Raw genomic sequence first — 129446 nt, 5'->3', positions numbered from 1 at the left:
TTGCCATGTGTTGCCAGTGTTGACAATTGATGTGGTTACTGTAATATTTTCATTTTTTGAGGAGCACTTTCGAAAAGTAAAAACATAACACCCAACTTGGGTCAGTTAAGCTCAGTAACTAATTACACTAGCACTGACATTGTTCTTGGCTCTTAATATTATAATGTCTCAACATACATTCATCGTGTTCCAAATTATTATGCAAATTGGATTTAAAGGAGAATTCCGGTGTGATATTGACCTAAAGTGTGTTGAAACATGATACCGAGTGTGAACGTATGTCTCATAGCTAATCTCGGCTTGTCCCCTGCACTCAGAAATCTGGCGCTAGTTAGCCGATGCTAATAACAGTTTTTCGATGGGGGTACCTCGGGCATCGGCCTAGCCATGCAAATAAATCACTGTTTTACACCATTTACGAGGCTCAAAGTAGCTCTATACTTCATTGGTAGACTTCCGAGGGCCTTGACATTTAAAATGAGACATTGAGAACTTTGAAAAAGCACTGGTAGTTTATTTACAAGACGATTTTCAAGCATTAAAATTTACAAATCCAACTCTGATTAAATATAAATCCCCCCAAAAATGTAATAGTGATGATCCCAGACACCCAAAACGACATGCTGGCGGCTGCTGTCGCTCGACTGTTGCATAAAAAAGTGAGTTAAATGAAGCTAACGAAAGATAGGCTTCTAGTCTAGACTAGCGTGAGCTTGTAGCCATTAGCATTCGGTAGGCTGTATTCACCAGACCCATGGCTGCACTGGACATGCAACTGTGTTCTGTTCCCAGAGCATATGCTTTCTCTGTCTATTATCTGCAGCGTTAGGGCCTCCTCTACTAAGAGATTGCTAGTCCACAAGGCAGTGAAGTTACAGGCTATGCCCGTGCTTCAAACGAAAAAGAAAAAGAAACTAAATGTTTTCCAGATTAGGAAATATTTCTTTAGTGTGATCAAATAAAGAGGCATAGCCTACAATTGGGGAGTAGTGATGTAAGTGTTCATTCAATTAAATGTGTGTGCGCGTCTGCACAAGTGAAACTGAACCACTGGAGAAATGAGGGGAATGATCCGCATATCCGTTCACCACAAGTTATGGTTTTGCTCCATTGTTAACATGCGATATTTCATGTGAGGTATTGTCAAGCAGTGAAGCAATTGTCAAGCAGTGAAGCAATGTTCACGTCATTCAGACAGAAGACAGGTGCTGCTTTCTCTAGGTATAAGTATTTCTGTCCCTCGAAAACTGTTTTAAAAATGGTATGTTTAGCAGTCAGTATTTCAGATTTTTCCCAGGTGAGAAACCCATGGACCCAGGCTAATAGCACCCGCACCTTCTCTCAGCAAAATTGTTCCATCGTCCTTGACTATTGGCCCATTGCCTATCGGAATCAACAATTCACTTGCATTTTTGGAAAATAAATGTATGAAGGAACTGAGATTAGGCTATATATTTGTTTTATCAAGTGGTTAGATATCACGTTAGGCCTTTAAAAGGATGTTTATGGATGTTTGGCAGAAATTTGAATGTGAAAAATAGTGGCCCATCCTACTTCTCCACCCTGTTGAAAGATTCTGGCTATGCCACTGGTTGACCTGATGATTTCTGGAGTGAAGACGAGCTGCCTTTGGGACACTGGGTCTGAGGTCACCAGCATCAAAGAATCTCACTTCAGAGAACACTTTAAGGAAGAACAACTAAAGTCCACCCATTGGGTCATCCCAGTCCTTGGTTGTCTTGAAGCAGATATGGAGTGTTTTGGAACCACTCTTGAGTGGCGGTACATCTTTGTCCTGAGAGACACTCATCTGGATGTTGAAAAGATGAATGGGCTCCCTGGCATTATGGGGATGAACGTTATCAAAGATCTGGTGACCTCTCTGGTAGGTGTGGATGCAAAGAGGATGAAAAGACATGGTGCTCCACCAGAGGCAAGCGTCCGGTGTGTTGGCTAGGCTCAAGAAGGAGGTGGAATTTGTGGGTCCAGATGGCAAAATTTGGTTCGTCAAGGTGGCTGGCAGAGAAGTGATCACAATCCCACTGCACAATGAGAAGGTGATTGAAGGCTGGTGCAGGATACCTCCAACAGTAGAGTGCCAAGACCCCGTCAGGGTTATGAACACCAGTGAGGCCATAAAACTAATGCCAAGAGCCAGGGTAGCTGCAGTATCCAAGCCACAGAGGATCTATCCAAAAGTGGTGGTGGAGTTTGAGGAAATTGATGGGGTGTTGCATGTCACAGGACTTAAGCTGAACAGTGTTTGCGGTACCGAAGACAGACACCAAAGTATGCCTGTTCCAGTACAGGTAGCTGCTGAAGAGCTTAACTCGGCGCAGTTTGGCCTGTTTGAGTGGACACTGATGCCTTTTGGTTACTGCAATGCTCCTGCCACTTTTCAGCACCTTATGGGGTAGTTTGGGGTGACTTCACTTTTGATGTGTTGTTGGTGTACCTGGATGACATCATCCTCTTCTCACCTGACTTTGACTTGCACTGCAAGAGGCTGTTTCAGCGCCTGAGACAACATGGCTTGAAGCTAAAGCCCAGCAAGTGTTTCCTCCTGCGGTCTGAAGTGAAGTTCCTGGTCCACGTGATCTCATCCGAGGGCATCCGGGTGGAGTAAGAGAAGGTCCAGGTCCTGAGGACGTGGCTTTTCCCCACCAGTGTGCAGTGACCAGACCCACTTACAGTGAACAGTGTGCCATGGGGCCAGAGACAAAGCAGCTCACTCGACAGTTTGAGCACCTGAAACTACAACATGATGTCTTCTTCAGAACCATCCTTGACCCACAAGACAGAGAAGAGATCCACCAACTCGTGGTCCTGGAGCCCCTACGGCGCAGTGTGTTTGAGAGTCGGCACGAGCATGGGGGACACTTTGGAGGGCGAAGCACAATGGAGCTCCTCCGGTGAGAATATTATTGGCCGGGAATAGAGAAAGATGTGCAGAACTGGGTCCGGCAGTGTAGCTGGTGCGCTCTGGCCAAAGATGTCTTTCCCCACCATCAGACTCCCATGACATGCACCAACATCACAGCCCCACTAGAGGTCCTTGCACTGGATTACACTGCGCTGGAAAGATCCTCTGGAGGATATGAGAATGTCTTGGTATTAACAGGCATGTTCACCAAGTTCACGGTTGCTGTCCCCACCAAAGACCAGACAGCCAGCACGACTGCCAAAGCCCTCTTGGAACACTTCGAGGCCAGTGTAATCAAAGAGCTCTGCAGGATCTATGGCATAGGAAAGAGTCGAACAATTTGAATTTCCCCTTTGGGATCAATAAAGTATCTATCTATCTATCTATCTATCTATCTATCTATCTATCTATCTATCTATCTAACAACACCATACCACCCTCAAGGCAAAGCACAGTGTGAGTGATTCAACAGGCATGGTGCATGACATGCTAAGGACACTACCCCCCAAAAAGAAAAGGAATTGGAAAGAGCACTTACCTGAGTTGGTTCTTGCTTACAATAGCCGTGTTCCCTCATCAACAGGATGCAAAGACGTGGAGGACGACGAAGCTGAAGACCTAGATGAATGGGTGCGGAGCCACCATGAAAAGCTGAAGACAGCTGTCAAAGTCGCCAACACTGAAACCCAGGGTGCATCCAAGAGGCAAATGAGGATCTATGATCGCAGTTCCAGGGGGACTCTTGTTAGACCCGGTGATAGATTGTTGATGCACAACCAGGGGTTAAAGTGTGTGTGTGTGGGGGGGGGGGGGGGGGGAGATGCACTTCCGCCACCTCAGATAAATTAATAATAAATATATTCTTTCATTCCAACGATATAGCGTGATGATATTGTTAAAATAAATGGTGAGTTAATTTTTCACATGTACAGGTGACCAAGAAGCTGGCAATTCTTGTCCAAAATGTATTGCAACACCACGATACTTAATATGTTGTCCAACGGTGAGTCATTTTTCGCTGTTGCACCGACACTGGATTTCAGGATTCCCCCACCTGCCAAATCCCACTTTAACCACTGTGCACAACCACAGCCACAGGGGTAGGAACAAGATACAGGATAAATGGGAGTCCACACCATACATAGTAGTACATACAGTGGGCGTACAATGATTTACGAAAGCCCCATGACACACTTACGAAAGACAGGACAGTTTGTTTACATTCACCTATACTGATGGATGCGCTACTGGCACCAAGCGCTACAGCAAACTCAAACTCACACACCCAACTACAGGTTGGATAACAAAGGCTTTCATACACTCTCAAAGAGTGTATTAATGGGATGATTCAATTACTGTAATGTTTAAAGTGTTTTGTAAATGTCAAGTCTGTTTAAGTTGTAATAGAATGTGTGAATGAGAGAGTGATTGGGCGTTAGGCCACTGTTTTGATGTTTTATTATTTAAGAGTATTTTATTACTAGATTAAATATAGACATTCAAATTTAAATTAAATACATATTTATTTATATTTAAATTGCCTGTTATTATTATATATACCGACCAAGTTTATAGCGCTGGTGATTTTTAGGTAAGCGCCTCATCTGGGAAATAGACTGAATACACACATGTATACACACACATACATTTTAGTAGCGGAGCCATTCCTCACCCTAACAAACAAGTACCAACAAATTCTTCGGTCATTCCTCTTCATTGCTGTGGTCATTTATGATCCGATCAAAACCAGACAAACTGCAATTTTGAATAAACAGCATTTAGGTTTTTTAGTTTTTGAGCTTTAGGTTACTTTGCAAAGTTTGTAATACTGTTATATTGTATCTGGTATTCATCACAAACCTGGTTTACCTAATATGTGCATCTGGTTGAATATGCACTGACTGATCTTGGCTAAGTTGTGAGGAATTGTAAATATACACATTCAGTCAGTGTATATTTACACGTAAAGCTATACTCATCCTTAGTGGTTGATGTTTGCACATGGCACCCTCTGAGTTGTGTTTTAGGAAGCATAATGAGAGGAGACTGAAATTGCTGTGGAATTTCCTGTTTAGCATTGCTGTGTTATCATTTCATCTCATGTCAAGATACCATGTTGAGACGTCTCTTAACTTATCATCCTGTGTTGAGGTTCCCACAACTTTATTGACATACATGAATATCTATATTCATATTTGTTTTTCACATATTTTGTCTGTTACTTTCAATTTCAATTTGATCTGTGATTTTTCTGCAGTCATGTATGGCTTTTCCTGTCAGCATGCATTCCCATTAGTGGAGGAGATGTTGGTTCACTCCCTCTCTTATCACCACTTCTCAGCAGGTCCAGCTTCGCGTCCTACTGTAAAACACCCTTACTCCTTCTGTTTTTTAAGGGACAGAACTTCTCAGCATGATTCATTCATCTACTATAGGAACTGACTGATACATAGAGGTGTACACATATGATGGTTCCCTAAAGTTCTGATGAGTGTGTTTGAATAGGTTCATGAATTCAGGAAATTGAATGGGAGGGATGAGAACACATGACAGGATAGAACACAAGACAGGATCTACAGTATGCAAACCTCAGACTGTTACATGCAAAAGACACTCTGATCATGAGGACACACGATTTTTCTTTTAAACCGGGGGGGTCACAGTTAAATTCATCATTTACAGCAATGGCAAAATGTTCTTTGATTTAAAAAAGGGAATGTTTATAGGCCAAGTATACTTGCATATTTGTGTTCTGCATTTTACCCATCCGGGGGTAGTGTACAACATACCCTCATACAGTGTACACCCATTCAAACACACACACACACATCCGGAGCAGTGAGCAGCCTTAATCCTGGCGCCCGGGGAATTGGGGGTTAGGTGCCTTGCTCAAGGGCCATGTTGCTTGCGTTTACAGTGTCCTTTCGTACAGTTTATTTTGGATGAAGTTTGTAGGGGTTTTTTTCCTTTCATTTTATGAACTGTGAAAGATCGCCCTCTGCTGATAATTCTAGCTATACCACCACCACCACACACACACACACACAGTCCAGGTTATAGCTCTTTCTTCACACGTGTGATATGTTACCACTTATGAAAATGTAAAAAGTGGAGAATTAAGAGAATTAGAAAAATTACTTGTTGTTTATTGTCATAAGTTCTAATAAGAACTTCTACCAAATTCACTCCTCCCTATTCATGGGTTTCATCAGGTCTCTTTCCACAGGTGTATTAATCAAGCACCATGCAGTCTGCATTGATAATTAAGGTGCTTGATTTTATACACCTGTGAAAAGGGACCTGATGAAAGCCATGAATACTCCCATCTTAATGTGTTTGCCAAAAAATCCTGAAGACTCAGTCCAAGCTACTATGTTTATTTCCAAGGAATATGAACACACCAAACTGAAAGCTAGAGGAGGCCTTGACAGTAACAAAAAAAAACTTTTTCAGATTACAACTGGTGATTACACCTTTGATGCACTTTCTCCCAGCACATGTTCCCATCAGTTCGAAAACACCCTTCTTTTCTCAGTTCTTAGGAAGCCCAGCCCATCACATCTTCACTGAGTTAAAACTGAGGGGGACGGTGAAGTGATGGCATAATCTTCTTCCATCATCCTCATCATCTTCTTCTTCTTCTTCTTCTTCTTCTTCTTCTTTTTCCAGAAGGGAATCTTAATGATAATTAATGATAATTAACTATCTACCTGCTTGATGATAATTAACTACCTAAGGATCTAAACAATACAGTTATTTGGATTAAGACTAAAGGCCCTCATTTAAATGCTGGGCAAAGTGCAAAGTCTAAAGTCTATCTAAAGCTTGTTTAATAGGCAATGTGCAAAGTCAGTCTATGAGCAAAGTGCTCATCGATTAACTAATGGCATCATGTGCCTTTAGCTGACCCACCGCTGCAAATAGATTTTGCATAGCTAATCAATTAGGGCCTTAAGAGATATAAATAGTCTGTCCACATCCAACACAGCTAACTGTCATCCCTCGTGAAATCATTTCCTGACCTCCTTTTCAGACGCACTTGTCATGAACTTTAGGGAGCAATGATCTCTGTACATACGCCTCCAGGGGTATTAGTTCATAGGCATTAGTTGTTGAATAGCTGGAAGTAATGCAGTAGAGTTGAATGAAAATGGATTAGGAAATTACAGTTACGGTACTACGGTATTTGGTGCAGTTCTGAACATCTTAACTGAAGATAGGGGCGATTAAAGCAGAATAATATTGCATTTTAATTTTTTACCGGGGGGTGGAAATCACAAATGAGTGATTATGGGCCAGGTTGATGTGGGCCCTTGAGACCAACATACCCTAAAAGATTCTTCATCCTCAGTGCCACGGTTCAGGTAGTTATTTAGGAAAAACTGCTTTTTTTGCGGTTCAGGGGGCCCAGCACAGGGGGGGAGTGGCCCCCGGGGACGAAACGAATTTTTTTTCCGTAAAAGTCTAGTGGGGCTACATACCAACCAAATTTCATGTGCCCCGGTGGTTCGGTGTCCCGGGTATCGTTGACCAAAAATTCAGGAAGTAGATGACGGGGAAAAAAAAAAAAACTTTGACAATCCCTATATGACCGCCGCTAGCGAAGCTATAATCGCAACAAGTTAAATTAAAGGCGATGTTGGTGTGTGTGTGTGTGTGTGTACACATAGGCTACCTGATATCACCCCAGCGATGAAATGTATTGTTTAATTCTCAGAAGAGAGCAAAGTGAAAGTGTTTTTGGCCAAACATCTACTTACAGTAATGTTTTACTTGGGTTGATTACCTTCATCTTCTTCTGAAATTCAGTCAGCACCTCTGCGTCACACTCTTTCCTGCTATTGTGTCCACACCAGGCTCATATATGTGGCTCACCATAGCTGAGGAAAATGTGGGCTCATTCACACAGTTATTGTCACAGTAATTCCAGCACATCACTCCCACATCCTCACTCCTTGAGTTAAAAACAGCAGATGATTCATACACACACACACACACACACACACACACACACGCCCGTGCGCACACACACACACACACACAATCTGAAAATATATGACACATTTTCTGACAAAACTACTACTACTTATCAAGTAAGGACTTTCTGTCACACCTGACAACACCTGTCGGGAGAGCTAAATAAAGGAGAGTGACTTGGCAAGTTGGCAGCTGTGCAGAGTGTATGTGTGAGACTCCCTGCCTTGTGCGTAGACCTTCCCATGACTGAGGGCCCACTCCTCTCCTCTCTCTCAATGACTTCAGACAGTGTGAAGAGAGACTGAGGCCACCTGTGAAGACCAAATACGGACAAGAGACAGCTAGTTGACCATGGCAAACATTATTGACATTATCAAGGATTATTGACATTACATATAGTCACGCTCAAAATTCTGACCACAGCACAAAGAAGTACATAGTTGAAGATGAATTGACATTTTTCCATGTCAAGTAAGGGCCAATGATACCTAGCCATAAAACTTGAAACTAGATGTACCGCAAAATGGTACAAAATATTCCCGCCGCTCAGTCCTGCACATTCTCTCACGCATGAAATTTGTCTCCATCTCCTACTCTTGCGGCTTTTGTGTATGTAAATGAGTGTGTGCATGTGTGCGTTTGCTTTTTCTGTATATGTGTGCTTCTCTGTGTGTTTGTTTTCGCTTGTGAGTGTGAGTGTGTGTGTGCGTGTGTCTGCTGCGTGTCTTTATGTTTGTGTGTGTGTGTTTATGCATGTGTGTGTGTTTATGTGTGTGTGTGTGTGTGTTTATGTTTGTGTGTTTATGAGTGCATGTGTGTGTGCATGTGTAGCGTAGACACTAAATGTACACATATTCAATTATTGTATGGTTCCCCATGAACGGAATTCCATGAAACTTGGCATGCACTGAGAGGGTCATAATGATCCTACGCTTCAAATTCCGTGCAGTTTTGAACCTGTCAGCCAAAGATACCTGTGATTACAATGCCTTGTTTTTGCTTTTTCAATTTTAATTAGGTGGTGCTATCATGAAATGAGTGGTTATGGGATTGGTTGACATGGCCTCTTAAGACAAACATACAAAAAATATGTGGACCTCCACCATACGGTTCTCAAGATATTCACAGAAAACTGTGTTCGCCCTACCCTCCTTTTGGAGGGTCCAGTCCATTGGGGGGGTGATGGATCAAAACAAAAAACAATGGTTCCGTGTCATCCTTGTGGGGCTACATGCCCACCAAGTTTCGTGCACCCAGGTCTTTCAGTGTCCCCGGAATCGTTGACACAAAATTACTGAAGAAAAAAAAATATCAGGAAAAAAAAAAAAACTCTGACTAAACCTATATGACCCCTTTGCTGTGCGACAGTCATAATGATAAATACCATGGAAATATGAAACGTCAGTCACAATGGATTCACCCAATACAGGCCTACACAACGCAAATAAGATTCATGTTGTTTACGGAAAGGTCAAATGTACACATAACATACAGACTGTAGAAAAGACAAGCACACTCAAGTTAGCTGCATCTTGCCTATAAACACACACACACACATTCACACACACACACATTCAAGTTAGCTGCATCTTGCCTATAAACACACACAAACACACGCTCTTTATATTTACCTTGTTATGAATATTAAGAAAATGCATTAAATGTTATTACAGTTTTTCTTGATTGCTTTAATGCATGTGTCAACTCTGACATCACATTTTCAAAACAATTAACACTCAGGTCTAAACAAAAGCACTCTGGCCAAAATTACACATTTTGCTTGCAAAAGTCAGTTTTATTTAGTATAGCGCATTTAACATGCACAAAGTGCAACCCAAAGCGCTCCACATACAAGACATTGACAAAAAACAAAAGACAATAAGACAAAAAATGCCAGACGGAGCGGCGTAGTCGCCAGCGTTGACACCACATGACAAAAACATTTAAAAAATAACAAACACAAAAGATGCCGTACGGAGCGGTGTAATCGCTAGCGTTCCTGTGACACTAAGACATACAAGACAGACAACACAGCAAATTAAAAATAAATAAATAAAATAATAATAATCATGTTAATAATCAAAATTAGTCCAATTTCCAACCGGCTGAAAAAGTCCAAGGGCAATGATGACCCGCGTGAAACTGCCAATGCACGACCAACAAAGTTCTTTCACTGACCAACTCAGAGAGTTTACTGGCAGTCTGGAGAGCAGAGCACCGGAAGAACAACAGTCTGAAGTCATGATGGGCGATCTTCCTGCTGATCAGCAGCTTGGTGGCTTTAGCAAGGACCGTTTGTTGCTTCATGGCTCCCATTACGTCGCCATCAGAGCTCCCCACGTCACTCAATCCAGACTGCAGGCACCTAGTGTCAGGCTATAGGCCTACACGTTATGACAGCTCGCAGGTCAGCCGCAGCTCGGTGGTCGTGGCAACTGCAGATCTCTCGCAGAGTAGGCCCATTGCCCTGAGCAATCTTTCCGTCCAGACGAGTCCAGACAGAGGATGTGCAGCGTCAGATGGAAGAGGGACGGCTAGTCAAGGCAAGCTCATCAGCCCAGTCGAATAGAAACTAACGTTACTGTTAGTTATCAGCCAGAAAAAAAAGACCAAGAATAACACAAAACTATCGAAAATAATGTAAATAAAGGGTGAAAACATTTAACTTGACAAAAAATAACAGAACATTACATAAAAACAAACAAAAACATGATGCCAGACGTCTCGCCAGTGTCCCCGTAACCTAGCAACCAGTACTGTGGCAAAAGGCTCTTACTCTCTCAAAACATTTAAAACATGCAGCAAAAGCAAAATTTGCCTTCAAACAACACATCTTGTAGTCAAATCACTGTGTGATTTCAATCAATCGTTAACAATCATTGTTTTCCTTTTGTTTAGCACAGGGAAACCAATAGAGTTTGGAGTCTTTGAAAGACATCTGTATTAGCTGTTTTGCAAAAGTGTGTGAAAAATGTGTGTAGGCCTACCCAATGAAAATGCGTGAGCACATTTGCAAGAGATGACTTCTGTGCAAAGAAGATGTTACAGATGTTAATGAAGACCAAGTGGATCTAAGTTTCTTTAAGCAGGTCAAAACAATTGAGAAAACTGTAAAATGATGAATGAAGTGTAACTGAATAAATGAAAAAGATTTTAGACCAATAGTGATATAACATTGGGGCATTTGTCGGCAACCCACCAGCGAAAAAAGATGAGCAAGACGCCAGTGGACCACCAGATCTGCCCCATTAGTCCGCCAGCCTCTAATATCTGGGTAGTTCTGTGGCATAAGGCATAAATTCCCATAGTTACCAAGCTGGGATTCACTAAACCACACTAATTTAACAGAACTCTAACTCAAATTAGCGAGACTTATCGAAATAAGCCAGGTTTAACCTTTATGGAATAGGCCTACACCCCCCCCCCCAGGTATGCTAGTGTCACTAACGTTGCAGTGTAAGTGAAGTGTGTTAGGCCAAAATATGCAAAAAAAAGTCCCCCCCCCCCCCCCCTTCGCCGTGGCGACCCCGAAAATGGCTGGGAATAGTAGCCCCCGTACAAAAAACAAGGCCCCCGCAGGAGAGTCAAAAAGTGTGTGGTCAAAAAGTGTGGGGGGGCTGGCCAGAGAAAAACCAAAACTGGCCAAAGTGTTTAAAATTCCTGCCCAGGAAAGTGCCTCCAAGCTGGGGGGAAAAATGCTCCCAATGTTGAAAAAAAACCTCCTCTCTGTGTCTCTATCAGGCCCAGAAACAGGCCCAAAAGCCCCAAAATGGATGAAAAGGCTGCCCAGAAAAGTGTCCAAAAATGCCCAAAATGCGTAAAAATCATGCCTATAGAGGGGCATGGAAGCTGGGGTGAAAATGTATATTTGATCTTTCATCCACTAGATGGCGGGCAAAGATAGGACCGAACCATCAATTCAGCTCAGGGCCCAGTTTCCCAATAACGACGGAGACATGCTCTTAAGAGGGTTTTCTACGATTCATCTTACGATCGTTCGTCCCCTAAATTGTTCGCTTCGCTGCGCGGCGGTCATAATAACATGCTTGCCGACTTCGTTATAATGGTGATTTATGAACAATGTCGGTTGTAAATGCTGACAAGTTCTTTGGATAGGGTTAAAAGAAGTGTTAAAAGAAGTTCACTTCTTACCGCCAAGGTAGCTCTTCCTGGTTAGGGAGGCATGCTCCCGTCCCGGGACAGCTACGCTTTGGGTGTGTTCGCAAGTGTCGTGGTTTCACCCGTGCAAAATCAATTAGCTGTCTTAAACGTTTGTTGTGATATGTAATTGTTAAGTAATGCTGTTGTGAAGGCCTGATGTTTGAAATAGTCTTGTAGCGATAAAATTATGTTTATGGTTGGTTTGGGCTGATCCAATTTGGGGGATGTTCAGTCACCCTTTAAAAGAGAGAAGGTTTCATTTGTGGATAAACTTTTGAATGGGAGAGATGTTAATCCCAATGCCCCTGTTGTGATGTGCCCTCAGCTGTGTGAGGTATTCGTTATTCATTTTATTTGTGATGTATGTCTTTATTTTGTAGCGGCTGCCCATAAACATATTTTTTTTGCAAATATTTCTTCTTTTTATATGTTGGATATACTCTCTACTTTTTGCACTAGGGTACCTCAAAATCCCTGGTCGTGGATTAATAAACTGCAAAATGCAATTTTGACCACATATTGCCTCTTTGTGTCAACCCATAAGACCCTTGACATACTACCTCTTAACAGTCACAGATTGAGGGAATCACATTAGGCCTATGAAAAAAAGTAAATTTTCACTCTGAGATATACTAAGTTGTCCTATGTGGGACACCTAGCTCCAGTGGGTTCCCCAAAGTAATGAATGCCATTGAAACTATGGGAAGCCAAAGCTGTAGGGTCCCGTCATCAAAATCGAATGTGGATTTTATATGTTGTACTCACATTGTAGCCTAATATAACCTACTACAGAAGTCAAAAAAGCAAAAAATGTCCCACATTAGGGCAATCCACCAGTTGGCTGTTCCTTTTGTTACATCCTTTGTGTGACAATATGCACACAAGACTGCAGAGTGTAGATTTTTAATAATGTCCTTTATAGTGACAGTTGTAGGTATTCATTCCTACTAAAATGTTTTTTTTTTTGCCTATTTACACTTTCTCCAATAAAGTAAATTGTATTGTACTGTATTGTATAGAGAAACAGTGTAAATATCAGTAGGCCTAATGAACCTCTTCAATATGTTCTTTTCCTTTTCCTCTTTGTCCTTCATTCTTATAATTTCAGAAAGGTTTTGGTGGTGCTCTTGCAAGTGCTCATTCCCCTTTATGCCTGCAAAGGTAGAAATGAGGGAATACAAAGTAGTAAAATGTTGTTTATCAAACATTTCTTATATTGACCGGTAGAGATGTAGAGTGCCTGGTTGTGAGGATTCAAGATATTGAAGTCGAAGGATTAATGCAGTTCTTCTTTGGCTCTCTTCTGTTTATTGACAGGCATAGACAGGTATATAAAAGGCTTTAAACCCACTCAAGGGATTTGCCAGGTAGCCTCCTACTGCTACCGCTGTTTGCAGGGCAGCCACTTCTGCAGTCCCTGCGGTCTGCTCCTCTGCAGTGACCAGGTCAGCACTACTCCTCTTCATGAGGACAGAACATCTCCATTGGTGTGAAGATGCCCAGCTCAATGACAGTTCTGGTGGCAGTGATTGAGAGATCTCTCCAGAGCGTCCATGATGGGGTCGGTCTCAGCTGATGGTGGTAGTGATGTTGGCACCTTAGAGGCCTCTCTGGAGAAGACAACAGTGATGCTGCAGGCTCCTGGCCCATGGTCACTCTGCTAGTGTAACAGGGATTTAGTTTCTTCCACTTACACCCATTTTGAGTTGTTTTCTTAGACACTTAAGCCAACATGTCACGATTGTGCAGGAGGACCCAAGTGCAAGACTCAACCAGGCAGACTTACAGACAAAACAGAATTTATTTTAAACACGAACTTTAAAGACTTATTACTACTTACATACGGGACTTTGACTAGACAAACAGAGAGACAATCCGACCAGGAACAGAGAAACAGGAGGGTAGAAATACACAGAGCAATTAACAGAGAGACAGAGGACTGGATGAAACCAACGAGACAACAGGGAACAGGTGAGGAGGCAGAAATGGAGGGAAAACAAACAAGACAGGAAGCACAGACTAAATAAGGAGATGGGGCGGAGACAAAGACAGATGACAGGCAGGTAACACAAAGCACATGGGGAACAGGCAAAAACAAACACAGGACAATACACAAAATGGCCACCAGGGTGGCACAAACTCCAACAGTCCGGGCCAGATCCTGACACAACAGTTGGCTAAGTGCTGACCTAGTGCGGTGGTTTTCACTGCAGCAAGTTGGGAGCAAGTTGGGGGCCGCAGCAAGTTGGAAGGAAAAATAAAAGCAAAAAATAAATACATTTTTAAAAAAATACCTATCATTATGTTTTGTGCTGTTGTAAAAAATCACATATCTAAACATTATATTATATTTCTGATTGGCTGGTATTCAAACACCTTCATCATCAGGTAAACTGTCAGTGTAGCCCTGGTAAAGTCCCCACCTCTTCAGCCGACCAGCCACTGAAGCTCATTGCCAGCTGAACTTGCACAAGGTAGGTCTCAAATGGCCCTCCTGTACTGTAGCGGGGCATCTTCATGGACTCTCAGCAAATTGTCTTTTTTGTCGCAGTGGTGGGACTCTGTTGACTGGTTGTCACATCACCGGCCTCTAGTGACCACCTGAGTAGCTGCCTATTTTGGTCAGTGTGCGCATTCAATGGTTCCTGCTTCCCTACAGCGCTGTAACTCAACAAGTAGATTGCTTGAACGTCGTCATCTCTCCGTCCAACTTCAGACACCAGAGTAATGAAAAGAGACACACTGAGGACTGACAAGACTGACACTCTCTGCCGGTTTATTAATGAGAGAAGCTGCAGTGGGGTCTCCAGGTCTTGCCAAGGTGCTGGATTGGGTGACTCGCTTCCCGTCAGTCGTCCAATATTGGGAACTTCATTAAGACTCTTGAAATAATGGCCTTCACTGGTGCCACACCCCACTGCAGATCTTCAATGGTCATCTCCTCCCATCCTTTCCATCCCACTTTTGAGACTAGTGTAGCAAAAGGAGCCAGGTTGAGGCTTTTCTTTGACTCTGCAAGTCAGAAGTGATAAAGAAGGATCAAAGCTTACAGGAGGTCATGTGGTCATTGGTACAGCAAGAAAGTAGCTCATTCCAGGGCAAAACAGTGATTGAGGTATACAGCAACAAGACTAGAGCATATAATACAGGTCTGTGTGGGTCTTATTTCAAGGCAGCAAGCAGAAATATTGGGTAATGGTAAAGCTGTAGTAGGAAAGAAGGTATTTTATTTTGGATATTATAAAATAAAATCTAAAATTCAACATTTCACATAAAAGTCAACATGAATCACTCTTGCTTACGCATGAACAGTATTATGGAATGGAACTACAATCACAATGAACACATATACAATAGCAAACCTCTACATTGCCCCCACCTGACCAATCAATTAGGCATTCCAAAGTTGCTCACTGACGTTAATGTTTTCACTGACGTTGAGAGTGTTCCATTCTGGTCTTTAAAGCATACACGGAAGCGGTCAACCCACTTGCACACTACAGTCTATAAGGTGGTAGTGGTACTATTGCATGATTTAGATTTATTTGTGTGAGGTTTTGCTGTCCTCGGACACTTTAGTCACTTTAGACAAATCAGTCCTCAACATCTGATAGTGATTTTTCACACAGAGTTCAGGAAGTTACTGTGTACCGAGACAGTGAGCATTTTGTTTAGCAAATGTGTAAGAGTACTATTAACCTGATGTTAACCCTGATATTGATTGTCTCACTACACCCCAGAGAATAAAAAGGAAGTATTTTTACCCCCATTCTTTAATGGCCAAAGTGTGCTTATTGTTAAGTGTAACACTAGAGATGATGTCACCTCCCTCTTAGTCTGAATGTCAGCCTGCACCTAAGCAGCGCACTCTTTCCTCCAATTGTGTGTGTGGTGATTAATCTCAAGACTCCGTGCTATAACAACTGATTTGCTGATTAGGAAGACGAAGGCTAATTGAGCATGGACATTATCAACAGGTGTGTCTGAGACTGATGCTAGGTCGTGTCGTGTCATGTCCTAGGTAGAGTGACCACAGCCATGGCACTGAAAATTAGGACACTTGTGCCCAAAAGTTAGGACAAAGGTCCAAAAGTGAGGACACACACAGAATCGGGGGAACATTAGAGGGGAATAACATTACAAAAGAAACCGTTGTGCTTTTTTCACTGTAGTCTACAATTTCAATTTCCAACATTTGCATACAAGGCAACTTTTTGTTATAACAACATAGTGACGTAGTTTTTGTTTGTGTGTAACAAACCCACCTTTATGACACAATACCTTTTTAGTCACTTAAGAACTTAGTGACCTCTGCAGCTGTGGTTATCATCCGTTATTGCTGCTGGAACAAAAAACGATGCCACAGAGGATTGCCTGGCAGATCTAGCTTTCTCCTTGCACCTGTCTGTGAAAGCTTGTGCCTGCCCCCTGGAACTGACATCAATGCCTGTTTATCACAGTTTACAAAATGCATGGTATGCATCTGTCCATCTAAAACATCTTTCATTTCGGCATATGCAACTTGCTCAACTAGTGCAGCAACAGTATTGATTCATTCAATCACGAGGGGTGTTGATCGACTACTTTGCAAAAAGGAAATCAGAGTTTTGTGATGTTCCGTGCTACGGTGGTGGCAGAGGGTCAGAAATTATGACATGTAACAGCGGTGAGTGAGTACAGGCCTTGAAATGTGTGCCCATGAAATGCGGACAGGTGGCCACTCATGCCAAAAATCCCATCAAAAATATCCAAAAAGGAGGACACACCCTCTCTGTCCGGACAGAGGGCTCAAAAACTGGACTGTCCGGACGAAATCCGGACGGATGGCCACCCTAGTCCTAAACCACCTCCAAGCTGCTGGGGCTGCTGTGGTGGGGTATAGCCTCACGGTGCCTGTGAATGAAACATGGGGGAGACCAGGCATCTGAAACCTGACTATCCCTGCTGCTCTGGAAACAGCTTCATGGCTACTTTGCACACTACTGGTATCATCCTAACCATCTTCATGCGAGGGTCATCTTCTAATACTTCTTGATTAACACAAGTAAACAAAAGGCAGCCAACAAGTGCTCAGTGTGTATGGGAACACCTACAGGACTGTTTTAAAACCATTCCCAGTGTCTAATTTGGTGGTTGAGAGAATTCCAAGAGTGTGAAATGCTGTCATCACAGCAAAAGTTGGCTGCTTTGAATAGCCTAAAATAGAACAGATTGAATGTGTGACTTCCAGGGAGTTCTTTGTCAAAACTAACTCACACACACACATATTTACAGTATGCCTTGGGTGTTCCCATTTCTGAAGTAATTAAAACAAAACAAATATTCTTCTCCCTGTGAGGTTCACAGAGACGCAGGCTGGCTTCGCTTGTCAGTCAGGCCCTGGCTTATCATCTCTGTCATGTATACAGGTCTCTAGAAACGTCTATTGTTACTGAGGAGGTGACAGATGTCAGACAGGCCAAACTGAATCAGATCATAGAAAAAATATGCAAAAACATCCACACATACATACACTCACGCACACCCACACACAAACACACACACACACACACACACACACACACACACACACACACACACACACATGCACGCGCACACACACACATTGTTTGTCTTTTCTACAGTCTGCATTTATGCGTACATTTAACTTTTCTGTAAATAACATGAATCTTATTTGCATTGTGTAGGCATATATTGGGTGAATACATCGTAATTGACGTTTCATATTGGGTTTTTACTGTAAAGCTGCCATCATGTGAAATGGTATTTATTATTAAGTTTTATGTGTCATTGGCCCTTGCTTGACACAGAAAAATGTCAATTCATCTTTAGCTATGTACTTCGTTGTGCTGTGGTCAGAATTTGGAGGATGACCATAGTGTCAATAATGCTCGATAATGTCAATAATGTTTGCTGTGGTCAATTAGTCTCAGTATTAGAATTAATAAGAACTGTGATTGATAAGAATTGTGAATTGTGAACAACTGTGTGAATGAGCCCACATTTCAAAGCCTTATGGCTTTATCATCATATAGATGAGCTTGGTGTGTAACCTCTGTGCACACAATAGCAGGAAAGACTGTGACTCAGAGGTGCTCAGAATCTCAGAAGAAGAGGGAGGTAATCTCAAGTAAAACATGACTGTACAGTATGTTTGGCCAAAAACACTTTCACTTTGCTCTCTTCTGAGTATTAAACAATACATTTTATCGCTGGGGTGATATAAAAAGCCTAAACGTGCATGCACGCGTGCGCACACACGCACACGCACACGCACACGCACACATACACACACACACACACTCATTTACAGGTGCCTTGGGTGTTGGATAACGGTGATGTCCGTAAATGTTTTGATGTAGGCAATGTGTGGTATGTGGATGGGGTAGGATGCCCTGCATATCTGTCTTTAAACATTAATGTCTTTTTGAGCTGGAACTGTAATTGTGGAGACAGACAATATTTTGCTAAATGTTTCAAACACAGCCATAATTGCCGCATGCAAGTCAATCTGACACAATGTAATGCTTACATTAAGTGCAATGGTTTAAAAATATGAAATACCTATTCAAATGACCTACCACATCATTTGAGCTTAGCTAGTAATTATGCAATATATCAACAATCCAATGAATATAAATTCCTAGTCATTATATTGTGTGTGGGGTTGTGTGTGTGTGTGTGGTGGGTTGGGGGGGGGGGGGGGGGTCTAGGATCCGCCCTGAGCTGGAGCCAGTGAGTTCATATAAAAATGGTCCAGTAGTCTACCTTTCCAAAATAGTATAGGAGAGAAGTGCGCTTACAATCTATCGCTACTTGACTGTCTACGGGATAATTTGCGCCGATATGCGTTGATTTGCGGTCAGTAGCAAAACTGCGTTATGCAAACCTGTTCGCGAACTTGCCGTTTCCACTATCTTTGATAATTTGTCATACTTCCTCGGATCTGCAATGGCAAATGGATGTGTCCAAATTGTCGGCTGCATGTCAGCGTTTGCGGGACTTATCTGCCTGATGGTAGCAACTTATGCGAGCGAATGGAAAATCCTCAGCCACTCAACAGAAGGTATGGTGAAGTCAGTAGTGGTCCGCATCGGGCTGTGGATGGCGTGCTCAGTGCCCGTCTCCAAGAGATGGGAATGCACTGTGTATGACTCAGTTCTCCATGTACCGTGTAAGTGTTTTAACCTATGCTTACTGCTGCGTTTGAAAGTAACCTTAATTCTCTCTGGTTTAGTCATGTCAACCTCATCATTCCCTAAAACACTCTACCCTCTCACTCCTTTCTCCCAAACTGGTTTTCTTTTTCGCCCCCCCCTCTCAAAAAAAAAGCAATGGACACTCTATTACCACTTCAAAAACGTTTGCCTTGTTTTATCCCTACAACCCGTTTTGCCTCAATACGCTAACCTGCTTCCATCTAACTCTCAGAACGCCGAATTTTCACTCTCTAAATGGATTCATCCATCCCAGAAAATTGCATTCCCTCCCAAATAACTGTAGAATCAGTGAGGTCAACTGATTTTAACATTTAGCATTTAATCCCTGCAGTGGACATCCAAGTGACCAGAGCCATTATGATCATCAGCATCATTCTATCAGCGTGTGGCCTGGCAGTGGTTGTATTGGGCATGAAATACACACTGTGTCTAGACAAAGACAAGCATGTGAAAAACAAGGTGGCATTTGTTGGAGGGATCCTTATCACTGTGGCAGGTAGCATGACATCTTACATTTCATCAGATTTCTGAAATGCCATTTAGATGCTCAATTTTCTAGCTCACTAGGCATTGGTGAGATGATATCTGTGAAAAATAATGCAAATTCATTCATTACCATGGTTCTGATATCTCTGCAGTGTTGTTATCGTATAACTTATCTGAATCTGTCTTGCTGAATTATCATCTGACATCACTACAGAACATTACAGGTCTTTGGTATTTTGGGTATTGAGCTCATGTGCTTTGAAAGTGACATGATAGAAGCTTGTGAGTGAAACAGTGAATTACAGTCAACGAATACTTTCTTTCCCCCACTATTTTACAGGTGTCTGTTCCTTGGGAATAGTGTCTTGGTATGCCCATGCTGTGGTCAACACACAGAAACCCAGGTGGAAAATTATTGAATTTTACCCATGTTTAACTGTAATTTCAGTGTCTATCATTATATTCCTCTTAAAGGCCAATGTGTTTCCATATTTTGGGAGATGTACACGCATTTCTCTGATATAGAAATTGTGCTGAATGTTTGAGTCACTGACTAACTGCCTGTGTGTTGTCATGCCACAGACCCTTCCTGGGCAAGTGCCTGTTTCTGGGTTGGGGTGGAGCTCTGCTGTCCATCACGGGAGGTGTGCTCCTCTCATGCTGTGGCTTGTCACAGTCCACACCACGCAGAAGCTACACATCGCCGCATTCAGTCCAGTTGGCCTCCAGCAAGGTCTACGTGTAGGAATCCTATAGAAGATCCATAAAGCAAGTTGGTGCCATGCTCTGCAGACAGAGAAGGAGTACTGTAAAGGGAGACCATGTCCTACCAGCTTGCTGCATGGTGTCTGGTATGCATGTATGAGATTCAAGAACAGAGATTCTCCATCAACTCACTGACACAAAGGCTGAAAGACGAGTCTAAAATTAAGCCATTAATAATGATTAATATGTGGAATGATTTAGGTGTACTTTTTTCTACTGAGATTATTTTTTCATATTTCAGCACATTTTTTTTCAGATTTCATCTATCAAGGACTGCTCATCCTTGAGTTGCTATCCTTAATAATGAGTCCTTTCCTCAACTTGTATCTTTCTGTGATGTCCCTTGATGATGAGCAGCCTGAAACAAAAAAGGTCATTGCGATAACTATTTGATTAGGTTTATAACTTTGATCATATTGTTGCAGCTGAAAGAGTTTATAGTTCTTAGGGTCCTGAAAATCATCTGCATCTTTGCAGAGTATGCTTGCACTTTTTTGCTGATGTTTATTAATGAGTTGTTGAGGTGTAATGAGGTGTAGAAATTACTATTGTATTATGTAAATAGAATGGGTGGGACATGCAGTCTCATGTCAGCCAGTGGCACTCGGTCACTAGGCATGCTAAACTTGGAGAATAAATCGTCTTCAAATCAACTGCACCAGAGCATGCATTGTGCTACAATGATGTGGTCATCATAAGTATAAGTATATATACTTTTTTGATCCCGTGAGGGAAATTTGGTCTCTGCATTTATCCCAATCCGTGAATTAGCGAAACACACTCAGCACATAGTGAACACACAGTGAGGTGAAGCACACACTAATCCCCGGCGCAGTGAGCTGCCTGCAACAACAGCGGCGCTCGGGGAGCAGTGAGGGGTTAGGTGCCTTGCTCAAGGGCACTTCAGCCATGCCTACTGGTCAGGGTTCGAACCGGCAACCCTCCGGTTACAAGTCCGAAGCGCTAACCAGTAGGCCACGGCTGCCCCAAATGTAGGTTTCCATCTTAGACTGTCTGCCATATCTTGATGATGCATAAAAATACTGACACTGAATGGAACACACATAAGGGAAAACTAATCAAACTAATCTACATAACACAATTGGTAAAAGTGGAGAAAAATGCTAATGCACACAGAAATAAACAGGCAAATGCATTTCAGACAGACTTTAAATGATTACAGAATTACAGATAAACATTAATACAAGAAGGAAAACGCAAACTACATTGTACATTTGGACACAGAATTACACATCAACCATTCTCATTTTCAAAATGCACTATGGAAAAAATGACTTCTCACACACTCACATGCACAACCTCCCTGCACAATACATAGCCTCAGCCCCACCTGACTGGTCAATTGTCCCCAATGACCGAGATATTCTAGATAGGCTAATGTCTCCCAAGTGCTTGGGAAGTTGCTGCTGACGTTGAGAGGGCTCCATGTCCGGGTGATAACCCAGTCAGTAGAAGTGGGACCGGAGCCAAGGAAGTGACAAGGTGATTCCATTCTGGGTGCCCTTGGGTTTGAGTCCGGCCAGGGTCATTGCCAATCCCACCCCGTCTCTTACTTCACTTGCTTCCTGTCATTCTTCACTTTCGTGTATCAATAATAACAAAAATATATTAAAAAAGAAACAAACATAATATTTCTTAAGCATAATGGATCCTGTCTTATTCCCAGTGCATTGTGGCACCATGCAGGTGTGACATCTTTGCTAGTTTGTGGCCAATGCAGTTATCATTATCTCGCCAGGCACACAAGTTGTCTTAATAGCAAATGAACCTTGTGAACAAGGTGTGATGAGCCACATGTTCACAAATTGCAAATTTTGGTTCCACTGAAAATTATGAAGTGATGCTTTTTTAGGCTATATTGCTTTTTTCAGGTTATGTTTTCAATTGTAACCACTGGCAAAAGTAAAAAACCTATTGTAAGACTTTGTTTTGTTGTTGCCTACGACTTCAATTACTAGGCGAGTACAGATGTGTGTGTACTCTTATTGTTTCATACACACACACAAACACACACACACACACAACCTGTTTTAACAATGTTACCTCCAAAACACACCTATGACACCGATGATTCATTAAGAAACATACTGTAATAACAATCCTTTTGAACCATGCACCTGGCTTCTGAGTAATTATGCTGCCATCAAACTAGGAAAAGTGGACTAGACACACCTTAAATGCACTTAAACCATAGGCTTCGGAGTGGGACTATGCATTTTACATCATCAGCATATGGCTCAATATCTTATTATAATCATAAATATTAATATTAAACATGATACATTATTGAAACTTAGCTAGTCAAGGTCTTTATGAAAAGTTGGTAATGCTGGTAAAAATCTTATCTGGTATAGTCAATCAGGGGATCATGTTTGCACATGACATGACACACTTGATATCCCCTGGGTAGCAAAAAATGCTGCTTAAATGTTCTAATTAGAGTATTATCATTTCATCTCAAGAATTAAATGTGAAGAATTAAACATTTGTTAACCGGTGTTGAGATTAAAAGTGGATTGAATACATCCATATGCATACTGTATAACACATTTGATAAAACATTTGTTTCTTTCAATTTGATCTGTGATATGCAACCTGCAGCCATTTTTGCCTTTTCCGGCCAGGATGTATTTTCACAAGTGGCCAAAAAAATGTGGTTCACTACCTGTCTTATCTCCACCCTCGCTTCAGTTTTTGAGGGGGACATAGAACTGGTGTACCGTCACTTCCTCACCCGTATTCCTTCGAATACAATTGCATTCTTCCCCCTATGAACTGACAAATGTGTCCCTGGAGGTGTACACAAATTGATTGTTTCGTAGGATTAGTTCATAACAACAAATGTGTCTCATGAAGGTTACATCTCACAAAATATTTATTTTGTGATTAGCTTTTTTATTGGGAACTGACATCTCATAACGGGAAGTGTTGTATTGTCTTAACAGATTTACAAATTCTGTTAAATAACAAAAAAACATGAATATAGAATTACAATGTACATATTATTACACATTTTTTTACACATATTTTACACATTTTTTAAAATATGAATGTCAGAGTGATAAAAATTATCATAGCTACCTATCCAGGTGATCAAGGGAGGTGAAACCTGTGTTAAGGGTATGACTAGTGTTGTTGGTTTTATGAAGTGGTATTTCTTTGCTAATGGCAATGTCTGTGCAAGTGTGTGTGTGTGTGTGTGTGTGTGTGTGTGTGTGTGAGAGAGAGAGAGAGAGAACCCTACCTTGTGGCAGTGAAAAGTAGACAAGATTGTTGGTGTAAGCAAAGGTTTTGTTAAGAAACACCAAGATTTTTTTAATTAAGTCAGTTAGTGCAACTAAATTTCTTCATAGGGAGAACTTGATACGATCTATGCTTTGTGTATCTTGTACGCCGAGGGCCTCCATAGAATCAGCATGAGATATCACAATGAGAGCTTGTTTACCTTGTATCTTCAATGACATATCTCACCAAGATATCGAGAAAAGTGTATAGTATAGTATAAGTAAGTATATATACTCTTTTGATCCCGTGAGGGAAATTCGGTCTCTGCATTTATCCCAATCGGTGAATTAGTGAAACAAACTCAGCACACAGTGAACACACAGTGAGGTGAAGCACACACTAATCCCGGCGCAGTCAGCTGCCTGCTACAACAGCGGCGCTCAGGGAGCAGTGAGGGGTTAGGTGCCTTGCTCAAGGGCACTTCAGCCGTTCGTACTGGTCGGGCTTCGAACCGGCAACCCTCCGGTTACAAGTCCGAAGTGCTAACCAGTAGGCCCCCGAAAGATGAATGCCATATAGGTCCTGCCTAAGTAGACAGCTGTCATAGCAAACACTGTGTGGGACTGCTGTGGAGACTGCAATGAGACAAGTCTAAACTGAGCAAGTACTGTGGTAACTTTTCCGGTGACCACCCACCCAACTCATGTCTGATCTCCTGAAACAACAGAAACATGAACTTTGTAACTAGAAACACAATTCCCAAGGAATTACCAGTGCATGCAATGCAAAAGTTGTGATGTAAAATATCATGTATAGTTAAAATAGATAATACAGAGCTGGTTACTGCGGTGATGCTAGGACAGACATGGTGGTTGCATAGCTTAATAAAAGTTGATAGTTTAAAAGTAGACCGTTTAAAAGTTGAATGTAGATAGCTTTAAAGTTTAAAAGTTGAATGTAGATAGTTTAAAGTTTAAAAGTTGAATGTAGATAGTTTAAAAGTTGTTGATATACAACTATTTTAATAGATAGATAGTTTAATGGTAGTTTAAAAGTAGACTGTTTCAAAGTTGAATGTAGATAGTTTAAAAGTTGTTGATAGACAGCTAGTTTAATAGATAGATCGTTTAATGATAGTTTAAAAGTAGACCGTTTAAAAGTTGAAGGTAAATAGTTTAAAAGTTGTTGACAGACTGGAAGTTTAATGAATGTTGATATTCAAATAGTTTAATGGCTGTGTATAGGTAGATATTTGACGATAACTGAAAGTTGGAATGGCTCTAATGTTTGCTAGCAGTTATGCTAACATTTTTAACTATGCTAACCATGGTACTTAGCTAATGTTTTCTAGCAGTTTTGCTAAAAATGCTAACTATGTTAGCAATGCTAACATGCTAACCATGCTACTTAGCTAATGTTTTCTAGCAGTTTTCCTATGGCAGGTGTTCAGGCCACCTGGATCAACTGCAAGTCTCAGGCTTTAAGCATACAAACTGGCCCTATTAAGACTACACATCCTGTTCAACTGCTTCATCTGCCAAAAACAGTTTCAAAATAAAAGTCCTCACTACAATATTTCACTGTTAAACAATTTAACCCTTTAAACTACTGAACTTATTAACTGTTCAGCCATTGTAACTGTTACTTGTCATCAACTATGACTCCTACCCACTGTAGCTAGTTAGCATGGTTAGCATTGTTAACATTTTTAGCAAAACTGCTAAAAATGATTAGCTAGGTTAGCTAAGCACTGGTAGTTTACTTACAAGACGATTTATACAGACACTATCTTCACGAAGTTTAGCGTTTGCAGCCATCTTGAATTTAGTCACGATAAGTCGAGCGACAAGTAAGAATGAACAGGTATGATAAGGGATCAGATTCCAAAAATAATTCCGTGGAAATGCATGGATTCCAGTTGCTGTTACTGGAAGAAACTGGAATCCATGCATTTCCACTGAATTATGTTCATTCTACTGTTCATTCTAAATCGTCTTGTAAGTAAACTACCAGTGCTTTTTCACAGTTCTCAATGTCTCGTTTTAAATGTCAGGGCCCTCGGAAGTCTACCAATGAAGTGTGGAGATACATTGAGCCTCGTAAATGGTGTAAAACAGTGATTTATTTGCATGGCTAGCCCGATGCCGAAGCACCACCATTGAAAAAGCTGTTGGTAGCATCGGCTAACTAGCGCCAGATTTTGGAGTGCAGGGGAAAAGCCGAGATGGGCTATGAGACATACGTTCACACTCGGTATCATGTTTCAACACACTTTAGGTCAATATCACACCGGAATTCTCCTTTAATAGGGCCAGTTTGTATGCTTAAAAGGTGCCATGTGTAAGAATTGAGGTAAAAATATCCAAAAAATGAGCTACATGCATCAAAAGAATGAGAAGAAATAAGGGCGATGGTGTCATTGAAAAAATGACAAGGTATAGTGCTGCAGAGATATCACCCTGAATTAGCATGCTAAATTACTAGCCACAGCCCGACAGGTGTCATAATACCAGTTTCGGCCATGGGAGGCGGTATGCAGGCAACATAACTGCCAGCCAAACTGCAATACACGTGTGTTGGTTATTACTCTAGGGTAGACCAACACACTTTCTGGAGGTATACTGCCCCATCTTTTATGAAATGTGGAATATGAATATTTTGGAATATTTTTTGGCGGACATTACACATGGCACCTTTAAAGCCTGAGACTGTCAGTTGATCCAGGTGGCCTGAACACCTGCCATAGGATTCTAATTGCTTAACGGCCGTATTATGATGTCACAATCGGCAATGTTAAGTCTATGGGGATTTTTAAAAAGTTTTTCTTTAATAGTTTAAAAAGTATAAAAGTTTCAAAGTTAAAAAGACATAGCAGCTTGGTCCCTTTGAAGACCTACGTTACAAAGTTTGAATGAAGTTAAACTGTTCAAGAGAAATTGCATACGGAAAAAGTGGTAAGCGGAACAATAATAAGAAGAAGTTGCCTAGGAAGAACAGTACAGTGCATTTTCATGCACTGTAATAAGAAAAAGTTGTTGTTGCCTAGGAAGAACAGTGCAGTGCAATTTCATGCACTGTAATAAACTGAATCTGTGTTCATGGCTATGACTTCAATCAATATCCATATGGAATTATTGAGTGTCATTATTACCATTACTCATTCTTTGTTGGTACTAATATCTAATGATCATGTAGCTCCCTCAGGTTAACTGACAACGTGAAAAGTTATTTTTACTGGCTGTTTATTTAACACACATAGTAGAAATAGGCCTTGAGAATTAAAAACAAAGTGCATATATACAATATTCAAAGAAGCACATAAGGGACACAAAGAAACACATATAGAAACTTAAATGACATTACACATACCTCATTGGCCGCATAATCAAAGGGAGTAAAACCAACTTTTTTGCACTTAAATCCTTCTTAAAAACTGAATTAATTTTTATTTGAAACTTTACTACATGCTTCTCATGAGTGGCGGGGCTGCAATTAATTGTCCCACTAATAAAATCCCCCCTTGCAACCCATACCAAATTCCCACTTCCCACTATACATTTGTACAGGGGTAATGGGAAGAGTAATGTCACTGAAGAAAAAAGGCACAAAAAAATGTATAAAAAAAACCTGTAAATACAAAAAAACACAAAACTGACTGGCAGTTACAGATCTTATTAACGCACATGCATGTACTCAGAGTATAGGTGGTAAACCTTCTAATAGAAGAACTGTATGGCTTCATTCTCTAACAAAACAATACCATAGGGCTCTTGTTGTAGGAGGTTTACCACTTACTCTGAGTTAACTTACCCAGGTTTGTCACTAAACCACGTACTTGGAATACCCCCCTGGTGTAGAGAGGGGTCAATGGGTAATGTTTATACTGTGTTATAGCTGCATCTCCTGTTGGGGCATTTGGGTATTTTATGTGGGATGGTTTAGAAAATTATGATGATGAAAAATCCGAATCACTGGTCCTACCTGTTTATCAATCATAGATAGATTAAATAGTTGATCGGGTTAATAGTGTTTGTTTTGTTCTCCTGTACTCCTTTATATTATTATTATTATTGTTGTTGCTGCTGCTGTTGTTGTTGTTGTTATCAATCCTATTGGTAGTAGTAGTGGTAGTATAGTAGTAGTAGTAGTGGTACCTAGTAGTAGAATCTCTCCGTAAAACGCAAGAGCCATTGTATCAATATATTTCACAGCCGGGGGGGTAAATAGTAGGCTACCAGTAGAGGGAGCTGTCTTCTATGCTATAAAGAAGTTGGTTCATCCCAGTGCATGGTGCTCTGTTTGTTGTGATTAGTAGTCACGTGAATAGCATATTCTACTTCAACCAGTTTAATTCTGGTACAAATTATATTTTCCTTTCTGTCCTGGTTTCCCATGAATAATTCACACGTGTCCGGAAACTGTAATTAGTTTGTTCGTATAATTCGCAAAAACATTGGATTTATCATAGGCTACAACACAGGAGTAACTAGCCTAACTCATGGGCTGCTGCGCAAGAAAGGACATTGGATTCGGTTAGATAATATATCATCGCTTCAATTACAGTGACCTACCTACCTGTAACAGGTGCACAGCCCACATGAAGTAATTTTACACTTGTAAATAGGTGGGCTTTCTCTTCTTGTCGTTTGACTGGGGGCTGACCTACAAGCGTGAAGTTGTCACGGCCATTCATTTCCTCGTTGGATCTGACGGGGGAGGAGTTTGAGGAGAGGGGAGGGGGTCACTGCCGAAATGTGTCTCTGGTCATCGTCATCAAATACAAATAGCTCCCATTATTGCCATCAACACTCCAGTGATCGGACGACAAACTTGTTGAGATCACTTGTTAAATTGCTTTTAATGGTCACTTATCCAACTTGTTTCAGGTTTGCCTCAGGATCATTCTGGAAACGGGGATCGCACATTGTGACCGACCGCTGAAACGTGAGAGCAGTAACGCAGACTCAAGCTGTTGAAGATGGATATGATCAGTTCCTTCAGTAGCACATTACTACTAATCTTCCACTCAATTATCTTGTCGTCATCCGCATTAGAGCCTTATGATCTGCTATATGACAACGCAATTGACGCTTTCCACAGCGGTGACTATGCGAATGTAGCGCGATATATGGAGGGAGCGCTCAGCAGCTTCTCGGAGCTGCGTCAGACTAAAGTGCGATGTCGGCTCAAATGTAAGGAACATCGTTTCGAAGCTGACCCATTATCGGACCTTAACTTTTTTGACGTGGTACTGCGGAGAGCGTCCTGTCTGAACGACTGTATGGAGAAACAATTGGGACCGCAGTCAATGCACAAAGTCAGCGAGGATGTCATCCAGGACTTCAATAGACGGATACCTTACAACTACCTGCAGATGGCTTATCTCAAGGTAAATGAACGTTTTAGAAGTAGCCTACGTTAAGCATGGGACTTGTCAGCAGCCAGGTCACTGGCTCTTGGCCAAATCAGCTGTGCATAACCCAATAGGTTACAAGTGTTTGAGGTGCAAAATAGCGCAGAGGTAGGCTAGCTATCATGTGTCGGCCAGGTAATTGCGAGATATGATTCAAGAAAAGTTCCATAAAAGCAGGCTTCTCTGTTCGGAGTCGGCCACCTCCCAGGACACCAGATGTTTTGCTAATTTTGTAGACTATAGACCAGCTCCTGTAATTGGTGGCAAACAACACGGTCCCAACGTTGTGTCTGAATTGCGTGAAAGCCCAGGATTCAGTTCACGACAGTGTCAGACATTAATAGTTAGACTACTAGTCAGTATTTTTAAAGGTCCTTTAGGAGATGGCCGCGCGTCAGGCAGATATGAGACAAGTAGGCTGCGCGCTGATTACAGCTGTCATGAAACACCGCAGGGATTGGGTGATATTTCTATGCCACTCCCTCCATTCATAATAGCACGAGACAAAGCCGCTTGCGCGCCAATCTCTTCAGGTAGCCTATCTGATTCTTAATTGAATGGAAACTGTCCTTTCTCATCTTAAAGGGACAATTCTACCCTTAGCATTAGCCTACCCTACACATAGACTACTCACTATAATCCGTGGAGTAGTGCTTGCGGTTTGTCAGTTGGTTTACAATTACAAGTCTTCCGAGACGCTGCTTCTAAACAATATCTTAAATTTTATAAGCCACGTGATGCATTGTGAATGTGTTGTTCTATAATTATATAGAGAACTTATACCCGTTTTCAAATGTTTGGTCTCAACCAAAAACGAATATTAAGGACTAAATTAAAAGATGCTGTGTAATGAACTTAACAGACAAAGGTTTGGGCAACCTCTTGAGAGATAGCTTTGTGTTTTGCTTTTAGTCTGTCCATGATGGTACTCAGTGAGCAAACACTTCAAACTGGAATGTGTCCAATGGATATAATTGTTATGTAATGTCCTCTGTTTTAACTAATCAGGTAATTATGATGCACTCACGACATCCAATCTTTATCAGATGTTTTTATCCACTAATGTCTAGATGTCCCCCTACTTCATGTGACACTTATGTGTATACAGCTCTGGAAAGTAAGAGACCACTGCACATTTTCTGACGTCATCTGACTGTCAACTCGTTTGAATGTCACTCAGCATCAGAAAAATTTGCAGTTTTCTTTTTCAATTATCAAGACTGGCAGTCTAGTACAAAATGCTAAAAAGAGCAGAAAGACAGTTTACCACTGTTTACCACTGTCAAATTGTTCTCTCCATGGGAAGAATTGAGAATGTTTGTATCAGTTAGCCTACAGTAACTTGACTCAATAAGGATTACCAAGTTAAAGCATCACATTAAGGATGATGCATGAGGATGCTGCCCTGCTTTCTCTCTCTCTCTCTCTCTCTCTCTCTCTCTCTCTCTCTCTCTCTCTCTCTCTCTCTCTCTCTCTGTCTCTCTTTCTCTCTCTGTCTCTCTGTGTGCCCATTGCAACTGCCATCATGTATCATTTTCACAGCAGTATTAAATGTACCCATGACTGTCAAAGCTGTATTTCATCTTTAAAAATATTTGAATCCTTTCTCTAAGAAATATGATCGGTGGATTCAAATAAATAATTTGTATGTGTGTTGCGGGGATGGGGGTTCTGTGGTTGAAATATTACCTGAGTGACACATCTCTTAAAGTGAATTCTTCTCTGGAAGTGTGAGTAATCATCCTTCATATCTCAAGGTCAAGGTGTTCTGTTCCTACTAAATTGGGTGTAGATGTTTGGGTGGGTTTATCATGTCTGCAGATCGCAGTCATGCACTAGACTTTCTTTTTACTTACTTTCTTTCTTTCTTTCATTCTTTCTGTCTTTTCTTTTCTCTCATTTTTGTCTGGATTTGAAGGGCTTATATAGATTAGAAATAATTATCGTTCATTTGATGGGGGAATCATAAGTGTAAGAAAGGGACTTTCCAGTTTCTCGACATGCAACTCTCAATATCCCACACTTACACCTGGGTCAATAGCCTCAGATAGGTGCCTTACTGACCTTAAGTCAGGTGTGGAGATCAGACACATTCCTTCATTCACTTTTATTCCCCGCATAAAAAATAGAACTAGAAAGAGCTGCCTATGAGGCATGTGTTGGTAGTTGAACATTTATAAAAATAAACAGCATTCCACTCCTATTTAACATTCCGCTTTTACACACGCTTCCCTCAAACTCACCTCTGGCATAATGCAGCCTTCAGGCCTTCGGTTGCGGGTCCCACAGGGCTTGACTGTTCACTTTCGTTCTGACGTCCAGCACACGTGTGTGTGTGTGTGTGTGTGCGTATATGTATGTATGTATGTATGTGCCCACACATGTCCTGAGTTCACTCAGTCTTTATCTCTGTCAATATTTTGTTTTCCTGTTGTAGCCTGCATGCCATTTTAGCAAGGAGCAAAAACATTGGGGGGAGTTGGGGGGAGAGTGCGAGAGAGAGAGAGAGAGAGAGAGAGAGAGACGCCACCTAGATTGCCGGGTTTTTAGAAGCAACATGCCTGGAGGAGCTCCAAGTTGCATTGGCCATTCCTCTCTGTTAGTCCGACTCCTCTTAGATCCAATGGCCTAAAACCACCACAAGATCAAAGAGGCTTTCCAGGGCAGTGTGGTTCACCTTGCCCTGGGGAGAGACGCCAGGCCTGGAGCTGTTTGGATGGGTGTGTGTGTGTGTGGTTGTGGGTGTGGGTGGGCGGAGGGGATAAGAGCAGTACAAGACCAAAGCTAACCAGGAAATTCTCAACCCGGTCGGAGAAGCTAGGTCTTAATCAACCGGTTAGAAGATTTAGGAATAAATTAAACTGATGGAATCTGTATACAACACGTGAAATTTACATGAGCTGTGCAGTTGAGGGGACATAAACAGGCACTTCAATTCCTCTTGGAATAATGTTGATAGCTAGGATACTGAAGTGAATTAACTGCCCCATGTAAAAAATGGGATCATAATACTTTGTGTAAGTGTGTGAACTTGATCTAATATCTGTTCAGTTTTGTAATACTTATAGAATGTTTGTTCACATTGGGATAAAACAGTCATGTCAAGAGGACTTTGTGGGCATTTACTATGGGCATTGTCTCAAGGAACACAAGATTAGCTTTATAGATTTAAAATTCCATTTCAGAGGAACTGAAGACTGTCGATTCTCGGCATCCACAACGCTTGGTAAATATTTGGGGGTGTTTCGTCGCCCCCAGGAATGTGGCTCAGACTGCCCAGTATCTGTTTACCTCATTGTAGTGGAGGCGTAAGACAATAGAGCAGTTACTCAGCTGGCTGCACTGTAAAGCGCAGTCATAATGAATCCCACACCAACTGCTGGATCGCGGCCACAGAGGCCTTGGATAGACAGTGAGGCCTTGGCATGCGGTTCATCACTAGAAGGATTGGATAGACTGGCACAGGCGGCGTTGCAGGAGGTGAAAGCTTAGAGTCTGTCGTTTTACTATTGAGTTTGGCCCAAATTGTCGCATCTGTTTGGTTCAAAGTGCCATCATACTGTTATAATTAGTCAGCCAGGAGGGAGAGAGGGAGGAGGGAGAGATGCATGTTTCCAGTTTAGGATTAGAATTAAATCACCAAATTAAATCTTGGATAAAGAATGTTGGAAGGTGATTGTGTATGTGTGTGTGTGTGTGTTTGTGTGTGTGTGTGGAGAGAGAGTGTGTGTGTGTGGAAGTAACCACCATTACTCATGATATTCCATCTCTTTGGCTCTGCATCCTCAGCTCAAGGATCTTTTTCCCCAGTGCACAACTTCAAAGAGATGTCTGTGTCATGAATGATGATGCCCCATCTGTGTGGTAAGGTGAAGTTAGGTGACCAATGTTACTGTTACACTTCCTCCATACAGAAGCAACATGCGGTGTGGAAGTGAGGAGAATGTGTGTGTGTGTTTAATGCATCAGTCTCCCCACCTCACCATAAACCACAAGAATTTGACATGAATCCCAAGTCGAAGGAAGTTAGCAGGTAGTTAGAAGTTAGAAGGGAAATGTAGGGCATCAAGGCTATTCAACTGAGGGCCGACTGACTGGCTTCCGAGTCTCCTGTCTTTTGTTGTCGTCTGTGTCTGAGTGTGCCGACCGCAAGACACCTGCAGTTGGAGTGGCGTGCGTGTGTGCTGACCCCCTGGCCCTGCCCCCACCCCTTGTGAGTATGCTTGGCCAGACAGCATGGCATGGCCCCTGCCAAACATTTTCTGGATGATTGGGCCTAAGCGGATAACAGCACAGCAGGAATGCAAGGGCACGTATTCATTTATTTCATTCAGTTTAAAAGCGTCCAGCAGCACCCACCCCTTTAACAAGCAGAGGAATCTCCCCATTGCAGGGCTTCTGTGCTGTAATGTGTATCCGATGTGCTTCCTCATGTCGGACAGCCACCCCTAGGAGTCCATAATCTTTCCTCAGAGTCTAGCCAGCTAAGATGGACTTGAATGTTGTTGTTCCCTAAAAGAACCTGTATTTTGTGAAGAGGAATTTGGAGAAGGCAAAAGCGGCATTTTTGTTAGAGTTTAATTTACGACACTTCTCAACCCTTAAGGGGCCAATAACATTAAAAGCACATCTCGGGGCTAGTAAGACATACCATCACCACGTACCAATGGATGACATACGAGATGGAAAGATTCACATCAATAGAGAAGGAGAGAGTGAGATCGGGAGTGCATTGAGCTCTTTTATTGCTCCAGCAAGTTCTCACAGCACACTGGCCGGCCGCACAGGGGAGGTGAACCCCAGGGTTGCTCTTGGCCAGGCCTGGGAAGGGGATTCTGCGAGTGGAAAAAGGCAGATGCCCCTGCCAAGCAAACATCTGTTTGGTGTGATGAATGGTTTGTCTGGAGCTTGGAACTGCCGCATGTCACATTCTGCCTTGCTCGGCTCTCACTCACTAGAAGATTCATTACCTCCAACCCCATACACATGTGCACGTGCACACACACACACACACACACACACACACCTTTCAGTTTGTCATGCTATCGAGCTGTGACCATGTCTTGAGGGCAGATTTAAAATATGTATCACCACAGATAAAAAAGATCCAAGTACTTTATTTCACACCAGCATGTTTCAGGACCTGTAAATAACTAAGTTGCATTGGCCTGTTGCATTGACATAGATGGAAAGCTAAAATGATAGCTAACATAATTTTCCCTATGTCGGGGGGCAGGAAATGATGTATGGCTATTTTGTTCCTTGCGGTGGAGCTATTCCAGGGCGTATCTGTTTAGGCTTTGGTTTACCATGCTGGTGCGAGGAGTGGGTGGATGGCCGCGCGTCCAGGTGATGAGTAATGGAAAGGAGAGCCAGACATAGACAGCAGCGTACCCACGGTGGGCGTCATGGCTGGTGAAAATTGTGCCCTGGAGGCAGGGAGGGAGTGAGAGAGATGCCAGTGTCCACAAGTTCAACTCACCTGGGTTTTTGATTTTATGGAAGAGCTTTATCTAACAACCAAAGCAGGTTTGTTGTTTAAACAGAGGACCTGCAGATGTTTGTCAAACTAGAAAAGCACACATTTGTTGGCTCTTCCTCTCATTTTTTTGAAACCTTATTTTCATCTAATGGTCCCCCTTGTGCTCCTCCTACTACACAGACACAGACACACACACCCACAGACACACCTTGCCCTCTGTGGTATGTAGCTCATTGGTATTGTGCGATCACAGTTCACTGTAATATCTAATGTTCTTACAGTGTCACTACTCTTCTGCCCAAATCCTGATGCAGACATCAGCTCAACCCCCCCCCCCCCCCCCCCCCCCCCCAGCCCCTTCCTCCACCCCCACACACAGCGCTTCCAGGAAGCCCAGCGCTGCACGGCCTCAGAGGGGGGCCGGTAATGTGGGAGAGGAGGGGGTAAGGTGGAGACCCACAGGAAGCAGTTTCTATTTTCGGACAGTTTAGGACAAAAAAAGTTCCCAACAAAGGGTGAAATGGGAGCTTGTTTTGGGTGTAATAACATTGAAGGGCGGATTGCTTTATTCACAGAGTAGCAATCAAAGTAACACGCTTTTTGTGTGTGGGCCCTGTTCTGTTAGCAGGCTTTTAAAATTGGAGGGAGTCACATATAAATAAAAAATAGTTCGGAGCAGGATAGATGAGCCCAGATAGCATCTGGTTCCAAAACCCAGATAGTGCCATCTGGTTCTGTAACCCAGATAGTGTCGCCTGGTTCTGTAACCCAGATTGTGCCGTCTAGATTGTGCCGTCTGGTTCTGTAACCCAGATTGTGCCGTCTGGTTCTGTAACCCAGATAGTGCTGTCTGGTTCCGGCACCCAGATATTGCCGTCTGGTTCCGAAACCCAGATATTGCCGTCTGGTTCTGAAACCCAGATAGTACCATCTGGTTCTGAAACCCAGTGCATCACATAAAATCACTAAGCACAGTATGGCCACGTCCGATTTCAACTAGTGTTTAAACACCTCTGCATGACATAAACTGGGTCCCCAGCGAATGTGTCAACACCAAAGCCAGCCCCCCTCTTTCATGAAACATGCCAACACACAGAGGCCATTGTTACAAGCTCCCGAGTTTTTGCAGTGGAAACGTTTCCAAGCGTTTGGGAAATAATCTTTCAGTGGTGGGCAAAGGGGAGTAGGGGTGTGTGTGTGAGTGTGTGTGTGTGTGTGTGTGTGTGTGTGCAAAGGGAAAGTTCTGAATGAACTTAATGTGTTAAAGTAAGAGACCACAGCAGACCTCTATATGCAAGTTTTCTTAAAATGGAAAAGGCTATGAGGCCATACTAAAAGTGTGTGTTAAAATGCAGCATTGTCGTGTATGTGCATGTGTGTGCTGCTGGAGTCTGGTAAATTCGGCTTGAGGTGTGTTTTTACAAGTCTAATTGACTGATGTCAAGATGAGGAATCAGGTGAGCTGCCTAAATTGAGTGTGAGCATGCAATCCTGGATGGGGGTTACAGTCTCCAAACTGAAACACGAACACACCCCCCCCCCCCCCCGTTTCAGTGTCCTTCTTTTCCCATACCTCCCCCTCTCTCTTGCTTTTCCCCACACCCTCTCTCTGTCTCCCTCTTCCCTTCCCGGGACTCTTTCTTCATACTTTTTACTGGGAGAAATCTTTACTTTTTTTTTCTCATACAAACGGTCATATCCCCCTCAGCTTTGTCTCAGTCTGTAGGGATCCCTTCTTCTCCCTCTCCCTCCCCCCCCCACTCTCTCTCTTATCCTCATAGTGAGTGGCGAGTGCCTTGTTTGCTGACCTGGCTCTGACCCCTGCACACACTTCAGTGTGCCTCCACATGTGTATCCAATAGTGAGCCACCTCTCTAAATTGCCCCAAATGTCGACGTTGGACAACACTCCACTCTCGGTTCTGTGGCCGTCCAGCGAGCTTGGGACGATGACGGCGGCCTTGAGCATGCTGGAATGCGCCTGTGGAGACAACAAACACCAGCTTTGTTCACAGGCCCATATCAGGAGGATATTTGTCCAGTTGACCTCTCTCTCTCTCTCTCACTCACACACACACACACACACACACACACACACTCACTCTCTCGTCCTTTTGTCTCTCGACGACCAATTGCTGTATAACGCACAGTAATCTTAATTTCCCCCAAAATTGCACCCTGTAATGTGTTCACACTGCCTGTGAGGCCGATAAATGCCTTCATTTGGAAACAGATCCTTATTTCTTCCTCTTAATTCTCTTAACTTTGAAATACTCCTAATTATTCCATAATTATTAACCTTAGGCACATGTCGTTTTATTACATCGTTGAGGTGTTGTAATGTCTGCAGGGGTTTAAATGTGGTTAAATTGTGGGTCATTTTACGGGTCAAAAGAAAAAACTCCATGCACAGCAATGCAATTATTCCTTCTTATCACCCTAAATTCTGTTTCATTGTATGAATCACTTTTTCACTCTTCATCCTTTCTAACAGGCTGTTTCCTTAGCACCCCTCTCTTCCTCTCTTCCTCCTTGATAATCTAACTCTCCTTTCTCTCTCTGTTGATAGTTGGTCTTTGACAGGCATTGTGACACTGAACTGATGTATGAATGGAGTATGACAAATGGAACCATACACAAGGCATGACCATATATACAGTATATTTGCATCCTTCATTGCATCATACCAATGCTTCAGCACTCCAAAGTGCATGGCATGATCACAGAGGGTGTCAGTGGAGGACAGAGAAAATAGATTCAAGCTGGTGTTAGTTAATAGGCCCCTTCTGAAGGAAAATGGGGAGGGGGGTGCTAGTGTTGCCATGTGTTCTGCTGTGACACTGGTCCAGATCGAAATAGAACAGATGGAAAATTTGCTGGTGCCATGGTAGATGTCCCTGCCAGCACAACTTGAGGCACAAGAAGAGCCGAGTCCAAGGGGGAGCAGCGATCAGATCTTCGCTGAACACCATGCCACATTGGTTAAGCAGCACTACAAATGCCTTTATTGTTGTCTTAATAATCCCTATGTATGGCCGTGTGTATGCTCTGTGTATGCGATCTTGATGTCATGGTTGAGCGACCACTCATTGCCCTGTTTTTCCAAAGGCTGAAGACTAAATGGAGGGCTGAGTTGATCCCATCTTAACGCGACTGCCTGAAACATGAGCTCGCAGCCTCCCTCCAAAGACTCTCACTTGAATGACTGCACTAAGCACACTGTTCCATTGTTAGAGGAAGATTAAAGTTAGACTAATCTCCTGGTATGCTCCTTTACAATTCTGACACCCACAGAAATGTTTGTTATGTAAGGACAATAGTTTGCAGCATAACATTTTGTCACATAAAATGGCATGCATCTACTTTCATTGTGCATGTTTCTATTAAGTTGCCTGAAATTGTGGCAATGTATCTGTAATATACAGTGTGCCAGACCATTTAAGTATTTTTAGCCAGTTTAACTAGCTTGTTAATTTACTATTTAGGAGTATGTGAGGATATATGAGCTTACTTTACTTGAATAAAGGTTTTCCAGCAGCTACCTTAATCACAAAGGTGAATAAATGAAGCATGTAAGTATTTGAGATGTGCTTTACTGTAATGAGAGAAAGGGCTTGAGACTTACATATTCCAGTATAATGTAGTCAAACGGAGACATACACCTTAATGAACAATCTTCCTTTGCTCAGGAAGTGAGTGAATGAGAGAGAGAGAGAGAGAGAGATGGGAAGTGTTTAACTTGTGAAGAGTGCTCTTATGACCATATCCACCTTGTGTCATGGGTCATCAGTTGTCTGATGGATTTGACCCCTCTGGGCCTGATGCTTAGGTTCCGGCTGTCAGGATCAGTCTGACCAGCCGTGCCTGACCTGACGTGGCCTGCCTCTCGCGCGCTGCTTCCCAGGATGGTAGATCCCGGAACCCTGCAAGGCTGAGCAGACAGTTTGTGGGTATTAGATTTCCTCCTGAAGAGATGGGATCTTTACTTTACAGCTTCCTTCCCAGCCTTAGTTTTTTTAGTTTGTCTGGTAGACTGTTAATGTGTCGTAAGTCTACTAGTCTGTAAACAGAAGAGGAAAGCAAAGTACTATATGTGCCCCCCCCCCCCCCCCACCACCACCACCTTCTCCCTCTGCACCCTTAATGTCTCTTTCATCCTATCATTACCCCACATCAAGAGGAATGTTATGGCAAGGCACCAATTGTTGGCATTTGTACCAGATCACTAAGTCGAACATTTCAAAGACACTCTGGGAAAGGGATGACTCAAGCCATTGCAGATGACTTCACAAGGACATCAGAGTAAAAGGAATGGTGAACATAAACAAAATGTGGGTCTCCACAGAGCAAAGTCACAAATATACTGGCACCATGACCATTCCATAGAAAAAAAAAGCCCCTGAAGGACCCATGTTGTGACAGAGGACCTGCATGTAGTGACAGGCTTGGGGTTTCATTGGAACAAACACGGCAAGTCAGCGAGAGCTTCTTGTAAACAGGCCTCAGTGATGTTGCATACCCCTCTGCACTCAGCTTAAGAGGAAGAGATTTATTGTTGTGGTTGTCTTGGACTGTTTTCTTTGTTTTTTTCCCCCCTCTTCATTTGAGACATCTGGTCCCAATTTGTATTTTTTTACGGTGCTGTTGTGAATCACATAGATTAAGGAACAGGCTACCCCCTACTTGCAATAGGCAGGCTTTGTTGATTATCGTCACGTCTGCTAGACTTTAAGATTAAGAAGCTTCAAACTTCATCAGAAGCATGTTATGTAATACAACACACTATAAATGTCTAAGGTGAGATACTTAGATGCACATTTATGAGACACTGTCAATACAGTAAATGTGCTGTGTATGTTGTTCCTAGGAATGGTATAAATATATTGGGAATGTGAAAGCTTGGCCAGAAGAGTTCCAGTAGGGCTCTCTGCTAATCATCCTGAAATGAGCCTGTTGAGCGGCCGTGTGAACACGCGCACCGTTTCACGCTGTTTACTCACGCAGTCCAGTCAATCTGCCATCGGCATTTACAGCTGCCTCCGTATCATGTTCAGAGATGTCAGGCATACTGCAGCAGATCAGCTGGAATCACAAGCTATTATAAACAACACCCCAGCTTCTTCTACAGGTACAGGCTGTAATTGTCATGGAGATTTCCATGCTATGAGCATGCCTTCTGGCTTCACTTATTGTACGTGCAAATGTATGACAAATGTAGAGCGCTGAGAGTTCATGTAAAAGAGAAGGAATATGTACCTGACAGTGATGGGGTCTTCAAAATATCCATGAGTCCTGATAAGATCTTCAAATGGCAAAGACAGGAAGAGGTGTGCCAGGGGATGAACAACCAATGTCTTGACTTGGAGTTTGGAGTTGCTTTCCTGGGATCTTTTTTGTCTATTTCAAAATCCTTTTTTATTTAGATAATTAAGGGAGGTTGAGAATTGTGTGTGAGTGTGTGTGTCTGTGTGTGTGTGTATGTTAATGTTATTCTTTATTCGGTGGTCTTCTCAAACTTATAAAACCACTGTCGGGACACATGAATATTTATAACAATTTACCCCTCCGCTTTTCAGAAAGTCATCTGTTGCTTGTTGCATCTTCATTCTCTCTCTGTCTCTCTCTCTTTCTTATGGTAGACACAGAGCCCCCCTCCTATTTGTTTTCCCTCAAAATACTCTCCCCCACATGGAGAGACACCCAGGCAGGGGGGTTGCATCATGTCTGAGAACCACTCACAAAGAGTGCCGGAGTCCTCTCAAACGCTTTCAGCTGATTTGTGCCTTTGAAGCTTGCGAGTGTATTGTTTTCCAGATTCCCCTCCCCCACCACCCACTTTCAAACAAAAACAAAACTGAGGGTTGGATTAATTCCTGCTGGCCTGAAGCTAATAAGTGATCTCTGCATGTGATCAATAGCAAGACTGCATGCGGAGGAAGATTTGTATCTGTAAGGAAAACAATGCTTCCTCTCTTCCTCTCTTTCGATTCTATCCACTTCAACAGTGAGATCAGATCTCACGGAAAATCTCTGGGCTTTTTCCTCCTGGCCTCAAGGTTCAAACAATCACTCAGGCTTTTACTTTGAAAAGCAGACACATGGAAAGCCTATCTGCTAACATGGAAACATTCTCCTGCGATTGCCTAGCTCTCTACAGTTCTCTTTTTGGGCGCCATGACATGAACCACAGGGTTTTTTCCAGGTAGATACTGAATTTTGGGGCCTGTAATGTGGTTGCTTCCCTCAGTGGCTTCCACTGACATGTTCATCACATTGTTTTAGGTTGAATGACTGATGTTCACTGGAAGAATGTAATGCTATTCGTCTAGTCATTATCAACTCCAGAAACATTGAGTCTCTAACTGTAGTCAATTGAAGTCATTAAGCATCCAAAGCTTAAACACATTGTGGTGTGAATGTTAATGTGCGGTGTGGCTATACACATTGTAATTAAGAGTTAAATAAAGTCTTTCATGAGGTATTCATCATTCATTCATTCTGCTTGGTGGAGATATGACGTGATGTGAGGTAGGACAACTGACGCCTGTGAACATGTGCAAGCAAACCCAAACTGACCTAGAAAACAGGGTAGTATAACCTTTCAGGAAACGGTAGGTCTGTCGGAAAGAGCAATATGAGTCTCTCACATACAGTAGCCCTTTATGTCTTTGAGGAGACCGCTTGCAGAAACGTTAAATTAATATCTATATATATCCTGTTTTCTTTAGACGGTTGCTAAGTGATGGAGATACAAACAGTGAGAGCCAATAAGGACGTTGATGTCTCCCGGCATCTCTTCATCATGGTGGAATTTTTATGAGCTAAGTGGGTACAGTCAGTATAACAGTCTGCGAGTGGTGTGCTGAGCAAAAGGAGGCATTGCGCTGACAGATGACTGCATTCCAGGGAGCACAGTAGATGGGGAAATGTCATAGTGATACTGGGAGGCTCAAAGGTAGCCAATTCCAGTGGCGTCTAGGATTTTGAGGGAATGAGATGGTGCAGAAATATGGTAGAGTCTTTGGATGAGTGCGACATGTGGATGCCATTACAGCTGATGTTGCTTAGCTCAAGGGGCCGGGAGCGTGTTTAGCATGAAGTCATTTTACCTCAGAAGTGTGATGTAGTAGCCTAATTAAGTGAAGGCATGAGATCACAACTTCTCATGAACTTCTTTAAACTTTTTTTCTCTCATGAACTTCTTGAACTGTAGAATTAAAAATGATGTCCATAGTGAATAGGTAAGCTTTAAAATGTTGGTCCTTGCCTTATTTCTGTTAGAAATGTGTAAGTAGGCCTACTGCATGTGTAGTGGATGAAGAATGTTCTGATGAAGCCAGTAACAATAGCTGCACCACATTCTGGTCTACACAGAATGATGCTGTGGTCAGCGTCCTACGTGTGGGCATGTAGCACCACGAAGAGACCTCAAGAGAAACCCTCGAGTATTAGTCACACGTGCACTTTTTAAGCCCCTTAAGAGATGTCGATGGAAAACACACGTCTTTGTCCATATCCTTGTGCTTACCCAGCAAAAAATGTTCTTCAAGTGGAAAATGAGATTTCAAGGTGAGTGTAATTCTTCGGAAATATGTTTCTTTTAAATCTGCTGTGCTAATCAAATTTTCAATGAGAAGCAGCCATCTCCAGTGCTTTGAAGCCCAGTCAAGCCAGAGGTCTGGTAAAAAGAAAGGATGCACAAAAATAGTATGCTATCCCTTCAGTGTGTTCATAAACTGTGTGTCACACAATAGAATGACCCAGAATAGAAGTGTGTCAGTGTGTGTGATGCTCCTGGGCCAGGGTTGACCTCACTGGTGCAGGCCTTGAGCCAGGCTGGCTTTGGGACGGGACAGAGCAGAGCAGTGGACCAGACGGCACAGCTGTTATGGGGGAAAAAGGGAGAAGAAAGAAAAAATGACATCATTTCCTGGTGTCATCTTCCTCAGGGCCCTGGTCAGGAAGACTCCCACCATAACAGTTTTAATCAACAGTTTCTCACTTTTTCCAACCTCCATTTAACCTCATTCTCTATACCCCCCCCCACACACACACACACACACACACATAGACACACACAGATTCCTACCCCCCAGCTTTCTTTCCTTCTCCATGTGGCTGTCTAGACCTCACTGGTTGCCTGTTTGGTTTTCATTTAGTGGAGTGAATGGCCCCTGCTCCTATGTCTGTATCCTCATTTGACTTTCATTACGGCTCGGTGAGTATTTTCCCTGCTGCTCCCAGGAGGTGTGTGTGTGTGTGTGTGTGTGTGTGTGTGTGTGTGTGTGTATGACTGAGAATTCATGTGGGTGTGAGTCACAGCAGGAGTGTGTGTGTGTGTGTGCGTGCGTGTGTGCGCGCGTCTTTCTAAGGGAAATGTCCTTCTGTGCTGACTAAAGCCATGACTGTGCTCAGCTCTTTCCAGACACTAATGGCTCTTCCTCAGCAGTTGAACAGCTAGACTCTTTCATGAACCAGTTTACAAACTCAAATCAAAAGACTTGTGACACACTAGAGCTCCTCCAAAAACATTTACTCAGTTTTTTTTCATCCTCATGAGATGGCACCAATGCTCATGGTATTCCGCCGTTGCAACTGATGTTATGACTGAACTATGACGCTATTTCTTATCCATTTCTCCATCGGTACTGGCTACACATAACAGATGTGCAGACCAGCAAAGTCCCTATGTGTTTTTAATGACCACTCTCTCTTCCATAGGGATTGGTTTAAGCTTCCATAATGGCAGTCACCTCAAACTTTACCTGACCACCAAAAGGCCCCATTCTTAGTGTGCTCTGACACGTGCAAGTAATGGACAACATTAGCCACTGCCCAAGCTTTATAGAGGGCCAGTAACTGTCCCTTAAGGCTAAAAAGCAGTATTAATGGCAGTTTAAGAAAAAAAGGGCCAACATTGTCTTCCCTGTGGAATGAGTTTGAACTTACAAGAAATAGTTAAATTGTCATCAGCCAGTTAGACAAAGCACATTTGTGTTATGGCTATTTGCCTGTTATCGAATGACACTAAAGGGCATTTGTATTTTTCCCCACAGCCCTGCAGCCATTTATGTCTGTCATGAATGTTTTTTGAGAAATCTGCTTTCATAGTTAACCTTCCCCTGTTGGCCTGAGGCAGGGAACAGAAGCCAGGTATTATGAAGGGGCCTGTAAGTCTATTTCTCTGGCACAGAACACCGTGTGCATGGTGGCCCCATGAAAGTGGAGCCTCGCTGATCAAGCATTTTGCTTGTCAACTGCTCTGTAATTAAATTTGGCCTTCTGGAATTACTCATGATTCTGGAGCTTGTCCTGAAAACCCACCCTGCCCGTGGCATTCCATCGTTAGGCGTTCGGCTTACATCATCTTTCACCTTTCTAAGTCATGCTGGCCAACCCATTTTTGCTCCAGGCTGTCCAGACAAGGGCAAGGTTTGAGTCAGCTGAAATCGAAACTAAACTAACGGACTAATCTCGGTGATAACTCCCATAAAGAGAGGCAGGGGTGCATGTGCCACTGTTTTGGCAAAAGGCAGCTGCCTGTTATTCACTTAAGCTGCACGCATGATGGTAATGATATTGCCAGAGTTTGTGTCCAGAGCATAGGTCCAGAGCTGTCAAGTAAGTCAAGTGTCATGCCCTCCTGGTTTTTGGAGACTGTGCTTGCATGAGTGTGTGCATGTGTGCGTGCGCGTGTGTGTGTTTGTGTGTGTATGTGGAGAGACCGCTGTTTACTACTTTTTGGGCCCTCATTTTGTCCTGCATAAATGGAGGAAGGAAATGCTGTCAGTTGTTCATGTCAGCTGTTCGGAACTGAATTGTGGGTAAGACATTTTCACTGCAGGCATCATCACTTCAGCTGGGGTCCCCCTTTAAACAATTGATACTCTCTCACCTAAAGCTGAATGTCAGATGGTGGCAACACATTCCCAGGTTGAATAGACTTTCTATCTCTCTCTCTCTCTCTCACTTTCTCTCCCACTTTATTCCTCTCTCACTCACTCCTTTCTGCTGCGGGTGGTTTAGAATGACAGCCATGATTCAAGTGCTCCTCTGTGTCCAGGGTGAGTGGATATGGAGTGTCCCCCCCCCCTCCTCCTCTCCACTTCCTGTCACCCTTCAGCACAGCAGGGTAGCTGATGTGATTCTCCCATCTGTCTTCTGCCTCTCCGCACGCTGTCACAGCTTTCACTTGGTGGGAGGCTTAATTCAGGATCATCCTCAAGCAACAACAACACACACACACACACACACACACACACACACACACACACACACACACACACACTCCCTACACTACAACTACACACATACACTCCCTACTACAACTACACACATACCGACACACACACACGCACACACACATACAACAGCAACAACTACTGTACACACACACACACACACACACACACTCCTCACTCACACACACTACTAGTTGCTTTAGTCATTAGTCATGTTATTCATGGCAGAGTGCTTCCACAAAAAGAAATGTGATGTTACTTGGGGCAAGGAGGAATTAGAGGAGCTAAACCACAGGAATGACAATGTTGTTGCTGAGACATGTTGCTTAAATATTACTGCTACGAATGTGAGAAATTGTTGTTTTATTTATTTTTCCTGTCAAAGGACAAGCCCTCACCAGTGTAGAAACTGTATATTGGCTGTATTGTGTAACTTGAAGAGCACATAGCTGTTTTAAAGACCTTGTCACACGCCTGTTGTGTGTGTCCAGAGTGATCTATGCAGCTCCGTATTTGTTCCTGTCAACTTATGAACCTGAATCCCCCCCACCCTCCCGTGGCTCACCTTGACTTTTGGTCGATTACTTAAGCGTGGGCCTCTGCCGCTCCAGTCCACTTCAAGCCCTCCCTCTGCTCCAGCAGCACGTTTCCAGATGGCCATTAAGACCGCACCGGTGATTTAAGCTGCACTTCTCTGTAGCCCGATGTCCAAGTCATCCATTACCTCTATTAAACTGTTTCTAGACCAGGCTCCACGGTGTGACATGAGTCAGGTTATGACTATCAGGCACCGTTTGTCTGTGTTGTCCCTGTAAATAGGAGCTACCCACTGGTCCACACGTGATGGAGAGGTTGCGAGGTGTCAGCACAGGTTGCCTTGCGTCACCCGCACGCTTCCACATGAGTAATTAACCTCCCTGATCCCACTGCAGAGAGCTGAAGTTCCAATGTGAAACAGCTGGGGAGTATAAACTCTACTGCATTTCTAGTATAGGCCCTTATTTCCCATACCGTACAGTTCTCATGGATGTGTTTTTTCCTGTCTTTAACAGCTACCGTTTAATACTGCTTATTGTAATACCTGCAAATGTTACGGTCAATTATGTGTAATCACAATCGCTCTGAGGGCTTAGACGGCTGTTGGAGGATGGAACATTGGTATAGCGTAGCATTGTCGCATTTACAAGCATTCCTGTGGTGTGTGTTAACGGAACATTGTAAGGAGGAAAATATCTTTCCAGGCTCTGTCTGGTCGTCTCGACTGAATCATCATGTTACCCAGACGCTAGAGGAAGGGGCCTTTTTTTCTCCCCCCACCATTATTGCCTTGTGCTTTGGGGTTTAGAGTCGACTGCTTGTCAGCAGTGAGTAAAGTTAACTGTATAGCCTCACATGCTTTTCTCTCTGTAATGCACATCAGGCTGTACCTTGAGCAGGCTAAAGGCCAGGTCCACCGCCGCTTCCCACTCATCGCCGGGTCGGCACGTGCCTGAGATGTTCTGCTTTGTTACGAGGTCCTCCAGAGCCTGACCAAAGTCGGAAATCGCACAGGGGCAATGTTTGGAGTTCCAGTCTGGATCGCACCTTGTAGACAGACAGTATCAGGAAGGGAGGGTGTGTGTGTGTGGGTGCGTGGGTGGGTCTAGGAGGAAGTGGGCCACAAGCCATGGGATCGTGCGAGCTGCCTGCCTCTGAGTCTGTGCCGACATGTGCTTTAGTCATTGGACTGTTTACCGTCACCATTGCACTTGAAATGCATCTCCTCTCCCAGAAAAGCAGCTCACAGTGAAGATGATATATAGTTCACGTCACGTGTGATGTCACATGAAAGAGGCTTTTGGTTTTGCAATCCATGCGTAGCACTCTGGCTGACTGAAGCACTGGATGCCCCAGCAGCCAATCTGCCATCGCCATTATAAGCAGCAAGTCTGCGATAGTAATCGGACACAGACGTCTTAAGGCCTCGGGTCACTGCATTGAGGTATTTAAGCAGACAAGTGCCCCTGGTGGTCCTGTTAGTATGGTTAACATTCTCCTCCGATTGAGTGAGATGTCTATTCGCAAAGCCGCTCATCAAGTTTTATTGAGCCCCTCCTGTTTTACAAGGTGAAACTGGGCTATACATTTCCCTCAACCACTGCACTTGACTCCTGAGCAAGTGTGCCTGAGTTAGAAATGAGAGTGAAATTCAGACTCAGAATGTGAAGTATTTAAAGGGGTCTGAAAATGTACGAGATTTTGACAAGGCTCAGAGAGAGAGAGAGAGAGAGAAAGAGAGTGTAAAAGAAAGAAATAGAGGGAGGGAGATCAGGGGGGCATTCGGAAATGGACCTTTAATGACGAATCTGTCTCAGTGGTCCATTGCATTTTTTGGCTGCCAGATTTTTATCATGAAAGCAGCCCATTCAGTCGAGCTTGCCCCCTCAGACCTGGCAGTGCTTCACAGTCTGCCAGTGACGTCCAACACACCCCTAAATGCTTTTAAATAGCCCTGGCAGCTCCCTGCAACCATTTCACTTTCAGAAAGAGTATATATATATATATATATATATATTTAAACTTTTACAAGAGCCCCTTTGCATTTCTCAGATATGGGAGGGGGCAGTGGGGATAGGAGTTTCTAAGAAAAGGGTGGACACACACTGTGAAGTCAAATCAGGTGAGGGAACATGCTGGTTGTTTTCTCAAGGTGCACCGCGTGTGCGAAGACCTGGTCAACGCCCTTTTTTTCCAGGATTTAATTTGTAGTGAGCGGGGTGGGGCCAAAGGAAAACAGCTGGCTCACTGTTAGATGAACAAAATATTTCTCATCCCCGCTGAAACGGCCCAAACATTCGCCCACCACCTTCCAATTCATGCAGCCTCTGCCGGGTTCGCACGCGCCCTGTTTGGTTTATTCTTTAAATAAAACATGAACTGGTGTGTAAATGGTTCCAAATGTTATGGAGGTGATAAAGTCACCACACTGCTGGCTGTGCACAGGGCCCTCAGCTTACCTTCAAAAGAAGGAGCCGTTGTTTAAGGCGCCGCAGATGTCTGACTGTAAACCTCCTCCCTGCGCCCTCCGGTGCCAGCCAGGCCACATCCTGACAGATGTACACTCTATGGATATAGACAGGCACAATTCTACTGTACATACTATAACAAACTCTGCTTTCATTCATTCCTGCCTCAAATAATGCGAGCCATTATTTTAACTCACTTAGGTTGACACCAGCCAACAGAACTGTATTAATCCATTTTTTTGTCTTTAGCTTAATTGGTTCCTGGAATGCTCTTCATCTAGCATAAACATATCTGATTGACCATTACCTGCATTGTTTTAGTGTGCCTGTTTACACAGACCCAGTTGGGTGATACACCTAGTGAATGAGCATGTTAAAATGCTGAAAGAGTTATTTGTGTTTCAAAGTTGAATAAAGAGTTGCACTGTTGAGCATAAACAAGATGTTTAGTGTCAGAGTGATCATGGAAGGAGCAGAATATAACAGAAGATGCCATTGCTGATGCTCCAGCGGAAATAAATGTGCTCGCTGAAACAGTCTTCCGTGGCATAGTCCACTGACCAACCAGTAAAGGAAGGTGGGGAGTGACCGATAGGGAGAGGATGTTTGGAATTGTTGGAGACTTAATCCCTGGGATTTTTGGAGGGGACAAACACTTAGAAACCTTGCACCGTTTGAGCTGGAAACCCCCCCCCCCCCCTGAGATTCGTTGCCCCGGAGAGGGACGTTTGAGGAGAGAATGTCCAAATATTTATGAAGCGCTGGCCCTCTCACTGAGGGTCATTGATGGTGTTGTTTGTTCTGCCCGCTCAATTAGTACATAGAGTCCGTAACTTCTCGTCGGATGGGCTCCTTCAGCCGAGCCCAGTGTGTGTCGATAATAGGTTTTCTGTCGGACAAAGTCCCAAAGCATTAACACAGACCAGGGGCAGAACTAAATCATGCAACACGAGCTGAGCTTTTACTCCTTCCCCTGCTGTGATGAGGGATTGTGCCCTGTGCTATGGCCATGCTTTAAAGAGCTTGGATGTTTGCTTTTCTCTATCCCTGAGGGTTTTGCTATTTTGTTTAGCTCGCCTTGTACAATATGCAGAAGAAAAAAAGTGACTTGTCATTATGAGTTTGGCATCTGGTGATAACATCTGGTGGATTTTTTTATTATGCTGAAAGACTTTTTATCGTTTTTTGAAATTTGATGTGCTTAAATGAGAAGTGAGTTTTCAAATGAAACCTTTGCTTTGCTGGTATTTGGGTGATGCTATTAGAGGGGTGAAAACATGATCCCTTTCTTTTACTGCTGACCCCAATCGATGTGCTGCGTGTAGTGTGAAATTACACAGTCCCTTCACTGGCAGCCCATCAACAAGCCTTAATCAAAATGTGCCTTTGTGCCACACTGCCAATCTCTTAACAGCTTACCCCATACACTGCCAGGCTTTACTGACCTAGGAAACAATTTTCACAAGAGAGATAAAAGGTACAGATGACAATTTGAAATGTTTTAGGGGGTCCATTGAATCTCTAGCTGTGCATGAAAACCATTTCAGTGTCAGCTCATAACCACTAAGAACCAAGCTGAAAGAATGTTGAGTGTAGGGCACATGAGGAAAGGGTTAGCATACAAAATCTCTTCTTACAGACTGTTATATATGTTATAGTTTAGGGGAGTAAAGTATTTGTAAGTACTCTGGTCACATTTTAGGAGTTCCAATGTGGAAGAGCTGGCAGCCCTGGATTTTTGAAAATAAACACAATTAGGTTGTATAGACCTTATCTCAGATTACACCTGGAAACTCGAATGTATACTGTAATTGTGATATTATAAGTTGAACGCTCTGCCAACCGTCTTCTACAAGACATAGATCCCTGTATTTACCCCCAGAGCATGTAAGCATGCCAGTCTGTCAAGGATGTGTAACGTCAGTATCACTCTCTCCTCTTTACCTCCATTGTTTCTCTTGTTGGTGTTTGGGAGCAGTGGATCGAAGGAACTGACACTCCTGGTTTACTGTTGCGGTCACCAGTTGTTGGTGGCTGAAGGCCTCAATTTCACCCGGTAATGGGTTTAATCTGAAGAGAACAGCCCCATATCTGTTTCCCTCTTCGGCTGCAATGAAAACCAAATGTACGGTGCAAACCATGGCCAATTGACTGCCATTAGGAAATGTCAACGTTTGGTCTCTGTTATATTTCTACTGGTTTTTGTTTATATATTTATTCATGCAAGGATTTGTTCCTCATAAGAGAAGGCTTTGTTGGCATTGACAATGAACAATAGAGGGAGGACGTTGGAAGTAGTGGAAATTGGAAGCAGACAATGTTTGTCAAAATAGTACATTAAATGGAGGATTGCATTGTTATTGAAATCCGTCTGTGTTCTCATTAAAAGTGCAGTGTATTCCAAATAGGGCTGTCAAAATAACTGATTCATTTTGATTAATTAATTTGAGAAAAAATAACTGATTAAAAAAATGAGTGCAGATTAATTGATTCCATATGACCTTTGACCCCGAGCCGTTCTAGTCAGTAAAAATTAGATTGTAAAATGAAGGAGAGCGAAGAAAACGTGCTGCCTGGATCATTGATTGGAACATTTATCAATGGCCTGATGGTGTTGATAAAAAATAAAGTGTTGAAAATAAAGTCCTCTGCAATGTCTGCAGCAAGGAATTTGCATATCACTGTCATCAACTCTATAGTCGCACATCAATGCAAAGAAATAAGTGTTGACATTGAGGGGAGTGTTAATTCATTTTCATTGTGTCCCCTAGGTTATATCTGTGGCCTGAAATGCCTTGTATGTGAAAAAAAAAACTTCTTCCCGAAGCACTTTTGAATTTATTTTCTAAAGCATATTGGGTCATATCATAGATTATTATGGCAATTATGTGAACAGTGAATATAATAATAAAAGAGTTTTTGAACTTTAATGTCAATAATGCTGATTATTTAATGATTCATTTGAATTTGAAAAATGTCAAATGATATATGCGATTAATTTAGATGAATTAATCACAGAGAATGTAATTAATTAGATTAATGTTTTTAATCGATTGACAGCCCTTATTCCAAATAGACTGTTCAGATCCCTGTAACTCTCCAAGATCAGTTAAGGTGACGTAACTGCTTTTCGTATTTCTCAGACCTTCACATAACCCCTAAGTAGCGAAAGACAAATGACAGTAAAAGTAAAAGTGTTGTGCTGTAATTACAAGCAATCAACATATGGTTTCATCAGTCCCTTGGCTGTTTTTTTCCTGCGACCAATTTAAAATGTTCTGATAGTAAAAAATTACAAGCCTGAAGCCACACACATCCCTGCACCATGTGCTCTTCACATGTGACCACATCTTAATTACAGAGAGTTATTATTGGCCCACATTATTGACTTTGAAGTGCCATTCTCAAACAGACCGAGAGGGAAAAATTATCTCTGGCTTTTGGGGTCTGTTAGGGGGCCTTTAAGAGGGCGTAGGAAAAGCAACCTGCCACCAGGCTATGGAGAACTGCGGACCATGACTGCATTATAACTGAGAGAGTAATCAAGACAGGGTTGACTCAAAGAAGCTGAATGAAGAGAAGAGACCAATCACAAATATGTGTAAGAATGTTTAGCAGAAGGGTTTTAAGCATTGTGAGACCCATAAACCATGTGGATTTCCTACATCCAATTTGCATGAAACTGAATTAAGTAAATGCATATGTGCAGAACAATAGCCCTCAAAGGCACCCAGCTACACATTGAGTACACATTGACATGTTTCACATACAGAATGGCATGAAAGCAAAAGATGACATCTGGACAGAGTTTAGACAAAACACAGGCTTAACAGTCTCATCTCAATGTTGAATGTCCAATCGTAGAAGGACTTCACCTAATCAGTTGAGGTGATCAATTACTTCCAGATAATATTTCATGTTTACAGTAGTGCTCTTGGCAAATATACAACAAAGACAAGGGACATAATTGCCACCGGTGGTTAGTAGGCCAGATCTTTCCATGACTGGAGTAAAGGAGCGGGGGAGGCCTCAGTAGAGGCGCTCGCAGTGGCCTGCAGAGCCTCAGCTCCCCCATTTGTTTTTGTAAGGGGAAGCATGTCAGATCCCAGCGGAGCTTGACCTCTGACCCCACCCCGAACGACACCGCTCAGGTATCCCAGGAATCCCAGCTACCGCCAGCTTGAGGAAGAAACAGTGGGGGGCTGGCCGCTGATGAGGTCATCATCAGGCAAGCAAGGTCACAACCCTTATCTGGCACACAACAGGAGAGGGTCCCCCTCCCCCCACCCCTGCCTTGGTGAGGTCACAGAGCCTAGAGACAAAAAGGTTATTTCATTATCCACATTATCCACAGCACATCACCACCGTCCCCTCTCCACCTCTTTCTCTCTTTCACATGTCATCTTGGAGTGTTGTTGCTACAGAAGAACGACCTCTGCCCTGAATAATTTGATTCATATAAGTGTTTTGTTATTGTGGAGAAAGAACATCTGCTACTTGTGCCTCCCTTGGATCCAGCCCAGTAATTATTCTTGCAAATTTGATTTGCAAGAGCTGGTGTTAGCCTGCTGATGGGAGCATATGTTTGTTCGTGTGTAGTGTGTACTGAGAGGATGTGGACGTGACCGTTTCAGCCTTAAGTAAATTGGGCAAAGTAGGGGGTTCTTTCTACCCCCTTTGCACCTTGAGTAAGCATTGCTAAGAAGAATGAGGCCTGGTGGAAGGATCTGGACTTCTGGATCGGAGCTGTGTTGGCTTGAATCAGTGTCAGCAGCATTGCCTCGTGAGGGAACTTGGCTGAAAGTGTGTGTCTTTGCTTTCAGTATCCTCAGGCTGCATAAGGAGATGACTGGGATGCTTGGACAGCAATCCCTTTCCCACAGACACAACCTGTGCAGAATTAAAAGTACATAATTAAAAGGTGTCCTGGCTTGAAAGGTCATTGATTCAGAGTATGCTTTCTGTTAAAAACATCATGATTGACAGGAAGACCTTTATCCTCAAAAAGTGTGTCAGGCAATGTCTACTGACAAGTCCAGTGACCCGTGCCATATGACCTTCCCCAATGCTGCAACGCTGATTCACCTGTTATTAACATTCATGTTGGCATTATGTGGTTAGATCAGTAATTTGCTTTCATCCATCTGTAGTTCTGTTTGTGAAATAGTTATGTTAAAGGCACCCTTAAAAAGATTTGCTCTCGGAGTCCCCCTACAGTTGAGAAGCACAATAATAAACTAAATATGTGTCTTTTATAACAAAGTATGGACAAAACTCCAATATAATATGGAGGGAATGCTGTCTGTAGAAAAAGATCTCCGAATTCCTGTAGCATAGCAGCTCTTTGTTAAAGAAGCCCTATGGTCTGGTTATTCCTTCGCTGCTAAAACGGTCGAGCAAACACATTGTTCAAGAGACTATCAAATCACATTACAAAAACGAAGTTCACCCAAGGGTAGGCTACTTACAATTTCAACAGCAACAAAGCCAAGTCAGAGTCCGTTTTGCAGTCTTCTTAGAAACTAGATTCTGACTACATTTTCGAGGCGTGATTGGATACTTCCGCTGAGTTACATCTGAGTGTGTTCGGACCGCGACCAGAAAGTTGCATATTCGGTTTTTCCGCGGAGAAGCACTAGGGGGAGACGAACCACGACCCAAAAAGTGTTGTAGAACCATCAGAACGACCTGCATAATTAAGGTCATTTTTGCTAAAATTGTTGCATAGGGCTTCTTTAAGAGTGCCTTTAATCCAGTTATGAATTGGATTGTTATGAATTGGATATGAATGGGATCTACCGCCTCACAAATAGCATCTTAACAGCAAATAAAATTCTACATGTTTTGAGTACCATGCATTCCCAGCATGTAACCATTTAGGCATTATGAATTCATCATTATTCATGCTGAGAACAAACTGAGAATCTCTTAATGAAATGTCTGTTGAGCAACAGGAAGTTAGTAGGCTATGGGGTTATGGTTATGAGATTTGGCAGACACTTTTGTCCAAAGCAACATACAAATACAAAACAGTATAATATTAAATTTAACAAGGAACAATTTCAAATGTTGGTCAGACTACATTAAGGAGAATAGCAATAATAAACAACAATATCAATTCAATAATAGCCTAATGAAATAAACAATGAAATTGAAGGACAATATCAATAATAAACAACAATGTCAAATTAATCAACAGCCTAATGAAAATAGACAATACTATAATTTACAAACCATAGTATGGAGGTTATGATAAAAAAAAGAAAATGGAGCTACACAATAACTCTTTCCTGACATTGCCCCTGCAGTCCCTGAGAAAACTGACCTTGATAGGTATGGTCTCTCTTTCAGCGTTTTTTCTTTCTTTCTTTCTTTCTTTTCTTTCTTTTCTCTCTTTTCTCTCTTTCTTCCTCTTGCTCCTCGTCCCTCTGTTTTGTTCCAGCTCTGTGTCTCCAATAAAAGTAATAGTAGATATTTGTCTGGCACATTCCAAAATTCCATGACCGTGTCAGTCCTTTTTATGGCTCTATTGGCGTCATGATGAATGTGCTCAATTAGTTTGGGCAGCTCTGTAATGAAGACCTTTGTTCGGTCATAGATGGATTGCTGTTCACTGTTCCTCGGTTTGATTTTACAGCATGTCTGTTCAATGATGGTTACTGTCACTCAACATACACAGGTTGTAGTTATAGTATTTGTGTTGGATGTTTTGGACAAGACCCCCACGGTTTGCCTCCTCAGACCAAGTCCATGTAAGTTCAGGCCAGCGTGCGCAGAAGCGAGTACATTTCTATTCATAAATCAACAGGAAATCAAAGGGGACGTGGTGCAAGATGAGATACGATGTGTGCCATGTTGAACTCCAGTGCCATGAAACAGGATTAGCGGTGTGTGCTGATGGCTTATGTCAGCGTAGGTGCCAGAGATTCCTGATAGGTGACTTCAAAAGACTCTTAGCAACAAGCCGCTTTGCATGCCACTGATAGATTTGCAACATTTCCCTCTCTGTTTCCTCTCCTCAATGTCCTCTTTTGTTGACTTGTACTAGATTTTTTCACTTTACATGACATGTCATGAACATTTTACCAAGTCATAAGTAATCCTATGCTCATCACTTATAGATACATATTGTTGCATATTAGTATCAACCATAAGCATAAGCATAACCCAGACCCTAATACCCATAACCCTAACCTTAACCCTAAGTGAAGTTCATGAGGACTTGCACTAGGCCTACTAGAAGAAGTGCATTGCATTTACCAATGTTGTATTAAATATATTAGGACACTTAAAGACCTTAATCAACTACACATAAGTCAAGGCCAATTGTTAAAAAAAATAGTATGTTGTGTTGTGTGGTGTTATGCTGAGTCATGTGCTATGGGATTTTGAAAAATATCCCCAACTCCAACATAAATGAGTTTTCACCAAGTCATTTTTTTATGATTAACCTCTCGCATCTCCATGTGATCCATGTCTCCCGCATTGTGGGTGTGTGTGGGGGGTGTCTCCTGGCTCTGCTTCCCTGAGCCGGACTGTTCCTCCATGGGGCCTCATCATGGGATCCCGCCTGTGGCCTGAGCCAAACCAGCAGCCTGCCTGCCAGGCTACTGTCAAAACCCCAGCGCTCCACTCGTCCAAAAATAACAGCCCCCTCCCCCCTCTCTCTTGCCCCCTAGTCTGTTTTCCCCTCAATATGTCTTTCTGTTTATCCCAATATATCTAGGTCTCTAGATCTCATGCATTTTTCACCACATTCTATCCTCTATCCTATCCATAACTCTTTGTGTTACAAACTCTTTTTTATATATTTACTGCTTTGTGTCTGCACACTAGGACAGAGAATATCAGCCAGGTAAACAACTGCCTTTGATTGGTCGGTCCTCTGAGGTCTTGTATCCTAGGCCCTGAGCAGTGTATCCAGTTGTCTGAAATGCAGGATTAGTGTGGTGATAGACACATAGTCTGATTATGGAGCTTGGCGTGTGCTGCTGCTATGTCTCTGTAGATTTTAAGACACATTTACAAATTTGAAAGAATTCACAAATCATCTTTCCCCCCCACCCTGGACCCCTTCCAGTTTGCATTCTGAGCCAAAAAAAAGGGAGTCTCTGGAAAAAAGAGACTCATATGTGAGATTGCTGTTTATAGACTTCAGTTCTGCATTCAACACCATAATACCACAACAACTCATCTGCAAACTTGACAAACTGGGACTCAGTACCTACCTCTGCAACTGGCTACTGGACTTCCTCTGTCAGAGGCCTCAAGTAGTACGTGTTGGCAACAATATCTCAAGCAGCATCACACTGAGCACGGGGGCCCCCCAAGGCTGCGTGCTCAGTCCACTGCTCTTCACCCTGCTGACGCATGACTGCACTGCAACCTACAGCAACAATCACATAGTGAAATTTGCTGACGACACAACTCTGGTGGCGACGAGACTCAATACAGGTTGGAGGTCGACCTTCTGACCACGTGGTGCAGGGACAACAACCTCCTGCTGAACGTCAGCAAGACCAAGGAGATTGTTGTTGACTTCCGGAGAGGTCACACCCAACACCTGCCACTGACCATCAACGGTGCTGTGGTGGAGAGAGTGAGCAGCACCAAATTCCTGGGGGTGCACATCAGTGAAGACCTCTCCTGGACCACCAACACTGCATCACTGGTGAAGAAAGCTCAGCGCCGCCTCTACTTCCTGCGGAAACTCAGGCGAGCAAGTGCTCCACCAGCCATCATGACCACATTCTACCGAGGCACCATTGAGAGCATCCTCTCCAGCTGTATCGCTGGAAAGCCCTGCAGCGCATAGTGAACACAGCTGGAAGGATTATTGGTGCTTCACTCTCCTCCCTGAACGACATTTACACCACCCACCTCACCCGCAAGGCGACTACAATTGTGAGTGATGCAAGTCATCCCGCTCACAATTTGTTTGATCTACTGCCCTCTGTACCCAACCCAATTTTGCTGCTCTTATTTCTTCATTGTATGTGCCTTCTTATTTACTCATTTATTGTTTACTTGAATGTTATGTTTGTCTGTGGACTTAATTGGTAAAATATGTCTTGTCTTCACCGTGGGATAGTGAGAAACGTAATTTCGATCTCTTTGTATGTCTGGGCATGTGAAGAAATTGACAATAAAGCAGACTTTGACTTTGGCTTTGATCTTTTTTTATTTTTACACAGATTTGAATTGAAGAAAGTGGTAGCTAAGACCAAAAGTAAAAGGATTTTTCTTCAAGATTTAGTGTGCCTAATTTACACTGAGTTAGAAGATAATTGTTACATTATGTGGGAAAATATAAGTCATAACTATTTAGACAGTTTGTCTATTTTATTTTTGTAGCCCCCCCATTTTTCCTCCCCCAAGAACAGTAGCTCAGAAAGAAAGCAGTAGATGAGAGCCAATCACACATCTGCAGCCGACAAGAATTGACGCACAAATTTGGAGGAATTTTCCTGATGGATTACTCAGTGATGAAGCCTTCGCTTATCTTTGCCATTGGAGGCAGAACTATCACCTAAATCAGAGAGAGGGATCACACATGATGACTGATAAGCCTGAGCTTAATTACTGTCATCAAAGGTCAACTCTTAATCATGGCCGTATTACGCTGACAACAGACATCCATCATATAACAGGAATTCAGTTTTCCCTGCTGAAAATCTTTGATTGCTTAATATCAGGTCCAAGGGCTGAAGTTCTGGTCTGACTATGCCAAGACATTGTTCATTTAAATCTGCCATAAAATTCTGAATATCTAGGATCTAGGATTTTGTTTTCACGAGGTGTTGGTGCCTTTCCACGGGAAAGGATTTGGACGGAGTCGACATGCCTGATGCATTTTTTCAGATGGTTTGTATTATGGTGAACGGTGCGTGTCAATAGATTAAGACATGAAATCAGGGCGCTTTTCCGTGCAGTACAGTAGGCTATGAATCTCCAGAGAGGGCAAGCGCCTGAATGGCATCATTGTGTGGACTGGGAGACAAAACTGCCATCTCGGAGAGTTTAAAAGGCTCTGTTGTGTGCGTGAACAAAGTACAGGGCCACCAACTGTTTAACACTTGAATGAGATGGTGAACCCACGGCTGTTCTATTCACCCCCTTCGTTTCAAGGCCACAATGGTAAAAATCGGATCATGTCCAGCCTAGTCACACACAGTGAGGAACTCTGTGACCCCAATGAAGAGCTCCGAACTTTTAAACCAGTGGAAAGTTTTACTTACAGTATTTCCTTTAATTGGCTCACAAAGCTAATGTCATTTCAAAGGCTGCCTTGTGATGTGACCCTGTCACACTGTGCCCTTGGTTTTTATGTAAGCCAACCAAAATGGAAAGAGTTGATGGTGACCAATGAAAATTGAGAGATTTTCTGGATGCTTCTCTGTGGGATTGTGGGAACAGCAGGACTGGGACATTGAGGGAGTGAGTGTGTGAGATGGTACTGATTCATAAAACATGACTGAAGAGAGTTTGTGAGTGTTTGTGTGTGTGTGTGTGTGGGGGGGGACCCCGCTTCTGAATTTCTGAGGGTGTGGAGGAATGTGAGGGGAGGGGTGGGGGGTGCCCTGTAAAAGCCATGCTATGTTTAGCTCCTCTCTTCTCTCTCTATTTTCTGCCCCCTTTTTCCCCCATTCTCGTTCTCTTGTCAAGGAGCCTCACAATGCAACACCAGAAGTGAGCGTGATTTGGGCATGGTTGTTGTGGAGGGGGGGAGGTGCCTGGGGGCACATGTTTGAAGCAGATTACTAATTTACTCTGATTTTTTTCACAGCGCCTAGCAGAAAGGTCCCCTTCATATGAGTGGAAACCACAGGTGTTTTAAAAGGAGACGTAGGGGTGTGAGGGGCGTCCACACAGGGCCATGTTGTCAGAGGCCACTGGGGGAGGGAGAGCAGGGGTGCAAAGCGCCGTTTTGACAGGAGCATGTTTTTAGTGCGCTTCTCAACTCAGCACGCATCTGACGCAAGCGGCACGGTTTTCCCAGCAGAGGAGACATGCCTCGTATAATTTTTCTATTCCTTTTGAGGAGCTGGGGGTGGGGCGAGGTGGTGGGGGTACGGTGATGAGAAAGTGTTTCATTCCCAACTGTGTCTTTTTCTCCCACTGTGATCCTACCATTTTATCCTGCTGTCAAGTAGATCCTTCTAGAATTTTCCGAGATCTCTGGCCGAGGAGCTGACAGGGCTTTTCAGCTGTGCCTCGCCACGGAGCGACTTCCTCACGCCACCCCAGAGTCTCCGCCTGCGGCTCTCCCAGGCACAGGGCTGGAGGGAGGGTAACCGATGGTGATCAAAGCTAGCGGGAATCCCCCGGTTGAAAGGCCGACTGTGCCCATCCCACACCTCACGTTTCCCACACAGAGAACCCCATTCATTCCACGCATGGCAGTCGGTTCTGTCGGCGTACAGTGGCAAGATTATTCCAGCGCCACTTTGCCTTTGCACCCCGTGTCGTCTGGTGTCTTCACAGCTCATAGACGCCTATGAAAGCGGGCTCTGTGTGTGTGTGTGTGTGTGTGTGTGTGTGTGTTGCCTCCAAAAGCATTCCTCAGACGTTACCTTACTGGATCAACATGCGTGTGGTGAGAGGGTGGGGTGCAAGGGGCACAGCTAAGAGACCCCAGTGTGCCGAGCTGTCATCAGGCCCAGGGGGGAGAGAGGCAAGGCACAGTCAAATATGGGCACGCTGAATGACGACATCGTGGGTATGGTGATGAGTTCCCATCATCCCCTACCCAACCGGAGGGTCAGGAGGTGAGACACCATCATGCCGCCTGGGCTCTGCAGCTGTTCCCAGGCTTTCTAGCTGTGAGGCATACGTGTGTGTGTGTGTGTGTGTGTGTGTGTGTGTGTGTGTGTGTGTGTGTGTGAGCTATATACATATTATGTGTATTCGCATTTTAGCTTGTATGTTTATCACTTATTATAGGGGTGTGTAATGTGTAGTTAGCATGTGTGCATGTGCCTGTAGGCGAGGGACTCGTGAAGTTAAAAGAAGACCCTTTCAAGGCCATGACTGATGACATACACTCTTTAAGTGACAGCTGGCTGAGGTGTCAGCTGATCTGTATGGGGGTGATAATTAGTTTGACATTCTGTGTATCTGAATTGGAAGGACAAGTGATAATGTTTTCACAGGATTATCCGCTTGCTGAAATGTTGTCCAAAAACAAAAATTGGCAGGTATTGTGGTCAGTGCCACAGTCTGGATTGAGTGAGGAAAATGTGTGATGTTGGCAGTGGGTGGGAAAGGTAGAGGTAACTAGGAGGTGAAAATTGAAAAGGGTAAAGTTTTTTTTTTCAGAATTTTGTAGAACTGAGAAAAACATTTCTCTGTATCCATGGAGACTATCTGTGTAACTAGTGGAACAAACTTTCTTGCCATGCCATCTGTTTGTGTGTGAACATGTTTGTATGTGCACATGTGTATGTTTGTGTGTGAGTATTTGTCAATTCAGCTCATGCTAAACTCCTCAAGTTTTAGGGAGATCAGCAATCTGCATAAGAGCACTCAGCACTCTGCATTTGCATTTGTACTTACCAAACATATCAAAACTGAGACAGTTTTAGCCAAGTAGCTTTAGTTTGTAAATTGTAAATATACAGCAATCCCTCCTCTGCTAACATGCTTGGCTCAATCTCAAACATCTTTTTTTATTCTCTTAATGCACTCAATGTGTTCATGACACTGTCTGAAAACTTTAATGCCCAATTTATTATAACAAAGTAGTGAATATGCAAAACCTGATATCCAACCTTGTTACCCAATTTCATCTGCTATGTAAAGCTTCACCAAAAACGTATCTGCCATTCTTACTGAGTTTTAGATGGAAAATGTAAACTGAAATCTGTTGAGGTGAACACATCACCCTTATCCTAATGCCAGAACTGATGGTGTAAGACCTACTGTTTCACAGCAAGCGGGAAAAGGCCCAAACATACGCCCACCATAAACCGTATTACTTACACTTTGGCTCAAGTAAACTTTCAAAATGAGGCTTGAGGCTTTTTCGAAGAGCTCATACAGTATACCTATCTCGTTGTCACACAGACCACTCAAGCACCCAAGTACAGGGAATGAAATCCAGACAGCAAGTGTGGGCAGCAGCCAGTTTAAATGAGCGCTAATGGGGAAAACAAGCTATGTGTCACATAGACTCCTTGAGGTAACACAGGCTTACATACAGGCCACCCTCACCGTTTTTGACAGTTTCAACACTGTTTTTTTTTTCGATTTTCTTTAGCAGATTTCTCTCTGAAAACGACAATTAACAGAAATGCGTGGACAGCGTTTCCGCGTTTGTTTATCTTAACAGCTTTGGCATTTCCCAGATGTTTAGTCTATTTGTGCTCCGAGGTCTGACGAGCATCTCTTGCGTGCTGCGGATAGGAGTTGACATGGTGCGCCACGTTTGTTTTAGTTACAGATGCCTTCACCATAAATAAAGCTCATAAACTAAATATTGGGGCCAGCAACAGTGAAGGTGTTCTTGTGGCCAGTGGTGTCAACCAAGTCTGGTGTTTATAATGCTGAGGTTAAGGCAACAATAAAAAAGGCTCTTGAATTTCCCGTAGAAAAATCATCACTGTGCACAGTAGACTCCATGGTGAGTTTGTATTCTGATTGAGTACAGTCCAAGGTGTCAAAGCAGCTTTATTGATAAATCTGTGTGTATATAGGATTAAGATTTGTTATGATTTGATAATGTTCTGTGCACACAAAAATGGTCAGCGATTCCAAGATATGATGCAATTATGACTGTATCAAAGCCTTGACAGCTTTGAGACAGTGTTTTGCAAGCTCACATATTCCCCTGTGTGGTCTAATGCTATTTCTGGCCTGTTGTTATCTTACAGATGTTTGCACTCAGGGAGGCAACAGAAATGCCAAGAGCTTGAAGGTGTTTAGGAGGCTGTATATCCTTTAGCAAACAAGTAAAAGTGAGGCACCTGTTAAGTGATGAAACAGATGAAATGTTTTGGAACCACACCACCATCATTTCAACTGTGGTCTGACATGCTTTGCTTGACACATAAATCAGCATGATTGCCATCATTCTGAACCATTTTGTGATCACTGTGCGCCATCTTGAGTTACTGGTAGCAACCCCAACATTAGCACTCTAAATATGTGAACTTCTGCTCGTTGGAGTGGAGTTGAATTTGAGTGGAGTTGCTACTCAGAGTTCAGGTGTTGCTTAACCCCCCCACCCCCTCCAATCTGCTGCTTTTTGAGCTTATACAGAGCTGGGAAACCTCTGGCCCCTTAGGTAAACAGTATGACCATGATGGCTGTGCCCAGGCAATTCAACTAATTCAACTCATTAGGCCCATTCCATCAGGGCTCCATTGGGCTACTGTAATCAGCCACTCCAGATGGTCTTCTACTTTCTAAATATGAGGAAACTTATCTTGCTCCAGTGGGATTTCTCTGGGATGCCTGAACCATTCAGCCCACAGACTAAACTGAGTCTCAAGTTTTGAACACAATGGTTTTTATTAAATCAAAACAACTCAAAAGCTTAGACAAAGCATTCATTTGATCAAGTCTTCTACTCTGAGAATTACCCATATTATCCCATTGCAGGGCTGCCAACTCTATAGACTTGTAGCCTCTCTCACACCATCAAATTCCATACCAGAACAAAGGCCGTAGCCAATGGCAATATAGTTTTGCTAGAGAGGACAAGTAACAGGATAACTAGGCCCCCAAACACCTGTGAATGGTCTCTAATCTCCTAGAAATGTCAGTCACTCAAGTGAGAGAGATCTCTTGCCAAATCTTCCTTTGGAGGCTGGCACGTCTTCCGTCATTGCCAGCACCCTCCGCTTGCAGCTGAAGCGGCAGCTGAGGAACAGTGTGACCTTGGAGCTCTGTTGTGGAGGAATGTCTGTATGTCTTGCTGTGCATGATATCTGACATTCATTATCAGTCTCGGAGCTTCTATCTCATCCAGTGCCCCTCTGAGACAGACACCTGTGCGCGGCATTAATATCCTGTCAGTGGCCTTGGTAGGCCTCACACCACCCTCTGTGCTCTGAGGGCTCCAATATGCCTGTCAGTCTTCTGACAATACTGACAGAGACGGTGAAGTTGGGTTAATATTACCTTCGACAAATGCCTGTTAAATCCTCTTTAAAAAGGGCAGAGAAGACTTTTCCTACAGGCAAAGGGGAACAGTGTATTAGTTGTTCACCCTGTTGCCCTAAATCTTCGCTTTCTTGTCAGAGCCCTAGGCTTCTAACTCACACAGGGGACCCTTCCTTTCTCAACCTGGAATACCTTCTGTGTCCTCACCTATGATCTCATACAGTTGCAATGCTGCAGGATATGGAATTCTGAGGGTATACTGAATCAGCAGAAGGTTTTTTTCCATATTAATGTGCCCTTCTGAAGTTGTGCTTTGTGTTGTGAGTGTAGGGCTTAAAACCAGCATAGAGCAAAGCCAGACGTTATCTGAATTCACTCCCTATTCCATGATGGAGATGTTAATTTGTCTGGTCAGTCTTGGCAGGTGGCTAAAAGATATGAACCAGTAGTAGGAAGTCTACTGAGGCAGCCTTTAGAAGCTACAGAGTGAAGCTGTGTGGGCACCTTTTTAATGTTTCCTCTCCAGGATCGAGCGGGCGCCATCATTTTCATGTCCAGCACCCATTCTTGAGATGGGCGCCGAGGAAAGTAAATATGCAAATGTTGCGGCTTTGCCTTGGCTCAGGCCGGGCGCCACATCAAAGATTGTGTTATTTTTGCTTCAAGAGCCACTGGGCAGTCTGACACAGGTCTCTCTGTGGTGCAACTGGCACGAACCACATCGCAAAGGAGGCTACAGGTGCTCACTTCAGACCTGCCGAGGGAAGGGAAAACATTTGAAATGTTCATGGCTCTCAGGAACTCGGCTGTGATTATCTTCCATGCCTGGAGTCCTTTACAGAAAAGTCATATGAATAAAATGTTTAAGCAGTAGAACAAGAGGGAGTGTGTTTGAACCCACAAATAATATTACTGCTGCTTTATTATTACAACTTAAGCAGGGTTTCATATCAAAATATTCCTGGGGGTCTCTCACTACAGTATGATAATTAATAGCTTTTAAGATCAGATTGTTATGTAATCTAAGAATTAGGCTGCATTTTTCCATCAACACCATGTGTATTCTAAGCTAATTATTTGGACAGTGATAAATATTGTCATTCTTATCACATCACACTCAATTAACGACTTGATGGAAAAGAATCTTCATGTTCCCCCAAGACCTCCTTAAAAAGAAATAGGGATTAGTTTAGGCATTAATGTTATTTATTTATTTTCTGACTGGAGATCGGGAAAGCACAGAAAAATAGATGTCCTTACATGTCCCTTTTGAATCTGCTGATGAAGTCACTCTGTTTTGTGTAACCGTAGAAACCTAACACAGCTGCTCTTGGTGTAGGCTGCTGAAATACAATAATGCTAATTCAACCCTATCCAAATTGAGGTAGCCTAGAGGTAGAAAAAATATAGTGGTAATAATATAGAGGATTATATATTTTGGTAGTTAACTTTTAAATATTTGCTTAAGGATCATTAACCCTCATCAAAATCTGATTAATCTTTAATTAATTACATGGTACTTTCTCTAGAAATAATTTCCTGCATGAGTGGTCGTGAGTGAGTGGTGATTCTCCACTGGTACGCACCACAGAAGGATGGATTCAGTTGATTTTATGAGCTCAGCGCAGTGGGACAGGGCTGTAAATCAATCATCATGACCAAATTAGTCACTGCGCATGCAAAAGTGCCTCCAAGATCAATATATCAAAGTTGAATGTCTTCCTTTATTACTCGAGTGAATCATTTTTCTAACAACAGTCAGCTGCATGGGGGAGTGCGGCTGTGTTGTTTTTATTTGCTCATTCTGGAAAGAACACCAGAATGAAAATGTGAGTGACACCATGCTGATCAGTCTCTGTGGATGTGGACTCATTAACTGTAAACCAAATGTACCTAATGGGTAACCTGAACCTCCACCCGAATATGACGTAGGACGGGGTGGTGAAATATGTTTGTATTGTGTACACAGTTAGTTTTTCAGTGCCAGGGCCCAGGTTGGTCTTGTGTGGTGCTGCATGGGCTGCAGCCTGACTCTTGTCCAGTCAGTGTGCATTCTGTCAGTGGTTATGAGCACAGGGTGCCACGGAGGAGCAGGTGGAGTGGGCAAAAGACGTCTTACCCAGGTGTTCCAGTCCCAGCAACTCTCTCTTTCCCTCTCTTCTTTTTTTCTATATTTTTTCTCTGTGTCTCTCCCTGTTACTCTTTTCCCCTCCGAGACGCCACTACAGTTCCCGGAATTTGACGCGTTTTGAAGAAAACTGAAGAGGTCAGCATTTGGATGGGACACAAAAATGTCCAGTCCCCCCCCCCCCTCCAACACCACCACCATGGCCCCCAATACACCCCCAACTTAGCCTTTTAGTCCAGTGCCAGTGGAGGGAAAGTGAGAGAGACAGAGACGGAGAGAGAGAGAGAGAGAGAGAGAGGCAGAATGAGAGAGACAGAGAGAGGCGGCCTGTGCAGGAATGCAGTCGACGCCAGCTTGCTCTTTGGCCTTTCAGGGGTAACCAAGCATGTCCCTCTCAGCTTTTCATCCTCTACTCCTCTCTACTGGAGATAAAAGAGCCAAACCTTGGCTGTATTACAGAAAAACAGGAAAGGGGGAGAAAGTGACTGTGTGAGGGTGTGTGTGTGTGTTGTGGGGGTTGGGTTAGGTGCTGGGGTGAGTATGTTTGTTTCAGTACCCTCTAGCCAAGGGGCAGTAATCAGTAGCCAGATGACATCTGGGAAATAAGTGAGAGCTCAGAGCAGACAAAGAGCCTCGTTCTCTCTCAAGGACTCATGCTCTAGCTGTCACAGATGACCTTTACAACACATCAGCCACCCTTAAACATTGGGGACTAACGTCATTATGCATCCGAAGATTTAGTCAAAGGTTAGACGAGGGTTACGGTGCAGAAAAAACAGTTGCAGGTCCCTGGTATTTAGTATTTTGTTTAGGTTAAAAAAGTTGGGAGATATGTTTTTGTGATCATTTCTTACTTTTCAGCCCGCATATAGATAGGCAGGGAGCAGTGTCTGCCTGGAAAGTGAAATCTAAGACATATCTGTCCTGTACCATATCTTTTGGAATCATGTTTTTTCATCTGATACAGGCGGCCACATGTTATAAGCTTTTGTTATCAGCTAGTTAAAAGTACATTCACATCATGGCAGTGCCTGCATGATATCTTCAAATAAACAAGCCAAAAGAGCTTTCAGCCCTTCGTATTTTTAAGACCCTCTATTTGATAACAATGAGTGGTTACACCCTGGAAAATAAACATCATGAATCCTCATTCAGACTGCTTTTACAGTTCCCCACCTGTTTAAGCTTAGATGATGATACACACATGAGCTTGTCCTTTCCCTCGGCAGCCAGCACATACAAATATGATTCCAAATGGCATCCATCATGTGAAGTTAAACTGTTTTTGTTCAGTTTCACCCAAATAAGGGCTTCTGACATCAACAGCAACCACATGCTGAAGCCTGGTTCAGCTGTTTGTTCCTCATACTGTATGTGCACATTTGTATACATTTGCACTTTCACCTTTCTGTGTTGATGTGACTTTTTAGTGTTGTTATGTTGCTAGACCAAATGCTTACTTTAGTCAAGCTAAGCAGAATATGTTTGAGGTCAACATACACGTTAGAACATCCCAGCTGCAGGCTTACTGTTTATTCAAAGGATGTTATTCTCATAATGTCTTTCAGAACCCAAAACTAAATAGTAGAAGATATGTTTTCCCTCTTTTTTGCTTTAAAAGGAAAGGTATATCAGTTTCAACACCAAGAAGTGTACAAAGGCTAAGCAGCACAGATGTTCTTTTGTAATGCGCATGAGGGTTAATTAAAATACTCCGCCACTGATTTCATTAGTAACTCAAGAAAGACACAGATGATCAAAAGACTATTTTTGTCTGTCACATCATGTCTATCTGTCAATGGTTCTTTAGATTTTACCATCATTGTGCCTCCTCTCCTTTACTGCGCTGAGTTAAGAACTTCCCCTCTGTGTTTATGAGTGACCTTTGTGGTCTCTTCCGTAGTTTAGTCATTTCTGAAAGCCATCACCAGCACCAGCCGGCCAAGTGACCTCCTCTTTCACCCTGTTGTGTGATTGGCAGTTTTAGGGTCACTGTTCCTGTAAGGGGCAGGACCTGCCTTGTTGGACTCCTTTCCCCCCCTGAAGGGACCCTATAGTTGAGAAGAATGCTGTTATTAGCATACTAAACTTGCGGCATTGTGCTTGACAAGCGTCGGATTACTTAGTGCAAATGCCTGATCTCTACTCAGTTCACCTTCCTGTGCAGTAAAAATCCATCCATAAGATCAAATCAGAGTGCTGAACTCTGCAGCCGACACATATCCAGAACTTTTGTAATGCAATGCTTTAGTGAGGAGACAGTGCAAGGAATGTGTTTGTGTTGGTGCAGTATTGGGCCAGGGTCTTAAGAGTCAGGACTGCTATTCAGCAAGCAGAACCGGAACCTGCTGCTCGCAGCTGGAGTGCGGGGGTCCGGCTTGCTGGGAGGTTGGGGCCTGGATGTGTGTGTGTGTGTGTGTGTGTGTGCGGGAGGGGGCGTAGGAATAAGAATAAGATTTTCCCCTAACAGCCGCAGCCCCTCTGGTAGAATGAGGGGATAATCTTCAATTCTCACATTCCCTATCTCCTCTAATCGCAGTGGACATCTTGAATGTCCATGTTGTGTTATTCCAAGGGCACATGTTGCAGCTGGTCTCTGTAATGGAGCAAGTCCAGCAAAAGGGTTGCTTTGTTTGGCAATTGTATGTGTATCAGTAAACTTTCTGATGATGTTCTCTGCTCACTGATTGAATGTAATGAGGTCTTTTGTCAAGGTCATGTGTTTACAGTACTCTCTCTCTCTCTCTCTCTCTCTCTCTCTCTCTCTCTCTCTCTCTCTCTCTCTGTAGTTAAAGGATCTGGATAAGGCCGCTTCAGCAGCACACACATACTTCCAGGCCAACCCGGAACATGTGGAGATGGGCCGCAACCTGGAGCAGTACAAGAGCCTGCAGGGAGTGGACTCTAAGCATTTCATTGACAGAGAAGCCCGGCCACATCAGGTATTCACTACCAAAGCAAAACAAAAAAGCTGACTTGTCATTCAAATTCTCTTATGGATAATATCATAGCACACAATGTCATTCATAGAAATGTAATTAAAATGCCCTTCATCCAGGCCTCTGAAATTGAATTTTAAAGTCACTCTGGCCATGCTTGCAGTTATTGGGTGAAGTTATGTGGTCATTATCTTTCCAGGTCAAACAACAGACACCACTTGCTCTGTGGTGTTTAAGCATTAGGCTGCAGTCAGGAATGTCCCAAGGCCACCGGCACCCATTGAAATTCCTATGTGTAGATCAGGTTGTTATGAGAGCAGAAAATGAGGAAAAGGCATCTCTTCCAAAAATAGATTACTTGTACTCATAGTGTCCGCTTCTCAAGCCCTGCAGAAACTGTTTTGTTTGAGATGAAATGTGCCAAAAAGTCCATTCCTGTTGTGTTTACAGAAAGCCTTTGCAGAAGGGGTGAAGCTGTACGAGCAGGGCGAGTATGGGAAGGCTATTCCGTTCTTCGAGGAGGCCCTGACACAGTACTTTAAGGCCGACGTGGAGTGCCGAGCGCTCTGTGAGGGCCCTCAGAGGTTCGTGGAGCAGGACCACGTGCTGTACCGCTACAGCCTCTACGAGCTCATCTCAGGTGAGGCACCGAGGGGGCACCCCAGGTGGAATGTGTTTACACAGTTTCTGTTTATTCTCGGCAGAAAGACATAAACCACTTGACTTAGTGTAAATGTGAATGCTAGTTAAAAGCTTAGGTGAGTCAACGAGTGAAAGAGTTTGAATAAATAAATAAATAAATATGGCATATTTAGATACTCAAGATGAAGGTTGAGATACTTCGAGGTTGAGGTATTGATAGCTGTCGATTCATTTTGGTTAAGGAATATTTTGTAATGGTTCTGTGTATGATATATTACTGAAAATAGCACTTTATTCTGGTGCTGTCACTGGTTGAAAACACTACTATCTGCATGTGGTTGTTGAGATATTGTGGATGGATCAGAAAATTTCTCCTACACAGAACTCCTCCAAAAAGCCTAAGCCTGAGCCGTAAGGGTTGACATCTGAATTCAGACCCGAAAGGGGAAAAGAAGTCCTGCGTAAAGTTTCGAAACACCAGTAATGAGATTCTCCTGGTAATTACCAGTCATCCATCTTCAGAGTAAGAACATGAAACATCTTCATCACCGTGGATATGTTGAGGGACATTTTTAACAGGTCACACTGTACAATACATTTCAATGGAACTAAAAAAGTCACTCGGTTCTGTATTGTCATTCACAGTAAGTGATTTAACAGACCACAGAATCTTGGAGGGAAAAAGATTAAACTTGTTTTTGGAACGACTTAGCAATTGCTGCTAATTTTCACTACTTGTAGCCATTTTGTAATCACCCTAATTATTTGAAATGGCTGATTACTGTAGAACAGTACTTTGAACAAATAAATGATGCAGTGGTATAGAGGATCATTGAATGACAAACAAACAAATGAAAAATGTTTTAATTTGGTTTGTTTAGTTGTGGGACAAACAGAATTTCTGATACTCCAATCCAAGCAGTGCAGTCTGAGTCCCTACCATAGTGGAGAGAGGCCTTAGCAGGACAGCCACAATACACCGGCAGAATGACTTCACTGCTCGGAGTTGAAGTTCGCCATACTGTACAGTACCTCCTCTGCTGTCTGCCTTTCTCTCTCTGTCCATAAACCAACTCTATAAAACACATTCTTTTTAAGCCCAGTCTTCATGACCAGGGCAGTGGCCGAGAATTTAGAGCAACATAAGTTTAATACCCTCAAATATTTTAGTCTACTCAAGGCCGTACACACACATATTTTTGGAATAAAGCAAATCTGCACAAAAATGCTCCAACTGAACCATTATGGAATCTAATCAGACTCAAAAGTTTGTATCACAACTTGAAACTGTAGAAATTATTTGTAACTGTGTAAATGATTTCTACAAGTTATTGCCAATATTAAACACATGCCCTACACTTTCTACTATTCTACTGGTACGGATCTATTTTACAGCTACAGATCATACGTCAGTTACAAACACATAAAATGGTGATAGACATTTTTAAACAATGAGAGATGTTGCATCTGTCTAATGAAACCATGAGCACATTTTTGCCAATACAGTTCAGCCAGGGGAGGTCTCTGTGATGGCGATGCATTTCAGACGAAAACAGTTATCTGCACATGTTAGCCAACCCTGCTCTGAAGTGTGATTAATCCTGGTGGAGGAATGGGAAGGGGTGCAATTAAGGTGAACTTACACTTGGCAATGTCTTTGTGGAGGGAAAAATGAGGGAAGTCATTGATGTATCTGTTCTGTGTGTGTGTGTGTGTGTGTGTGTGTCCACGTGTTCATTCGTGTGTGTTCATCCGTGTGATCAAGGGCCCTGTTTTGTCTCAAAGTCAGATGCCCCCCTGAACCTTCCAAATTTCTCAACTTCATAAAAAGAAAGGCACCTTCCAGAAATTCATCAGCCATTAATGCACCACAATATCAGCCATTTTAGCCATTTGTAATAGAGGGTTGACTGTAATTTACAGAATGCTAAATGTATCTGCTGTAAAGGAACTCCACCGGCCAGCTGGTTGCACTCCTCAAATCCACCAGTTACTCACTGAAGGGATGTTAGGATCATCATCATCCCTATACAAGACGACTCTGAGAACTAGGATTTCTTGGAATCACACCATCCCTTTTAGGCCAAGAGCAGGATCTGCTGTGGCTGTATCTGAAGCTGAGATTTCCACTATTTTGCTTGTCACGCATGGGATGTGTGGGATGCAGGAACGTGTGCACAGCAACAGATAGAGCCCCTCTGTCCTGTCTCCTCCTCCTCCTCCTCCTCCTCCTCCTCCTTCTCTTCCTCAACCTCTCTGCTGTCTGTGATCTGAACTGTTAAAGGAGTTTTGCGAAAACCGTTGTCTGGGTCTGGGCCTGGCAGCACCGCGGTCAGCCACATCAAAAGCAGGCTGATGCGGCAGCACTCCTTCCATCAGCAGCTCTGATGAGCTCATGGAGATGATCTCATCGGAGTGGGGAACCTCATTTCCCTTTTCCCATTTGACTCCCTCAGCAGGAATGACTGCAGGTGAACCTGCTGGCAGTGGTCATCCGTCAGTGCAAAATCACTCACACCAAACTCTCCTTAATGAGAATCAAAAGACCAGCTTTGGAGGGCCATTCATTTATTTGCAAAGGGAGGAAGACGTTTTTGTCCCTTTTACCTGAATTTACTCCAGTTATTCAGCTGGCACAGGGTCCACAGAGTGGGGATCATGAAAAGTCCAAAGTATTTGGTTCAGTTTGCATTTCATGAGCTCACCACCATAAACAGACTCAGGTGTTTACTGTACTCATTTGTCTGTGCTTTGCAAGTTTGGATAAAATTATTTAGCAGATGATTGCAAAATGTCCAATGTAATCTGTCTGCAAGATGTAGTGACACACCAAGGAATGTTTCCATCCTTCAGACAGTCCAAGATTTAATCATGGCCTGAGCAGATTGCCATAACTCTGTTGCTGTGTCATACCCTGGACGTTGTTGCATGTTGCAACATGTTTATTTAAATGTTGAATCCCCCTTGATAATCACTCTTGCATCGTTTGTTGAAACTGAAGGATGCGGAAAGGTGCCAGAGTATGTGATTGCACGCAGAGAACTCACAGCCTGGTCCCTCGCCTATCTGTGTTTCAGATCACTATACGCAAGTCCTGCACTGTGAACATGAGTGTGTGCGGGATTTGGCCACTCGCCCTGGACGTCTCTCACCCATGGAGAACTATCTGCCCCTGCATTACGACTACCTGCAGTTCGCCTACTTCAAAGGTAAGCTGCATCAGCTGTCATATCAAGACACAAACATGCCCTTGGTTTCTCAGACAAGACAAGTTGTAAAACTATCCTGAGGATAACTTAAAAACCTTTTTCATTTAGTTATTTACAATGTTGTGTAAAAAAGTTTGGCCGATAAAATGTTGTGAGTTTGGCCGATAAAATGACTTTTGGCCGATAAAATGACTTTCAATAAAGAAGTCAACCGATGTAATGTAAAGTAATATAATCTCATTCCAATGTCTTGTTCAAAGACACTTGAATCTTGAACCATACCTCCACTCTTTATCTGTCTACCTACCTACCTACCTACCTACCTTCCGTTGCTCCTAGCTCCTCCTAGAGCTCAATTCACACTGATTACCTGCAACAGATGTCTCTACTCACACTAAGTGGATAACTTTTATTTGTCCAAAAAGTTAATCCTGTTTGATAGCGCTGTTTAGCAACTGTTGTGCTTTACAAGTATGCAGATATTTAGCAAGTTATAAATGCGGTCAGTTTCTTTTGTTCTCCTTCACTTTTTGTTTTTCCAGAGCAGTGCTTTGTGTGGTTTATTTGTGGTATAGGGTTCATTCTGAAACTTGTACATGGGTTGCCATGGTTCTGTTAGTGCCGGGGTGAGCATGCAATCCTTTGGGCTCTTAGATTACAGCTGGAATTTGCGATGGGGGAGGATGGTGGATCATCTCCATCCATGATGGGTCAAACAGAAGAATTTCTATTGAGTTGGCTGATATGTGCTCACAGCCTCAGCCCTCAGTCTTCACTATGCCTCAAGAACATTCAGTACACAGCCCTACCTTAACATGCCACTAGCCTACTTATAATGTGAAGGGATTTAGAATTTTATCATCTAAATACCTCTTTGACCAACTTTGAATGCCATATGTTTCAACTGAAGATAATTGTGTGTGGAAAAAATGGAAAGATAATACATTTGTCTGATGTTGTACATATTCAGTCATTCCACATATCTGCACGTGGAACATTATTTGTCGTAATGATATAAGGCCTATTTGTATCCAGAAACACATTTCGTATGGTACACACAAACACAGACATACTGTATGGTCCCTTTCAAGAGAGTTCCATTATCAGCATCATATTTGGCCCCACAAGACTTCCTTTTTAACATTCCATATGTTATCTTAATGCAGAGGAAGTAGATTGGGGCCCAAATAGAATGTTCAAGCATTGTTTTTGTTTACCTTGTTGAAAGGGTCTATATAGTGCCCAAAAGAAGTGAGTAGGCTACACCCCTGTGCAATATCACTTAAATGTCAAATGATTCAAAATGGCTTCACCTCACGATAATTGCAGTATTTTTTAAATTGACAAATAGAGTATCAAGGTCCCCCCACCCTGTCCTTTAGTAGTACAAGCTGTAATCGAAAAGTCAGCTCTGCTTTCTCCCCTTGGCCTTTCACAGCTCGGCAGGAAATGTTCTCTGACCTAGCCTGTCTGAGTAACATGTAGGATTTTACAGGCCGAAACGCATAGAACCCCTCTTTGTTAAAGGGCCTGGAAAAGTAATGAGGATTGACTGGGAATGTGTAAACGCTCCTCATAGTGCACCAGAAGGAAGTGATTTGAAGGTTTAGAGGCTCCTAGTTCTCACGGGGGACGTATTGTTCTGGGGTGTGGAGGCACAGTCATGTGCCATGGTGTAATATATTCCTCAACATGCCTTCTGGGTGCTGATTCATTGAAACAGCTCAAAAACAACCCCTGGATGTGGTGCTTTTGGAATATGCCCAAACGAAGTCCCCAAGCCCTTGTGTATGCAAACACCCACAACAACCCCGCTAGGCTTGTTTTGACTTATCCAATCAAGTCAAATCATGCAATTAAAGGAGAATTCCGGTGTGATATTGACCTAAAGTGTGTTGAAACATGACACCGAGTGTGAACGTATGTCTAATAGCCCATCTCGGCTTGTCCCCTGCATTCCAAAATCTGACGCTAGTTAGCCGATGCTACCAACAGCTTTTTCAATGGTGGTGCTTCGGCATCGGGCTAGCCATGCAAATAAATCACTGTTTTACACCATTTACGAGGCTCAATGTATCTCCACACTTCATTGGTAGACTTCCGAGGGCCCTGACATTTAAAACGAGACATTGAGAACTTTGAAAAAGCACTGGTAGTTTACTTACAAGACGATTTATACAGACAGTATCTTCATGAAGTTTAGTGTTTGCAGCCATCTTGAATTTAGTCACGATAAGTCGAGCGACGAGTAAGAATGAAAAGGTAGGATAAGGGATCAGATTCCAAAAATTATTCTGTGGAAATGCATGGATTCCAGTTGCTGCTACTGGGGACTACTTAAGGGGACTACTTGCTCCATTGTGGCCATGGACTTGGAATGTTGTATACGATAGCTTTCCAATACTTGGACATTTTGATTAATCCGAAGTCTTTAACAAATTTGTCTAAGGTGTTTCCAGTAGTGCTGACAACTGAGATATCCGCCGTGTTTTATGCCTCCCAGAGAAATGTGACCTTGACCCTTACCTTAAGCTTTACATGGCACAGGAACGTTTTACTGATGAATTTTCCCCTCTGTCTGTTGTCTCCTCATCCCTCTTTCTCACATTCTCTTTCTCACTGTTCTATTTGTGGATGTCTTTGAATTGATCTTCCCCTTTTACTGACCATATTATCTTTCTCTCTTTCTTCTTCTGCCTCTTCTCCAAACCACTCTCTCCCCCATTTATTGATTTATTTCCCTCTCCCTCTCTCTCTCCCCTGTCATACACCCTCCATCCCCCCATTCCTGTCTTTCAGAGAGCCGTTTCCAGGAGGCCTTGGCATGCGCTCACTCCTACCTGCTGTTCCATGCGGGGGACGAGTTCATGACTACTAACGTGGAGTATTACCAGGAGGAGCTGGGCCACGACACAGCCCCCCGAGAGGTGAGGGCTGGCCCACACTGGCCAGCACGCTTGTGATCATCATTCATAAAGTACAGGAGAAGATGACGACGTCTGGCCCATTCCCCCTGTCGGAGGTTGACCCGGCTGGAACGTTTTGCACTCTATAGCTCTTAGCACGGTCTCTGGTGGGGTTTAACGGCTGGTAGGATTTCACTGGCGTGGTCAGACAGTTTCCAGGCTCTTGAGCATGTCAGAACGGAGAGTGAGGCCAGAGGCTCTAAGGTGTTTGTGAGGAGCTGTGAGTCTGATCATGGCTTGATGCTTGTGGATTTCAACACGCCTGTGAAACTGTTCAAGAGCACTCCCTGTTCACAGATGACCTGTGGAGGAATTCACAAACTCCCGAATCCGTTCTCACCTTATCACGGGAGTGCACAGCAGCCATTAACATGGAGATTGTTTATGGTTCCACAATAAGAACCATATGTTATGGCATGGCTGTAAATTCTTTAAGTTTCTCTTCTGAAGCTTCTCTTATATCCACATTAATGGGCCTTACAGTATGGGGGAAAAGAGAACAACCCCACACAGCTTTGCTGGTACGCGGGAAGCCAAGCCTGGATCCCATTAGTGAGGAGGATGCACGTGAGTGCCAAAATCTCCCCCTGCTTCTCTCCCTCTCTCCACTAGCCAGCTCCAGCTCTTCCACAAGCGGATACGTGTGGACTTATTTATGAGCGTGTGCGTACGTGCGTGTGTGTGTTGTTTGTGTGTGCACACTGCATGCGTGGGTGTGCATGCACGTGTGTGTCTGTGTGTGTGTGTGTGCGTGTGTGTGTGTGTGTGTGTGTGTGTGTGTGTGTGTGTGTGTGTGTGTTCAAGGGTTATTGAAGCAGCTCCTCTCTCCTCTCCTGGCTCAAGCTCTCTTCCCCAGATTCATTCTCCCCCTAACCACCCCCTCATATTGGCCAAGCACTTACAGCTCTGGGCCAAAGACGTCTCATTTACCTCACAGAAAGAGAAAGAGCAGCAGAGGGGGAGACAGACAGAGGCACCGAGAGAGAGAGAGAGAGAGAGAGAGAGAGAGAGAGAGAGAGAGAGAGATGGAGATGGAGAGAGAGACCCAGAGGAACCAGGCCATGCCAAGGCACCCCTTGTATTTCATGAACTGGTAGGAGTGGTACACACTCTGTGGGAGGGGCAGGGGGAATATGTTGACATGCCAGAGCTGGGCCGAAACAATCTGTGTGCTGTTTGCATGACGGCCTGGGAGGAGGGCATTTTCCCCTTTTCCCCCCCCCCCCCCCCCTTTCTCTGCCACTGTAGCTGCAAACGCTACTGACTTCTCCAGTTTCAAAACATTCCCAATCGCTGCCCCACTGCAGTCCACTGGCCCACCCCTCCTGTGCTCCGCGTGCGCTGCTGCTGAGGGGCTCTAGTGCCGTGCGCTCTGTATTTCGTCTGGGACTGGAGACACGGTGGGCCGCGCTCCAGTTCAAACATCTCCTTTGAGCGCCCGCCAGGACCGACTAATAAAAAGTGCTTTCGAGACATTCGCCAAGAGAAGGATCGAGAGTAAAATAGAAAGAGAGAGAAAGTAAGAGAAGAGATGGCACCACACTTCATTAAGTTCCGCACTGAAGCAAGGAAATGTTTGGTTTCGCTCTCTGGGTCGATCAACAGCCATATTGTGAACACATTGTCAAGTGATGATTTCCTATTCACTTTACTAAGGATAGGTGGGACAAACCTCCCATCTTTTTCAGCCATTGATGGTTTAGGGTTCTTTATTGATGCTGCATCTACTGAATACTTTATGGGTTTGACTTGTCTTTGTTTATCAATGTTTATCATTGTTTATCATTGCTTATCATTGTTTGTCTTATCAGTTGTCATTACTGTCCCACTGTGTTGCCAGGAGGCAGACTGGTACGTCAGACGCCACAAGCAGGAGCTAGAGTTACTGACGGTGGGCAGCCAAAACATGGGAGTGGAATATACAGAAGGGGTAGGTCACATTTGGAATATACAGAACGGGCAAGTCACATTTTGTGTGATAGTGCTGATGGGAGTGGAATATATAAAAGGGCTAGGTCGCATTTTGTGTGTGATAGTGCTGCTTTTGGTTTGAAAATGCTACCTGCTCACGAGGTCTGAAAACACAAGTATTGCTGACATTTCCAGTCAACTGCAGCATTCCTAACAGGATTCTTGTGTTATGTCCCTTTAAATGTGTTCTTGTGTCTCCTAGACTTAATGTGTTGCATATTTTCTAGATTTTCTATTGAAAGTATTTCAGAAAGCACAGTTCTGAGTGAGACATATAGGAGGGTATGTACAGAATGTTGTCGATGTAAGTCTTCAGCTGCAGCTGAACTGACACAGGCCCAGGCATAGGCACAGGTGCCTGCACAAGTTTTGGAGCTGCAGTGTAGGCTTACTTGCTCCCTCTAGTGTTGAGACCAGCATAGTTATCTTTGCACAATGTCGTGCCAAATCTGTTACCATGTAATTAATGTTCATGGTACATGGTAATGTTCATCAACTGTGTTTTTACACAGTTCTAATTATGTATTGCTTATTTTTGTGCTTATGAGAATGACTTTCTAAAATATGTTTGTAATTATTATGTGTATATTATGTATATTATGAGTGTTTTTAGGTTACATTGGTTTGGAAATCGATTTGACATATGGAATTTCTCAAGTCAGTTTCTTTGCTTCAGTAGGCAGAGCCACTCTTATAGAGAGTCTGTATTATGTAATAAAGCAATACATAATTACTGCACAATGTACTGTGGTGGACAAACAGATTATGGCCAACCACAGATAGCCACATCTGTGTCAGTGGCACTATAATGTAAAACCTGCATTGTCTTCCATACAAACAAAGAGTAAGTATAACACATTCAGGGGCGCTGCTAGGCCCTATGACAGATAATATATAGTATTATTGGGGGGGCTCTCTGGGAGCCCCCTGTCAGTGCTGGGCCATTAGACTCATCCTAACTCCACACCCCCCACCCCAGCAACGCGCCCTCATGTGTAAAATGAATAATTTTCAATATTGTGCTTCTGCAGCATTACTGGAGCAGCTCAGGCGGGAGGGAAGATGCCAACAGGTAAGCAGGCATTCAGATATCATCTCAATTTTCAACCCAACCCACTGAGTCAACAAGTGTCTAACACTACAATCACTTAGTCTCAATGCAATGCAATATTTGCAGTGATTTCTCCCATGTTGCATTAAAGCAATCAAATGCTTGACTTGCTCACAATGCATAGTGGTGCACTGGTTTGGCTTCCTGTTGCGCGCCTAAGATGCATATTAAGCTGATAAGTGTATCATGATATGACTCATGAAACAAAGTTTAATGTAAAACAATAACATACTGTAGTTGGTTAGTCCGTGATGAATTAATGTTGTTGATTGATTTGTTCGGTTTAGGCAGAGACGGTATATTAAGGATCTTTGGTTTAGGTTTTTCTGTGATGTAGTATTAGTGTGTTTGACTCTTTCGGGGTTGCTCTCACACTCCTAGAATCCCCTCTGGTACTGATGGCTGGATGGAGTATGTCCCAATTTCAGAGAAGAAAAACACCACAGTCACTGTGGTGCAGGAACTCAAAGAAGGTAGGCAAACGTCTTAACCACACATGTAGGCCCAATGACGTGAGTGTAGTGCTAAATTATCATTGCCTCCTTGAAGAGCTTCCCAATACTGTACAGCAGGTGTCAGCATAACCCGTCATAATTTATTTTTCTTTCAATTCTGTTCTTTTGCCCCCTCCCCCTTTGTCTTTCTCTGTGTGTGTGTGTGTGTGTGCGTGTGTGCGTGCGTGGGTGTGTGTGTGTGTGTGTGCGTATGTACAGGAGGACCACTGTTGTATGAGAAGGTGAAACTGGTCCAGACATCTGAGTCTCTCAACGGGACCCAGCGTGTCCTGCTGGATGATGTAATCTCCGATGACGAGTGCACAGAGTTGAAGAGCCTTGCGCACGTAAGACCACACTAGCCCACACTGGCCAGCTCAGTTCAGTTCAGCTTGGTAAACTTGTAAACTGCGGACTCAAACTGTTTTGGGTTACATGAATTAGTCATGTATATATTTTACAGTGGTGAATATGCTAAATCCCTTTCATGGCTCTTCAATATTTTCTCATACTTCAAGTCAATGCCTTATCTTTTAAAAGGTTAACTTCATTCCGTAGACTCAATAGCTCACAACCATGTTGAGTTGAGTTCAAAACGACACAGCCTGGTGTGTCAAAACTGGAGTCTGATTCTGAGACTGTGTTTGTCTGACTGCCTCCCCTTAGGCGGTGACCATTGCAGGAGACGGCTACAGAGGGAAAATGTCCCCCCACACACCCAACGAGAAGTTTGAGGGGGCCACCGTGCTGAAGACTCTGCAGGTGTGTGTGCACGGCAAAGTGCTATTAGCTCTAACCTCTGTGATGCATTCTGAACGTGATTGAGGCGCTCATCATCTGAGGCACAAAGGTTAAATTTATGTAAAATAAAAAAAAAGGTGCTAGACAGGAAGACATGGTTATATGGAGATAGGGGGGGTAGTGTGTATATTTAAGCATGCATAAATGTGTAAATGTGAAGGCTTTATGCATGTTTGTGTATGGGTTTTTTTTTCAGTTTGGCTACGAGGGACGTGTGTCTCTAAAAAGTGCACGCTTGTTCTATGATGTCAGCGAGAAAGCACGGAAAATAATTGAGTCGTACTTCATGCTCAACTCCACTTTGCACTTCTCCTATACACACCTGGTGTGTAGGACAGCAATCACAGGTACCTGCCAACTTGATACCACCTCAGTACACAACCTTAGAGCAAATGCATGCTTTTCCCTTACAGAGACAGAGGTCATCAGCAAATGCCCATAGACAGATTCATTTCTGAACAGCTTTACGATAAACATTTTTCACCATAAATAATTAGTTACTTTTTTTTGCCCTTAAAAGGAAATTCCTATACACAGACCAATGTAAGCAACACCATACAGTATATTCTACTAAACAGTTTGTTCCTTGTTCGGTTAACCTTAACTTGACAGTATCAACATAGAGTGACATGACACCATCATGAACATGTCATGAACAAGTCATAAATGTTTATGACATAACGCTTCTGTTATTAAGTGACATTCGGGTTTTGTCATAACAAGTTAAGGTTAGGATTAAGGCTTCTGCATCAACTCCACGGCGTAGCAATGCCGGCAGTCCTACGGCGTCTTGACCCTTTTATGGTTCTGCGTCAGGTTGCTTTGCATCGCGGTGCATTTCACCGCCATAAGACGGGGATCACATTAGCCAGCGACAAGCGGCAGGTTTCCTATTGTTCTCTATGATTCGACAGTGGAACGGCGGCAATGCTAGCGTAATGCTAGCGTTGAGCAAGCTGAGCGTTGAACTTGGTTCAACTTTCAAAGCGCAACGCTAGCGTATTCAATTGACAAACCGTTTGTGTTGCTTAGGAACGAGATACAACTTATTATGGTCTGAGTGTTGTGTTACGTTTGCCACTGCCACTTGTCGCTGGCTAATGTGATCCCCGCCTAATGCTCGGTGTCGCCTGTGTCTGCGTCGGCCAATACTTTAATTCAATCAGATTCATAGCCTACATCCTGATATGTTGATATTGAGGCAGTGATTCCATGCAAAGGCTTGGGCTTCAGGGCCCCCTGACCCGGTAGGCCCGTGCAGTAATCCATCCCTGGCTTAGATTTTGTACAAAGTATCGAGAAATAGTAAACCAGCAAAATAAGTCTGAGGTTATTTGCGAGGTGTCTGCCAGCCAGTTATGTTAGCAGGCGAACTTCAGCACAACTGCCCACAAAGTACTGCTTGCTGGCGAAGTGCTAATTTTAAAACGTTACTGATAAACACTATACAAACGGATAACCCTGTCATTGTAACCAAAATATGTCTGAGTTTATTTGCAAAGCTTATGTCAGTGAACTAGCACAGTAGGCTGCTTGAAACACCGACTATCAACACACAGGACCAATCAAGTTGACCAATCACAGTCCTTGCGGTCTGCGTCGCCTCAACGCGAAGTTAAACATTTTTGGAGGTGCACGTCGAGTTACGGCGGAGGGGTCGGAGAGGGGTTTGCGGCGACACAGAGGGGTCTGCGGGGGTACGCCATCGATTTGACGCAGAAGAAACTTAGGGCTAGGTTTAGGGTTAGAGTTAGTGTTAGAGGTTAGGATTAGGGTTAGAGTTAGGGTTCATGTGACTCTTATGTCGATGCTGTCAAGTAAAGTGTTACAAGTTCTCCTGGAGACTTGTTGTGTGTGGGTGAGTGTGGGTGACTTGCTGAGACTATAGTGGCTTAACACGTAATTTAGTGAATAGTATCAGAATCTTGCCTTTGTCCTTTTGAAGACATCCTCTGTAGCACATACTGCATGCAGCATTTGAAGGTGTGAAACCTAACCAAGATGTGAAACCAAACACCTTAGCCATCAAATTTGTGCATACATTCACTTAGAGCTGCTGTAGATTACTGTAATACAAAAACATATACTCTAAGAAAACAACACTTGAACTTGTATATGAAGCCCTCCTGGCCTCTGTAATGTCCAACTTCAATTTCAGTATGGTCGATTTCCAAAGCGCAAAGGTATTCCCATGTGTACACTGCACATTAAAATGAAGGGGGGTTGCAACAGTTGTCAAGGCTGGTAAGGCAAGAAATGTAGACACATTGTGAACTGGACTGGATTTGCTGTGCTTGTGTCCTCAGGTCAGCAAGACCACAGACATGACCTCAGTCACCCCATCCATGCTGACAACTGCTTACTAGACCCAGAGGCCAATGAGTGTTGGAAGGAGCCACCTGCATACACCTGTAGAGACTACAGGTAAGAGTACAATATAGTACTGTACAGACATTCTAAACATTACATTTAGGAACCATTCTACTTGTCCATGGTTGCAAATAAGATGGGTAGAGTGCACACAGTCCATATTTTAAATGACACTGATTTTAGTAATTTGTTTACAAAGTATGTAGAATGTATCCCATCTGCAGTGACTGTATTGACCGAATTCTACTTCAAGCAAGTCCATCTAAATTAAAGGCACGATTCAGGCAAAAGGTTGATGAAATTTAAGTGAATACAATCAGATTGTACCCTTTTTTTCTTCTGTGCTCACAAAGCAACTTTTTGATTGGCTAGAATAGCGCAGACTGAGCCTCTATCTGTTTGTGCGCCAGATAAGGAGCCAGGAGTTTGTCTTTCTGATTTTTTCTGGACGCAGAACGGACAGCTTGTGGACCATGAACAGAAATTTGATCAAATCTGTACTGAATTGAATAATTCTGGACACTACATTTAAATCTATATACATCTCTTTGTAAATAATGAATTAAAAGATGAGTAATTTATTTCCAGCGAGATTTGTTGGGTTATGTGTATATGTGGATTCGGCTTTCTATAGATTTCTATGACGGTTTAGGCTTTTTCTAAGTGAAGTCTTTAAAACGTGTACAGCTTGTCAAATCGTAGGGCATCACTGAAGTATTGGTGGAAATGAAATGAATATTAGGCGCCCTTTTAACTATTCTTTGACTATATTGCCCTTCTATGCTTTTCTTTGTTATTATTGTTTGGTTTGGTTTATGTAAAGCACATTGAATGACCTCTGTGTATGAAATGTGCTATATAAATAAACTTGACTTGACTTGACTTTGGAACGAGACATTGGCATTCATCAGCGAGACATGCAGGCACGGTCATTTCCTGAGCAGCATGCACTGCAAAAGTGCTCGTGGAGTGACGAGGGATTTGCTAAACAGAGATGTGGTCTTCTGTCTCATCTGGTCTGAATTCTTGGTTCAGTATCAAAATGTGTGTGTGCAAAGGTCATAGGGCCATGCCTCAGTACTGCGCTACTTGTTGTCTAACCTGTGTTGACCTGTCGCAGCGCTCTCCTGTACCTTAATGGAGACTTTGAAGGAGGAGAATTCATCTTCACAGAGATGGATGCCAAAACAGTCACAGTAAGGACCATGTTCATACTATCCTCTGCAATACACTTGAGCACACTCTTCATGTACTAATGTGCCTGTGGAGCAGATACTTTGATTTTTTCTTTGAGTAATATATAATAATGATAATAATAATAATAATAGTAATGATAATCTATAATCTAATACTACTACTACTAATACTAATACTACTAGGCTACTACTACTACTACTACTACTACTACTACTACTACTACTACTACTACTACTACTACTAATAATAATAATAATAATAATAATAATAATAATAATAATAATAATAATAATAAAGAAGTTGATTAATAATTAATAGTTGTTATTGTTATTCTCTAGGCTCAGGTGAAGCCTCGGTGTGGCCGTATGGTTGGCTTCTCATCAGGAGGAGAGAACCCCCATGGAGTGCGTGCGGTCACCAAAGGCCAAAGGTGTGCTGTGGCCCTGTGGTTCACACTGGATCCCCTGTTCAGAGAGCTGGTGAGCAGTTTGGAAACATGGCACTGGTCTTGGCACTGAAGTTTAGTCAACTGGCTGGTGATGAATTAAATGACAGCAATAAGGGTACAACATGACGAGATAAGAATCAGCCATTCAGAATTCTTCCCTTTATGACAGGGAGCTTGTTAAAACCACCTTATTTTTCCCTGTCCTTTCTGGACTACGTCTCTGCTTATGACTCAACTCCGGAACAAAAGTATGAACGTTTGCTTTTATCCCGCAAGCTCTGGCCCTTTTACCAAAATGTCGAAGCAAAGCCAGTGTGCAAGGCACACAAACAGGGTGCTCTGAATAGGGCTAGTCTGACAGAGTTGAACATGGTGTTGTGGTGCTCCTTCCTTTTGATATTTGAACTAAAGTATGTCACAGATGTCTTCAAGAAACTATTTTGTAAACTAAGTTTGGAAAAATGGATTAAAATATGTGACCTTCAAATTCTATTTTTCAAATTCTGCTGAAAGTGTTTTAGTTATTGCGAATCCCTTTCATAATTCTATTCTCTGTGTAAAAGAAATACTATATGTAAGGCTTAGAATAAAGGACACATCTTGCATAACTTAACCTTGAGCTACAAAAAGCATCCAAATAAAACAACACATTATTATTATTATTATTATTATTATTATTATTATATTATTATTATTGAAAGTGCTGTAGGCTAAGTGTAAAGAGATAAACAAAAAAATACATTTGTTTTACAATTGTACAAATAGGGAAAAGGTGTAATTGTTTTGTGGTAGTGAAAATCCATCTAAAGTCATTTTCTTTCTCCCCTGGCTTTCTGTCGACCTCTTTGCAGGAGAGACTTCAGGCAGATGAGGTTATGGAGGCTCTCAACAACATGCAACAGTGGAAGTTGGACAGTGATATTCAAATCAACCCCAAAGACGAGTTGTAGCACCGAAAATTGGCCTCGAATCATTATCTATTTATTTAATGATGGTGTGATGAGAACAATTCTATTTTTGTATTGCTTGAGAGGGAAAGTCTGTTTTATTGTGTGTGTGTGTGTGTGTGTGTGTGTGTGTGCGTGTGTGTTTGTTCTGAAGTGTATGTTAAAAATTTATGTTTTTTGGGCTTTTTTAAAATGTGCACAGCAGTTTTTCAAGTTTTTCAGTCATTTTTCAAGTTTCATCCCGCTGTTGTGCCTGACTAGTCACTGTCAATCCACAAAGTTCTGTGACTTTGTAGAAACACTGAAATGAAAGATAAAAATCCTTAACACTGTGCCTAGATTTCATGTTAATCTTAGAGCTAGAATAGTGTGTAAGCAAACAATTTAGGGCACTGCATTTCCAATAGTGAGCTTTCAGCTTTTACATTTCAAGTATAGTCTGCATTATGTCAGAAAACGAGCCACACTTCATAGTATCAGTCAGTCAAGGCCAAGGCTATGTCACAGATATATATAGAACAGCTATGTGTAGGTTGCCTCTCAGCTACATTTCAGTACAAGTACTGAATTCCATTAGCAGATAGTTTAGCCACTGTGTGTTTTATTGACAAGCAGAAGCAACGCTGGCATTATCAAGTTTCCTCACACTGTAATGTACATATTCACCCACTGAGCCTTGAAGACATGCTTTTCACTTTAACTTGAATGGTTGATATGCTATGTAATCAATGTGTTATGTAGTCAGACATCAACAGTGTCTTTCCATGGATATCAGCAGACCGTTGTTTCGGTCAAGGGATTTGGCTGAATCTTTAAGGACATGCCATTGTGTGACTGAGACCCTAAAAAGGACAGGCAGTCATGACAGCACAGTGATGGTTGTAATGATTTATTGTGTTGTTTTATTTTGTTTGTTTGTTTGTAAGTTTATTTACAGATTTCACAGTCCTTTGTCTGTTTCTAAGTAATTTTATGTATAAGTAATATTAAGTAATATTACGTGCCTGTCTGCCTGCCTGTGTGTGTGAAAGCGTTTGAGTGAGTGTGTGTGCAACTTGAGTGTGTGGCCAGCAGGAAATCCAGTAAGTCTGTTCATGTCGTCGTCATTTTGTACTTCTCCTTTTAACTGTGTGGAATCAGGGGTAGGTGACTGCACAGTAGTTGGTAAAACGGTACAGTACGTGAGTGAATGAGAACATCTGCTTTTGCAGCTGTCAGCATTTGATATAAGGAGCTTTTTAAATAAAAGAGGTTATTTATTCCTGTTTCAAGGAATTTTAAATATGATGTGGCATGTAATTGTCCTTTCTTTTCAAACATGTCTAGTCACCTGGTCAATTTAAGTGCACTGTGCTCTTTAAGTAAGGCCTTCATGATAAGTTTTCAGTATTAAGCTTGTAATCATTTTCCACAGATCATGCCTCAGTTTTGACAAGGAGGATGGCCACTTTTGTTTCTAAAATATTTAAGTATGAGTATTTAAGTATTCAATATCTCACTGAAAATTCACCTTTGTTATAAAAAACATATATAAATTAAAGATATAAATCAATATATTTTTGCTTTGTATTCCTTCTGCTTGTTTGGGCAAACTACATGTCTGGGCTGAGGGGCATTTCGTGTGAAATAACATAACAAGGACAAGTAGGTTAATGATCTAAAAATCAAATGATTTTAAAACAGTTTACTTAAAAATGGAAAGCAACAGCAAAAGGAAAAAAGTCTTTCATTTAGTCATTTGATATAACAAATAGGTAGCATTTCCCGTATAATTGCTGGGAAAACTGGAGACAAATTACTCAGAGGGCACCAAACCACAAACCATAATAAGGTGTTCCCACCACATTCGTTCTGTCACGATCGTGAGAATTGACTTAATCATTTTAAATAAATCATTGACAAATCAACAAATGTGACAGATGATCTTAGGAGCTTGTGCAAGTTCACCACGCTTTAGCTTCACAGGTGCATCATGGTCCCAGACCATGTCTCTATTCAAACACATTCACATGCAGAGACAGAGAGAGCCTTGCTCTTGCTGGCCTGTTTGTGGTTGACCCTTTTCCTCTTGGTTGCATGCTGATGATCTTCAGAAATACCAACATCTCTAACTGAAAGAGACTCAGATCATTGTCTACAGATTTATTTTAAGACATAGGCCTATCATCATTACCATGTGTATTCTCAGGAATGACCTTGGTGTTGGTAGTGTCTTGATCCACCTGTTGAGATACAGCAACAGTATTTTACACAAACAAAACTGTCGAGAGAACCCAGGTTGCTACTATCATGCTTTGCATAAAACATCAAACAAAATAGCAATATGCTTATACTTGTATATGAGACAAACACACACACACACACACACAACCTAGATTGCTACTATCATGCTTTGCATAAAACATCAAACAAAATAGCAATATGCTTATACTTGTACAAGAGACAAGCACACCCACACACACACACACACACACATTATGAGAGACTTTCATGAGCTCTTTATAGTTTCCATAGAGACTGTCTGTTTAGTTGTGGCCAGCGCTAACTCTGTTTTTTCCCCCTCTTCTTTAGCAGAAAAAAAACAGAACAAAACCACATGCTTAATGACTAGCCCACGTGTGTTTCCTTCACACTTTAACACATGACCATGATCATGATACTCAAACCAAATGTTGTTTCTGGTGCAAGAAGCTTAACAGTTTTCACAGGTCACAAATTTTGTCCGATCCCCACCAAAATTGTCACAGCAGATCGTCAGATTAAACATAACAAAAGTTTAATTGGTGAAAGCATTTGTCTGTCACAACCAGAGGTGGGTAGCCTGACGAGCCAGACCCACATTAAAATGTAGGGTCTGGGCACTCACCGTTCGCAGTGCTCAGTCTGAGGGGCGGGATAATCATTTGTCTTTCAAATTCCCTCTGCACGCAATAGGACAGCGGCAGCGCTATGAGTTCCATGCGTTTCCCACCAGCGGAGCTAGTTGGCTAGTTCAAACGTTTGCCAACTTAATAAAAGCTTAACTCGTGTCACACTGCTCGCCAGCAGCAACATCCATCTTATTTGTTTTCAAGTAGCAGGGAATTCAAGCCAAACCGTTGCAACTCTGCCATCAATCATTACGTTAAGCCCACCTAACGACTCTATACACGATTTCATTGGCCTCATTAAGTTTCGATTTCTGGAGCTCACAAGCCAACGGAGAGTTGTTAGACTAGCCCTGGCTGCCTAGGGGCGCGTCTAGATTTCTAGGCTAAGAGGTGGGAAGTTGGAACTAACGAAGCATAAATAGAGTCCCGAAGCCATGATGTAGCGTTGCTGTATTTAAGTGGCATTTTCAGGTATCTTTACTGGCAACCGAACCTGGCTCCAATGCAAAAAAACACAACAGATAAGACAAAAAGTGCAACAGAGGACATTTTTTAACACTAAACAATAAATAACAACAATATCACAAGACAAAAACACAACAATGTAAACGTTGCATTATGGGGCGGTTCGTCTAACGGAAAACCAAACAAATGTCCCCGGCCCTGTAAAACTAAGTTCAAGTTACTGCAGTGGAAACGGCCCAAATGTAAAAAGAAAAGCGAAAAGGAGAAAGCGAGTGAAATGAAAGAAAAGAGTGGAATAATGATTACAGGTAGCCTGAGAAGGCTAGGATACTTTTTACTTTCACACTTGTAAAGATAACTCAATTGACATATCAGATCCATTCTGAGGTTTTAGCTTCATCATTCCAACTCCAAGCAGTGTAATATTTTTATCAGCTGATAGATTTGGTCCACATACATTTTCCAACACTCAAATGAAAACAATAGAAGGCATTTTTAAAGAAGGAACACAATTTGTCCCAAATCCACAACACAACTCGGCAAATAGTGACAGAAACAACTGGAATGAAAATAAATAAAAACAAATTACAAGTGAAGGTGTACTGTATACAATACTAGTCAGTGCTGGGATGAAGCGTTGTGTCAGTTTTTTTAACCCTTTAGGCGCCAGAGGGTTTTTTTTTTTCGAAACGTTCGATTTTGACATCTTCATTTCAAAAGGCTATATCTTAACAGTGTTGAGGAGCTTAACCCATCTGCATCTGGATGCTTGCAGGATCTGGGTTACTGACAGTTCTCCACTGTGCTACGACCACGCAACCCCATCTTTTTCATGACATAGCAGTCATTATAATTTAACCTTTTAACAGTTTATTGTTAAATGGTTAATTATGACATAACATTATTTGGCCAGCAGTTTGGACTATGCTCTAAAGGGTCCATTTGGCAGATGTGGACCAGATGATCTGACCAGAGTGACCAGATCTGCCCCAGTGCATTTTTGCTATCTAAGCATGCCCTGGTGAGCTACTGGTTTCCCACATTACAACTTGCGGTGTAGTGCAAAAGGTCTTGGCATGCTTTTAGACAAACATCTTGTTTTGTTTTAGACTAAAACTACATAAAGCTTCTTTATTTTTGGGTTAGTTACTTATACACCAGTCACTATGCTGAAGTGAAGGTTATGATGAAATGAAGTTTAAAGCTTAAACTATTGTGTCTTTCTGTGGAAACTTCAGAGGATGTGCTTTCGTAGATTCTTTTCAAGTCACTGCCCATCAAGCAATTGTTTTTGCCCCCACTGACTCCTCCCCCAGCCCACTCTTCTCTGTCATCTCAGTCATTCTGGTTTTCACAGGAAGACACCTCTTATTTTCACAAAGACAGAGCACAGCACTCGCCACTGCTTTAAGAGGAATGGATCATATTTATTACAGAGTAACTAGTTTTCTCCTTATTGCAGGTAAGAGCTTCACAAATCTGTCAAGACACATCAAAATATAGCATCTTATTGATAGTTTCTTTCTGAATTTACAATTGCATAAAACATCATGAGTATCATGTTGTTCATTTTGTCTTCTTTTCTGTCTGTCTCTCTTCCTCCCCCCCTCTTCCTCCATCCCTCCATCTCCAGCAGCTGGACAGATGAAATACTCTGGACAGATGAAATACCCTGTCATGGAGGTACACCTGAGCCCAGCGATTGTAACGGACATCCCAATGTCTAACATAACTCTTAATTGCAGTGTCTCTACGCAAAATAATACCAATTTCAAGATCAAGGTTAATTGGACATTTAACTTCAATAATACACACCACAACTCACTGCCAACATCTGGAAATAATATTCGTATCCATCTGGAAACAGAAAAGTACTGGTCCACTCTGACAGTGACAGATGCGCAAGTGAATAACAGTGGATGGTACTTTTGCAAAGCGATTGTAGATATTCCTAAACTCGAAACAGTCTGGAGCAGTGGGAGTCGAGTTTTCGTCGGTAAGTGTTTATCAGCATAATCAAAGAAAGATGTCCAACGTCCAATTTGATCATTAACTTGACAAAGTAATGATAGAAATAGACAAACCATAGAGCATATATTCTTTTCTTAACTGAATAACTGATTTTGGCCTTTACTTTGAAGGCCTATTCCTTGTTTAGTCTTTAGCCTGTGGCATACTGTAGAGAATAAATGCATATGGTCATCAGTGTCAGTCCTATGTCCATCTCTGATTCTCAATCCTTTTCTACAGGTGGCAACACAACTCTTCCTTCCACTATGATGGGTAAATATTTTGCATTTACAATGCTATATATTCTGTGAGGGAAGACGGCACAAATACTCTCCCAAAAAAAATCAGAAAAGACAAATGGAAGAATGGTTGAAAGGAAAGTTCACTCAGGCCTCTAATCCAGAAGTTTATATCAGATGTTTATCCATTCAGATTATTAAGTCATCTGAATTGATAAACTTTAGTTAATGAATAATGCAACTTTAGTCAATGACATGTCAGGAAGCAGATATATATAAGTATATAAGAAATATAAATCATAAAGTGTCTGATGTGTGAGCCTGTCATATTCAATAATAGATTTGCATTTGAAATATGTGGCAACATCCAACTAACCTGACCCTAGCCAGATGAATTTCGTTTAGCTTAGCTCCGCCTAGCTTCACTCACATCCATCTGGGACCTCTTCCATTGAGAGTGATTTCTGCAACCGACGTTATGGTTCAGCCAATCAGGACGCAGGGCGGGAGTTTCATAGATGTGACATAGCGTAGAAGCGACTGTGAGACTGTTATTAGCGTCACGGGTTGGCTTCGATGTGAGTGGTTGAAGTAGCACGTCAATAGATGACGGACAAGTGGCTTATTCAATCATATGCAAGCATTTTTTGATTAGGCCCAGTCTTCTGAAACAACACTTCAATGGATCGGTTCCAGATGGATGAGTGGAGCTAGGCGGAGCGAAATTCATCTGGCTAGGGTCAGGTTAACATCCAACTATATACCCTCAAAATATGCTGCATAGAATGTACCCTGGAGTATTTGGGATAAACAAGAGGGACACATGTTGCAATGAATGACTGGGATAAAAGTTTATATGCATCCGTTCCATGTTCTATGTCCAAACATGGTTTTTAAAGGCAGTGTACACTTTTGACATTATTGTAGCCACTTGTAGCTCAATTGTAAGGAAATCACACATCGCACACACTCACTACTTAATGCAGAATGTGAGCATGTGTGTGAGGTGTTTGTATTGGTATGTTCAATGTGTGTGTGTCAATGTGATTATTTTTGTACCGGTAATCAAACTGAACTGTACTGTGCCAACATGAAAAGCAAATGTATTATTATGAAGGATTACATAACCTTTTCACTTATGTCCATTTAGTCTCGACACCAACATCCATATTATCTCCCCCTCTCTCAGGGGTAAGGGTATGGATGTGGGTTGGTGCAGGTGCAGGAGGTGCAGTCGTCATTGTGCTGATATTGTTCTGGATTCTATGGAGGCGAAAGAGATACAGAGAGACAGGTAAGGCAGCCCTTTCTGTCATTTCCCCATCCGCTGGACTGTTCAATTCAGTTCTCTAAATCAGAATCATGTCATTAAAAAGGAATTTTCATGATACAGCTGGTCATCAAAAGCTTATATCAGCATCACACATTTGTGACACAAAACCCATGAGTTATATTTTATGATTGTTAGGGAGCATTTACATTATAGCACAGATGCACAGTGGGTCTGTGAAATACACCTACATACTGTATCATACCACTGAAGAAGATCAAGGCCAAAAACATCAGAAAATGTGTAACACAGAGAGGAGCTTGCACACAACTTGTGAAACTAGCTCTGTGCATGCTTCATCAGAGGGGCCATACAAACAGCCTTCAAGGTCAGGCTGGGGTGTCTTCCTGGCCCCGGTGGTGTGCTGTGAGTGAGCGTGGAGGTGGCATGTGGTTAAGTGCACTGAGGCACGCTCTGTCTTAAAGCTGCAGATTACATGAGCAGAAACACGACAGTCTGCCATGTGGTTTCAGCTCAGCACACTGACATCATGGTGGGGTCGCACACTTCATCTCTCAGATCTGAACTCTGTGGGACTGCGCTTAAAATGACGCGACGGACAACTGTAATAATGTGCTTGTCTGCTGTTATTCCCCCAGAGATTTTATGATTTACATTTACATTGTGGACCAGAACATTGATAATGATGCCTTTGGTATGTTTTGTATTGCCAGAGAATCCTGTGTACGAAAACACACAGCCAAAGCTGCAGAGTGTGGGTCCCAAACAGCCCTCGCCAAGGCCCTGTGTGCAGACTGACCAGAGTAAGAGAATCCTGACTGCGAGCACAACACCAATGCCAGCTCGAGCCTGTGAAAGTAAATCAAGAACAAAGCCTTAGACATCTCCTCTTTAAGAGATCACCTCCTGCCACTTTTTTCTGTTTGGATAGGATGTGACTTGTATATAAAACAGAGAAACTGCAAATGTGAATTGCAATAGTTTAACAACTTTAGCCTTGAATAAACTAGAGTAACAGCAACCTATATGGAAAGAACTTAAAAGTGTCAAAAGGGTTTTGTAAACCCATGTTTACCTAACATTATTTGTTTTGTAATCAAATGAAGTGGTATACAACGAGCTGAACCATGCAGTATTTTCTGCATACAACTTGTAAAAGCCTGAGATAATTTATAGCCTATTTATTTTCTGTCACTGCACTGCGGTCACTGTCTTTGTTGATCTATACAGAAACTCTTATATATCAGAACATGCACCCAACAACACGGAGCGGCGCACAGAAAGTGGTGGCCCCACGAACGCGTGTACAAACCGAATTGAAGACAACTGCTTATGAAAATGTGAGAGCTACAAAACCAGCGAGGAAACACCCAAACAAAGTCAGATCGAGGGTGTAGAGTCCCCCACATTCAAATATTTCACAACATTAATTCCATCTATTTTGTTAATTTAGAGAATTTTTTCAATTCAAAAGGACATTTTCCGTCTGCTAAATGCAGTATACGTCTTTCCCACTAGATGGCAAACTTGGCATTAGAAATAATTGAACTAATCTGTTTTTACTGTTACTACTAATTATGTTAATTTATTTGCTACTGTGACTGTTGTTATGTATTTGTAAGCTTGTAATCATCTGTTAAGTGTAACAGTATGATAAATGTGAATATTAAACAATATGGTGTTGCAGAGAGTGTGTCTCCTCTGTAATACATTTTGTTCATTTGAATCCTTTGAACTTTGTCTCAAAATAGCCCCTGCCCTAATTGGGGCTGTTTACAGAAGGACAGAGCTATATTTGTGAACCAGGAAATTAACTGTTTCAATACTGTTTGAGTAGCTCCTAGAAACTCACAAGTTACAGAATCGTCTGATGAAGTTTATTTTGATGACCTCCTTTTATGTCCAGGTCACAGAGCAATTCTAATTTCTAGCAACTCTAATTTCAAATTCCGCTCAACAAGTGCACCTGGCCTTCTTATCAGATGCTTTTATCCAAAGCATCAGAGTAGGAAACATACACATATTCATCAGTGTGTGTCTTCTGGATGTCAAACCTTGATCCACTTAAGCTGTTTACAAACATACATAAACAGAAAATGGTGTTCCATATACAAGGATACAAGGATACAAGGAAGTTTATTGTCACATGCATATAGTTACTGGAAGTAAGAAATGCAGTGAAATTATGTCTGGTGTCAGCCTATTTGTGCATTAATGGGGGGGGGGGGGGGGGGGTAAAGAGTGCAGTAGAAGAGGGGTTTAGTAGATTAAGTGGCAAGGGCTGCATAAAAAAGGTGGTGGAGGATTGGGATTGGGTGGGGGGCACCAACAAGGAGCACCCAAGAGCAACAGGGGCAAGGAAAAACTCCCTTACCAAGGAAGAAACCTTGGGCAGATCCACGGCTCAAGGGGCTAACCCAACTGCCAGGGGTCTTGGTGTGTGTGTTGGGGGGATGACAGGGGAGATGGGATAGTGTGCTGTGTATGTGGGGGGAGGGCAGTGTGCAATATGTGTGTTGGGGAAGCTTCCTCATGAGACAATGTGCTGTGTATTGGGGGGGGGGGTGGGGGGGGCAGTGTGCTGTAAGTATGTTGGGGATGTGTGTTGGAGAAGCTTCCTGATGAAATAATGTGCTCTGTATGTGGGGGGGCAGGGACTTACTATTGCAAGCAGAGTACTGGATGTATGATGTATGTGAGTGACAGTGAAGATGTGTGTGTGGGCGGGAGGGGAGTGGAGCAGTGACTGTGTGTAGTGTGTGTGTGGGCAGTGTGCTGTAAGTATGTTGGGGATGTGTGTTGGAGAAGCTTCCTGATGAAATAATGTGCTGTGTATGTAGGGGGGGGGGGGGGCAGTGTGCAGCAAGTATGTAGAGGAGGCTTACTGTAGCAAGCAGTGTGTTGTATGTATGTGAAGTGATGACAGTGATGACAGTGAAGGACAGAGCTATATTTGTGAACCAGGAAATTAACTGTTTGAGTAGCTCCTAGAAACTCACAAGTTATAGAATAGTCTGATGAAGTTTATTTTGATGACCTCCTTTTATGTCCAGGTCACAGAGCAATTCTAATTTCTAGCAACTCTAATTTCAAATTCCGCTCAACAAGTGCACCTGGCCTTCTTATCAGATGCTTTTATCCAAAGCATCAGAGTAGGAAACATACACATATTCATCAGTGTGTGTCTTCTGGATGTCAAACCTTGATCCACTTAAGCTGTTTACAAACATACATAAACAGAAAATGGTGTTCCATATACAAGGATACAAGGATACAAGGAAGTTTATTGTCACATGCATATAGTTACTGGAAGTAAGAAATGCAGTGAAATTATGTCTGGTGTCAGCCTATTTGTGCATTAATGGGGGGGGGGGGGGGTAAAAAAGTGCAGTAGAAGAGGGGTTTAGAGGATTAAGTGGCAAGGGCTGCATAAAAAAGGTGGGGGAGGATTGGGATTGGGTGGGGGGCACCAACAAGGAGTATCATGTGCAGTATACCATACAATACACAGCAACAGCACATACATGGAAATACAGACCATGGCCATCTCTCATAAGCTCTGTTTACTTTCCATAAGGACTGCCTAACCTCGGCTGTTCTTCTAGAAAAGGAAAACCACATGCTGTGTTTCCCCACCTCATATTTAAACGTTTCTTTTTTTTTTGCCATGCAGTTATTGTGCCACTAACACAGAACCCAAACAGTTTCATCTCAGGTGCTGGTGACTCATAAAGACCCACACCTAATGATCTTTCTGACTATAGGTTCAGTTCTGCACATGACATATAACCAATGAAAGTCTATGAAAATAGGATCTTATTGGCTACTGCAAGTCATTGATAGTTGTAGATACAGTACATACCTAAATAAGTTCAAAATCTAAATATTTTTATATTGTTTATGATTGTTTATCAAAGTTCAGCAGAAGTGTCTCAAAATATACACACCCTGTAGGTTAGGTGCCTTCCCATCTCCCCAGTGATGGGAACAACGGAAGAGTTGAGGCAGCCTGTGGTCGGCTACAATCATGAGAAACAACATGAGCAAACACCCCCCCCCCCCCACCCACACACACACACACACACATGCATTTCTTACTGTTGTGGAGCATTATTTTGTGTTTGCAGTGCTGTCACTCCCACAGCGTTGGCGTTGTTCCTAAAATGAAAAATTTAACATATAATTTCTTATACCCACCTCTCCACTCTAAATTGTGCCCATCCAAAATACAGCCAAAATACCCAAAAGCTACTCAGCTATCACTTGCTCTAAGTTATCAAGTCAAATTGTCCATTACAGACACAGAACCAATCATTAAGTAAGAAGTTATGTTAACTTTGCCAGTTTAAAACAATGCACAGATACTGGTAAGTAGGTTTTAGTTTTAGTGTAAACCATGAAAAACTCTAGCAGATTGTTTTAAAGATTGTTTAAAAGTAAGCAGCAATGACCACACGTTGATGCAAGTGTTAGCGTTCTGATTTGAAAGTCCTTTTGCTTTCTGTATATTTTCATTTCCATGTAACTCTACATGGACACCAGAATTAAGGTCTCATTTTGGTTAATGTCAGTTAATGCAGGGCTACCAAAATATTCTTTACCATGTAATGTCACACTTCATCCTGTCCATCAAACATCTTTTATTATCTGACTCCTCCTCCCAGCCCAGTCATCTCAACCACTATGGTGTTCACAGGAAGTCTTTCAAAAGACAGCAAAGTACACACCGCTTCATCAAGAAAGATGGATTATATTCATAAAATTGTTCTTCTTTTGTTAATCACAGGTAGATTTTCAAATCGCGCAAATATCTAAGACTGCCTATAATGCTTTTAGATGCCAGAATTCATGTCTTCCCCAGGTGAAAGACTGGACATAATCTGAGTATCATTTCATTGCTCTCTCTCTCTTTCTTTCTTTCTTTCTTTCTTTCTTTCTTTCTTTCTTTCTTTCTCTCTCTCCTTTCACAGCAAAACACATGCAGAGGATGAAGCATTACGCCTGAACCCAGAGTTTGTAACGCTCCCATCTGGCTCTTCAGTCTGTCTTACTTGTAATTTCCACAAACTCAATGGTTCCAAAGTCAAAGTTAACTGGATGTTTAACAATATTAATGACACATCTGACCTTGAAAAGCTGCCAGTGTCCCAAAATGAGGAAGACTACTTTCATCAGACAGATGGGGAATACTGGTCCAGTCTGACAGTGCAAAACACACATCTGAATGACAGCAGATGGTACTTTTGTGAAGCCATAATCGATATTCCTAAACTTCAGAAAATCTTGAGCAATGGGAGTCAAGTAATTATAGGTAAGTAACTTACCAGCAAAATCTACAAAAGAGGACTTGAAGTATTTCATTTCACAATACCTGCTAAATAATTACATCAAATGAGGTTTAATGATGAGCCTTAATAAATACAGGCCTCAACATCATTCGCATAATTGATTTTGCAGAAAACTTGTAATTTTGTAGTCTTATAATAGTAGAATTCAAAATAGAAATATTACATTCCAAGCTAAGTTTTCAGATTATGTTCCACCCATTTTCTCACTTATGTCCACTTATATTTCCTAAACCAATATTCTGTATCTCAGTTTCTGGTGTAGGTGTATGGATATGGGTTTGTGTAGCCACAGGAATGGCAGTTGTCATTGCAATTATATTGGTCTTTTGGAGGCGAGAGTGGAGGCGAAGGATATGCAAACAATGGTAAGAAAGACAGTCCCTACTATCCACTGTCATATATCTGTAAGTAAGCCAAGGTGGGATAAAAGATGTTCACAAGACTGACAATAAGACATAGGGCTGAGCAATATGACCAAAATCTCATATCCCAATATAGGTCATCTCATATCCTGATAACAATACATATCACTATTTCTGTACATTCAAGGAAAAATTAGTTACTAGTAACATTACTAAGGCCTATTTCTGATTTTGAACTGATAAAAAAGACCTAAAAAAATGCAGTATAAATGTAGGTATATTTCCACTGCCATTGGAGACTGACCTCATTTATTTAATTCATAACATTTTTACTCATGTTTGATGAACGGCAGGTTTTAGACATTTTATGCAACAAAACAAATCATGCAAATATCATCAATCCACAATATGGTTGAAATTCTTATCATGGGGAGGAATTATCACAATATACAGGACATAGACCATACAATATGGCACAGCCCTAAGACAGCTGGTATAAAACATAGCATTTAAACAGTCAAACTGTTAGTCCATATATTTTGAGGCCATATGATAACCAACACCAATGAAAAATACTCATATGTGAGTCGATGAAAGACTGCACACTGAACGGAATCTGGCTGAAAAAGTTCTGTGCAGTCATTGCCTATGGTTAATTGTAGTGCCTTTCTAGCCCCAGAGATGCTGATTAAAGAAGTGGTTTGTGCGCTTATGTAAAATGAAACACAATGCAAATGCTTGCACAAGGACACCCAACAACTTATCTACCTCAGCCTATCGTTTGTTTCCCTCAGTCAGTAGTTTGATCAATGTTTGACATTATTTGATTTCCTTGATGCACAATAATCTCTCATTTGTTGCAGGCGCAGGTGAGTATTTCAAGCCTCCAGGTCTCGGCTGCAAGCAGAGTTGGAACTGCCACTTCATCATCTTCATCATAGGAATATTCTCCTATTTTTATGATATGTTCATTATGTTGCCAAGGCTGGGGGGTGTAGGCTATGCCGTGGTGACCTATGCAGTCTTTAGTCCATGTCAGACTACATTTAAACACGCAAATGTGTATACTGTGGACGCAACACATTTGAAACGTGATACGAAAACGATCATATGGACGACACCATTTCCACTTCAAATATTCGTATGTAGACTGACTCAATGTGGACATAGTAGGCTAGTGTTGCAGTATAGTCAGACATGGGCAGTATTTTAATTATATGTATTTTAAATACGTATTTAATTACTTTAGCGTATTTTATAATTTGTATTTTGCAGGATTGGAACAAATCTAATGTATAGCAGCCTACTTCCCTTTACCACTAAAATGATCTCTAACATGACCTGTCACATAAACATTGTCTATGTCCATGACAATGACTGATATGTAGCCTAGGCTACAAATAAAGTTTATCAAAAAAATAAAGGTCCAATATTTGATCTGATAAGGTATCATTTTAAATTGCTGATTTTTTAAAATTATTTTTAAAGCTCTGCGACCCACCCAGAACGGTTCCGCGACACACTTTTGGGTCCCGACCCACCAGTTAAGAAACACTGTGCTATGTTACAGTTGATTCCACTGTTGCGAAGTTTGCTTCTTGTCAGTTCAATCATCGATATGGGATGCTGTTTACATTTTTGTTTACCAGATCTACTTCATAGGAGCACCCATGTACAGAATTAATAGCCCTCTGCCAGCCAATCAGAAAATAGTATTTCTTGTCTCTTGGGGAAACGTTTTCAATAATATGCCTTGTAGTTTCTTTTTAAGAAGTTGGTATAACATGATTATTGTGTGGATATTTTTGTATTTTCAAACGACTAATTACTTGTATTTAAATTTTTCACATCAGTATTTTGTATTTTATTTTGTTACATTTTATGAGCCAGTATTTGTAGTTTGTAACAAAATATTTTTTGATGTATTTGTGCCCACCTCCTCTGGCAGTAGTAGGCCTACACTAACTGTTTTTGTTTTGTTGGACCGTGGTGCTGTAGGCTAATTATTATTTACCGCTAGATGGCACGCTAGGCATGATCAAGGCAGAGCCGTATATAGGCTCTGGATAAAGGCTGTGCGCCGAAATGTCATTAATAAATATATATCAAATGATCAGAGTGTGCGGCTACTCTACTTTTAAATTGTAGTGTTGCAGTAGACTGTTTTTGATTTGTTGGACCGTGGTGCTGTAGTTATTATTTACCGCTAGATGGCACGCTAGGCATGATACAGGAAAATGAAATGATCAGAGTGTGCGGCTACTCTGCTTTTAAATTGATAACGTCCTGGGCAGCACTTTGAGAGCAGAGGCAGAGGAAGCCTGCATCTAATAATAGGTAGGCTACGTCCAACCTATTAATATTAGTATTGAGGTTAGATGTAGGCTAGTAGCCTACATCCCCCAAATTTCGTCTATTTGTGCATGCGCCTTTCTAATCAGATCTATGAATTCTGATTCAACATGAGCGGACGCCTATCACAGGTGAGCGAAAGCCCCCCCAAAGCTATTTTAAAATTCCCTCCCATTCCCTTAGATGAATGCTTCAAGATAAGTGGGCAAATCCATGGGAAAAATTACGTTAGAAAACAACTACACACCTGCAGATTTCGTCACGTGATTCCAGACGCTTAGCCCTCCCTCCTTCAGTCAGTCAGTCAGGTGTGGTAACGTAACTTAGAGTCAACAACATCGGTCAGTATGGAGAAACGTTTAAAAGGTCGCTTGAAGTTGGTTGCAAACTGGTGACATTATATAAACTTCACGGAGTACTTCACTTTGTCAAGAAAGGTAAGTACATTTAGTCAATGTCATGGTTGCTATAAATATAGCGACCGACAACGTAACTTGGCTCTGTGGATGACAACCCATTGGTTAGTCTAGGTTAAAGACAACGTAAGTTAACGTATACTTAACGAGCTAAAGTTGCCAAACAAGCTAACGTTAACGTTAAGATGACGAGTTAAAAATGGCAACAAACAACCTAGGAATATCTAACATTGATCAATGTTGATTCGAATCGTTCACCTTAGTTTTTGGTAACATTAGAAACGTTGGGATTTGCTTAATTATAGTCTACTTAAACGTCGTAAAATATAACACGTCTACCTTAACTTTCGTGTTAGCTATGGTGGCTAATAATTGAAGCTGGTTTATGTTACGTTATTCGTTCAAATGTGTTTACTACAACAACAACGTAAATCTGTAGTTTGTGTAACGTTGACGTTAGTGGATCAGTGTTGTCCTTTCACATTCTGCCAAAGAGAAGCAACTTCTCTCCTTCTGTCCCCAATTTGGCTAGTCGGGTCAGTGATAAATCTTTGTGGTCGGTAACGCTAACGTTACTGCTAATAAGATTACTGTGTTATCTTACACCTTAGCCTAGTTAGCCTTGCTAATAACTTGTTTGTGATTCAGAGTCATTTTGGCTTTGAGTTAGAAGGTGGCAAACTAGGTCAAGGTAATGTTAGTAAATTGGCGCGCGTAACGTACATTTTCTCCATTCATTTAGGAGGACGAAAAAAATAGTAGCCTCTGTTTCAGCGGTGTCTAGCATACACTGGTTCATTAACGTTAATTAAATGCATTGAGACACACTGAAATTGGTGCATAACGGATGACTAATAAGTTGCGTTACTAGAGAAAGTGCTCCTCCCTGTACTTCACATGTTTCTCAAGTTATTCATGTTTTCTTTTGTCTTTATACCCTCAGCCACTCATGTTATGACTTGCCTTTTACCATGAGAGTACACACCCTCTGGTCTTGACGTAAATCCCATGCATCTCAGCTTGTTTCCCTGATGTTTCATTTACACCACCACCACCACTGGTTACAGCTTTTTGTTTTCAATGCTGGGACATTGGGCTAATACAAAATAATGAAGCTTTTGTATTGAACGTGAGTCTTCATTTTACCTCATTTCAACCACATACAGGCTTAGCACTACCACACACATTATTTTCACAGAAGTCAATGTGCCCATCATGGCTATCTGAGCACACAAACCCAAAACCTTTTCCTGTGTAGGGTGTGTTTCCACCACCAAGTCTAATAACAATAGTGGATAATGACACAAGGGATGTCAGAGGTGAGCAGCCTCCTGCTACCAACTTCCTGCCCAAGCCCACTGTTGAACAGCTTCGTGTAGTTCTCTTGCTTCATCCATTGGTTGATAATTTACAGGAAAAACTCTCACAGTGTTCTACTTTAGGCTGTCCTTCAGTGAGCATTCTTTAAAAATCAGACCAGCTCCATTCTTTTGTTTGCATCTGTGAAGTGGAGTTTTCTGTCGGCTGCCTTTTTTGCGATAGGCTTATGGTCATTCTGTTGTCATAAGTTAATGCCTAGAAAATAATGTCTAAAGTAGGCCCTATAGGTGTAGGGGTCCTCGATCAGGATGGAACAGGGAGAGATCAGAGGTAGCAAGATTACTAATTTGTGTTTTCAGTGTGTTGCAACTTGATCCACCTTTAAGTCCAGGTTTGAGTGTGTTTGTTTTGTTTTTTGTTTTTATTTTGTACAGACATAGTACATTATTGTTGGCTGTATAAATTTGCAGGTGTACATTTTGGTTATCTTACTATTGGTGAGGACTGTGTATTTTTTGTTCTTTCTATTGTTTCTTAACATTTTCCTATTGCTGTATTTAACCACAATCTTTTACCCCTGCTTAACATTGCTGAACATTTTCACCACAAAACAGGCACCATACATATTCCGGATTACCTAATCATAGCACTTCCATGTTTTTACATGATACTGCCACCTTTTCTCGAACTTCCCATAAGCTCAGGGGGGTATTCCAAGTACGTGGTTTAGAGACAAACCTGGGTAGGTTAACTCAGAGTAAGGGGTAAACCTCCTAATAGAAAAGCTGTATGGCTTCATTCTCCTAACAAAACAATGCCGTATGGTTCTTGTTGTAGGAGGTTTACACTTACTCTGAGTTAACTTACCCAGGTTTGTCACCTACATTAGGTAAACATTATACTTGGAATACCCCCCAGGTTACCTGACAGCTCTCCTGTGCTCAGCAAAATGGCTTATATTCATTTGTGTGGCCATGTTTACATATTATAACAATGCCATGTTTTAGGTGCAAGATCTGCCCTAAGCATGAAACAGGTGCGTCTTAGTACCTGTCTTAGTACCTCAGCTCCTCAGTCTATTCCCCAAATATCCAGGTTTCTCATCATACCATTTTAATTCTGCTATGCCCCTCAGTGACTGATGTGGTACCTGTTGCTAAAATATATTTGACCACTCTGCTAATGTACTCTTTAACAGTGATACATAAAATACATATTGCTTATGAAATGGCACTCTTTGTGTCAAGCTATTGTTAAAGTCTCTGATTATTGTAGCTTGTGTAATAGCCTTGGCCTAAATGATTAACATAATGAGTCTTCATTCAGGTGACCTGAACTGTAGGAGGTTCGATGCTGTGTTTCCTTTGACATGCATGGCAACATTGATAAATAAGGGTGGTTTTTCTTGCAAGTTCATGTTCAGTAATTTGTTAGACCTTTCCCTATTTTACTTTCAAGCTGGTCTTGCTGGCTGTACAGGTACTTGAGCAGGACTCTGTACGATTGAATGAGGGCACTCTGTTTAAAATTATGCATTGTGGTGTGTAATCATTCAACCATTTCTCACCCACAAGGGATATTAATACATCACTGATGATGTATTTTACAGTGCATGCTGCTGTACTTTCATTTTCCATGGACCTGCTCAGGTTTCTTGTCTGACTTTTAGTGAAGTTGCTTTTCAATGTGTGTGCAAGCGGCTGTGATAGAGTGTGATAGAGATAGAGAGTTAGTTATTGGAGTTGAGTGAGTAACTTGGTAAGCTGTGTATTTCTGTCCTGAGTTATTAGACAGTGTTGATTGTGACAGCTGACAGTTTATTTGTTCCATGCCATGGGCCATTTGTGCATAACAACAGCATTAGTCCTCCTCCCTTTGGGTGAATGACATGACATCACTCCATGTATTATGTTGGTCTTGTGTTTTGAAGAGCAATCTGCTCTGCCAGTCATTTCACACAACAGAGCACTGGCATGACGCGTGTTGTAAAGAAGCATGAAAGGCTGGAATTGAAATGAAACTTGTGTACGTATGTTCCTTGTGTGGGCCTATTGTGTATATGTTCCTTGTGGGTGTGTAGGGCTGCAAGATTTGGAGAAAATATCTACTTGTGATTTTCTTTGGACAGACATTGCTATATTTGATTTGCGATATCATTTTTGTCAAAGTCACATTTCACTTGAAGTTTGGTGAGCATGCCTAATGCATGAGAAACACAAGAAAAGCACTGATGAGAATTTGCACTCCTGTTTGGTTAGATTCACTGTCTGTACCACATGGAGGATAGCATGAATAAAAATTATAGATAGTGATAAGACCATTGAGTTCAGTTGCGAGCAGCACAATTACATGCAGCCTTTACAATTAGCTAATTAGTTCAAATTGTGATTCCAATTAAAAGTTGTTTACTTTTGCTACCCATTTGCCTATAAATACATTTAATGTAGGCCAACTGATTGAACATATCAAGAGGTCATGTTTGGGAATACACATGTTTAAAGATATGTTTACCATTTGAAGAATATCTATCAGTATGATATGACTGACACAATATGACTGTCTTTTCTTTGACTCTTTTTGTCCCCTTTTATTCTGTCTTTCCTGCCTTCCTTCCTGTCTTACTTCCTTCTTTCTGTCCCTCCCTCTGTCCATCTATCCCTCCCTCCCTTCCTCTCGTCATCTCCTCCCTTTTGTTTTGAACAATGTTCTTGCCAAGCACTGGCAGTAAAAACATGAAATAATAGGATGTTGTAGTGGCGTGTAACTTTGTGCCTCAGGTGCAAGCTATGCCCGGCATTCCCATCCTTCTCCAGAGTTGCAGACAGCAACGGGTTGGAGCTTGTCTTTGGCGCGAGTCTGAACCTGAGGTGGGGGGGGGGTCTGAGGAGTTGGAGGAGTTGAGCATTGGAACTGCTCCACGTGCAGGTGAAAAGTCATCTGTTAACAAGGACTTATGCTCACCTCTGTCTCAAACACAGAATCTAAGACTCCAAACATTCCACTTTGTGGTTTCTTTTCTTTCTCTTGGTGGTTTTTTTGTTTTTTCTGTTTTTTTTCCCCATAGGTTAGAATATTTGTGAGAAAGTTGGCCTATATCCTATATGTAAATAGGCTACTTCTAAAGTAGATTATTGTTTGTGGTAGTGTATGTGTGTGCGCAGTAATCCCCATTCCATTGCCTTCCAAAGAACCAAATGGAAGATGTCGTTATTCTGTCCTCTAACAAAAACCACAGCTTTTGTCTCAGGTTGGTCTTGGCTGAACGGTGTTGACAGTGAAGAGTACCTCATACCGCATGTGTAAATGCCACAGTTTCCATTTGTTAGCTTTGATACCAGTGTTCAATTTCAGAGTCTCATCCATTTTTGTCTTTCTTTAGGTCCAAATGACAGCCCTCACATGAGCTCTTCTGGATAGAAAACCTTCATTAACCTTATTGCTGGGAGGTCTCTGCACCATCGCCGCAATGGTTCAGCGCTGCACTCACGAGCCAATCAGCCGTACCAATTCACACTGGAGCCTTATCCCAACCTAGCTGTGGATGCTAACAAGACTAAACCATCAGAACTAGACTGTGTGGGAGTCGTGTGGAGCGTTGGACGTGCAAGTTGTCTTCCCTCTGTGCTGAAGCTGATCGCGCACAGGACTAAATGTGGGGCTGAGAGCCATGCCTTTTCTTCCTCTGCTGGCTTTACTGTGTGCACCTCTTCTCACCATTGCACATGGTCAGCCCACCACTGACACCCTTGTGCCTCGGAAGAGCATCCTCCACCAGGGTAAGGGGTGGCCCCTTTAGATTGATTTGGCATTTTCGACTATGTTTTCATATTCTCACTTCTGAAGTGCTATGGAAATGAGATTAAAAGCTGATTGGGTTTATGAATTGGTTCTTCAGATGCACATGCCAAGTTGTTCCAAGAGGCTGGCGTGTGGAACTACACAACCATGCTGCTGAGGGAAGACCTGGGCCTGCTGATGCTTGGGGCCAGGGAAGCCATCTACGCCCTCAACATTAGCGACATCTCTGAGATGAAATCTGCTGTATGATTCTCCCTTCACTCTTATGTTTTACAAACTAGGGACTTGCATTGAAGCTTTCTTGCAGTGTTCTTTGAATAAATGACAGTACAGAACAGTGCATTTGTAGAAATTGGTAGTATTTCTTCTTTCAAATTCAGATTTGATTTGTTTTTTAAGTCCAATTTTGATTCGATCGATTGTCGGTCAAGTAGGCGGGATATAACTACATCAGTATGTCATCCATAGTGATTTGCTTATTGTGTTTTTTGTTTTTTTTTAATCGGGCGGTGCATTGTCTACCTGCCAGTCTTGCTTGGGCTCTTACTTTAAACAAATCTGTTTGTTTGTGGGTGCACCCAATTGTGGTAGTGATGGGGCTGAGGGAATGTAGCAGTAGCCCAATATGCCTGCCCTTGTGCCTCTGTGAATATTCTTTTCGTTACTGCAGGTACATTGGGGTGTTCCAGAGGATAAACAGAAAGAGTGCACCTACAAGGGAAAGAATGCTGATGTAAGTTTACTTTCTGCTCTCCCTGGATCACTGCAAACAAAGAATCCCAAAAAATCATGTCTTCATGCATCTGCACGAGCCATTATTTATGTCTTTGGTCCTTGTCTTCGCTAAACTTGGCAATGCACAGAGAAATTGCAAGGGCATGTTGGTTGTTCCAGGTGTGCTTATTTGGAATTCAGGTCAATTAACTGTGCCGAAATCAACCAACTCCAGCCAAATTTCACTCTGCAGCCCACAGATTTAGGTAGATCAACTGGAGTCAGTATTTCAACACAAGCTTGACGTGTGCATCCTTTTACAGATTGAGTGTCGAAACTATATCCGGACTCTTCATAAAATCAACACCACCAGTATGTATGTGTGTGGGACCAATGCCTTCAGCCCCACTTGTGACTACCTGGTAAGAAAGAACAGGTTTTGGCTGATCTCAACATCAGGGTTGTATTAAGACTGAACTGGTACTTCTTTTACACTGTGTGTGTTTGTGTTGACAGACATTTGCTGATGGACAGCTGAAACTAAGGGACATGCCTGAAGAGGGGAAAGGGAAGTGTCCTTTCGATCCCTTCCAGAGATACTCCTCCCTTATGGTCGGTACGTGCTTCCTCATGTTCTCTGCCTTTTTGGCACATAGTGCTGAAACGCCCATTGCAAGGAGGTGAAGAAGAGATCTGTATTGTTGATCTGGGTTTATTGCACAGGTGTGAAAAGTAAAAAAAAAAAAAAAAAAAAAAAAAAAAAGTATGGAATTACAAATCACTGCTCTCTCGAAATCTGGAAAGTGTGGCTCAGTCATATGTACACAGAAATGCAGATAGTGTGCTAAGCTCAAGGGTTAAAATTCAAACAAAATAGGGCTGGGACAACGCATCGACGTAATCGATGACGTCGACGCAAAATGTGAGCGTCGATTCGTCAAGCATAACGTGTGCTGCTAAATATTTTTAATTTTACACCTTCAGTGTTTTCCATACGTTGACTAATCTGTGGCTGGGCACCACGAAATCAAAACCGGCCACCACACATTGATGTTCTATATTGTAGGCCTACTATTTAAATTAAAGAGAAGATAAAATAATTTCATTGAGCTGCACCTTTTACTCACACAGCCTTTCCTCGCCCCGCCCGCTCTCTCTCGTAACGAGCCCGCTGCTCCTCCTCTGCATGTGCATTTAACAAAATATTCACGATTGTTGAAGGATTGTTGTTGCCACATAGAAGCACTGCATAGAACACAGTGGGCTACATTGCTATTAAATCCGCTTAGCATCGTGACCATGCTGCACAAATTTGCAGCATTAAAACTGCTGCATTAAAGTTAAAGTAAACTCTGCTAAGGTCTTATCACAACATAGTTCAGTCTCCTCAATGTACTAAGTTAAGTTACAGTATGCAATCAAGCTCAAAGCTAACGTTAGAATACTGTTTGGGTGTCAAGTTTAGCATGCTTACTTGCAGCTGCTTATTCGTTATTCATGCAGGGCTCATTTTATTGACTCTGAATGTTTGCAAAATCCCGATGTAAATGGAAAAGTGTTTTCCAAGACTCAAAAGTGCTTGTCCAAAGGAGAAGTACGAACCGTTATTTGAACTAACTACGTTATGAATTGCATCCACACATCAGCAGCCTTTTAACTGTGTTAATGTTAATTGCAAGGATTCCCACACGAACGTCTTAAAATGACGTTAGACATACACTAGCCTACTGAACTTTGCATCTTTGCACTAGTATAGTCTTTTATTTTGGAATCTTAAGAGCAATAAACCTATTGCAATGTTAAAGAATTCATGTTTTTTTTCATTCAGATGTGTAAATAAACATGTATAAGTTGGTATTAGTGAATTAATGGGGAGAGAATCGAATCGAAATCGAATCGGACTGAAAAAAAAGAGAAAAAAAATGAATCGTTAGATTAATCGATGCATCGAACAAAATAATCGCTAGATTAATTGTTTAAAAAATAATCGTTTATCCCAGCCCTAAAACAAAAATACATTTGTTTACAAAACTGCAAAATGTACTTAAACTCGTATTTGAAGAACAGATAATCAATTTACTAAGTATTGTTTGTTGTCTCATGTTGTGCTCATATGTCCAAATATGTTCTCCTTTCTTTATTTCCTCCTCTCTCTCTTTCTCTCTCTTTCTCTCGCTCTCTCTCTCTCTCTCTCTCTCTTTCTCTCGCTCTCTCTGTGTTTCTGTCTCTGTCTCTCTCTCTCTCTCTCTCTCTCTCTCTCTCTCTCTCTCTCTCTCTGTTATTTATTTTCATCATGCCATGTTGTCCTTCAGGTAATGACCTTTACTCTGCCACTTCAATCAACTTCCTGGGCTCTGAGCCAGTGGTGCTGCGCAGCTCCCAGACAACACTCCGCACCGAGTTCAAAAGCTCCTGGCTCAACGGTGAGCCTCTTTTTTTTACTTTCATTACTTCGGCCGTCCATGAATACACAACACAAGTCTATTCAATGTTTAAAACACTTGCATATTCTGTTTTGTCTATTTATTTTAAAACACTATTATAGAGCCTATATTTACAACATTATATTGCAGTGAACTTATCTCACTTTTTATGTAGTTTAGAATGGTACACCAACAGCAGGCAAAGTATGCAGCCTTTTTGTTGCAATGTTTGTCATGGCATAGCTACACTGAAAGTATTTGACCAGGAAGAGGTAGGAATTATTCAGCTTCCCACACGGTAGCTTTAATTAGTCACCAATTTAACTATTGAGCTCTAAACCCTATGGAGTAAACAGTCTCCTACTGAGGGTGGAATGCCTGGCATGTCTCTCCCCTGCAATAAATTAACACTGTGGTCGGTAGCCTCAGAAATGTTCTGCAGTGTGGCAGAGTCTTCCACAAACAGGCCAGCTCTGTTGCACTAGTCTACATGAATATACTTGCCCATGATGTATGTCATGCAGTGTACCGTGGTCCAAAGAATGCCATCTAATGTATGTGTCCCTGGAAAAGAACACAGGGGTATCTCAGGTATGCTAACAGCTCCTGTTACCTGGAGCCCTTTTCAGTAGCATGCAGTGAATACACCCCCCATTTCCCCTCCAGAACCCAACTTTGTGTACATGGACCTGATCCCTGAGAGTGAAGACAGCACAGATGGGGATGACGATAAGGTCTACCTGTTCTTTAGCGAGAACGCCGTGGAGTACGACTTCTACAACAAGCTCATGGTGTCTCGAGTGGCCCGAGTCTGCAAGGTAAGCTCACTGGAGCACATCTTTTGATGTTGTGTTGTGTTTTTATATATCTCTCTTGTGTAATATACATAGATTTGTACAAAGTTTCAAGTGTGATTGTATTTTGTCATGCCACAAGACCCAAAAGAAATTTCAGGGAGTTGGAAATGTACGTAGCAGTGGGCGACAGTCTTAGCCTGGCTAACACCAGACCAGGCCGCTTTTACAAGGATACAAGGATACAAGGAAGTTTATTGTCACATGCATATAGTTACTGGAAGTAAGAAATGCAGTGAAATTATGTCTGGTGTCAGCCTATTTGTGCATTAATGGGGGGGGGGGCTGCATAAAAAAGGTGGTGGAGGATTGGGATTGGGTGGGGGGCACCAACAAGGAGCACCCAAGAGCAACAGGGGCAAGGAAAAACTCCCTTACCAAGGAAGAAACCTTGGGCAGATCCACGGCTCAAGGGGCTAACCCAACTGCCAGGGGTCTTGGTGTGTGTGTTGGGGGGATGACAGGGGAGATGGGATAGTGTGCTGTGTATGTGGGGGGAGGGCAGTGTGCAATATGTGTGTTGGGGAAGCTTCCTCATGAGACAATGTGCTGTGTATTGGGGGGGGGGGGGGGGGGGGCAGTGTGCTGTAAGTATGTTGGGGATGTGTGTTGGAGAAGCTTCCTGATGAAATAATGTGCTGTGTATGTGGGGGGGCAGGGACTTACTATTGCAAGCAGAGTACTGGATGTATGATGTATGTGAGTGACAGTGAAGATGTGTGTGTGGGCGGGAGGGGAGTGGAGCAGTGACTGTGTGTAGTGTGTGTGTGGGCAGTGTGCTGTAAGTATGTTGGGGATGTGTGTTGGAGAAGCTTCCTGATGAAATAATGTGCTGTGTATGTAGGGGGCGGGGGGGCAGGGACTTACTATTGCAAGCAGAGTACTGTATATATGATGTATGTGAGTGATGACAGTGAAGATGTGTGTGTGGGTGGGAGGGGAGTGGAGCAGTGACTGTGTGTGTGTGTGTAGTGTGTAGGTGGGGGCAGTGTGCTGTAAGTATGTAGAGGATGTGTGTTGGAGAAGATCCTGAAGACAATGTGCTGTGTATGTAGGGGGGGGGGGCAGTGTGCAGCAAGTATGTAGAGGAGGCTTACTGTAGCAAGCAGTGTGTTGTATGTATGTGAAGTGATGACAGTGATGATGTAAGTGTGTGTGTTGGGGGGGGGGGGGGGCAGAAAGGCTAGGCAATCAAGGACATGGGTAGATGGAGGAGAAATCAAAAATAATAAATAAAAGTTCTATGGAGATGTGCAAAAGTTGGAGAAAGTCAGATATGTGTGTGTGTTTTGACGTGTGATAAAATAAGAAAATAAATAAAAGGTCTGTAGCATAGGGAGAGGGATGTAAAAGTGCTAAAAGTCTTGTAGGTGTGTGTGGGGGGGGGGGGTCATGAGTGCTGAGTAGTGAATGAGTGCAAAGTCAGTATAGTGTGAGTTCAGAGTTCGGATGGCCTGGGGATAAAAACTTCTCCTGAGTCTCTCAGTTCTGGCTTTGTGACTACATAGGCGTCTTCTTGATTTCAGCGGTAGGAATAATCCATTGTTAGGATGAGAAGAGTCCTTCAGAATCTTTTGGGCTCTTAGGAGTACTCTTCTGGAATAGATATCTTGTAGAGCAGGGAGTTGAGCATTATTAGTTAAGCAGGGAGCTTTTCGAATATGAATTGAGATTGAGAATGGTTCTGGGGACATTTCATTCACTTCCAATTTCCAAAGGGGTTGTAACCAGCAGTGAAATTAAAATGAAATTTGTTACATTGAATTCTTTGCTAACAACTTTATCTGGGTTCACCAGACATCAGTCTGAATATAATCAGTAAAGCTGGACTATCTGTGTTTGTACTCGGTCTGCAGGAGGACATGGGCGGCCAGCGAACCCTGCAAAGGAAGTGGACGTCCTTCCTGAAGGCGCGTCTGGACTGCTCTGTGCCTGAACCCAGCCTGCCCTACATCGTCCAGGACGTCTTCCTGCTCAGCGGAGATATCTGGGAGTCTGGCGTCTTTTACGCAGTCTTCACCCCCCAGTCGTGAGTGTCACCAGCATTCCGACCTCCACACACGCCACTGTGAAAATAAGAGGCCTCAGAGCAATTTGGAGATGTCTGTGTTGTTGTTGTTTGTCACTTTTGCGGCACACTGGTAGAGCTGTATTTTGTCGCTCTTTGTTACCGAGGCGGGGGGGGGGGGGGGGGGGGTTTGTAGCTTTGCAGCCACAAAGAGTAGCTTAGATCATGCACACAGCGTGCCTTGTAATTACTACAGTAAATTACTACAGTAACGTTGCGAGTCTGGGTTTTGTGTTTGTGTTTCTTTGATGCAGCGAATCATCTGACCTGTCTGCTGTGTGCGCGTACAGCATCTCGGCCATCAAAAAGGTGTTCTCCACGGGCAAATACAAGACCCCGGTGTCTGTCGAGACGTCCCACATTAAGTGGGTGATGTTCAGCGGGGACGTGCCCTCCCCCCGGCCAGGCGCGGTGAGTGCCCTGTAATTCCCCCTTGGCCTCTTAAGAAGGCTGTCAGCCTGTGTTACTTCACAGTTGTAATCTTGCTCGTGAGCATTTTGCCGGTAAAATCCTTGGCGAAATCCCCGCCGCCCTCCTTTAGTTTCTTCATGTTTTAGTGCCCTAAGCAAAATCCCACCCCCCTGTCCAACTTCCCCACCCACCAGAATATGAAATCTCACCTTCATCTCTTTGTTCCTTGTCATCATCTTTATCACGTTTGAGAATGCTTCAGACAACTACTTTATCCTTCTAAACATTAAACTTCAGACATTCGAACTTCTAAACCACAGTGAAGTGAAGTGTTTTATTATACTCATTACCACCAAGCCAGTTCTTCTTGTTCTCTCTATACCACCCATGCACTAGCAGTCAAGGCTATTGTCTGTCACCTATACCACAAAAAAACGACGAGGAGATTGAATTCCTCAGAAGCATTATTGCAAGTCACAACATTGATTGTCTCTCTATGCAGTACAGTAGCTCCATCTGTTGAACAGATTCATTAGTGTGATGTTGTGAAGCTTTGTCAAGCATCTGCATTTTCAAAGACTCCCACTTCCTTCCCTAAATGTCCCTCCTTCATTGTAATCATGCATTACCCTTTCCCCTCAGTGCATAAATGATGCAGCCAGAAGCCAGGGCATGACCCGCTCACTGGACCTGCCGGACAAGACGCTGCAGTTCATCCGGGACCGGCCGCTGATGGACGACGCTGTGCGGCCCCTGACCGGGACCCCTCTGCTGCTGAAGAGGGGGGCAGCTTTCACCCGCATCGTGGTAGACAACGTGGTCGCACTGGACGGCCAAACGCACCCTGTGATGTTTATCGGCACTGGTATGTTTCTCTGACTGACATTAACAAATCAGCATTCCGGAACATTGTAATTATGTCACTCAAGCATGGTGACGAGGAGTATTTGAAGTGTGTTTGTGTCTTGGAAAGATCCCTAGTTAAGCATCATCAGTGGTGGAGGAAGTACTGAATCTCAGTACTTAAGTAAAAGTACAAATACACAGAGAAATATTTACTTTAGTAAAAGTACCACAATGACAACCCTACTTAAGTAAAAGTAAAAAGTACCTGCTTTTAAATGTACTTTAAGTATTAAAAGTAAAAGTATTTGCATAATGATTTATTCTCTTAATATCTATATTCTAAAAGAAAAAATAGTATGGGCTGTGGCATTTTAATTAAGCTAGTTTTAGGTTAGGCTATATTCGACTAGATAGTTTTAAGCTAATGCAATTGTGCTTACCATCTGTGGCCCAGTTTACATTCTGACCTACAATTCTAGAGACTGTAATTCTGGTTATCTACTAGGGTGATCTGCTGAGTATATCATTCAGCAAAACACGAGAGCCTGAAGTTTAACGGGGTAGACCAGGGAAACGTCGGGTGGATCGTAATGCCAATTCTGCTGATTGAACAGAAAAGTTGCTGAGAAAGGTGTCTTTATGATTAGGTTCAGTTTCACTTGCGCAGACGCACATAGACATTGAATGAGCGCTCACATTTCTACCCCCCCAATTGTAGGCTATGCCTCTTTATTTGATCACACACAATTAATAAATATTTTCTAATCTGGAAAATGCTACGTTTTTTTCCGGCCAGCGGTTCTATAATAGTCTACCATTTATTTGTGCCGCAAATGATCAGACGTGTGACCGAAGCATGGGCATAGCCTGTAACTTCGCTGATCCGCGGATAGCAATCTCATCGGAGAGGAGGCCCTAACGCTGCAGATAACAGACAGAGAAAGGCACAGAACACAGTTGCATGTCCAGTGTAGCCATGGGTCTGGTGAATATAGCCTACCGAATGCAGATGGCTACAAGCTCACGCTTTGCCTGGTCTAGACTAGAAGCTTATGTTTCAAAGATTTAGAAGCTGGGCACGTAGCGCTCCAGAACCTGTGGTAGCAACCCCGTCCCCTGGTAAAACAAACGTGTTTGTCAGAGAGAAAAAAAAAATCTGATCATAAAATGTATCGTAAAAAGGAACGATGGTGTTGTAAAAATGTAGTGGAGTAAAAGTACAGATAATTGCTGTAAAATGTAACGAAGTAAAAGTCAAAAGTATGCACTATAAATTCTACTTAAGTAAAGTAAAAATACGTGGAATATTTACTTAAGTACAGTAACGAAGTATTTGTAGTATTTTACATTCCACCACTGAGCATCATTGATGCTGCCCTGCCTAGTAGTATTTATATTTTTAGTTAAAGTTGCCAGTCAGAATAAGAAGGTTGAAGAAATCCCACTTCTTTTTAAAAAGACTTCACTTGTCTGATGATTTGGCGAGCTTGTCGTTAAGAGCCTTCCCTCTCTCCTCCCCCCAGAGAATGGCTTTGTTCAGAAAGCTGTGAACTACGACGGGGAGATGCATATCATTGAGGAGGTGCAGCTGTTTGAGACGTCAGAAGCCATTAGGGTCCTCCGTCTGTCGTTGAGTACGGTAAGAGACGGGATGCAACCCATCAAACAGAAAATCCACAAACACAACCATATTACAAGGTGCCTTCAATAAGCACAAAGGAGTACCGCAGCAGCAGTCATCACACGTGCACACTGCACATACATAAACAAACATACATGCTTCAAAAACTACAAGTCCTGCCCATGAAAAGGTTCTGGTGGCACTCTTTACGCATGATGGATCTTACACACATGCCCGTGCCACTTCCCTGCCCCTCTGGATACGCACACACACACACACACATGACCTCTCAGGTAGGCAAATATGTTCATGTGCCTGTCTGCAAGCTGTTGATTGCTATCTCTTAACTCATCCAGTTTCACTGTAGCCTCTGTTTTGTCTGTGACCAGAAGGCAGTACATGTACATTTATGCTTTACATTTTACATTTATAGCCACTCTCTATGGCACTTTTAGTGCCTCATTTTAACGCAACTGCATTTTAACGCAAACTAAGTGTTGCATTTGAGTACAGAGGTCAAAGACAGCCCTGACCTGGTGGTAAGATTTGGGTATAATCTCCTAATTATTTCTTTAGGGAAGTCGTGGTTGGTGGAGTTACTCTCAATGCAAAATCTATAAGCTGCTAAAGCCTTTGTGACCAAACTGTGTGAGTGTGTGTGTGTGTGTGTGTGTGTGTGTGTCAGGGTAAACTACTGCTAATTTTCTAACTAAAGCTCACAGTGCCATGGTTAGGGGCTTCTGGTTCCTACTAGTTCATAGGCTCCAAGTCAACTCGGGTGAAATTTAGTTTGAGTAGGTATACAATTGTTCTCTCATTCATCTGTAATACAATAAGTATTCTTGAATTTCCCCTGGGGATCAATAAAGTATCTATCTATCTGTCTCTCGAAAGTCAAGTTTTTATTTCAATGCAGTTTAGCTCAGTTTAGGAGCATGACACAAGAAGAGATTTATCTAAATAAAATCTTTAGAATCGAACATAGTGTTTTTCATATTATTTCAGAGGAATTTTGGTGCGCAAATGCAAGCCTCATGGGAAAGATTACCTTTTCTTGATCATCAGTCCAAAACGTACCAGTCAAAAAGCCTTGTCAATGTTTAAGTTTTAATTTGATACGTATTGTAAATTAGGCTACACTACAAATAGACGTTTGATGTCTCATTATAGGTCCTGTTTGTGCAGTCTGTAATACTTCAGAAATACAATGTCAGTAATTCGTCATCAATATTTTTCCTCTGTGTCATGTGATGAATGCCCACGTGCATGTTTGTTGTGGTCAGGGCCAGCTGTATGCGGGCACGGAGTCCGGTGCTGTGCAGATGCCCCTGAGTGATTGCGGTCGCTACATCTCCTGTCTGGACTGCGTGCTGGCCAGAGACCCCTACTGCGCCTGGAGCCTCACAACTTCCCTCTGCTCCACCCTGCTCCGCTCACCAGACACAGACGACAGGTATCCTGCCCTCTCTCTATGCCCACATGAACAGACACTTCTTTCTAGTTTTTCTGTTCCCATTCCCAGAGTACACCGGAACTCATTACATATGTGCTACTATGTTTAATCCCATGCAAGGTCCCCTCTTTGGTCACATGAATTCACGTCTGAATTGACTAGCTTTAGTGAGTTCACTGTCTAGTAACAGAAATGCTGCAGAAATTGATCTGCTTCTCTTCATTTTCCAGGAATTTGATTCAGAGCCTGAAAGAGGGAGATGCGTCCTCTTGTCCAAAGTCAGGTAGGTTCAATTTCTGATGAATGAATGGCTGATATTCTAAAACTGATAGTTCCGGTCCTTGATTGTGATTGACTGAAAAGCAGGCAAATCCTCAGCTATGAACTGATTAATGTGGAATGTCCAGTAGTGATCACTGCAAAAACTGCTCATTCAAAGCTGGTAATAGATGCTCAAGATATAGTTATGTCTTTAGGACACCCATCTGACTGCAGCACATTTAAGAAGTATGCAGGAAAGTTTGTAAGAAACTTTTGTATTGTTATTTGTTATGTGGTAGCAAATGATGTTGACTATCAAAGAAATAGACCTAATGTGGGAATGCACACAGATATTGCAACAGATGCGCTCAGGCCAATCCAAACTTTCCTCATCTGTTGTTCCTCGTTGGTGGAACACACTGCCAGTTCCTACAAGGGCAGGGTCATCCCTCTCCATTTTCAAAAACTCCTGAAGACCCACCCCCTAACTCATTGAATGCCAAGGCTGCACAGAAAGTAGCCTACTGGTGCTGAAAAGGTGAATAGATTGTAGAATAGCCAAAGAAGATGTAGCATTGTTATAAAACCTTTAAAATCTCTAAACAATCACAAGTAGGGCAGTTCATCACAGTTCATCCATTGCAACTGGATTGATGAAAGGTCACTTACACCTGTAGGCTACATTGTATTTGAGAAAAGCAAAAGGTATCAGCATAATGTTATTTATTTATTTATTTATTTATTTATAAACAAAAACATCTCTGTCAGTTCCATGCCGTGTTCAACAGCTATCAAAAACAAAGGTCATTTTTGGATGGATGGATTTTTTGTGAATGTTTCTTCTTCTACATAAGATTTTAGTCATCTTTAGTTCATGTGATACTTTATTGTCAATGCACAAATTAAGTAACAGTAGTCTGAAACGAAATGCTGTTTTACATCTAACCAGTGGTGCAAATAACTGACATGTCCAAATGGGCCTTGATGAAATGTGTCGCTAGACTGTTCATACACATTTTAACGGGCCAAAGTTGAAGAGCTGTCGTCCGTTATTGTTCGTGCAAATATAGGCTGATTCATGTTCCCTTGCATTGTGTAACTGAGGTCCATGGCTAGTCTGGCTTTCACCAGACCAAGCTCAGTCTTTTAAGAAATCAAAAAATAAATAGCGGGCAGATCAGGCTGGGTTCACCCAGCCTAGTCCATAGGCACCCGATATTTTTTAATTTTCCGATTGAGATATCCACGCTCTGGCTATTCTAAATGCAAAAATGCATCAGGGAGTTATGACAAAACTGTAACTAACAAACTAGATCCTAATAGAAAGCTGTTAGCTTCCCTAAGCTACAGGTAGGCCTATTTACAACATAAATTGTCAATAGGCTATGCTGGCGACACAAATAAAATCTCCTTTGGGAACCAATGGCTTACGCCTTACAGTATCAAGCGGACTTAAATTGCCATATCGTGGCGAAAAGTTGTAATAAAATTCACGCAGCTCCATGAGTCAAGGAAAGCGCGAATTAAGTAGCCACTTCTAAATGGGACCCACTACACAGTAGCTTAAAGGAGAATTCCGGTGTGATATTGACCTAAAGTGTGTTGAAACATGATACCGAGTGTGAACGTATGTCTCATAGCCCATCTCGGCTTGTCCCCTGCACTCCAAAATCTGGCGCTAGTTAGCCGATGCTACCAACAGCTTTTTCAATGGTGGTGCTTCGGCATCGGGCTAGCCATGCAAATAAATCACTGTTTTACACCATTTACGAGGCTCAATGTATCTCCACACTTCACTGGTAGACTTCCGAGGGCCCTGACATTTAAAACGAGACATTGAGAACTTTTGAAAAAGCACTGGTAGTTTACTTACAAGACGATTTATGCAGACAGTATCTTCACGAAGTTTAGCGTTTGCAGCCATCTTGAATTTAGTCACGATAAGTCGAGCGACGAGTAAGAATGAACAGGTATGATAAGGGATCAGATTCCAAAAATAATTCAGTGGAAATGCATGGATTTCAGTTTCTTCCAGTAGCAGCAACTGGAATCCATGCATTTCCACGGAATTATTTTTGGAATTGGAAATGAAGGTGTCTGTTTGGATACTTCACACACACGTGCTTTTTAATTTCACAGACTACAACTACCAAGCTGGAATCAAAGCACATCGATTCCCCTCTCACACCCTGCACGCACTTAAAACAAAATAAACAGGCGTCTCAGTCTCACGCATGTTTAGGCAAAACTGTATCAGACCGGTGTAACGTTGGTAAATCTTCCATTGCACAGAATGATTTTTGTAGCACGTGCAACAAATGACAGTCAAAAGCAGGCAATCGTTATATGACCGCTTCGCTAGCGGCGGTCATAATAATTATGTAGGAAGTTTAAAACCCAGAATTGACCAAAAGTGCACCAAATTCAACACAAATGACTCAATACACTTGGAGGAGGCCTGCTTTCTTTCTTTTACAGATATTTTAGAATTTGGATATCGTTTCAGTATCGAGTATCAAGATATTTATGGCAGGTATTGTATCGAAGTCATAATTTTGGTATCGTGACCACACTATGCCAGAGCCACTTCTAGATGTTGAGGATCGGAGGGTCTCCCACCAACAAGTGACAGTGTTTCCCATACATTAAAAGTACAACCTTTATTATTTTAACTATGTAGAAAACGTTATGAATTGCATCCACACATCAGCAGCCTTTTAACTGTGTTACTCACGAACGTCTTATGTGAGGCACTCAATTAGACCTATACACTACCAAGACGATCTTAATAGATGCAGTTCTGCATTAGGCTTATTCCCGCTATCTAAGTTCATATGTACTGTAGGATATATTCTGAGTTGAAGGTTATCTGTGCAATTTGTTATTGTGATGAAATGCATTAAACACCACGAGTGACTCACTATGTTAGCAATAAAAATATGGTTGTGTTTTGAATAGAATTTCCGAGTTTATTACATGTTAACTGTAATCCTGTTCCCATTAAATACGTTAATAAACTATAGTATGGCTAATGCTCAAACATGTATTTAGAGAACACTTTTATTTGGTTTTAGTGATTACTTTTGAAATCAACCCAATTTAGGGAAAAATAAGCAAAAATAATCGCTATTTTATGTTAAAATGCTGATTATGCGGCTTAGAACTCAGAATTGAGCTTGGTAAACAAAATATTCAGAATCGGCACCCTCAAATTAGGTAAGAATGGTGGTTTACCAACTTTTCCTCAAATTTGCCGTCAGAAGTTCTCTTATGTGAAGCTGCTCTCCCTCTAATGAAAAAATCGTTACATTTCTTTTTGCGGTGCCTTTACTTTATAAAACTCTACCAGGAATTTATAGTAACAGTTTTAGAAAACCTACGGCCTCTCGGGGCTTATTGCTTAATTACACCTTCATTTCATGGATTGAATCATCATTTAAATCACTATATATTAGGCAGGTCTTCACTATGAACTCTGTATTAATCACATTTTTAGCTTTTGCGTGTGGTCAAATGTTTGAATAAAACTTATGTACTGAAATTGTCCTTTTATGTATTTCTGTCTGTAGCCCCTATGAGGGCCAGAGCTGTACATGTGTCCCCCGGGAACAACATCCAACTGGACTGCCAGGTGGACTTAAACCTAGCCCAAGTGAACTGGCACTTCAACGGGCAGCTACTTCAGACGTCTGCGAAGCACTACCTCTACAGCCAGGGCCTTCTCATCTTCAGTGTCTCCGCCAGCGACATGGGGGAGTACACTTGCCAAGCCACCGAGCATGTGGGCGTGCACGAGTACCCTCAGGTAATGGCCGCCTATAAACTGCTGCCCCCTCAGACAGTGACTTCTCAGCCTGGCGAGGAGGATCTGGGCGATCCTGAGCCGGAACCAAGCGTTACTGAACCCACTGTCAGCCAGATCACGGCACCCAAAAACACCCCGTCAGTCGGCAAAGGCGAAGTAACTCCAGATCGGCCCCAACCCAATGCAAAAGTTGGCCAGATTACAGGACTGCAGGTGGCGGTGGTGGTGCTCACCTTGATACTGGTGGCTGTGGTCGGGGCGGTCATGTACTACAGAAAGCGGCTAATACGACATCAATCGGCAGGTGGTACCACCAGCAACGGTGCTGCCTACCAGCCGGCCTCCCAAGGCAAGACGGACGATCCTAGAACTGATCAGAACTTCAACAATTCCACTACTGTGACTTTCAGTGGGAAAGGCACAAGCAACGGCCCTGTTATAGCAATATCCAGGATTGAAGGGGAATCAGAGATTTGATGCTGAATTCAGATAATCCAGAGATGTACAACTACACTTAGTTTTATAAAATCCCAGGGAAATTTGAGTCATGCTACACAAACAATTTCAGTTCACTTATTTAATAAATCAAGGTAAGTGAGATGGATCTGTATGTACATGTGTAATTACATTTTGTACCATTAGCAGGACATTTTTTTTTTTTTTTTTTTTGTATAATATTTTTTGTTGAGCCTCAACATGTAGGCTCTGTAGCATATGTATAATGTTGTATTTCAGCTGCTGAAATTAAACCCTGGGCCCAGTACTCTCAGTGCCAAACATGCACTTTGTATAAAGGGCCGAGACATACACACATCTTTCTGGAAATTCTACTACAGTCAAATTAACCAAAAATAAATTGCCATATCAACGTATACATTAGTATATATGGAGTCCCTAAGGGGACATGATATTAAAAAAAATTAGTTTCATGTGCGCACGTAAAAAAGAATCCTGCAACTACTAGCAGCTAGTATTTTAGTATCTTGCAACACACATCAAAGACCATGACTCAACATTTAAAAAGTAATAAAGATAAACATAGTCATGACTTCAGAGAAAGTGCTTATTGTGTTGATATTTAATACACCTGGGGGGTATTCCATCAACCTCGCTAAAGGCCAAACCTGGCTTATTTTGATAAGTCTCGCTAATTTTAGTGAGAATTCCGTTCTATTAATGAGGTTAACGTGAATCCCAGTTTGGTAACCATAGGAATTTATGCCACAGAACTAACCTGCTCCGTAGCAGGTTAACTTTCAAGCTAAATTAAGCTGTGTTGCAAAAAAAAAACAATCAGTCGGAAAACGAGTCCAAAAAGATGGTTCCGTCAACTGTGCTCTCGTCACCTGTAGCCTACAACTTCAAAAATAGAAGTAGGCCTATAGAAATGTTTTTTTCCGACAGTGCACCAAGCATGGATTTACACATTCACTACTTCCAAAGAATGTATGAAGATTATACGATTAAAAATGTTTTAACTTCACATGCGTGTGGTTCTAGGAATCGTGCTACTCTGCGTCACTTACGTTCGGTGGTGGTGTAACGTGCAGCGAGGCGGTATAGGAAAGGAATTAAATTCTTGCGTGTTCCCAGGTTCGCTTCCCATACGAAGTATTAAGGCTACATTGTTTATCACCTTGATAATGGCATTTTTTGTTATATTCTTTGATGAAAGACATATGTCTACTGCTGATAAAGGGTCATGCACATTTAGTAGGCTGTTCAGTGACCGCTTTGCCAGTGGGCTATATTATATCTGATGCAAGCCAAAGGATAATTATTCTGTAGCCTAGGCAGCTAATAATTAAAACTGCTTCATGTGTCGACGATTGTTCATGAATGTCAAATCAACTGTGTGCTACACAGATCAAAAACTAGGCATAGATTGAATTGAAAGCCATTGCATTTCAGATAATTTTATTATTATTAATTTTATATTCAGATTATTTTAACACTTTGGGACTTATGGGAGACAATAGGCTATTATGTTGATACTAATTTATTTTATGACAACCTACACCTAGACAATAATTTGGAGTGAACTCTTTTAATATAAGAACGTAGGCTATAGATAGTTTTGAATATAGCCTATGGCAAAGTTGTTTTTGAGTTTATACTATTTTTTCATTCACTCGTTTTGTTCAAGCATAGACTGTAGGCTATAGTCTTATGTGTTCAAGAGTGAAGCCAATCAAACTCGCAATTGATTTCAAACCATTAGCATTGTTGTTTTAAATGTATGCTTTCATTATTCTCCAATTTCTGTAGGCAATCTATTTTTTTTCTCTCGATGTTAAATTTGATGACTTTCGATGAAAATCCTGTAGATGGCGCTTGCCTATCGAACAGAAATCATCTAGTATTGTCTTAATTTTACGACATATATCGTCTTTTCGTCAATCTACTGTTTTGGTCTACTTTTCTACCTCGTGCACGAGCAGAGATGAAGCTGAACTAAACCTCGCTTGAATGAACGAGGCCAAGATGCCGCTAACTTGAGTTAATGGAACGGCTTCAGCCCCAAGTGAAAGTCTACGCTAGTTCAAGCCAGGCTATTTCTGTTAAGCGCCGCCTTCATTAGCGAGGTTGATGGAATACACCCCAGGTTTAAGTGTTCTTGCATTGTATGTAAACTAGCAGCCTCCCTTAGCCTAGAAATCTAGACGCACCCTAGCGGCGGCAAATTAATTTGCTCAGCCTGTACGTCTAGTATCAAACCATAGGGATTTCTATTGGCTGACGCCGTGGACTTCATCCAATCACAGCGCTCTATTTTGTTAGAGAGTCTTAAGGCGGGCTTAACAGGATAACGACAGTCCTACGACGGTGAACAACAAGGAAGGTGGCTATGGCGAACGAAGAGTGGTTGTTTGAATCGGCGTTGGCGTCAACTTTGGAGGAGTTGGACTTGTGCTTTTCTTTGAAAGTTGAGCAACACCATGCACTTAAGTCATTACTTTCGAAGAAGGATGTATTTGCCGTTTTGCCGACCGGATACGGATATGGTCGTAGCGCTGGCCTATTGCATGCCTAGGCAGTTTGAAAGACAATTCTCTGCCCGCCCCTTGGATTAAGCGAGGTGAATGGTTCGATTCCAGACTATACATTAGCCTCCCTGTGTCTGGAGGGGTATTCCATCAACCTCGCTAAAGGCTAAACCTGGCTTATTTCGATAAGTCTTGCTAATTATAGTGAGTTCCGTTCCATTTAGTGGTTTATGTGAATCCCAGCTTGGTAACTGGGAAATTATGCCACAGAACTAACCTGGTCCGTATCAGGTTAACTTTCAAGCTTTAATAAAGTTGTGGCATCAGTCGGAAAATGAGTCCAAAAAGATGGTTCCGTCAACCTGTGCTTTCATGTTCTGTAATAGATGTAGAAACTTTTTTTTCTGATGGTGTCACCAAGCATTGATTTACATATTCACTAGTTCCAAAGAATTTATGAAAATTATGCAACTTAAAATGTTTTAAAACTTGACATGTGGTTTTAGCAATTTTGCTACTCTGCGTCATTTGCGTTCTACGATGGTGTAAGTCGGCGGCGGTGTGTACGTACAGTAAGTGGTTCTGAAAGTGTGGGGCAGGCCCCACTAGTTGGGAATAGAGACATGTCAGGTGGGGCGCGATGAACAGGAGGATTTTTTAATGTATTTTATTTTTAATAATGCCTTTCATTTCAAGGAAGATCTTGGCTCAGTTTATTTTTACTGTTTACACCGCGGACTTCAAATACAACTCCCCCCCCCACCCCCCGTGTTGCCTGCAGAAGTTCTCCACATACCATTTCAGTTGCTTGAAAAGGGCACAAAAATACAAACACGCCTTGTTTTATCCTTATTATTGCCATGGTCATTTGACGTTGAGACTTCAAATTGTGGGAGAACATTAATAAACTGATGTATTTGAAGAGGAAATAGTGACTGATACCAAAATAAAAAAAACTAAACTTTTTTGATACCCTCAATATCACACTTAATGCACATTGCACATTTTACCGAAATCTAGGGACCTTTTGAAAGTCAGGAAACATTTAGTACAGACTTTAAATTGTTTACACACACTTTTTATGAGTTGGTCTTCCACCCTAGAAAATTTGAGGAGGCTAGGGAAAATATTTGTCAAGATCAAGGTCTGAAAAAGATATGAAGGCATAAGATTTGCACAGAAATATTTCGCAGGCCTTGGTTTTAGGACCCAATGATGTAGACAATGTTTGAACAAAATCTGAGACGATGCAGCAACAACCTTATCTGATTTGACACGGATTGACCCTATTGTAAATCAAACAAAAATCCTCTAGTATTGCCTTAATTTTACGACATGTATCCTCTTTTTGTAAATCTACTGTTTTAGTCTACTTTTCTACCTCATGCACGAGCAGACATGAAGCTGACCTAAACCTCGCTTGAATAAACGAATGCAAGATGCAGCTAACTTGAGTTAATGAAACGGCTTCAGACCCTGGTGAAAGTCTAGCTAGTTAAAGCCAGGCTATTTCTGTTAAGCGCTGCCGAGGTTGATGGAATACCCCTCTGTGGCGGTAAAGCTTATGAAATCCAAGACATGCCTGTGTTTAGGTTTAACGTGACCTCCCTGTGCAGATGTGATCAAGTAAAACCATTTAGATTCCCTACTGTGAGTGACTGCAACTGTGTGGCCTCTTATGTGTAACTGGCTGGTGAAAGTCCCTTGATTCATCTTTGTGTGCTTTCAGGAAAACAGGTGTGATGTAGATTCACAAGGACGGGCCTCTGTGCTTAATTTGATTTGAAAAGGAATGTTTATTGAAATGTCAATTATTAGTCAAGTCATTGCAGGAAAAAATGCAATCATCACATCAAATGCTGATTACCATTGCATTTTAACAGACAAGTGGAAAGAGTATTAAACTGCCATGGTAAATTTAAATTGAGCAGAAAACAAAAAATAAATGCAAATAAAAACATCATTGTGAAAATATGTGGCTGATGCTGAGCCACACTGTAAACACAACGCTATGAAATGGATAACACTCGCACACACACTCTGTCTGTCTCTCTCTCTCACACACACACACAAGTATGTAAGAACAGTTCATAAAACTGCCATTCCCATCATAAAACTATGACAGACAAAATAAACATTGCAAAATGTAGTTACATTTTGGAATAGGCATCTAAGCGTGGTCAGGCACATAGCTTTGTAGCTAAAGAGGCAGCAGTGAAGCAAATCATTTTCTAGCTCTGCAGTACAGCAAACAGAAATAAGGCCAAGCTTGGTCAATTCCATGTCAATTTGTCAATGCACAGACAAGTCACTCTCCAGCAGCTGTCAGATGACAGTGCTGAAGGTGCTTTTATCATAACATCAGTTTAAACACAAAATAACCCCCTCACATCATATTTTTGAAATCCTCTGAACTGGTAAGTGGGCAAGAGATAATTGCCCCAACATTAAAACCAGTCTATTCATTGTCTCTCTTAAGACGTGCATCTGTTTCATTTCATCCAATATATGGATTGCTGAAGGTGATCAAAAATATTTAGGGTATTTAACCAGACTTATTCTACAAACGATAAAAACAAAAGGCTGCCATTACAGATGGGTAAATTACTATTGTATGAAATCCATAGACCTATTACTTCATTTGCTTTATCAAAGTAATATAAATATCAACATGAAACTTAATATATCTGTACAGGTCACCTTAAACTGTGCTGTCTGGCTAGTGTTTTGTTTTATAAATCATCAACATTTCAGTTTTTCCATCAAAGATAGATCCTATCCAGTCAATCCAATACGGCTTTCTATGTAAACAAGATGATATAAGCAAGACTCGACTCCCCATGTCGCTCATGCAAGGGAGGAGTGTGTGAGATGGTGCATTGGCAAGAGCGCCATCTACTGTCCATTTCAGATTATCACCATGGTCTGTTGTCTGGGTAGCTTGGCACAGAAGTGGGATACTGAGGAAAGCTTGCACCTGACTCCGCGACGGCATTAAAGCCCGCTTCCCTGACTGGCGCAGACTTCCAGGCCCCGGAGCTCCACTCCTCCTGGGCACGAGCCATGCTGCCCCCTCCCCCACGGTACAGCCGGTGGACCTGGAGCAGACACGCAAGAGGTGTGGTCACCTTCAGTCAGAAATATCTAACATTTGACAATGATATTTGTTCAAGAAAGTGATAGTGGGGAAAATGGCTGCGTTGGGTGGTTTTTTTTTTTCTGACATGATTCAGATAACTTGCACACAGCTTGAAAGTTTGCAGGTACCTATTCCACAGACATTAGATGGTGTAATGTGTTGTAAAAGTGTGCAATGCACATTGAGATGTATCTTCTGTCCTCTGAGGGGAAATCAACTCCAGTTTCCAAAATGTTTTCATATAGATGCAGTCCACAATTCTATTTTGATTTTGCAAAAGTACGAGCTATTATGTTTATTTTCTAGTTACAGAGCCTGAGGGGTGTACGCAAGTTATACATACAGTAATGAGACTTTCTTTGTGTAAGCTGGCTGAACAAACCCTGCACTAGCGATAAGAGGTAATGGCAGAGGTGGGAGTAAGTTACACATGTGCAAGTCACAAGCAACTGAACTGCTAGAGTTTTATTTGCAACAAACAAATAGGCATTGCATTCAAGCCACATACATCTGAACGGTTAATAAAATAGGATGAAATGTATACGAATAAATGTATTTCAAGTAGACCTATTATAAAATAGCCTATTATTGTTTCAATATGCCTCAATACATCAAATCATGTTTGAAAAGTTACACCTGTCATCTCCAAGGACCCAATAATGTTGAAAAAATTAACTAATCAACCAATTAAACGCTGCCGTCGATGTCACTGCCAAACTGACAAACCTGACAGCGCAACATTGGGTTTTAGAAGGGTTTAGGACCCTCAACGCTATATATTATACATAAGCCTAACGTGAAGTAAGCTGAAACTTTTCTATGCTGATTGCTGGCAGTTTAGTTACTGACTGTTGTTACTACTAGGCTGTAACGAATGGGACAGGGACGTGGGAAGAGGGAGGAAGAAAGAGAGGCGCTTACTTTAGATTACATTGCCAACATTTTTGCTAGCATAGATTAAATTTAAGAAAATGTTTCACTTTGCCATTTCACACATTTTAACCTAATATTTTGTTCACTAAACATCATGCCTCAAACTTGACATTAGGTTTCTAACACGATTAACTTCTGATGGATGAAAATCGACATGGTGGTGGTTATGTCGCTAATTTGCGCACTGCACACCTTGCAGACTGCTGTTAATTTTTTCTTTGAGTTGTCAGATACATCATCTGTGTAGCCAAACATTATGTTTTAGTATAAAAGTAGAGCCATCCATATTTGCAAGTTAAGCCCTCCTTACACTGAAAGACTTTGCAAAGATTTGGAATTTGTTTTTGAAAGACTAGTGTCAGACCATCTCACATCAAAAAACAAGTCATCGAGTTTTTCATCGAGAAGTCACAGACACAGACTAGTCAAAGACTATGATTTTGCAATGAATAGGGATCTTGCAGGGTCACTGATTACAAGACTGCAACTAGATTCCTTTAAATTGTTTCCTATCGTGCACTAGATAACAGGAACTTAAACGATAGTCTACTATAGCATGGCTACTCCATTGTCCAAGCTAGTTGATTGGTCAGTAGGCAATGCTTAAACCTTTTGAGCTCTTACCTCGAACATAACCCGCGCTGCAGCAGATTATATTTGCAACATGACTTACCATGTGATCTAGTCAGATTAAAAGAGCCACCTTCATGTCATTGCAAAACCTGGCTTTTGGTGCAACATACCTTGCTTAACCTACTAATCTTGCTTCATAGCATATCCCACTCTGTGTGGGATAAGTGTATGAGATTAGAATTGCGGACCACACCTTTAACTGATATTTGTATAGATGCGTGAGTGTGTTCTGGACTCACCCGGATCAGCACCAGTCCCATGAGAACAGTAACGACAGTGAAGAGAATTGCTGAGAACAGCATGATCACAGCAGAGCCCACATTAGTGCTGAAGAACAACACTGTGGCTATCCAACCACTGGTAAATATGACAAGAGAGATAAAGCGATCAGAGTGAACAGCTATCAGATTTACCTACTAATGTATCATCACATATCTGAATTCATTCTAACATTAAGTTAAATGAATAACACTAATCCTTGTCTTCAACATATCTGAATCACAACCATATTGAGGGACATCCACTGACATCACAGCACTAGATTTATTGAGTTATTACATTGCTAATATAAATCCTTCCTCAATACACTCACCAGGCTCCCCAGCCTACAATTCCAATGCTCTGAATGAGGGCAAGGACACACTGAAGGAAGAAGATGAAGAAGAACATCATAAAGTTGAAGGAGCTGTCGGCCCTACAAAAACAGAGCGATGGCAAGTTAGAATCTAAGCCAGGTTTCAATGGCATTGCATGTTCGAAATCAGATTTCATGGTGTGATCTTACAGCCAAGCGTGCAATTGAAGTGTTCCATTTGCAGAGCGTAAAAATAGTTTTAGAAGTTAGAATTTGGTCATTTTTTGTCACATCTGGTGTAGCCAGTTCCATTGATTATAATGGGAACTACAGTAATAGTTGCAGCATATGCTCCACTAACAAAACGCTTCAGTTACGTGCCTGTCTGTTATGCCCAGATCCGGGCTAACCCTTACCGGAAGGCCTTGTAGAGTGGCCTAAACCAGCATGTGTAGCTGCAGGGACTGAAGAGGATGAGCCATAGTAGCGCGAATCCAAAGTTGACCGCGCCGCCTCCTCCTGCCCACCACGCAATGCAGGACACCACATTCACACAAAGCGTGATGGAGTATACTGCATAAGCACAGAAAAAAAGTCCGAAGAGGTAGATATGGTATCTTGCTTATGATGGTGTCATAATGATTTCTTCAAAAGATATTACTTACATATCCACAGGTTGTACACTCTGCGCACTAACTGACGATGTGTTGGTGGAATCTCCTCTTCCACATCCTGATAGAAGCAAGGTTTTATGCGGAAAAATTGAGGTAAAGGTGGGAAGTTGTTGACTCTCTCTGAGAAAAAAAATACAGTTGTGAAGGGCAAATAGGATGAAAATATGTCCATCAAAGCAATCAAAAAATGTAATCTCTCTAATTCAGTATAACTGGTTGAGAATTGGTTCAATAATATATAATATGAAAACTTGTCACCGCACACTTTTTTTTTTTTTTTACTTTGACTGTTACATGAAATTAAGACAATCAATTTTAGTACACCAATAAATGTCTTAGCTATTAAATAAACTTGGTTCATTGTTGTCATTTAATTATCAGTAGTCATTCGCCTGTGCCTTTTTTGCTATAGCACACAGGATGTGATGTGACCCCTTCTCTACATTTCAGCTGGACAAAGCCGAATCAACACAAAAAAACACTTTTGTTTTATTGTTAGAGGCTGGATACAAAACAAAAAACAACGATATGGATATGTGCCATTATGAAGGTCACAACAGGGTTCCACTTCCCACTGCTTGCTACTAGACAGCCAACCATATGACAGGGTCAGTTGTGAGTTCATATCACAAATGTTACAGTCCAACCACATCATGCAAATGTGATGTTCTTACCTGTCATTATTTTTGTTCAGTCTTCAAGGGTAAAAGTATCTGTAAAAGTAAGAGATACATTGCAATGTTATATATTCAGCGTAAAATAAGAATCCGTGGTCTTCAAGGAAACTGAATCTTGTCTGAGGGAACTGAAACACAGAACGTTAACGTTAGCTACCCAATCAATGGATACAAAAGTCTCTGAAATGGTGAACCTGAAGTTGAGCCTCTGCGGACAACATCATTGTTTTTCTTTATAATCTCCTAAAAAGACGTTACTTGAAAAGGCTAATTTGTCCCTTCAAAATGCGCACAAACCTAAAATGAATGCAGTTGTTTTGGCGACTACCTTTGACAGTGAACTTAGCGCTTTTACTTAGCCTACTTGCTAGCGACAACTATTCAGGCTAACATAATTCAACAACGTTTAAAGAGGATTTCAGTCCCATTAAATATGATCAAACCAACCAGCAAATGGTGTATCGGGAGACAACAGGATAAAGTCACACAGCAAAGACTTAAAGATACAATTTGTTTCCGTTTAAGTTTATGACCGCATCCTACCTGTCTGCTAACTTCCAAAGATGCATCCACCAGTCCTGCCCTGATCATGAATCTCGTGGATCTGGCAAAACCTTTATATTGCATTGTGGGAAGGGTAGTTCTAAACCTATCCT

The 129446-nt window shown here is 42.2% G+C and overlaps 5 protein-coding genes and 2 long non-coding RNA genes across 14 annotated transcripts in view; 6 read left to right on the top strand and 1 right to left on the bottom strand.

Moving 5' to 3' along the window:
- The first annotated feature begins 18394 nt into the window (after positions 1 to 18394).
- Positions 18395 to 21299, top strand: LOC121678016 (claudin-7-A-like). Of its 3 annotated transcripts, none has more exons than XM_042057189.1 (4): positions 18395 to 18433; positions 19613 to 19777; positions 20108 to 20171; positions 20350 to 21299. In XM_042057189.1, the coding sequence occupies exons 1-4, from the start codon at positions 18427 to 18429 to the stop codon at positions 20510 to 20512; spliced, it is 399 nt and encodes a 132-aa protein (XP_041913123.1). In that variant the 5' UTR covers positions 18395 to 18426; the 3' UTR covers positions 20513 to 21299. The 3 variants fall into 3 exon arrangements, with proteins under 3 accessions (XP_041913123.1, XP_041913122.1, XP_041913121.1); XM_042057188.1 differs by lacking the exon at positions 18395 to 18433 and adding an exon at positions 18863 to 19127; XM_042057187.1 differs by lacking the exon at positions 18395 to 18433 and adding an exon at positions 18863 to 19235.
- A 7207-nt stretch (positions 21300 to 28506) lies between these two features.
- On the top strand, positions 28507 to 85798 carry p3h2 (prolyl 3-hydroxylase 2). Its single transcript, XM_042057085.1, has 15 exons — positions 28507 to 29167; positions 67941 to 68093; positions 68541 to 68730; positions 71810 to 71941; positions 74741 to 74868; positions 76748 to 76837; positions 77910 to 77950; positions 78371 to 78462; positions 78703 to 78830; positions 79150 to 79245; positions 79481 to 79631; positions 81591 to 81708; positions 82775 to 82850; positions 83190 to 83330; positions 84151 to 85798. Exons 1-15 carry the CDS (start codon positions 28757 to 28759, stop codon positions 84247 to 84249), a joined length of 2046 nt encoding a protein of 681 aa, XP_041913019.1. The 5' UTR covers positions 28507 to 28756; the 3' UTR covers positions 84250 to 85798.
- Positions 37408 to 37936, top strand: LOC121677929. Its single transcript, XR_006021109.1, has 2 exons — positions 37408 to 37653; positions 37781 to 37936. It is a non-coding gene; the product is annotated as an uncharacterized LOC121677929 (long non-coding RNA).
- Positions 85799 to 88938: 3140 nt separating the features above from the next.
- LOC121677928 lies at positions 88939 to 92812 on the top strand. 3 transcript variants are annotated; one of them, XM_042057087.1, is made up of 6 exons: positions 88939 to 89043; positions 89218 to 89577; positions 89832 to 89864; positions 91020 to 91124; positions 91835 to 91978; positions 92352 to 92812. In XM_042057087.1, exons 1-6 carry the CDS (start codon positions 88998 to 89000, stop codon positions 92516 to 92518), a joined length of 855 nt encoding a protein of 284 aa, XP_041913021.1. In that variant the 5' UTR covers positions 88939 to 88997; the 3' UTR covers positions 92519 to 92812. The 3 variants fall into 3 exon arrangements, with proteins under 3 accessions (XP_041913021.1, XP_041913022.1, XP_041913020.1); XM_042057088.1 differs by having other exon boundaries at positions 90981 to 91124; positions 91835 to 91924; XM_042057086.1 differs by having other exon boundaries at positions 90981 to 91124.
- A 3023-nt stretch (positions 92813 to 95835) lies between these two features.
- LOC121678421 lies at positions 95836 to 97814 on the top strand. Its single transcript, XR_006021232.1, has 4 exons — positions 95836 to 95907; positions 96092 to 96432; positions 96720 to 96834; positions 97695 to 97814. It is a non-coding gene; the product is annotated as an uncharacterized LOC121678421 (long non-coding RNA).
- A 1639-nt stretch (positions 97815 to 99453) lies between these two features.
- On the top strand, positions 99454 to 120084 carry si:ch211-129c21.1 (uncharacterized protein LOC563087 homolog). Of its 2 annotated transcripts, XM_042057963.1 has the most exons (16): positions 99454 to 99620; positions 100543 to 100728; positions 104299 to 104695; positions 104815 to 104960; positions 105388 to 105450; positions 105755 to 105853; positions 105948 to 106047; positions 107744 to 107854; positions 108521 to 108672; positions 110565 to 110737; positions 111031 to 111187; positions 111830 to 112052; positions 113557 to 113672; positions 114938 to 115107; positions 115338 to 115390; positions 118938 to 120084. In XM_042057963.1, exons 3-16 carry the CDS (start codon positions 104587 to 104589, stop codon positions 119648 to 119650), a joined length of 2385 nt encoding a protein of 794 aa, XP_041913897.1. In that variant the 5' UTR covers positions 99454 to 99620; positions 100543 to 100728; positions 104299 to 104586; the 3' UTR covers positions 119651 to 120084. The 2 variants fall into 2 exon arrangements, with proteins under 2 accessions (XP_041913897.1, XP_041913896.1); XM_042057962.1 differs by lacking the exon at positions 100543 to 100728.
- Positions 120085 to 123936: 3852 nt separating this feature from the next.
- scamp4 (secretory carrier membrane protein 4) overlaps positions 123937 to 129446 on the bottom strand; it is an 11158-nt gene continuing 5648 nt past the window's right edge. The window contains exons 1-7 of one of the 3 annotated variants that reach the window (XM_042057967.1): positions 129334 to 129446; positions 128788 to 128826; positions 128105 to 128233; positions 127856 to 128012; positions 127458 to 127559; positions 127105 to 127222; positions 123937 to 125258 (exon numbers count right to left, since the gene is read on the bottom strand). The exon at positions 129334 to 129446 is cut by the window's right edge and continues 53 nt beyond it. In XM_042057967.1, the coding sequence (XP_041913901.1) occupies positions 125076 to 125258; positions 127105 to 127222; positions 127458 to 127559; positions 127856 to 128012; positions 128105 to 128233; positions 128788 to 128794 (696 nt within the window). In that variant the 5' untranslated portion in view covers positions 128795 to 128826; positions 129334 to 129446 and the 3' untranslated portion in view covers positions 123937 to 125075. Of the gene's footprint in view, positions 125259 to 127104; positions 127223 to 127457; positions 127560 to 127855; positions 128013 to 128104; positions 128234 to 128787; positions 128827 to 129237 lie in introns of all 3 variants that reach the window. The other 2 variants (XM_042057968.1, XM_042057970.1) reach the window with 2 other exon arrangements.

This window comes from Alosa sapidissima, chromosome 12 (genome assembly GCF_018492685.1).
Source record: "Alosa sapidissima isolate fAloSap1 chromosome 12, fAloSap1.pri, whole genome shotgun sequence".
Taxonomy (NCBI): Eukaryota; Metazoa; Chordata; class Actinopteri; order Clupeiformes; family Clupeidae; genus Alosa; species Alosa sapidissima.
This window is presented reverse-complemented; position numbering and strand designations above follow the sequence as displayed.

What these genes read in the sequence shown, in the direction of transcription:
- LOC121677928 (XM_042057086.1), top strand. Translation starts at nt 88,998, where the DNA reads ATGGATCATATTTATTACAGAGTAACTAGTTTTCTCCTTATTGCAG. An exon ending in TAGTTTTCTCCTTATTGCAG is followed by an intron (nt 89,044 to 89,217) that starts GTAAGAGCTTCA and finishes CATCTCCAGCAG; the next exon opens with CTGGACAGATGAAATACTCT. An exon ending in TGGGAGTCGAGTTTTCGTCG is followed by an intron (nt 89,578 to 89,831) that starts GTAAGTGTTTAT and finishes CCTTTTCTACAG; the next exon opens with GTGGCAACACAACTCTTCCT.
- si:ch211-129c21.1 (XM_042057962.1), top strand. Translation starts at nt 104,587, where the DNA reads ATGCCTTTTCTTCCTCTGCTGGCTTTACTGTGTGCACCTCTTCTCACC. An exon ending in TCTCTGAGATGAAATCTGCT is followed by an intron (nt 104,961 to 105,387) that starts GTATGATTCTCC and finishes TCGTTACTGCAG; the next exon opens with GTACATTGGGGTGTTCCAGA. An exon ending in TCACCAGACACAGACGACAG is followed by an intron (nt 115,108 to 115,337) that starts GTATCCTGCCCT and finishes TTCATTTTCCAG; the next exon opens with GAATTTGATTCAGAGCCTGA.
- LOC121678016 (XM_042057187.1), top strand. Translation starts at nt 19,013, where the DNA reads ATGGCAAATGGATGTGTCCAAATTGTCGGCTGCATGTCAGCGTTTGCG. An exon ending in CTCAGTTCTCCATGTACCGT is followed by an intron (nt 19,236 to 19,612) that starts GTAAGTGTTTTA and finishes TAATCCCTGCAG; the next exon opens with TGGACATCCAAGTGACCAGA. An exon ending in GATCCTTATCACTGTGGCAG is followed by an intron (nt 19,778 to 20,107) that starts GTAGCATGACAT and finishes ACTATTTTACAG; the next exon opens with GTGTCTGTTCCTTGGGAATA.
- p3h2 (XM_042057085.1), top strand. Translation starts at nt 28,757, where the DNA reads ATGGATATGATCAGTTCCTTCAGTAGCACATTACTACTAATCTTCCAC. An exon ending in GGTGCAGGAACTCAAAGAAG is followed by an intron (nt 78,463 to 78,702) that starts GTAGGCAAACGT and finishes GCGTATGTACAG; the next exon opens with GAGGACCACTGTTGTATGAG. An exon ending in GTGTAGGACAGCAATCACAG is followed by an intron (nt 79,632 to 81,590) that starts GTACCTGCCAAC and finishes TTGTGTCCTCAG; the next exon opens with GTCAGCAAGACCACAGACAT.